This window comes from Drosophila bipectinata, chromosome 3R, assembly GCF_030179905.1.
Source record: "Drosophila bipectinata strain 14024-0381.07 chromosome 3R, DbipHiC1v2, whole genome shotgun sequence".
NCBI lineage: Eukaryota > Metazoa > Arthropoda > Insecta > Diptera > Drosophilidae > Drosophila > Drosophila bipectinata.
Window position 1 is genome coordinate 22623901 of NC_091739.1, and position 134409 is coordinate 22758309.

Below are 134409 nucleotides of genomic sequence, written 5' to 3' on the forward strand. Positions count from 1 at the left end.
GACTTACCCAATAATTAAAATAATTTTTTATTTATGTTCCCTAAAGCTAAGAAGCGAAGTCCCATTAGTATAAACGCTATACTTTGTTCTTTCGTTTAAATTAATAGTATTATAGTAATTATGGTAGTTTTTATTGCAATCTTATAGGCCACATTCGAATCGGAGTAGCGCACTCAACTTTGCGTCTCCTGTGTGAAATTAAAACGCTTAACGGTCGTGCAAATTTTCCCCCAACTGGCTTCGGCTTCTGTGTACGATAACCGCCAATTTTTCAATAAACTGCAATAAATGTTTATCCATTTATAAGCTTGGTGCAATTCTTCTTTATGTTGCTTCTGTTGTTGTTTGTTTTAAAAGCAAAGGTTGCAAAAAAACGACTCATTTTAATGGCTGTTCTGCACTGTTGGGTAACCACGAGCTCTTAACATCGTACTCCCGCAAAGGAAAGCTCTTTTGAAATTAAATTGCCCGATGTAAATGAAATATCTTTTACGTACATTAAACAAATACATTTTATATTATCAGTTACTACTATTGAACATGCATATACTCCACAAAAAGTACTTGTATCTCGCCGGAATAAAGCATCCATAGCATAAAGAAATTGTTTGCAAAAGTTAAGAAAATATTTCGACCTGATCGGCGCTTATACTTTCCAGCTTCTCTTTTAATACATGACCCTTGCACTTTTTGATACCAGGCCTAACACACAATCCAAAAGCTGTCACTTCTTTGAACCCTAAAAAGAAAATAAAACATGATCAGTACAAAATAAATATTAAAACATTATCCTACTGTATTCTTCGGGCAGGTGGCAATTTGTCATTTCCATTTCGCATGAGTTCCTAAAGACGGTGTAACATCGCTGGTTAAATCCACAAACTGGCCAGTCGATTAATTTAGTGCAAAATTTGCATCTACTTGCCTCGGCTCCCAGATAATACACTGTTACAAATGTACGTTAAAATAATTTTGAGAACTAAAAGGTGAACTTACAGATTAAAAGGAAGATTATAGTTGATTTCATAGTTGAATCCAAGAAGGCTAAGCTCTAACTGGTCTATCTGTCAGACCCACAAACTGTGCAAAATATTGGGTGTGTCGAATGAATTTCAGACAATTTGCATAATCACCGCAGCATTGCCAGCCGTGGAAAGGCCTTTTACTTTATTAGAAGTAAAATTAGAATGGAATTATAATTGCTGTAATACATAGTAGGTCTCTGCCCTGCTCCGACAGAGCCAAGAAGCTAGCAATGGATGTTGCATGTTGCTGATGGCACTGGTGTTGCCAGTGCAATTGCCGCCGGGTTAGCCAACTGCCAGCAAGGAAATGAAAACGCCCCCTTGTGAGGCAAAAAGCCAACGACCTGGGCAAGGCTGAACAGGAACAGGAGCAGCAAGTAAAAAAAAGAAACAAACACACTGGAGGAGTCATCGCCGGAGCCAGGACACAACGTTGGCCGTCCTGCCGCAGAGCAACTATAGAAAAAGAATGCCCTGCAACTGTGGGCCAGAGCTTCTGTTGGTGTCAGTCGGCAAGCTTACAGACTGGGCGTCTGTATCTGTGTAAGAAACGCATGTGTGTGTGGGACGCTCCAAGCTTTTAAGTATAATTTTCCAGAGACAGAGGCAAAAACTGGAGGCCAGGTGGCAAGAGCTAGACAAAAACGATGTATCCGCCCATACACAGAAGGCAACGGCAAAGGACTTCGACAAGGAATGGGACGGGACTAAACGAGTAGGTGGAGAAAATTTAATATGATTATGTTGAAGTAAATTGCTTGAAACAAATGTTGCATGGACAGGCGCCCTCTGATCTCCGCCCAGAAGCCACCTATCTGGATGCCAGACTTTGTCGGTGGGTGGTGGCTTGATTCGGTCGGTTGCCAGGCCTTTAAAAAGCAATTAAGGACAATACGATTTGGCCCTCAAAGGCTTCAAACTGTCAACGAGCCGGGGCAACGGGGGAGTAGTCGAGGGGAAAAGTGCCTCCATTATTGTGTGGCTAATAAAATACGTTTTGGGTCTCTGTGTGGGTCTGGGCGATAAACTTGCAATATAAATAATAAATTTGAAAAAGTGATCCCAAAATAAAACACCGTATCGAGGTGCTTTTGAAAATTTAATAGAGTTGTGAAAGTTTGCTGGCCCTGTTTGGAGCACAATTCATGGAAAATGGGTGATAAGTGGCCGTCGGCACAGCATGTGTTCCCAGGCCAATATTCGCAGGCTTTCAATACCCAAGTCACAAATTCCTGTCAACGTGCCATTTTGCCATGCCTGCCTTCTTGGGTCGATCTGCTGCATGCCACACGATTGGAATTTACGGCTTCGTTTATTGAATTGCAAAAAGTGCACATAATTCTACAGAGACTATGTGCTACACAGAGAGACAGTTATCCTTTTTTCCAAGGCTGTATGGAGCATTTTATGTACCTAATTGAGGTAAAGTGACGTAAAAAATATTGAAATTTCAAACAAAAACAGCCAACAACCGACATAAAATTCACATCGTTAGACTTATTATTGTTGCCTCATTTGCATGCAACAAAAATTTTGCTGTATATTTACGCCACACACACCCGTTTGTTGGCCAACTGCAACTAATTATCAAATGATGCGCACAGACAGTGGCAGAAACAGAAACAATATCAGGCAAGAGCCGTAGCGACAACAATGCCGTCAATGTTGGGGATGTGGCATGCCGCTGTCTGGCGTCGCCAAATCAATTGACATGCCTAGGCCGCGTCAACAGCCCTCTGACAATGATAATTTAATTGCACATTTCATTTTAATGAAATTCAATTAAAATATAAAATATTTTTCAATTGGATCTCTGAAACGGCCAGCATCCGCCCCGGAGCACGTAATTAAATTAATCAGTAATGCTTTCACTCATTGCCACCGATTCTGCCAAAGTCGTTGAGCTACCAATAAATTCAAGAGTTTTGGAGTGGGCTTACGGCATTGGAAAATAATTTGTAGAATTATTTATTCACAGGCTAACTGCTAATCGAATTTATTTATTTCGAAAATAAAATATGTCAACTATAATGATAGTATTCTGGTGGGATATGCTCTAAAAAATATTGAATAAAACCTTAACTTTTTAGCTAAAACTTAAAGCTTAGATGTGCAACTATGTGATGACGCTATTACTATTCCCACAAACTAGTTTTTTTTTTTAGAAATTTATTTGAGTTTTTACCAGTTAACCGCAAATTCAATTGAATAGAACCCAAAACCAAACAGAAATTTCTGATGCTGTCTGCGGCTTTTCCTAATCGAAATTAGCTTTGGCCTCAAATAGGCGGTGGCAATTAGCAATCAGGGGATTCGCGGTGCAAATGTGGACGCTGATGCGGATCCGGATGAGGATGGTGGGGAATGAGTTGTCCAGAGTTGTCCGTCTGATGTCACATTCAATAGAGAGCAAAGCCCAACATCCATTAAGCCACTGTCACAGAGAGGTGGAGCCCGTTTTTTTTCCACCAGCCGCACAAAGTGAGACAAAATAATTTAAAACGGGCACAGGACACACTGTCGGGAACGGCAAAAAACAATTATCTTCACACTAAAGCCCGGCACAGTGGCAAATGATTGACACAAGGCTGACAGGCGTTGCACACGCCTGACATGAACAGGATCAGCTTTGGAATAAAGGACTCACGCCCTGACGGAGCCAAAAACCCTTTTCGCCCCGCCAGTGGCGGTTGGTGGGGCCCCCAGTTTTGTAATCTTCTTAAATGTAAAGTTAACAATTTCAACCATTTGGCATCGGTCAAGGCACAAAAAAAAAATGCAAAGCACTTGCAACCAACATCAGAAAACTTTCAATACTGAATGCATACATAGAGTCTGACTCTCAATTTGATCCTGTTTTTGTTCGGAGTACCGAGTGGGCTCTCGGGAAAATGCATTCAAATGCGTTCCAGGGCCGAGGGACAAGAGTGCTAGTCATTTTGGGCTAGTGCCACTTTGCCTATGGTTTCAGGTCAATGGTTACGCATATATAAACACCAACACCCACAACAGAAACAGCACCAGCACCGACACAAGCACATTCCCACAAAAAGGGAACCACTTGAGGGTTATCCACTCTGGGCCGCAACACGAGGCGTATGAGTAATGTGAGCGACTCGTCTAGAAACACTCGACTATATGGCAGCCTTCACGCTGAACAGGGCTTCAAAACAGTGGAAGAGGGTGGTGAGGGAGTTGCCAAGGCAAGCAAAGATTCACCAAGGCATCAAGGCACCAAGACGTTGCGGGCTGTTAATTTGATTTCTTGTCAAAGCAAACGGCAGGTGCCAGCCACCAGCAGAACTGAAATGACAGAAGGCAACGATGCACAGAGAAAAATTCAATACAAATTCGATCTTAATTATCTTTTTAAAACTTAAATCAAAGAAAAATCTTTAAGAACTATGAAAATTTTTTAAAATCTCCATGAACACACTTTACAATCTTTCTCACAAAAACAAATTAATTTTCCCCTGTGCAATGGCCAAGATGTCTTGTCGTATTTTTGACTTTCTCTGGTTGTCGTTGACGTGACAATTTCACACGCAACGCACACAGTCGCGTTTGCTCAACATAAATAAACAATGGCTGACAGGTTGCGGGGATGGCCTACGATGCTGCCTTGGCAGCACGTTCTGGCCCTGTCGAATCGAAGCGTTAAATGGTTAACTTATCTCATTTTGTCGTATTAAAGACGACAACATAAAGCGTTCAACTGGATGGTTTCAGTGTCAGAAAAATGGTTCAAACTTTAGGGTTAAGTACTGTAGGGAGGGCAACTGAAGTGCAGTTGCAGAAGATGCCCCAAGCACTTGGTTAATTATGCAAACTGCAACATTTAATACATAATTAAATAGCTTGTCCATTGCATTTGCATTCATATACTGCTGCCCTCTCTAAAATCCGCTCAAGAGTGGCAGCTTAAGTCTTCCGCTTACAAAACCGCGATGCGCTTCATGAATTTCAAACAAAATGACGGCCAGTCAGTTGGCGGGTGACTACGGCATGATGGTGGCTTCATAAAAATGGCCAAAGCGCATTAAAATCATGAGCGCATAAAGGAATATTTTAAGCTAACAAAATGGCCGCAAAGTGGCGCAGCGAAGCGAGAGGGGGCGAGGGAAAGACCCCCAAGAATGGGCGCTTAAGCTAAAACGCTTTTCCAAAATGGCCGACAGCAAAGCGAATGATAAGCGCTGTTTTTTATGGAGCCTGCAAGCCGTGCGAGCGTTGCATGCATAAACCTACAAAATGGTGACACAATTCAATTGGCACTGACGGAATCTGATACTAGGAAGAGTCGCGACTATAATACTCTTTATTGAGACATTTATTAAAATAAATTTTCGTGGGTGACTCACTTAAATCCCCTGAGGAGTTGAAAAATTTAATCTTATCTCTGAGAAACCTTCACTTCCAAGGTTTAAGTTTTTGCCATTCTTATATCTAGAGCATAAATCTGTCGGACTATGCCTGACATAAAAATCGACTGCAATTTTTGGCCCTTTTGCCCTCGAAAGCTTCTCCAACATACACGCACACCCACGGATGTGAAATTGACAATATTTCACTGGTAAAAGCCGAATTTAGTTGCAGTTTGGCATCCGTTTTGGCCCATTGAACTTTGCCGTTGATTGCGGCAGCCCCTAACAAAAAAGTGCACAAATCGAAAACCTACAAAAGAAAATATACATTCACGGTCACAAGGGTTTGAAAATTTGTGCGAAAGCCCACCAAGAGCACTTTAAATTTTGGGCCGAAAATTGAAACGGTAGGACCTTTAAGATGGGAAAAAATAAAGGGCAGCCAGGCGTGTAAAATGTTATCGCAACATCAAATTTCATACATCATAAAACATATTGGCTTAGAAAGTAACAATTTTGATTGCGGTAAGACGGAACACCCAAGCGGAGCAAACACCCGTAGCATGCAATGAGGCGAGCTGGAAGGGCCCAGGACGCAAAACCCAAGGCCCGAGACCCAGGACACTAAGCGGCTTTGGGTCTTTTTTTTAGCTTGTCTCCTTATCGCCGCCAATGAATCTGTAGCAGGCTTCACGGCGCCTCTAAGTAGGTCATTCTTGGCAATGGCGACGCCTCGATGTGGTAGTTTCTTGGGCTAAATTCGTCCAGACAAGGGAATGACTTTATAACTAGCTGCTAGCCATAAAGCACATCCCACACACAAGCCGTATCTTAAATCTGGAAAAAATAGCAATAAATGTTAGAGTTTTTTAAGGCGTACGCTTAAACATCAACTAAGCAGAGTTTGAGATACTTGTTTAAGTGGAAAATCAATTCAAAGACTGCTAATCATTGATTCGGTCTGGTCCCTCCGACTCAAAAACTTTTCACTTTCAAAAGTTGGGTGAAAGTCATGCCTGGTTATGAGGCAAAAAGGTCCTGCGAAACTTTCTCCCAAGAAAGAGGATGCGCTCATCTAGCCTGAGGTAGCCAGTTCATTTTTGCGTTCGAAATGATGGCCAAAAGTTAGGGGCAACAGATGCCAAGCCACGAGTTTCTGGTATAAATCAGAAGCCAAAATCGAGTGTCTGAGCCATGTATGCAATTAATTGTGCCCTTTGCATATGCGTGAAATACAGGTATGTGTGGCAAGCTGGTAACTGCAGCCGGGGGAAATAGTTCAAAAGTTCAGACCGGCTGACAACAATCAGGTCGACAACCTAGCAGGAGAAAGGGACCCCCTGCCCCTGTCCGACCGCAACGTTGTCTGCCCGCATTGTTGTCAACATTTTTGTCGTTATCCTTTTGTCTGGCAGCAACGTGGCCAAGTGTGGCTCACACACTGTGCCACAAATACGCGCTGCAACTTCTGCTTAGACACATTCACTTTTACGTCAGTCAAAGTACATATGTGTGTACGTATTTTTCTTAAGACACTATTGTGTTCAAGATATTAAAAATTATAATAGAAAGTTTAAAATTGTATACCAGCTAGTCAAAGATACTCAAAATAGCAAGTTATTTTTATAATGCATGCAACATTACTGCAGTATTACAAAATGCTTTTGAAGCTAGCATTTTATTTTTGAAACGGAAGGCTCTAACAACATGAACACCATTAGGAACAGCATTCCACACTTACTGCTCAACTCTCTTGGATGTTCATTTGAATATTTCATCTAGCTTTCATCTAGTCACCAAATCTATCAGACAGCCGCTGAAAAGGATCCCACCTGTACAAAGAACCGACGGCAGCTGGTGCAGATCGGAGATGGACAGGGCCAACGCTTTCGCCGAACACCTCGAAGGTGTCTTTACGCCTTTCGATCGCTGCTCACCGGAGGATGCTGCTGAAACTGCCCGTCTGCTAGCCGAGCCTTCTAGGGACGCCGATCCAATACCACCAGTGACTGAGGAGGAAACAGCTGAGCTTATAACCATCATGAGCAACAACAAGGCCCCGGGCGATGATGGTATCAATGCAATTGCATTAAAAATGTTACCACCTCCAAGCATTCAGCTAATTACGAGGATCTATAATAGATGCTTGGAGATAGGGTACTTCCCGTCCACATGGAAACGTGCCCAGGTAACTATGATACCTAAGCCCGGGAAACCCGAAGCAAACCTTTCGTCCTACCGACCAATAAGTTTGTTACCAACGCTCTCCAAAATACTTGAACGAGTGTTTTTAAGCAGAGCACTGCCAGTATTTGACGAGGCTGGACTGATCCCTGACCACCAGTTTGGCTTCAGGCGGCGACACGGTACGCCAGAGCAGTGCCATCGGGTAGTGCAGTGCATCCTGGACGCGTTTGAAACCAAGAAGTACTGCATGGCCGTCATGCTGGACGTGAAGCAGGCGTTTGACCGAGTCTGGCATCCCGGTCTTCTATATAAATTAAAGACTGGCCTACCCCGACCATACTTCCAGTTCCTAAAGTCGTTCTTGGAAGACCGTAAATTTGCTGTTAGATGTGGCGAGGCCATCTCCGGTATTAGAGAAGCTCACGCTGGTGTACCCCAAGGCAGCGTTCTTGGCCCGTTGATGTACAATGCTTACACGGCCGACCTCCCTGTTCTTCAGAGGCCTGACCTGCTCGCAGCAACCTATGCAGACGACACCGCCTTCCTTACCACCGCCGATAGCGCATTGGGGGCAGCCGATACGATGCAATTGCAGCTTGACTTGCTCAGCGACTGGCAAAAGCGATGGAACATTGCCGTCAATAACGAGAAGTCCACTGCCTCCACATTTTCTCTCTGCAAAGGCAACTGCCCTCCAGTTAACCTTAACGGCTCTCCAATCCCACAGGTAGACAATCCCAGGTACCTGGGATTCACCCTAGATAGGAGGCTCACCTGGAAGCCCCATCTGATTAAGAAGAGGAAACAGGCTATTCAAAGACTTCGATCCTTCAACTGGCTTATGGGTAGGAGATCGAAGCTGAGAACTTCCACTAAACTCCTCATTTACAAGGCAATAATACGCCCTATCTGGACGTACGGCATACAGCTCTGGGGAACTGCGAGCAAGACGAATGTCCGAACTATGCAAGCTTTCGAAAATAGAGTCCTTCGAATCGCCACTGGGGCCCACGTCTATCATGACAATCGCACTATCCACGAGGTTCTCAATTTCCCTTGGGTCAAGGACGAGATACAAAGAAGCAGCGCACGTTACATGCAGAGGCTTCATAATCACCCGAACCGGTTGGCCAGCTCCCTGCTGGACAGCAGCGAGCAACCCAGAAGACTTAAAAGGACACACCCGCTGGACCTCCCCTTACTACTCTAATTTTTTTTTTCTACCATATTAATATTTAAAAATATCTATACGTGAAGTTTACGTGATAAAATTTAATGGTTGTCCCTAATGGACAGTTTTAAATAAACATTACCCTGCTATTACAAAAAAAAAAAAAAAAAAAAAAAATCTAGCTTTGAAGCTGCACTTACTTTCGTTGCTCGTTCCGGCTGCACTTTAAGAAAGCTCCTTGCCAGTGTTTATGTCACCGGAAGTTAAGTTTTCACATGCGGTTAACGTCGCCTGAAGAGGATGCTTCTGACGGGGCTCGTTCTCCTTTTTTGACCTATTTGCCACAGTAGGGTAGACACCGGAGCAAACTCTCGGCCTGTCTGGGGTATCCTTTTTCGGGCTCCGTCTGTCTCTAGATGAATCTCCAGGCAGACAGTTTCAGCCATGCATCTGAGGCCTGTCGGCCGCATAAATGCGGTGCCATACCTAGCTTATATATTGTGTAAATATGAAAAGTACTTAGCGCAACAATGCCGGATTATAGTTAAATTTATTAGCTAGTGTGTGCAGCTGGCAAATGGGTTGACTGGAAGTTTCAGTCTTCTGCCCCGGCTTATGTGTCTTCCCCTGGCTGTTGTGCAATCAAAGTCAGACAAGCATATAAGGATATGCATTTAAAACAGATATAAAGCAGCATGTATGTATGCTCGTACGTGAACGTACACACTTCAAGTGTTTGGTGGTGGGAGCTGCGAGTGCAGAGTAAATTTTCTTGAATGACTTTGCTGCTAATTAGTTTTGCAAGTTGTGCACTCGGGCGGATGCCGCTCTGCCCCGCCGTCTGATGTTTGCGTTTTCGTTCGGTTTAGCCAAGTGATAAGTGATAAGATTTTAAGCCAAATTCAATTTGCTATGCAGCCACAAAGTGTTGTTTATCCATCCAATGCATATCCGCTTATGCAGCTCTTGCAGTCGCATGTTTATTTCGGATCCACAATCGGACTGATGGGAAACAAAATCTCCGCAGAAACAACAAACACTCATCAGAGTCCCGAGCAGCTATAATTAATGATAAAGTTGTTTCTCCTTAATTGACATGTGTCGGAGGGGGAGTCCGGACTGAGCCACGGATGCCGGATCCGAAAGATACGAATGTAGTGGGGACAAACACGTGGAAGTGGCAGCTCGTCTGCACAGGAAGTGGGCCCTGCGTTCCATTCTCGTATTAATCCCAAATTAATACCTTCATGGACTGCACAAGTGATAAAATATAATTGGAAAATCCACTTCAGAAACAGCGCTTATTGATTATATCTTAAGTGGATAGTGTCTGGCTTTTATTAAATCGGATTCGAAAGTAGTCTAAATCAGTTCAAAGGCTCCCCCTCCAGGAACCGGACCGGCCTGGCCAGAACTTCATTTGAAGCCACCAGAGATACATTTGCAAACGATTTCATTTTTTCCGCTCGCTGCGCTCCATTTGTATCTTTTATTCTGCCAACTGTCAGCAACAGAATCGGAATTTCTGTGTCACTAAGCAGAGCATCCTCCCTCGTCGTAATTGTCCTTAACTTGTATTGGAAGTTCCATGCTGTTCAAGGACTGGGTATATCCGCTTTGCCGTATCCAAGGCACAAAATCCCAATTACAGCCCGGGAAGAGCGTACAAGAAGTTCGATGGGTGAGAAAGTTTTATTTTTCAAATTTTCTTTTTCCCTTGATTTCTGTTGCGATTTATTGTGTGACAATCGCATGTTTTATCCCGACATTTTAGCTTGGCTGGACCACTTTTTGTTATTGTTACGATTATTATGATTCTTCAGTTGGCTGCCGGACCGTTTTTTAATAAATCATTTCCGCTGCTTGAGTTGGGGAATATTATTTCCGCTTCCGCTTGGCATCGTTCCGGCTTGAATTTTGCATCGTCTGCTGTATGAATCAGGACAATGACTGCTTTTAAAGCCCGAAGAAGGGGATTTTATGCTGATTTGAAATAATTCGAGTAGTCGACTAATCGATAGGAGTTCTTTCTGAAAGCAATGAAAGCCCCCAACCATTCGGAGATTAAAACTATCCAAAGTTTGCAATTAAGCAAATGGTGAAAGAGCCAGCCAGAAGCCATTCGATCGCCAGAGGATGCTATCCGTATCCGACTCGGTATCTGTATCTTTTCCGGGGAAATAAACAACTCGGGCGGAGCTCAGCATGCGGTGGTAAATGGCAGTAAAGCAATAACTGTAACCATTTATTTTTTTGGCAAGCCAAACACACACAAGCCCACACGCACAGTGGGTGTCCTCTGCTAATGTCACCACAAAATACAGGCGCAATACGATCTGACCTCAATGAGTGTGGGGATTTGTTTTTCTCGTTATTTCTCTGTATCTTTTTTTTTTTTGCTGTCTTGGCTGGCTACAGGAAAGGATAAAAATAGTTCAAGTGGGTTGCCGTCTACTTGAAATTTAATTCGTTTGTTTGGCAACAATTCCAGGGAAATTCCAGCAGCCAGACAAAAGAAGAAACGAGCACTCGAACTTCGACCGTCGGATGGTTGAAGATGGGATGGGTGAAATTCGCTCCATTTCTGCCAATTTCTAGGGTTCAATGTAAGCGTTAAATGCATTAAACTTGCACAAGACAACTCAGCCAGAGAAAGGTGAATCGAAAGGATGTGCCCGGGATTCGCCAGCTGAGTTGCGATGCGAGTGGTAAGCGGAAACGGAAACTGCTAAATAAGCTTACCAGGCAGAAATAGAGAGGTTTGGGTCGCCGGGGCAGGGGTGGGGGAAGGTCCTGTCAGTTGGCAGGTGCAAAAGTGGAGACTCGCTAACTTTAACCACCCATAACCACACCATCACCGAGCCGAGTACTCGAGTCGCAGTTTGATTGTTTAAATATTTCATGAGATTTTATGGCAAGTACATGGCCACCTCTTTTTCCCATTTCCCCCAACCGAGTACTCTCCAATCCCGCATATTATTGATTCGCGTCTCGCGGGCTGAGCGCTCGGAAAATAAAATCAACAGCTTCCACTTGAGCTCCTCCTAACAGGCGCAGATCGCACATAAATACCTCCTTTCGATGGTCGGTGGTAGATGAAAAAAAATGGCACAGAGCTGGGGGGAGTGGCGGGAGAAAATGCATTTAAAAATTAACAACCCATCATAAAACAGGGCCAACAACTCGTAACAACTCGCAGCGGTCATAAAACAATGTTGGCTCCCCGCCACTAAGATAAAATATTAATTTATTTATTTCACTTTTTGTTTTTATGAATCGCGTAAAATGCCCTCAACTCGCCGGGGTACATAAATTTTAATTTTTGAGTTTTATTTGCGAAAGTACTCCCCATAAAGGGGCATTACACGTCGGATGGTCAAGGGTTTTCGTTGAGTGGCTCGATCTTTGTTTCATGATCTCCCTGACAGACTGGCTGCCCCTCAAGTACAGGTGAAAGGCGGTGGTGTCCTAGTATCGTCGGAGACCGCCCGCTCAGAACATGAACCAATTAAACGATTAACTCAAGTGCAGTTTCAATGGCAGCAACTTAATTTACCGCAAACAACCGCAACAGCAGGAGCAGCAGCAGTTGCTGCAAACAAACAGCTCAGCAACCAGGACTTGGAACTGCACAGCGAGTGCTGGAGTATCCGTGGCAACTGTCCGAAAGTTGTCGAAAAGTTTTCAAGTGAAATATCAGCGAAAGAGATGCGGGAGGACTTTCATCCTGTACACTCCGTGCACTTTTGAACCCGACTTGGACTGCACTTTGGCCACCGGTGTGGTGGTGGTGGCACTGCTAAAAGCCAGCTAAGAATCCCGGTCACGTTATGCACATTTCGCTGCACTTGGACCAGGATAACGGAGGCTGCCGGGAATGCCAGCAGAAAGGCGAGGGGCTTGAAAAGGGTGCAACGGCATGAAAAACAATAAGCGAATGGGCAAGGACAACGCTCACGTACAAAGGCCAAAAAACGCATTTCATGCACACAGACCGGTGCAGGGAACGAAATGAGAAACAACAGCAACACCATCCGAACACGAGGAGCTGCGATGAAGACGCGGCTAAAATCAACGGCCAACATGGCCAGAAATATTGGTGGCAACAGTTTCGCCAACGTAAATTACCTGGAAAATACGTGACTTTACCGCGGAACGTGCGAGGCGGACAACGAGGTCGCTCGGTACTTTGCAACAGCATCGGGCATCTGTGGCAGCAACAGAAACAACAACTGCAGAGAAACAACAACCGAACGTGAGGTGCCGGCATCTGAAAGGAGGCAGCGAACAACATTGGCCACCTCTGAGGCAAAAAGGACAAGTAAACAACTGCAGGTTGGCGTGGGCATATCCCGGCCCATGACGCTTGCACGGCCCTTTTGTTTGTTGGCCTTTTTATGGGTACAATTTTCCAAAGGTATACCAAATCGTTTCAATAGGTGTGAATTGTATTGGGTTGTGAGATAAGGAAGGATGGAACTTGTCACTACAAGGACGTGGCTAATTTCAAAGTCCCTGATCTCAAACTTACCGCATTAACTGCCAATAAGTAGATATAATAAGTTATACCTATCCTTCAGGATTCTAGGGTATCAACCAGTAAAGAGATATCCCTGTCTCTTGGGAAATATAACACCGACAGCAGTACCCTGTGTTTGTCGCAGAATGCACGTGATTTTTACGTGGCCAGTGCACTTAATTCACTTTAAGTCGCAGCCTCACAGATAAGCCAAAGTGTATGCCACCCCACCACGTGCCCAAAAAATAAACGTTGATGGTTTTTTCATAATGCGTATGCCCCTTAAATCAATTAGAACACTCTGAGCCGCCTTCATAAACGTCAAAATTAATCCACTTTCCAGCTGCAGCCCCACTTCGATCCACCCCCAATTCATGATTTTATTATAACATTTTCCCTGCTACTCATGCATACGTCACACTTTCGGGCAGCTGTAATGACTCTTGAACTTGACATTTTCCTTTCGGAGCTGGCAGGAAAACAGTTTCCCTGCCTCTGTTTGGCTGTCACTTATATTTTTAATCTCTACCAGCAGCCAGCAGGCAGCAGCAGGCGACACACTGAGGAACGCTGCACAAAAAATATACTCGCGCATATTTATATCTGTGTATCTTTGGTGAGGGCGAGAAGCTAAGTAAGTTTGGTGCCATGGAGTTCTCAGTGGATGCCTGTCTTGGTCCCTTTTTTTTAGGGCGATTAACGCGAATGCGCAATTGAAATTAATTGTCAGTCAAAGTGGGAATGGCAGTGGGGGAGTCACAGGGAGAGGCTGGGCTTGGTCTGGATATGCAGTCTGATTCCGAGGCTGAGCTGGTTCTCCCCCCAGGGCTAGTACAAGAGAAAAACCGCTCCGCGCACGTGTTTAAAACGAATTTTTATTTTTAACTTTATCCAGAAGAAGCGCTTGCCAGGGCAACCGCTGAAACGTATGCCACAGTCTGTTGAAAGTGTCGCTTCTTCGCACACATGTGGCGCAAATTATGTCAACGTGGATTTGTGGAGTCAACTCCGCTTCTGGGGGATATTAACCGAAATCCCTCCGCCAACGCCCCCACGTCTTTTGTTTATTTTCATGCAACAGCTACGGCGGCAACTCTTCCCAAATGAGCCGTGCAACACAATTTGAATTAATAAATTTTCGTATAAATTACAACTCCGCCCAGACTGGCTGGATGGGTTGTTTATAAAATGCGCCTTGATCTTTGCCAGCTACAACGGAAGCATCAATTAGGAATCGGAAAATTTATGAAATGGCAATCGCCTCGAGTGGAGGCTGCTAAGAAATCCTAATTGCTGCAGCCACGCGACAGGATGTTTATAGGCTGTGGAGCAGCTCTTGTGGCACCTTAAACCAGTTTGAAATATTTGATACTGCATTCAGTAATGCGATAAGCCCTTGCACCTACATAATAAGTAGTTGTGATGACACAAACTTGTCCGAACCAGTTTCAGTGGGCTCACTCTTAAGTCCATCCTGTGCAACAAGATCTTTTCCGCGCAGCGTTCACGCTTCATTTCCATCATGATTTGCATGTGCCTCAGATGCGAAATTATTTTTACATTTTCGATTGCAACTGGAACCGCGGAATCTGCAATCTGGCATCTGAAGATGCGCAAACTTCCGGCCAAGCTGCAATTGCAGCTCCGACAATGGCAACTGCAACATTCATTGCGTCTGCAACATTCACACATGTTGCGCATGTGCGGCAGCATCTAATACGTTGCACTTGAGACTTGGGACTTGAAGTAAAAAAGACGAGGAGGAGGGTGAGGGCATCGTATGAATATTTCAACGCCTTTTTGTGAAAACACAAACAAGGGACGGGCCAACGGTAGCCGGCGACCCCATCCGAAATCGTATCAAATATCGAAGGAAACTGACGTCTATGGGATAAACAAAGAAACCAAATATGAAATGAAAGGGAAAGGTTCCAAGAGTGGAAGTTCGAGTGCGAGTACAAAACAAAAGGGAGTTGTGGGAGTTCAATGTAAATCCCACAATGCGGAAACAAGTACGAGTTGGATGTGCACAGGAAACAAATTCTTGAAATTATTGAAGAACAATATTTGGTATTCGTCAGATGTTTCTTTAAATCTTTGGCCCCAAAAGTTTCAAGAGATTTTTTCAAGTGTTTTCCCTTTCAAGAAATCTTTCAAGCCTTTGTTTGTTCCTCTCATCATGTGTGTGTTTGCCCAAACTTGGTAACTTCTCAGACTTGCCATTTGCATTTCCCACGTTGTCAAGAAACGGAGGAAAACTTGGCAGTACCCAAAGCCAAACTCAGTCTCAAAGTGAAGAAGAACGTGTCAGATACAATTCCACTACTGTAGCTAGTGCTATGTGTTATGGCTTTGTTTTGGATTTTTGGGGAAAGAAAGTAAGATGCCAACTGTTAATTGGAATTCGGACTTCTAGCCGCCCTTCCGCCATCCTCGTTTACGATGAAATTTATACAATCTTTCTATTTGAAGGCGACTGCGGCCGGGGGAACTGAAACAAAAAGATAAATATACAAAATTAACACGTACTCAGGTGAAAATGAGCAGGTAGTTACCCATGTGTGTGAGCGTTGGCAAGTGCGAGTGTGTGTGTGTGTGAAAGGACGGCTCACATAGGACAGACAAAGTCGGGCCACTCGTAGAGCAAATAACCCTAATAAATAAGCCAAGTCGCTCAATTGGTGGGGGTTCGACTGGGATAGACGGGAGGTGGGGCAGGAGTGGAGGCGGAGGAATCGGGTTCCAGGCCAAGATGTTCATGAAAAAAGTTAATTAAGGTGTTTGCCCAACAACAACGCCAGGCATTATATGCGAGATATTTATCTCCGAGCGGACACACAGGGGGATATGGCCGGGGGATGGAGGACGAGACGGAGATGTCTGGATACCCGACTATATCTGGTTCTGGTTGCATGCCTCGCAGTGTTTGCTTTTGAAATGTTTGTCATTATCGTCGTTAACTTTTTGATGAGTCGAACGTGTGTGATAAAAGTGTCACAAGGATAGAAAGGAGAGCGCAAAGTGAAAGGAAAAACTAATAACGAAGGCAGAAAAATAATTTTGTACGTGTGTGCGAGCAGGAGCGCTGAGGGACAGATGGAGTGGGCAGCGCGTCGAATGTATCTTTCGGATACCAATTGCCATTAGTTTATTGAGAATCTCAAATTTATGGCGCTGCGTGTCGTGGCCAACCACGCACAAATGGTCACAAATCTGGGCCTGCAACATATGTGGGCCCCTCCACCGCCATCCATCCACCATACAAGTCCCTCGACTTTCCAGTCAGCTCCTTCGGCATTTGTGGCACGTACAAAATTCATTTGTTGCACTATTTATGTGTCTCTGATGAAAATGAAATCAAATTAAATTTTCGGCACAATTCAAAGTGAAATTTTGCAGCTACTATAAACAAAGCAAATGAGGAATAAATCTCTTGCCAAGTTGTAAGTGCGGCTGCCTTGTTTTCCCATGTGGGTACGGGGAATGGGAAACACATAAAAGCCGCCTTCAGGCCAAGTTACATGCACATATTCAGGTAGCATCTCAGATAGTTACTGAAAATCCCAGGAATTTCCAATGTGACGGGCCAAAGATATGGCAAATGTGACTACATCATTAGGCAAACAACCACCTACAAAATATTTACATATTACCTAGACAATATTGACAATTTCAGGTTAAGATATTAAAAGTCTAGAATTAGTATATTTAGGTGTATAAAAAAAAAAAAAACCATTTTTGTCCATTTTTCGTGAGGGCATCCCTCGAAAATGGTGTTTTTCCCTGTAGGGTCCACGGTGATGCCTATATCTTCCCCAATTCTCATCCGATTCTCAAGCGGAGTACCTTAAACGATTTGTGGATCGATTATCCACCATTCTGCATCAAAATCCTGAGACAAAATATTTTTGAGATTTTTTGTCCATTTTTCCTGATGGATCCCTTGAAAATGGGATTTTCTCCTGTGGGGTCCACGGTGATGGCTATATCTTCCCCAATTCTTATCCGATTCTCAAGCGGAGTACCTTAAACGATTTGTGGATTGATTCTTCACCATTCTGCATCAAAATCCTGAGACAAAATATTTTTGAGATTTTTTGTCCATTTTTCGTGAGGGGATCCCTTGAAAATGGGATTTTCCCCTATAGGGTCCACGGTGATGGCTATATCTTCCCCAATTCTCATCCGATTTTCAAGCAGAGTACCTTAAACGATTTGTGGATCGATTATCCACCATTCTGCATCAAAATCCTGAGACATAATATTTTTGAGATTTTTTGTCCATTTTTCATGAGGGGATCCCTTGAAAATGGTGTCTTCCCCTATAGGGTCCACAGTGGTAGCTATATCTTCCTCAATTCTCATCCGATTCTCAAGCGGAGTACCTTAAACGATTTGTGGATTGATTCTCCACCATTCTGCATCAAAATCCTGAGACAAAATATTTTTGAGATTTTTTGTCCATTTTTCGTGAGGGGATCCCTTGAAAATGGGATTTTCCCCTATAGGGTCCACGGTGATGGCTATATCTTCCCCAATTCTCATCCGATTCTCAAGCGGAGTACCTTAAACGATTTGTGGATCGATTATCCACCATTCTGCATCAAAATCCTGAGACATAATATTTTTGAGATTTTTTGTCCATTTTTCATGAGGGGATCCCTTGAAAATGGTGTCTTCCCCTATAGGGTCCACAGTGGTAGCTATATCTTCCTCAATTCTCATCCGATTCTCAAGCGGAGTACCTTAAACGATTTGTGGATTGATTCTCCACCATTCTGCATCAAAATCCTGAGACAAAATATTTTTGAGATTTTTTGTCCATTTTTCCTGATGGATCCCTTGAAAATGGGATTTTCTCCTGTGGGGTCCACGGTGATGGCTATATCTTCCCCAATTCTTATCCGATTCTCAAGCGGAGTACCTTAAACGATTTGTGGATTGATTCTTCACCATTCTGCATCAAAATCCTGAGACAAAATATTTTTGAGATTTTTTGTCCATTTTTCGTGAGGGGATCCCTTGAAAATGGGATTTTCCCCTATAGGGTCCACGGTGATGGCTATATCTTCCCCAATTCTCATCCGATTCTCAAGCGGAGTACCTTAAACGATTTGTGGATTGATTCTCCACCATTCTGCATCAAAATCCTGAGACAAAATATTTTTGAGATTTTTTGTCCATTTTTCGTGAGACGATCCCTTGAAAATGGGATTTTCCCCTGTGGGGTCCACGGTGATGGCTATATCTTCCCCTATTCTTATCCGATTCTCAAGCGGAGTACCTTAAACGATTTGTGGATTGATTCTCCACCATTCTGCATCAAAATCCTGAGACAAAATATTTTTGAGATTTTTTGTCCATTTTTCCTGATGGATCCCTTGATTTTTTATCCATTTTTCGCGAGGGTTCCCTAGAAAATGGGGCTTTCTCCCATAGGGTGAGTTTTGATAGGTAATTTAAAGTGTAGATATTTCTAAGGTAAGGTAAAGCAAAGTGTTACAACGTCATTTAACAAACACCTGTAAACTTGTTTATCAGCTACCTGGCTGTTAAGTTTTTCTTACAAACTAATGAAAGTCAATCACTATTAGAAATAACTAGAAATAAACCTCACATTTAAATAAGTGAAAAGCAAATGAATAGACAATTGTTTGCTTGAATAATCCACTCGTTTCAATACAAGGCTAATAATAAAGGTGATTTAAATTTCCTTTAAAAAATAAAATAATATAGGTAATCATGATTAACAGAATACCTATATATTGCTTCCAATTAAATAGCATTCCTTGGCTTGCAATACAGATATGTTGCAAACGGATCCAATTTCCATTTAACACTTCGTACGTTTTTCCCCAGCCGGCCCAGAGCTCCCCCGGGAGCTGTTCACCATCCTTGTCTAACATTGCTCCAGTCATCAGTGAGATGATTGCGTCAAATACGCACACAAACAATGGAATCGCTTCCACTTCATTTAAATCGCATGCGATAGAAATGTGATGGGGAGGGAGGGCGGTGGGGAGGTGTAATTTTAATTGGCCAACAAGGCTCATACGTGCTGGCAATTACATTTAACATTTACGACAGGCACGCGGACCGGTCCGGGGGGGAACGGAACTAATCAACTAATAAATCCATAATAACTGTTATTATGCATGCTGCCTGCATGAGGTGCTCCAGCCTCCGACCGGTCCAACATTGGCTAACAAGAACAGCGGAGATAGCAGGCCAAGTGCCGGCATTTTCCGGAAAACAAAACAAACTCTCTCTTATACGCGTGAAAATGTGCTGGGAAACTCCGAGTTACCACATCAGCTCTGTCTCTCGGGTGTTACCTCGCCGAGCGAGCGACGAAAGATAGTGCCGAAGCCGCTGCTACTCTTATAACACCCTCGCACTCGGTACTGGCGCACTCGCCGATTCGGGTTTGGAATACGCTCCCAGTACAGCTGTGGTTGTCAGCAGGCCCCACGAGCCAGCCGAGAGCCAGTTTGGAAACAGTTTTTTTCGAACCGTCAGCACGAAAGCACGCAGAGCGCTTGTCGCTGCCTCGATTGTGGATTTCTTTCAGGCCCGTCTCCATCGCGGGTTCTCAGCCGTTCGTGTGCATCGCTTCTGTCTGTCTAGTTTGCGTTTTGGCAACGCAGGCCCCTCGAGCAAAAAAACAAGACACTGATCGCAATTAAATGCAAATGTGTGGAAAGTGTAGCGCCCATTTAACCAAAAGCATAATTCACGGTTTGGCTTAAAAGTGCGAACACCGAAAAGTTTCAAGCCATTGCGAGTGGAAGAAACAGAAAATAATTAAGTGTCAGTGCGTGATTGTTCGTCTCAGCCGTTTGCGAATAAATATTAATATCAGCGGGGAGAGATACTAAAAGGTCGCAGCAGCTAACCTCACATCGAGTACATATTTAAATTATAAAACGGTACGTATTCACACCGCCTCTGAACCCAGCCATTTCCGTCCCAGTCTGGCTCATAGCTTTTGTCCCCAAAGCTCGGCTTGGCGCGCAACAGCTCTCTCCCTCCCACTCATCAGCAGATATGGAATATTTTTTTCTGCGGTTCATTTGCGATTTAGTCGCAATCACTCTTTCTAGTGAAAAAATTAACTGTTTAAACAATTGCAGTAAAGAGAAAGAAAATATTAATTTTTAAATAAATATTTAAATTTAAGTACACATATTTGACCATTTATTGAAGCCATAAAGTCATATGGACATAGTATATGGTATAACCAGACTTTAATGTCTGACAGTAAAATGATTCGTGTAACCGTTACACAATTTCCTAGCGGGTGACAATTGTTTTACACGATTTCCGCGGTTTTCCTTCGTCACTTTCATTTGGCATGTGGAGTACCAATTGCAGCAAGTGCATTTCGGCCTTGGGATTTGTTTTGCGTTTCGGGCCAACAGAGACCTAAAGCCGCACGCACTTCGATCGTATACAAAGCTCAAAGCACATTGGCACCGCGATTTTGGCCAAAAACCAGTTTCAAAACAAGCCACAACAAAAGTTTATTTACTTCGAAGAGAGCTTCGTTCAACAGGTTTTTTTTTTTGTCGCCTCCGTGGATGGGGGTTTTGTTTGATTTTTCAGCTCAAAAGGTGGGGATTTCTGATTAAATCGAAAGAGAACAGTGCACTTGGGATTTGTGCAATTAAATGGAAATGATTTCGATGCTTATTTATAGAACCTTTGAAGAGAGTACATTTCCCTATGACGGCTTTGATTTGGATTTCCCAAAGTCAGGATGTCAACAAGTTATCTGAAGTTCAGATTTTGAACAAAGCTGCTGTTTATTTTTGAAAAGTACTCGAATTGATAAGCCACTAAGGTCATGTGTCATGGCATAATATTGGCTTATCAGTGGTATTTTTAATAAGAAAGAAATATATTTCAATTTTTAATATAATGTTATGTTAAGCTAAAGGAAGTTTAAAGTTCTTAAGAGCCGCATTCGACCCGTTTTTCTAATTTACTTTACTTAGATTTGGGCTAAAATTTTCCACTCTTGGCCCAGTTCAAAGGCAAGAAGCTCCCAAAGTCAGCTCCATACAATGGCCGCTGAAAAATGTAAGTCTTTGTCAGTTAGTCTTTGAAGGTAAAACTGCGGAAGTCATTTAACAGTCTACTTAACTTCTGCCAAAAAGAGCTAAAAGTCCAAGACCAGCAAAAAAAGTGAAGTAGAAAACGGCCAACTGGAAACGTTCAAGATGCTACGCTTGGGTCTTTTGGTCTGTGGTCACGTTAGAAAGTAGCTGTAATTGTGGCTCCGTTACTGTTATTGTTACTGCCAGTGCCACTCGCTCAACTGCAGGCGGTAAAAGTTGCCCAAAATGAATTGTCATACACGTTTGTTATATTTTTGCACTGTCTTACCATGAGACTGACAAGCCTTTGCCTTCAGCCGTACTTATTTAAGATTCATTGTTGTGTTTTTTCTTCTTATTGTGGGCGGATGTCCACAGAGCTGTTGTCTCTGTTTTTATTATTTCGCGAAGCTTTCAGCGGGTTGATAAGCGAAGCAAAAAAATAAGCAAATACTAAAGGCTAACTCCGGTTTGGTTTTTACATTTGCCAAGTGTTTTTTTTATATGCCTTGCTATTTCACTCTTCATTATTGGCGAGTTGTGTTTATAATTAGCGCCACAGCTTTTAGTTTTTCTATGACTTGCTCGTGCTCTCCATGGGGTGAGTCAACAGTGGATCGGCAGAGAGCCGTATCTCTCACATACTATATAGACTTAAGTCTCTGAACAATCAACTGATGGATAAACCCAGAGTTAACCCAAGCGAGCTCTCGAAAAGAGACTATGATGGGTGAAAAATACACCTAATAGCTAAGATATTATGGTTTAAATTTTTCTAACAGAATAATAGATCACTTTTTGATGTTGAAGAATAAAAATATGAGACTTCCAAATATTTTTTAATGGGTTAATTTCAATCAATGACGCCAATTGGCTGCGTGTGAGGCTGCTCTCTATCAGCATTAGATTGAAATTGGAGAGACTTGTCCAGTCAGGCGTTCGAGGCGATGCATTTAAATTAATTAATTCTCATTTTATTGACGCAGCTGACCATAAAACCTGAAACGAAGAACCCTTAGTTTCCCACTGCGACATTCTGTTGAATAGAATGAAGTCGTTGCACTTGCTTTCACCCTAATGCCTTCATCAGCTGCACAAACGAAAAATCTCATTAATTTTCCATTCTCTCTGTATCCCTATCGCCGGGTTATCTCCATTGTTTGCCCTCGTCCTTTTTTTGGCCCTACCTGCGTGTTGGTGGCTTTCGCTTTATGAGTTCTGGTTTCGGGACCTGGACATTCCAGCTCCGAATTCACATGTTTTCCGATCCGTGTCCTGTGCGAGGCGACTTCATTAGACGGACTTTGCTAATCGATTTTCATAATCAAACAGCTGACGCCAGCTTAGAACGATTCCGAATGAGACATTTGGAATTAACCAGAGTAAATGTTGATATAATAAACCTCTGGTCAGGCCAATTAGGCCCACCTAGCACCCCTCGCCGGGCACCTGGCGCCGCGACCAACATATTTTCTCATTTGAATAAAGAAACACGACCGCAGCAGGGGAAACATTAGACGCGCCTAAACGTGGAAATTAGCGGCCGCGGAAAACCAACAAGAATTCCTAAAAACAAGAAAAAAAAGCCTCGAAAAAAAAGAGAAATTTAATTAAAGCCGAATAGAAAAAATGCATAAATTTAGTCACCCAAACACCCGCCTGGCATGTAATATTTGTAACCTCAGAGCTCAGAGCTGGAGAAAAAAACGTGTAATTTTCACGGTCCCCGAGCTGCAGCTTTTCACCAACTTGGCAACTTGGCAGCGGGTCAGTCCGGCATAATGATTAGGGTCAGCGTGGGGTGGCGACCCAAAAAAAGAAAACTTATCCGGGACTGGGACTGGGAAGTCCTGCCGGACAGCAGAAGGCCAGCAGGCAGGCAGGCAGGCAGGCAGCAGCAGCAGGTTGCCAACAATTTCTGCTTATAATTTTTCGGTTTCCTCCGGCTTCTCCTTCGTTTTCCGTAAGCTTTGTTCTGCCAGAGATAAAAGCATTTGTCATTAGCATAAAATGCTCAGGTTCAGGTTTTGATCTGGAGTTTTGGCCAAAAAGAATATTTGAACTTCATTAGGGGGGCCAGTGAGGCCGGCGCGAGGCCCTAATGGGCACTTGGCTATAATTAAAATTTAAGCTAATTTTAATGCTCAAAGAGGGGCAGTCAGCCAGTAGAGCAGTCAGCCAGCAGCAACAGTCTGTTCTAAATATTCAAAATGGCTCAGTCGGTGACTAACCGACGTTGAGTCGCTTGATTGCACTTTAAGAACCGGAGAAAGGTGGTCTGCGGTGGTAAAAGGAAATTTTTCGAAAAGCCCACGCTACTTATGCCCTCCGATGGGCATTCTCTGATAAAAAGAACCCACGCAGCTAAGGTTATCAAAGGAAAAGAAAAGACAGGAAAAGCCTCTTTTCTCTTTTGTGGGTGCAACCAAAAGGCGATCGCTTCATCATGCTCCGCTGAACAGCAAGTGCCCTCCACTGCTTAAGAACCCTCGTGAACACAAAATGCAACGTCTCACAAGATTTAAGCCGCTGATAAGGCACTACAAGATAGTTGCACTGAAGATGGCCCGATACAAGTCCCAAAGGTCACCACTCAGCGCTTTGTGGCCGAACAATTAAAGCCACTGTGGCTCCTCGTTAATGATTGATATCCGTTTCGCTGGTCTGGGAACGTTCAGTGCCGCACATGATCCCCTTCAATAACCAAAATGTCAGACCCCTCGAATTTACATCAATGCCGTATCGGCTGAAAATTTAATAGCACATTAAGGGCGGGCAAGGACCAACATTTGCATTCCTAATGAGACAGGCCGCGCGCCTGCAGACACGCACACACAACCTGGTACTCCATTGCAATTGGTGGGGACAGTCGAAATTATATAGCAATCAGTCGTGGAGTCGAATGTGTCAATATGTTCAATCAGTGGTCGGGAGGTTTATGCCAGAAGTCTACAGGATTTTAGGTTTTTTGATTTTCCCTTTGAAGTTATCATGAAACGATTTCGTAACATAGACTTTGCATAAACCCACTGGACTGAGGACTAGTACGGTCAAACTCTAGCCAACTGTCTGCAATTTTTATGCAGGCCTCATAAAAAATTCACTGTCCAGCGGAATTTGAAGTGAAATCAGAGTAGGACTGATGGGGAATGTGCATGTAAATCAATACAAAAACAAATTATAAATGCAAACAGAGACGGAGAGTCAAATCGGCCAGACAGGAGCGAAACGTCCAACTGTTTGCACAGATTGACGCCATTAAAATCAACATATGACAGTGTTTTTTTTACGAATACTGGCCATTCCATAAACATATGTATTTACGTTTGGGAATATACTATATAACGAGGCCACCTCTTAGATGACAGACCCTGATAATCGGACTGCGAGCGAGCCCGGCAGAACCCAAATCTGAATCCAAGTCATGCGTGTTTTTGGGCTGCCCGCTGAGTGGATCCACAAGAGGTCGTAAAAGTGAGTGTCATAAACATAAAATTGATTCTGATTTTGTTTTGGGCTTTCCCCCAAACTCTCTCTCTGGCTAACGCGTTGGTTCTGGTTTTTAGGGCCTGGAGTGTGTTTAATTTTTAATCGAGTCGCGTGGGCAGAGCCGGTCTCTCGAAAAGTCATAGGGGCCCGCGAGCTATTTGATATTGATTTCAGATGCCGAATCTGAAATTCCCGTACACATTAATTGCTGTTATTATTAGGACAATGGGCATTAATTATGAAAGAGCAAGCGTAGATTATATCACAAGTGTCCAGAGCCCCTAACCTCAGACCAAAGCACTTCTCATGCTTTTTAATGGCCCATAAAGCAGCCGAGGCAGAGAACATTATCGATATTTTGTGCGTACATGTACGCCTAATTTATGGCCTAGTCAGCATAGAAAGTTTAATGAACCTGCAGCTTAAAATCGTAACTTCCACGGCTCCCGCCCATGACTGTCTGCCTATCTGCCTCGCCCCAGTCGGCGGTGTGTTATTAAAACTGGCTAGTCTGCTGTGTGGAGCTGCCGCCGTCACAGAAGCTAGCGAAGCCATAACCAAGACACAAAATTGAAACACGAAAGTATGTTACATGCCTGAATACAGTGAGTCATGGCTACCCAAGGAAGGGAATTATGCAAGCACTTCTTTACACTTTCTGGAAAATTCGTGGACTCCAGAAGAAGTTAGTTATGTGAGTTGAACCCGAGCTTATGCTTAAAGTAAAAAATGATTGGGTCTTAGTCACTTTTGACCAAAACAGGCCTTGTTGGCTTCATCGTGATCGCCTCGGCGCGGCAACACCTTCGATGCGGTTGCGCATGCGGCGTGAAAGAGTTTTGGGGAACGGAATGCATTTTCCAATAATTCATTCACCGCGGAAGAGAGAGATGGCTTAGAAGGGATACTGTAAGCTAATGCGATTTTGTGGCCGACCAAATTACTGATGGATCTCCGCTCCTCCTTCTTTGATTATGTTAATCGAGGAGGCAGCCATCGTGGGAACATTACCCATCGGCGCTGCAAAGGAGATTTCCACGTAAGCCGCTTAAGCCAAAAATAAGAATTCGGGAGTTTTTTTCCCTCCCCCCACCAAACCATATCCAACGAGTCCAATTTTGGGCTCTGAGCCGTTTGACAAATAAGAATTTTCATGTCGACATCATCGCGCTGTGGCACCCAGCAGCCAGCTCCTCCTCCCATTTTGTAATTATTTTCCAAGCAACAAAATGAAAAGGAAAACGCTCCTCTGTTTTCATGAAAACTGTCAGAGGCCAAAACTAAAAGCAGACACAAGATAAATAAAGCACTGCTTATTGCTGTCCTTTAGCTGTGTGTTTGTCATGAAAACAGGACATGAAAAATAACTAACAAAAAGAAAATAAAGCTCTGGAGGAAACTTTCATCATTTGGTCGAGAAAATTAATTAAAAGATAATGATGATTTCGCTGTTTGGGTTTCAGACACTCTCCCATAGACACTCAAAGTTAAATAAGAGCGAGTGCAGATATTTTTGTGCAAAAAAAAGTAATTAGATGGAACCAATTATGAGGGATAGCTTTCCAAGCCCCAAAACATACCAGAGGTCTTGTTGTATCCCCCAATCGGTCTTATCCGTGTCAGTCCGCCCCGGCATCGCCCTGATGACCTGTTTGCATGTCTGTCACTTTCCCTGTCGACACTAACGCGCTGCCATGCTAAATATTTATCAATTATGTCAGCCCTGCTGGGACCTGGGACTAGGGACCCTGAGCAATTTCAGCTGTCCAGTTCAAATGCATCGCCATCCATCCATTCATCCATCCTAACAATCCATCACTTGAGTTTCTTCTAATCCAAGTTTTGTTTTCTATACTTTTTTATTTTCAGGTAAGTCCTAAGACGATTCGAGTACGCAAATTTCTTTATTCAGATCTCAAGTGAGTATTATTTTGGCAGGCAGGGCGAAGCTTTTATTCAGGGATTGTTCGTTTCCTGCTTGAAACTTGATGCCAATTCACATTTTGGGGATGTGCTTTGTTTGGGATATCTTCCCTTCTGATTTTTAGAACCAAAGGACTGAAAGGAGGAATAATTATACCGAAATCTTTCCCACGCACAAAACATTAGGGCCTTTTCGAGATTTCTTCAGTATGGTTGTCACAAGTCAATAGCAAATACAAATAAATATTTATTCACAACTTTATTGCCATTGTCGAGGTCCCCCTTATGTAAACATTAGAAATAGTTTGGAAGCCTGCCAGCCATTGTAAATGTTGGAAATTAACATTCGCACCGCCCGAAGCACTTCAATCGAGTGTTCACAAAGCTTTTAAGCCAAGTCGGGCTAAAAACATCCTTAGCCCAAAACAGGAGATAAGCCAAGTTAGGGAGATTACATACACAAAATGAAAATAAGATGAAGATGGAGAGGATATACTGAAATTTCACGCCTCACAAGAATATCGATTAGAATTGTTCAATTTCAATTATCATCCAGGGGCCGGAGGAGCCTCCAGAAAATGTAAAGATTTTTTCCCAGATGATGACAATGATAATGAGGAATGAGGAAAAATCCTGGTCCGGGGGCTGGACCGGACCGTTCGAGCGGGAAACATGGAAAACGTGAAACGTGAATTGCATAAAATTTAACACTAAACAGCCCCAAGAAATTGCTGACTTTCTGCGTGATGGAGCCCATCGGCTTCACTTGAGCCTCAAATTGGGATTCTCAAACGCCCCTTTGTCGATTGATGCGCCAATAAAATGAAATAAAACAAAATTAATGAGCAGCAGTTCGTGCTGAGCCAGCACCGCCGCGGCGGGTGGAGTGGCGGCGGGTCGGGTACATTGGAAAATTGCGCAAAATAAATTAAATTAAGCGTTTGTTTCTCAAGATTTTTCCCAGCCCATACAGTCTATACAGCCCGGGCAACTGTATCGAAATCGAATCGAGTCAAGCAGCACAGCACCGAAGATGTATGGCATTTTAAAAAGTTTTAGCCCAATTTAGCCCAGTTGATTGTAAATAAATACACACTCACACACATTTACGGCGGGACGACATCTTCAAAAGCAAAGCAAATCGAAAATCGTGACAGGAATGCATGAGAGCCGATGTCCCAGGGCTCTGGGAGCCACTAGACTGGATGACCCCCTTCCACATCCAGTTCCGACCTCTGCACCTTCCGACCTCTGCCGTCGGCTTATTTATCCTTAGATCGCCTTAATTGCAGCACACTACGGCACACATTTGATTCAATCAAATACAGTCATTGATTTTATGTCTTATTATTTCGCCTTATTTTATTTAATTTTTTTCCCTCTTCGGTGGGGAATGCGCAATGACTTCTTGGTATAATTGAAATTGCTTTTACTTTTTTCTCTTTTTTTTCGTTGCGAAGGTCCTTTTGTTCGCAGTCGGTTGGTGTGCCTTGAAAATTTATTTAAAGCAAAAGCATTTTCAATTAATTTGCCGGCAGCGGTTTCGGTACCAGCCGGGAGCACCGCAAAACAGCCGCAAAGAATTTTATTTATTTATATTGAGCTTGCCAGAGTAAAAGTGTCAAAAGAGAGCAGGGAAAAGGACGCTGGGGCCCGCCGAGTCCTTTCTGCTTTTCATGTAGATTTTATTTGCGACAAGCAGCCGCGAGTCAACAAACATAAGCACACACCCTACACCCCATACCTAAAGCGGTGCGGTGCCCATACCAAGAAATTGAATTTTACATGTATTTTTAATATTTACCAAGCGGCAGCAGCCACCAACAACAATAAGGACGAAAAGGGACTTGTTTGCCTTGTTTGCGCCCTAAAGGCAGCTACAGTTTTTGATGTATGAATACCCTTGTATGTCCTCAGGTCTTGTAAGCTTTCTGTGTGAGTTTGTCCTCAAATTCATTTTAAAATATAAACTTTGCAAGAATTTTACAAATATTAAACCTTTCGTACTTCTCGGAATCAGGCCGAACTACTGGAACTACTGTTTTCTAAAGAAAATGAGTCTTGGCAGAGTACTATCCATTCACTTTTGCATTTCTTTGGGACCCTTCCTCATCTGCATCCCTTTTATCGTTTGTCTGGGCAAAGGAATAAAAAAACACAAACTGAAGACAAAACATATTGAATTTCAGCGCTGTCTCTGGTTCTTTGCTGCTTGGCCCACGCTTTGTTATCATTTTTTTGGGAACTCCTCTTGCCATAATAAAATGGAAAATATTTGTTAACGTTTTTATGCAAATCAATGCGCTGGCTGGCGCAAGCTAAGCAAACGAGTCCTGGCCGCAGGAGCAAAGAGACATCGGGACAGCAGCCGAGACCGCGCAGGGGGATTTATAATAAAATTTTGACATGGCGACAGAACAACTTGACAGCCATAAAACATCAAAAAGTTATCGCCCCATCGCCATCCCCCCATCCAAATCCAAGATCCCTCTGCATCAGCCCCGGGCGGATGGGATGGACATGTGTCCTGGCTCCTCCGAACAAACCGTTTTTTATTTTTTTTCGTTCCTTCCTTGGCTGCCTTTGGTTGGTAAATTTAAAATCAAGAAAATGCGGGAATTACGTTTGTTTTCCTCATCCTTGTAGTCCTTGTTTTCATCATCAGCAGTGAAATGCATAAAGTTTTTTTACGAAAGTTGCTCGCTGGATTTGTTTGTCGCAAAGGGTCGACAATGCCAGAGTGGGGTGAGATCAAAAGGCTATACCCTATATAGGGTGTGGGGGCGAGGCAAGGATCTGGGTCCTGGAACGCTGTCTGGCAAAGTTTTACCCGCTGTTCGCTGGGATTTTCCTGGGGTATTAGCGTTGTTAGCCCCACGTTTTGACTGTGTTATGCTTGATTTTGTTCTTGCCTTTTCCGAAGGTCCTTCCGCCCCGTGTCCTTGCCCAGCCTTTCCTGTACTTTTTCTTCGCTTTTTCCTCCTTGACTTGACTTCACTTCGGTCTTGGCGTGAAATTTTTCTCGGGTGCGTATGTGCGTTTGCGGCCACAGATTTGTCAGTGCGAGTCAAAAAGGCTCGAGCATTTTTTTGCGGTTAGAGGCGAAACCAATTTGTAGATTTGAAAAGTTTCTCTTCTCAAAACTGTTAACAGGACACTTTGAATATTCCGGAAAGACAGGATGAGGGCGCCTCCTTTTTTTATGGGTTTTGGCACTTGGCAGCGGAGAAAGGAGAAAGGCAAAGAAGTTGGCTGGCTGGCAGCTGACAGAGCCCGAGAAGTTGCTTTTATTAGCTGTGAGAGACCCTTCAAGTATCTGGTAATAAGTTGAATTGGAATAAGTTTGCCAAGATTTTTCCCGATAACAAGGATAATGAAGAACCAGATAGTTCCACGTGCCCCCCCATCAAAGAATTCTTTTGTGAAATATCGATGAAGCTAAAAAAAGTCCTGTCTTACTTTTCAATAAGGGCCGTACGCTCACCTTTTATTATTCATAGCCTGCCATTCAAGCAGTTACCGCGCAAACATAAGATTCCGAGATAAAAATCTATATGGCATGCATGTTTTATGGAGCTTGACTTTTTTGTTTTCCTCGCTGGCCGGGTTCCTCTTTCACTTTCAATAAAAAGGCATAATTCTTGTTTTACAACGCAAGGCCGCCGAGGATAATACTTTGAGTCGCCATGCCAACGGTGGGAAGCAGGACGAGTCGGAGCAGAATGCCAGCTCAAGCACATTCCACGGCATGTTTGCATGAGAGTGTGTGATAAAGGGGATTTAAGATTTACCAGACGATAAATTGCGGTAAAAGGTGTCTCTCATTCGTCGGCTCCCCTTTCGGGCAACCGAGATCTGTATCCTCATCAGCACCAGCCACAGCCCTATCCATGTCTCCTGGCCTCTGCGGCTGGGTTCTGCTGATAGCCAAAATCTTCAGAATTGAAAAACATGATTTTTAACTGGCAGAGCTGAAAGGCAGATCCGACAGTAGGTGGTGGTGGTGGTGGTGTAGCTGCGGGTATGTGTCTGTTTGCACGGCGCACAAATGAAATGAGATTTCCCAGCAGAGATAGAAGTACTCGCTCACCAACACACACGCTGCCAGCATACTATAGTACACCATCTACAACATACGTGTCCCCATTCAGGTGGAGCATATGAGAAATTCTCAATTTGAATGCAAACATGTTGGATTATTATGATTTTCTTCCTACCGTTGGCAGTTTTTCTTGTTAGTTTGCTGAAGCCTGCTAGCTTGGCTGACTTTTTTCCACCAATTCCTTTTTTTTCCGCTCCATATTTTGTGGTAGATCCTGAACCAGCATCTGAGATACTTTTGTGTAGCTATGTGTTTGCACCGCATGCCTTTGCTAGAACATTTTTTCCCGCTGTGTGACAAGTATTAAGTGCAATCAAAAGGAGATTTACAAGCGTCATGAATGAAATATTTGCACCACATATGGCCGCACACAAGCGCCCAGGAACAGTTTACAGATTGTATCTGTATCTGGGTGTCTCTATCTGCACTCGCATCTGTATTTGAGTCTGCATTTGCGTGGCGCATAAAAACCCATTTGACATCGCTGATGTTTATGTTGGCTCCGGGGCCAGAGAAGATGGTTTTCGTGTCCTTACTGCCAAACAACAAACAGCTCTTCTATCTTGATCAGTCGGAGGTGAGTTTAATTATTGATTATGGCGCATCTGCGATGACAGGAGGGGAAAGCAGCAGTCCACGGGTCAATTGGTAAAGTGAAAGGACGTGTGCGAGTGCTAACAGCGCTAATAAATTTGTAGCTCTTCTGTTTGTGAAAGCTTCGGTTTTGGCTTGTTTTTGCTTTGGGGATTTGCTTTCGGGCTTTGTTACATTTTCCCAGGCGGCAGTCGCATGACTTTTGACTAACCTTTCCCACAATTGTTTGCGCTTGTTGTGCACCAAATTGCACAGACAATTGCCCCGGTCCCGACCACTTGGAGATGCAGATACAATGTACTTCTTTCTACCTGGGAGCCGGCTCCAGTCGAAGATACTGGTACAACTGTGACTCTGGCCTCGGTTGATTGGCGCAACTCGCTATCAGTATTCGCATATTCATGATGACACACACATGTGCATGCATAACTAAGCAATCCGGCAGCTTCCAGTACAGCTATATATATGTAGTATCGCTATAGAGTTCGCATCCATGATTTAGCAATTGAGGCGGTGAACGGCGAGGAGGCAGGCAGGCAGGCAGCGACGATTAAGATGCGCCATCTGGCTGGATTACATTGAATTGACTTTCGGGCTATAATTGATGGCTTTCCGATTCACGATGGCGGCTGTGAGGGGCGGCAAGGCGGCTCGGCAATCTACTCATATTCCAGCAGCTCCTTTGATGTAACACAATGCGCACTCTTGACACTCTCCAAAAATTAATGATCTGGCAAGCCGCAAAAACCAAGTAACTCGAGTGTGGCTGTATCTGGCAGTTAATAAACGAGTACACTCATGTGATTCGATTCGTGGCGCTTTAGGATTGCGGTTCCTTCTGGTTTTTCCCCTGCTCTTAGCAGCAAAATTATTCAAACTCCGGGCGACACTTGTTAAATTGATAATCGATGAGCGTCATTTAAAAGTAAAAAATTCGGCATCTCATTAGCCATTCCCGACGAGAATTGCTGATAAAGCCACACACACTATCAGAGCTCTGACAGGAATAATATTTATAGTTGAAACTTTGACTTGAGCTGACGTTAAAGAATCGATATGTTTAAATGCTTACGGGCAGTTATCGAAAGCTAATGGCTGAGCTGATAATTCCCCAAATGCCTTTCTTGTCCTTGGACCATAATTCACGCATCGACGCAGGCCAAATGATGTGAGATATACACACAAGTATGCACACAACGTCAGCTGGTTCGTAAAATGGCCGTCCAAAAATGGGCTCCGAAACGGCAGTAAAAATCGATGCACACCAGACACAGCCCATATATGTAGGTATGTGGGTAGACAGAGTTTGGCCCTTATGGAGTGCGGGGTGTGCGGGTATTTATGAGCAATTTGGAGGAGTGCTTTAAAGTGTAAAGCGTGAAGGAACGCTCGGACGAAGACCAGAGCGGAAATATATGCTAAGGTAGAACGCTGAAAGCAAGGCAAACAAATATTGCACATACGCCGTGTTAATTTGCATTGTTATCAGACGCCGCCACTGCGGTTCGCTGATGCGCGTCTTGGCTGAGGGCTAAGGACTGAGGGCCAGGAGACCGCCTGCTAGGCAACAGTGGCAGTCAGAAAAACAAAATGGTCAGAGAAATATAAAATTTTAAATATAAGAGATTCTAACACAAAATATAATATTCTGAACAGTCTGGAATAGACTTTCTTTCACTTTGTTTTATTATTTTGTATTATTTATTACTGGTTTTTATTATTTTCCCAAGTGTATGCCACCATCCACCCGAGCCGGCAACTGTTTTGGTTGCCTGCCCTTCTGCTCTGCTCCGCACAACGTTGCGTATGCGTAACTTCATATGGCAACCTTCGTTGTGTCGGATTGTTTTTATGCCGTATGTGTATGCGTTATTAAATTTATTTGACTTGACGTGCGCACAGAAGGCAACGGCAGCCTCATAGAGACTGGAATGAGAATGGGGATGTGAATATGCCAACGGGAAAGGAAATGGATACAACAAACATCGACATCAGACAGAAGGAAGTTGGGCTTAAGGTTTCGGGTCTCCAATGTGTTGCTGCCCCGGTTTGTGGCTGCGGACAGGAGCCAGGGAATGTTGAGAGAATGGGAGGACATGTGGCGGCTATGCAACTGCCAGTTTTTACTTTGCAGGCTCCTGTTGCCTGTTCCTGTTCCTGTGTCGGTGTTCCCTTAAATCCCTCCTCCTTCTCATTTAATATTTAAATTGCTTGTGGTTAAAATATCTCATGTGCTCTTGTGGCAATTTATATTTTAAATTATTAATTCTGCCTTATTACATTACATACAACACATCTTCTGCTTTTTTCCCGTTTTGCCTGGCCTGTTCAATTTCAAGCTTGACTTCATATTTAGACACACACACGGCCGCACACATAAACAAGCCAGAGTTCACATGACTTGGATTTTTAAGGATGGGGTGTGGGTTAGGGTGGGACGGGGTTTTGCCTTGGAAACGCAATTGAATTTGGATTCTCTTTGGATTTTCTATTTGCATTTCAAAAGGAATTTTCAATTAAAATGTCAACATAATTTTGAATTAATTTATCGATCCTTTTTCTTTTACTCATGTAAATGCTTTTCCAGGCCAAGTAATTAAATTTTAGTTTATTTCATCTCTTGTTTGTATAAAGCTTAAAAGTGCTCGCTGTTTATTTAAACAAATTAGATCTCTTTTGGTAACTATGTATATCCCTTTTCCCTTTGAAATTTCACCTTTGCTCAGACCTCACAGTCATATTATTTTCTTTGTTGGATGGTTATTAAAAACAAATACATTTTATTCATGGCTGCGTGTCAAACTTTTTGGAATTGTGTTGTTTCATTCACCACAGCCTGTTTTTATGGCACCCGTATACATATCCATCCTTTCATTTCTGATTTTTTTCCTGCTGAAAACTTTTATTTCCTGTTTGGAAGTTGCATGTGAATTTTATATCCTTTATTTACGCATAACTTTTTCCACACGCTGCTCAACGAAAGTTGACCAAACCGCTGAAACGAGTGATTCTACGCCGTTGAATGTAACTGCTAAGGAAAATAAATGAATGTATGCACGCATTTACAATAATTGTCCGGGAAAAAGCTTGCACGTTTTTCCAAACTCACCACATCATAAGTTTATGGGATTTGTTGTTTAAGCAGATTGAACGCTAATTGCTTGGCTCAGAGACAACAAAAAATTACTTATTCCAATCGGATTAGACGTGCCCCGAATCACTCTTGTTACGATTCCATATTAAAGCTCATCAAATGCTTATCTGCTATCAGCACCCAGCCAACTGCTAAAAGCTGCACTAACAGCCTGGCAACGCATTAACAAACACCAGTCCACGCACACGTATACATAAATAATAAAAAAAAAACCCAAGTCCTAAATAAAAAAGGAAATGTCGCATAATCATATGTGAGTGGGAGATTGGGTGGGTGTGTGTGCGAGTGTGTGTTAGTGTGGGGGGCCGTGACAAATGATACGAATGGCAGCAGAGCACTCGCTCGAGAAGGTTTAGCAGTTCATAGACCCCTAAAACGACCCTTCCCTGGGGACCTAAGCCCCGGTTGTGTTTTTCATTAGGCGCGAAAAATATTAAACAGACGACAGGCTGGAATTATTATCCTGAATCTGGCAGCCAGCGGTGGTGATGATAACAAATTACGCATCGCACATACGCCGCGTTGCCGCGCCTGACAATCGAGAAAGCTCATCAGCGGCGGAATGCTGTATTCCGCCATATCTCGCATTTATTTTTTTTTCCAAGGATCCGATGTCCTGAGCTGTTGTTATATTTAAGCATCGTTTTGACCCCACTCGAGGCATCAAGGCGGTGTCTGGCTGTGGCAGTTGGCCCGCTAAGCTGTTGTGATTGTCAGTTGCGTTGCTAAGCTGTGACAGCGCCAGGCCAGCGCCGGGGGCAGGATCCATTCGCGATATTCCAGCGATTCTGGAGCTAAAGCCGAGCCAGAAGCTGCTGCTGATGCTGAATCATTTGTGCAAGCACACAATTGTTTACTCAGCCAGCGATGCGTGCCATCGTGTGTCCTCGGGCACTTTATTATATTTGTAATATGTATTATGACATTTCTTTTATGGGCTTTCCCTCTTACCCAATAATTTGCCGATAGAAAAACTCATACAATCGCGCAGACACACACACACACAGTGCGTTAAGCATTTATTAAACCGAAATGGGGGAGCCGAGTAGTATGGAATAAAAACCCAACTTATGACCCTCCAACTCCGCTCGTTAGGGCTCCCAGGAAGTGGTCGTAATTGCGTTTCTATGTTTGCTATTTGTACGGCTTCATGTGTTCATTTCCGCACGCAAATAAACAGGATAAAATCAGGCGATGGCTAGAGCTAGAAAGATTGGGCGCCCAGCCGTCAACTTATTGATCCAAAACCGAGGAAAGGGAGTGATTCAAGTTCCCTGCACATGATCCCAATACGACATAAATATATTTTTTATGAAACACAAGCATGCACAACCCTCCAAGCAACCAGAATCCACACAGAAACCGAAACCCATTCAAAGGGGTGTTGACAAATCCCGGGGCCAAAGGCAGAGCCTGACCTGCGGCACTTCATAAAACGTAATCCGGCTTCGTAGCTGCCGGGGCCGCTTATGACAAACATAATCATTAAGCCATTATTATTATTACACTTATGGTGGAGGGGCGAGCTATGGGCTGTAGGCTGTGGGTGTGCTTTCCCACCCCCACGCACATAAATTACTCCAGGATAGTGGAAGCGGAGGGAAATGGAAGGTGGCTGCCAACTGAAGCAATTCTCAATGATTTACGGTCCATATTCCGATTGCCCAGCAACGGAAGGACCCCAAGGCGCTGGCGTTGCTGCGTTTTTATCGATAAACAACTCGAAATGAAATGCAATTCGAAATGAAATGCAAAGGGAAGCATCTCGCTCGAAGGACGTTCATCCTGGCCATCCTGTCTGCAACAGAACTCGAGTATCAAGTGTGTACACAGCCTGACTTGCGTGTCCCGTCCCGTCCCATCCCGTCTGTCTGTCTATCTGTTTGTCGATATTGAAAATCCGATTTTATGGATCCGTATTTCGTTTGACTTTGCGCTGATTTTCAATTGCTTCGCCTGTCCTGCACCCCTTTCATTTTCTACTTCCTTTCAATAATAACTTTTTCCAGGTCCTGCCGGCTACCGTTCCTCCCCGTCTGGCCAATTGTTTACCTTTCGTTCTCCAATCTCTTGGCCAGGGACTCTATGGAGTAGCCACTGGTCCCCTGTGTTTTTTTTTAATTTTATGAAATATTTATGCCTGACTTTGGTCAACAGAGAATTGATTTTTCTTGCCACCTTTTTCCCCGGTTCCGTTTTTCCGTGCTGTCACATACCCGTGCTGACAGCCTGTTGAGAAACAATTACGGTAACGCCCATAGGCTAAGGAGGAGCCCCGCCCATCTGGCCGAACAGGTGTTGACATGTGTCGTTGTGGCGAATTAATAAATATTTTATCATTTGTATAAACACAACATTTCATTAATTTTTATGTATTTGTATTTGTGGTAGCCGCCGCTGGCTATGGAAGTCCTTTGTCTGTGACCGTGCATATTCTTTTTAATTAATCGCCCGTGTCACAGAGTCCTTTGTGTAAAATTATTGGTAAATGCAGCCAACAATTAAATACTTAATGCCAAAGTGCAGAGTTAAACAGCCGCACCGTGGCCGGCATGCCTCAGCAGCAGGACGCAATCCGGAGGCATTGTCAACATCATCGTCGACAAAGGCATCAGGCCGTTATTATCGTTATGTTAATGGAGTGCCCCAAAAAGATGGCAATAATAATAATAACAATAACGATAATGTGGATAATATTCAGTTTTGCATATTTTCAGTATTTATTATCAAATGCTTTCCACTGGGTTCGGCCAATTAATTTCCAGAATGACCACCTAGCCGGCAGATTCTCGTTCTCGATCGAGAGCGACATGCAATTTTAATAATTTTAATTAACCGCCTCTGATAGACAGAGCTTAATGTGGCCGTTAATAAAATAATGCATATGCCGTTAATGCCGTTATGCCGCTTAACTTGCTAATCGCATTTGAGCCGGGGATAAATCTAACTGCCTGATGGCATTAACCAGTTTGACACTTTTACTTACTCTGGCACTCAAATTGTTTGTCACTTGGTTACTTCTGAGCGCAAAACTTGGATATTAAAAACATCATTTTTCATTTCGGGTCAGAGTGGGAGTGGAGTACTGGGCTGGTATGATGTGGGCGTGGTGAAGGACACACGCACATGACGACAGTCATCAGTCAGTTGGTTAACTCGCTGCGGCCCGCTCCTGGCCCACTCTATGCGTTTAAGTGCTTGTTTGAGGTTTACTCACAGTGCGACCATAATCTGCCACAGACACTTACACACAGCAACAACAACGTCAACAGATAAATAAACAAGCGGCAGTGGCAGTGGCAGAGACAGAGACACACAATCGTGCCACAAGCGAGAGGGATGGATAGTAGGAGCAGATATAAACGATGTCCTGGCATAGCCTGATTAATGATGTTGCGACAATAATTAATTATATGCCTGCATCGGTGGGTCGGTAGGAGGAGGAGCCAGAGGTCCCTGGGTAGTAGTGCCTCCATTGTGGGTGCAGGGTTTTGTGCGGTTCCCGCCGCAAGTATTTCATTCCATTCGCGCGGCATTTTAAAGGCCTCGGCGTTGGTGAGCCACTAAAACCACTAAACGTTGCCCTAGCAATGGCCCGTCAAAATATATTAGTCTCGATTGTTATCTGGCCCTGCTTTAGCCACTCAAAACGGCAAGGCTTCGGGGTAGCAATTAAAATGCAATTTAAGATATTTCTCGGCATTCCTCGCCCGTGTTTTTCACTGCCATTTCTTTCCACCGAATGGACGGTGATTCGGGTGTGGGTGCCTTTGTATGTGTGCATGATTTAGACATTTCAATTTGCATGTGTTAACATGCAATGCAAAAAGGATTCGATTCTTATCGCCGGCACTCGCTACCACATGCCAAAGGCCAAAAAGCACTGGCTCTGGAGCGGCAGTCCCCGAGTCCTGTCTGCAGATCCTGCCAACTGTTATCCAATACAAAAAGCTCTCGGCTGGCGCATTTTGCTTCCACCGCCACTTTCTTTTGAGTCGAACGGAGAGATGGAGTCGAGGTCTATAATGGCACAACTTCCATTGCACGCCATGTGCAATATTCCCACTCCCACACATTCAAGTATATGTATGTATGCGAGTCCTTACCTCTCCGCAATGTGGAAATTTGAATATCCTGCGGTAATTTCCACTATTTTTAGTACTTTGTTGCCCTTTTGAACTGTCATTACTGCGGCTGGCGGAGTTGTGCTAAGGGAGAAGTAGAAAAACCAGCAGAAGGTGTCGCTGGGGGTTACGAATGGGAATGGGTTAAGTGACTGCCTGGGTGACTGGGGGGTGGTGGTGGCGCATCTTTTGTGGCATTCACGTTCTTTTCGTCCTTCCGTTTTCCTTTTTCCACACAATCCTTTATTTGCATGCGAGTCAAGCTACTTTTTATGGATTTCTGCATAAGCGTTGGGGTAAGCACTCCCAAAAAAAAATGTTAAGACTCCACGGGTACGGGTGTATATCCCGCAAAACTTGGCAAACTCTCATAACTTTGATGGGGATTTTTGATTACTTCTCGAATGGCTTCCAGCTCCATCAAGTGCCGTTCATGGCCTCCCGTTCACTCTAATGCGCAATTAGAGCGCCATTCGTTGATTGAGAAATTAGCCAAGTTTGAGGCTCGTCCGTCAAAAGAGCGTTTTTGGTGAGGCCAAAGGACTTATGTGGCATTAAAACGTTCAGAAGCCATTCTTCATTACGGTGCCCAGAAGCGAACGACTGCGGACGTGGCCATTGCGTGAGCCTCCAGTCTTCCCCAAACTCCGAAGGACATCTGTGTGCGTGACAATTGCCCGTAGTTGGCCAAAAAAAGAAAAAAACTTGGTGACTGCCATCTTCAGCTGAGCTCTACGCTCTGTATGGCACATTATGCTACAGAGAAAGAAACTTGTCCCAAACTTTGTTTTTTTCTTCGAAACTCTACTGGATTTTTCTGTTTGGAAACTAATTTTTCCACGTGTTCAACGCTTGTGAGCTAACGAATTTATCGCCTCCAGCTAATGAAGTCCCATTCCGGGGGATGTGGGAAATTGACCAAACTGCTCAACTCAACCGATGAACTCGTGCGATGGTCGGCCGCACATTAACCTCGAATCGGTTAAAACGCAGCGAGAGCCACACACAAAATTGGCACGTTAAAAGCGTCTATAAAATGCATGTGTAAACAAGGCCCGAACTCTTGTCCAATTATGGCCAACACACACGAAGCGGGGGTACGGCCAGGATTCAGGACGAGCAGAAGCAGAAGCAGTAGCCTGAGGATGAGGTCCGGGAATAGGAGCAGCGAAAGCAAACTTTTATCTAAACAAACAGCTCGTTTGGGCCAACTGGACGGAGTGACGAGCAGCAGCGAGGCGCGGCATGCTAAAAATAAATGAAGACATTAGCGACGCTCAAATGACATGTTATCGACTTTAAGGGCCGGCGGGCCAAGCGATGGCGGACACCGCAATTACCGTTAGCAACACATACATTGGGAGCATGGTATGTGTGTGTGAGTGAACCTGGATCATAAATAAAGGGCTATAATGGAGGTAACCTTTTGGGTAAAGGGAGAGTGAGAGTGAGAGAGAAAGTAGCGTTGCGTTTGCCTTTCAGCTTTTTTTTAAGCGCGCTTCAGATTCTTGCGAATGATATAGGAACATGCAAACTTCCGGCGGAAGTGCAGGCGTGCGACAGAGACGGAAAGCCCTCTCCCTCCAATACACTGACACGAAAAAGCCATTAACACACACACTCTCGTGTGCTCCTCACACTCAGACTGGGAGCATGGCGTCTGGGTTTGAGTTGCCGTTTTTTATGTGTTTGCGATAAATTCTCATTTCGCCGAGCTGCGCTTTTTCGCCGCAATCAGTTGGGTGGAAGCTACATAAATATTTTACCATCCATGTAACCAGCCAGCCCTCCATCGAGCCAGACCCACAGACCTCCAGACTGACTGACAGACAGACAAGCGGGCAAAGGGACAGAAGGACTGTGGAGCTGAGCTTGAAGGCGAAAAGGCCACCACATAAAGTTACAAAAGTTGCGGCATTTTCAAAATGCAAATTACCATGCGCGAGTTCTTTGGACTCCTTACCCGACAATGCCCCACCACACATCTCCGAGGCACTCAATCAAGCCACACGAGCCCATCAATTAAAGGTCATTTACATGTCAATGCAGCGACCAGTGCACTGGTCAGCTGGAAACAACAAAAGCCACGAGAACAACGGCAACAAACCGCAAAGTTTTGCACCCAGCACTACCTCCCTGTAATTGAAGCGTTTTAGCCCACGTCATTCTTCAGATTTGTATCGCCACTTGAAATCAGGGGCGTAGACCAATAGACCAAGACATAAAGGGTTGTTTTATAGCAAACACTTCTTTAAACAAATCTTAAATATTTAAATTTTGTATATATATCTGTATCCTTGTAGCTACTTTCCCACCCATCCGACTTTAGTAACCCCTTTGACTGAGCCCATGTTTTAAAAGCCCTTGCATGTATATAGCCTCTATTGGGTTTTGGTGCAAAAGACTTTTGTTACCAAATTGCATTTGCTGTTGCCAAATACTTTGCAGTTTGTAATTTTAACTGCGGGGCAATTTGTTAAGTGCAATGGCCAGTGCTTTTATTTTGGAGGATTTAAGTACGGCTCATGGTGTAACCATAAAAAATTAAGTTATTAAAGTCACGAATGGAGTTTTAAAGAGAGAGCTGGCCAAAAGTGGTATTCCAGCAATTATATATTGGTTTAAAATCAACAATGCGAACACGCACTTACACTTACACTTATGCTCATATGTATTCTCGTAGGCAGAGAAGCATTTCGACCGCAAACGGACAATCGGGTTGCAAACAACAGGCCTTTGTTTCGTTAACATCATAATGTCGCCTGCTGTGCTGCTTCCGCGACAGCGACTAAAAGTTCCGCCTTCTCGCTGCCACGCCCCACCGGGCACTGGCACTCCCACGGTCTCCTGGGCGCCATCATCCACATCCGAACGAACTACCCATCACCCAGCCACCCACCCATCCACTGGGGCACGAAGTGTACTCTACTGATTTGCATTTTCGACATTGTTTGGCCTGATGATGACTGCCACGCCTTCACTACTGATGGAACCCCACTTCCCAGCTCCAGCTCCACCTCCAGCTCCCCATCCGCGAGGGCGGCAATTTATGTGTTGCATTGTTTATGACAGATTTATCGCTAGTTAATGACATGCGACTGCTGATTTATATGGCCAAGACAAATATGCCATGGTGTGGTGACAGGAATATGCTGGAAAGGTGCCCCTAAGAAGATCGAAAAGGATATTCCTTTCTTTCAGCCGCTTAAGATTTACACAGCAAGTGAAATTAAGGCGATGGAAGAGTGAAATAATTTGCACATTTTCACAACTGGAGATAATGTGTTGTTCTTTCACTTCGCTTTCCTTTTGGGCTTCCCTTGTTGGATGGACGGTCGGTCGGGTGCTGTAATTTTAATAATGAGAAATTGTCAGCGCATAAAATGAAGTCCAGACAACGACAGCTGACACAACAACCCCTCAGTAGACAACCAACAGCATCCCCGATGTCGACCCGCCCAGGCCACCTTCCGCCACTTTTAATTTAAAGCTTTTGCACATTTACGCGTCAGTTGGCCATCTTATTGTTGTTTTTCTTCCGCTGCTCTGCTGTAGCTCGTATATTATAATAAGTGCTCGGCAAGTTGTCCCTCTTCTTCTTGTTTGAACTTCCTTTTGGTCCTGGCCATGCAAATATTTATATGGCAACGTTCAACTTTGTTGATTACAAAAAGCGGAAAGGACCTCAGCCAAATGAAAAAGACCTCCACGAAAGTGAAAGACTTTCTTTTTTTATCCCTCAGCTACAACAGTTTTTTGTTCATTGGGAAGTAGGTTAAGAGAAAACCCAAATTTTCAAGGTTCAATCCGGAGAGCTCTCGCTTGTTGGCTTTGTCCGAATAAGTTTATTTACCCAAAGGTCAAGAGTAATATACCCAAAGCAAAGTACATACATACAAACGGACGTACATAGTATATACATTCTTGTGTGGCACGATCCTTTGCGTGATGTGAGAAATGGCCAAGGGAACTGGAATGCGAATCATTCTTTTTTTTTTGCCCTCCGATTTTTGAGGTCAGTCATATATTTCAATTAAAGTTGAACATGCAAAGCATAAAGAACGAAATACCAGCAGCATGAAGTCAAATAAATTTTTTTGGCAGTGAAATCTGAGCCTTTGGCTTAGTTCATCGGTGTGTTAATGCTAATAAAAAATGATTTATGCGTTCTTAAGGCAACCAACAACGAAAAAAAAAGAAAAAACAAAGCCAACTTCCCATGGAACTTTGTTGTGGTTAATGCGTGCGACTCGCTTCCTGGCATCGACTTTCCACCCAAAGTCCACCGCCCAGAAGGTAATTAACACGCTGCACAACAGCAGCCGCAACAACACCTATGCCAGCGTATACCGTATACGTACGTTGGCCAGAACAATGCATAAATCTACTTTCCTGGTTCAATGAGCTGGTTGCTGCGGTTGGCAACGTGATTAGAAAAGAAAAGAAAACCCAGAGCGCAAAGGGGCCGGGCCACAAGAACTAGTTTTCTTTATTTTTTCTACCTTTAGCATAATGGGAAATCGAAGCCGCAACAAACGGTAAAAAGCAGACACGACAACAACCACAATAGCAACATCAACAACAACAACTGCATAAAGAACTTTAACTAACCATGGCTCTAATGAAAAGTAGAAGAAGGAGCTTAGAAAGTGCCAGCACGAAACCGAAGCAGGGCAACATTTCTGCAACATTTAGAAGGCTTTTTTCCATCACAACCATGAGAGGCAGCCAAGCGCGAATTATGCCCATGGAACATGTGTTAAAGATACCAAAAACCAAGGGAGGGAGCTTCCATTGAAGTAATTACGATTGCAGAGCCAAGTCAAAACACAGTACAGCATATCCGCCAGATACATTTTAAATGTGCTCAACAAAAGCACAAAAATTGCTCAAAATTCATACAAAAGAAATGAGCAAACGAGAACGGAGCCAGAAGTTGCATGAATGAAAAGCCATGGAGAGACCCAAATGCATACACAAATAAATTAGCAACTAAACAAAAAACAAAAGCGGGCTACGCCAGGGAGGTAGGGAGGTGGCCCGGAGCTGCGATGTAATTATGTAAAAATGCAGAGCGCGTGTATCCAAAAGATGCATAAAGAAGAGCTTACTGGGGGAACGGAGTATGTATCTGTATCTGCATATGTTTTGTGAGCTCCCTGCCTGGCAACACATTTGCACATTTCATTATTTACAAAAAAAACAGGAGGAGATGCAGCTAGAAAGGGCTTAGCCTGAGGTACTAGTGGGAGTGGAAGTGGGTGGGCAATAAAAATTATGCATGCCGTACTTTTATTAACATCCATTGAGAGCAGCCTGCCCTAAGCAGCACTCATTATGCCAACATCCAGGCATACAGCCACACAGCCATATAGCCCCATGTCTATTAAAATTAAAATGCGCCCGGCTCTTTTTTTATGAGTATAATCTTTCGTTCGTAAAGTAAAAGAACCAAAATTGCCACACAAAGCTCACTAACGTCCTGGGGAGTGTGGTGGTGACTGGTCTGCCACTTCAGTGATTTTCAATATGAAAATGCAGCCAGACAGAGCTGACAGACAGACAGACAGACAGGCAGGCTGGCTGGCTGGCAGGGGGAGTTGTTTGTGCTGAATGTATGTAACCGCATGCTTGGATGAATACAAATGCAGGAACATAATGTGGCAGCGGCAGTAAGGGTTTGCGGTTTTGGGGCCTATGCAAATTAGCAGATATATATATCGCATTACCACGATACTCACAGATAAAATAGCAACTTATAGAACAAAACAAAAGAAATTAAATATACTTACTATTCAAAAGCTTTACCTATCATCTCAATAAATGGCGTTTAATAACCCGATTGAGTAGCGTGTGCTGAGGTGGTAAGCAAAGTGTTTCGTTAATCTTTGCGAAACATGCAATCTGAAACAAGACTTGTACGAATCAGATACAAATATAATGTATTTGGAATTTATTCAATTTCGTCTTGAAATCCTTTTGCACAGTCTGGCTGATGGAATTGAATTACAAATTCCTCAAAAGTTGTCAGTTTGAATAACTGGCAATTTGTATGCAACAAGCAATTAGAGATTTTTAGGCCTCAAAATAAAATAACAGAATAACAACAGACGTAAAACCAGGCAGTCCGACAGTCAGACATCCTGACAGTCAGAAGGACAGAGATGAGCTGATGAATTTAGTGAGGAAGAACTGGCCATGCATACAAAATAAACAAAGAAATACAAAGATGCTTTCTTATTTATGGCCCAGCCCAAATATATTCAAATATGTAGATTTGGCACAGTTTGTTACCCGCACCCCCTTTTTGAAACAGTGCAGGCCACACATAACCAAATTAAAGGATATGACTCGACCTTACGGCCTCTGGCCTCTGACCCTGGCCAAAAACGACCACTTTGGTTTGTTTTTGGGACTAAAATTTGTTATTTATTTGCAATGTGGACTTAGTTCTTAATTATTTTCTTGCAACTATTTCCAAACAAAATGGATTTCGTGAAAATGCAAAGCAAATTGAATAAAATTATCTCGAAAAGTTGTGTATTCCATTCTGAAGGATTTTTTTTTAGAAAGCTGGCTGGCAGGCTTTACCGAGCGATCCATGTCAAGCTGCAGTCATCCTCATTGCAGAATCCTTTTGCCGCCTCTTGTCTGCATTATAAGCTCTTGACTTGCAAATTGTTTGCGGTTATGGCCTGCATTGCAAATTCTAAGTAACAGCAAGCTTAATTAAATTAAGCATACACATCCAACCACGCCCTTAAGCGATGGGCGGGGGGCCGTGCAGGAGGCGACATCTCTCATGAATAGGCATTACGTATGCGTTGAAATTTAAGTGGCTTACACACACGTGTCATGTACACCCACTTCACTTGGCGAGAGGGCGACGGACATGGCTTGTTTGCTACTTTTGCATATGTATGACATAATTAGTGTCATAATGACAGCCAACTCCCACACTCGCACACACATATGCAGCCACTTGTCTAGCTGGCTAAAAGTTGAAAAGTCGCTGAAGAAATGGCCCCACCCGCTACTCATTTGAAATGTTAATAAGACGCCTCTCCCTACTCTAGTCCTGTTTCGAAGCCCCCAACTAATTTGCATATTTTTCACGCTTTTTTGTTGCAGTAAATTACTTAAAAATACATTAAAAATGTACAACCAGCTCCGGCTGCATCTGTAGAGGAAAGGAGAGCAGGAGAAAAGGATAAGAATTCTCCCGTTGCCACCAGCCAAGGACAATTCCCAGGAAGGTAAGTGAAAATAAATATTATTACTGGCCGCGTCAAGTTCTGCTTATAAATATTCATTAAAAATTATAATGTATGCAGGCGAAAGGCGAGAGGAGAGGAAAAAAACGGATAGTAGAAAAATAAGTATATTTGTTTATCATTAAAAAATTCAACATTCAAAGGATAGTTTTCCATCAGTTGTTTTTGTTGCGGTTTAATGATTAATTGAGCATAAACCGAGCAGCAAATATAAATAAATTGTTTCAATAAATATGCTTCCACGCCAAAGGGCATTACTGTGAATTTGTGAAGCAAAAAATTAGTGAAATAAAACCGCAATTACTTTTTGAAAAATGTGAAAGGCTTTAAAGAGGCAAAAAAAAAACATAACACTTCTAATTTTTCAACAATTTTTGCAAGAGTTCATAACTTATATCACTCACTGTCAGACGCCCCAACCACAGACACATATGAATGCCCCCAAAAACACCCCCACTTGGCACTTGTTGTTTCTTTTTATTGCCGCCCTTCAGTTTTCTCTCTTTGCGAATGCAAAATACGAAAATGCATTGTGACAGCCATTTTTTTAAATGTCAACAGGAGGAGCAGCATAAAAAAATTCGTACATATATGCCGCAAACACTTTGTCGTTGCCGTTACTATAGCCGTTGCATAAGGAAAAACACTTTTAAAACATTTTCAGCGACACTTTTATGGGCGTCTAAAACAAAGCAAAAAAATAAAACTGAAACTGGCTGAAAACTGAAAGCTTTATGCGGCGGTGGCTCCACCAGCTATTAATGCACTTCCATGGTGTTAGTCGCACCCGCAACCGGCTATTGTCCCCACACACACGAGGGTCCTGCCCCAAGCAGTATGCAACACTTTGGTTAGTACTTGTAACCAAATAAATATACGAGTGTTCGGGCCAGGACTCACTTTCCTGGCAGACAAATTATGCGTTAAGGGTGCATCCCTGTGGCTCAAAGAGCTGAAGAATTTAATTAAATTTGCACAAAGTTAGCAGAGGGCACGAAAAAACCAAACACAGACCAGAAACTGAAAAAGCCGGCCACTGACAACCCAAAACTGAACTCTGAAACTGAAAAAAAGCGCGCTGAAAAATGTTTAAATTCGCACATGGTTTTCAATTTCGAAAGCTCTTCTAGAAAAACAGCGAGAGCCAGCTTTAGAGCCCACTTAATTGGTTTTCCACGAACCGGCCACCCAACCGTGTGGCTGCTGACCGCAAATTAAAATAAAAGCGTTCTCTCTAGTAGAAGAATAAGCAGACAGCCCGACGAGTTCTATATAGAATTCAGAATTTATGCCCCATCGACAAATGCATCGCGTGTCATGGCTGGCGGCGGAGGATAAACATTATATTCGATGGTTTATTTGACTTTATGTAAATTGATTGCATAAATAATTTATGATTAAGGATTGGGCAATAATTTGCCAATTTAAATGCACAATTAGTTTAATTGATGCGATGTCACGCCTACCAAAAAAAAAAACAAGAACACAACCCGGCAGCAATCCGAGCGCAACGAACTCTGCAACTCTCCGTATTTGACAAATAAATAATGAAATGTTTATTTCCAATGCGAACATGTTGCCATGTTGACAGGCTTCGGCCAGTATATAATTATGCAAAATTCAACGCTAGCAAAATAAATAAATAAAATAAAGTTCCCGAACAAGCGACTGCAATTAAAATTAAAAATTAACAAAATATTTTCCCCAGCATTATAATCGCACACACACCCATGCAGGCGTACGCAAAATTAACACCCGCGCATGCATGGAATTCAGTTAAAGCTCATTAAATTTGCATTTGCATATGAAATGAATAGTTTCAACACCTCCTCCATAGCTTCCTAGCTCCCTGTCCTTCCCATATCCTTGGCCATAAAATATTTTAACGAAAAACCAATTAATGCAGCCGGGCGAGCTTATCCCGATGATGCTGCCGGCCTGCCTGCCGATGTTGGTCCTTGGTCCGCCATAAACATTCTAAGCATGTGGAACCACCACGTATTTGGCTGTGATTGTGTGCAGCCGCCTATTTGAAAATGTATGTAAATGTACAAATTTTATGCGAATTACCATCAAATTATTTTTTGACGGTTTGCACTTCGTTCCGGCTTCACATTACTGCCGCTTGGCTGACACTGGCACTGGCTAAAAATTTTGTGCCAGCAATTATGCAAAATATTTGTGTGTTTATTGCAGATGTCGGTCCAAATATTAAAGTCTAATTAAAAGCAAATTACCAGCCGAAATGTATCATAAGTGTGCGTTACATAATTAATGACGTTGTAGTATACTTTTTCAATCTTTTTATTCAAAATTAAATTATTTAACGTCAAATACTTGATATAAAGACTTTACTTCATTCATCCACTATTTGCATGCCTTTCCTTTACTTTGCTTTTTATTTGCCTTTTTTTATGCAGTCTCCATGGACCGTTCATTAAGTTTGAGCGTTGGTCACAAACGTTGCGCATAAAGTGCACTTTACGAATTCGCGCATTTTTATGACAAGATTTCAGCTTTTCATTTGAAACCAAAAGGCCACGCACTCGCTACTCTGAAACTCGACACCCCCGCCACCTATTAAGGCTGTAACGAATTTTTTATTTACTTTCTTTTATTTGTACTTTGATTTAATGGCCATAAAAATACGCAAAAAAAAAATGAAATACGAAGGCGGAAAGTGAACGCGCGTGCATAAAAATCACAAGGCGCGCTGTGAATTTTAATACTACGCGGCGTATACGTAATGATTTTACTTGGTCGTCGCCATTTTGATTTTTCATTTCCCACCAACTGCTGTTGCTATAACTACCAACAGGCGTTCTGTCCACTGCCAGATCGGACTTTAATTTCTCCGATGTTTTTTTTCGCAATTGCAACATGAAATTGCATTTATTGTGTGGCGACAATGCAAACAAATGCACGCACTGGGAGCAGCGAACTCGCACAAACTGACAGGGTCCTGGAAAATTGCTTTATGACACCAAAAAGTAGGCAGCGATTTTTGATTTACCGCCACCGCACCCGAGTGCGTATGGGTGTGTGTGTGAGGACGCAATGGCATATAAATACTTATGTACATAAAATTGAAATGAAGTGGCAGCCACTTTTGTGAACGTTTCAGAGATTTTAATCTTTATTTATCGCCAATGCGGTTGGCGTTGTCCTCGCTGCTCATCCTTCGCGGCCGCGGCTCTTGGCAAATTTATGTTAAACAGGCTCAGCCCCCCATGCCGCTCGCTGTGGCCATTTCTCTTTTTTTGGGGCATGATAAATGTTAATGTCTCTATAAATGCGTGCGAAACATATATCAACATATATGCCGACACTTGCCATCGCCATTTTAAATGTTAATCAAAGCGGGCCAACGTCTATCAATATTTATACATATTTAATACACAGCCCTGGGGGCCTGAAAAAAAGCCGCCAAAAAGTGACCTTAAAACAATAAATAACCCAAATCAGGAAGCGGAAAATAAAAACACACATTTGACAGGGATTTAAGCCAACAGTGGAGGACAAGCCGGGCATTTTTTAACTATGGTTGCCAAAAACAAGTCGGAAATTTAACGGTGCCAGTTATTTTGTTGTGTCCGGATGTGGTTACCTTTTTTCTTCCTGTGTATGCAACCGTTGCATAAACCAATCTGCCCAAAAATGCACACAAAATTGTCATGTTACATATAAATATTGCATTGGGATTTAGTCAGTCACAATCGCTCTGAGCGGATGGAATGATTTGGGGTTTTTCAGCTTTTATCCTTCCCAATATGCTTTATATCCAGTCTTCATTCTGCATTTTTGGGAATTACCAAATAAAATTACTTTCCTCCCCAATCCGTTTAGTGGGTTTATTTTGAGAAATTTATGAAAAATTCTTACGAGAAAATTGTAAAAGTTGCCGACTCCAAGCCGAATATAAATGGCGCCAGGCCCAAGTCGCTAATGTGTCTTAATTATCCTCGTTGATTAAATACACAGTCGAAAATTTCAATAAATCAGACTTCAACAAAAGTAAAAAAAATCAGGCACTTATTGAACTTGCTCTTCAACGCAAGAACCTGAAGAATTCTTTAATGGGCAACAAAGCTGTGTGCGTTTATTTATAACAAGCGCAAAATGTGCACAATTAGCGCTATATATGGCAACGGAATCGGGAGTTAAAGTGGGGGAACAACCGCCACCATAATCATAGGCAGGCCTGCCATTTAAGGCCCCCAATGCTGGGCACTGAACGCAGAACTTTAAACGTGACTCACATTTCAACGGCGGCGGCCCAATCGGAGCAGCTCGGAGAGGAGGAGGACGCTGTGCTATACAGATGGGTATCGCGGATTGGGGACCTCGGGCCTTCGCGCCGGCGAATTAAGCTGCATACAATAAAACAAAGCGCAAATTATGAGGGCCGGCACCGTCACCGGACAGGGTAAAACAGCAAACAAACAGCGGGCAACGACAGCCAGAATAAATAGAAATCAAGAAAGCATAAAAATACACAGAGACAGAGGAAAAGTTTGAATGCAGAGGTAGCAGAAGGCAGTAGCCGGTACGAAGAATTAAGTAGTTGTAGTGGAACCTGTCCCCAAAGATTCAAGACAGCCCAGTGCCAGCAACTTGGCCAGGTCGGCCTCAGTCTCATCCCCATCGGTAATTGAAGTGTACGCGTAGGTCCCGAGTCGGCCACACTTGGCGGATTGTCGGTGGGTTGGATGGCTTGGACAGCTGGGATGGGCTGGTATTATGCTGTATTATTTACAATATGAGGGCACTCGTACCCATGCCATTGCTGTCCCATAAAATTCTCTTTAAACGAATGCTGGCCGAGCGTGCAATGGACGACATTTTCATTTACGATGCCAGCGGCTCAAGGAGTTGTGGCCAAATTGAATGCGGACTGGGTGTCTATTATTTTATTTCTATTCCGCCAGCAGCTAGCAACAACCGCTGTCTTCCGACTAAGAACCCCTATGCTCCATCACACATCCTCCATACTCCCGTACTTCAGTCGAGTTGTTTATTTATGTGATGGACTGTGCGTGTGTGGAAGTTGCAGATAAATTTACTTAGCTTGGGCGGAATGCTCCAGTTGAGCAGCAGCTCCGGAGCTTAAGGAAATGACAAGTTGCAAGTGGAAGAATGGAAGAGTGGACTTGGCCCGGGAGATTGATGGTGCTGGTATAATGAAGCCAAAGAGCCAGCGAAAACTAGTCCACCTTTTGTGGCAGACACCGAAGAAAATGTATTGGACAATAGACGTCTATTGTATGAATAATCAGAATAGTTTCAATATTAAAGTCGAGATTGAAGTTTCCATCACTTAATAACAAACAACTTTATAGGAATAAGTCAAACATGTATAATAAACAGAGAAAATTTTCTAAGTGAACTTGAGATTGTGTGCACTGCGTCATCTCCTGGCGAGTGGAAATCAATTTACGTTAAATGTTTGCCCATCCACCGAATCTAAACATAGTTGGCTATTGGCCGCTGGCCACATCCCATCAACCTGGGCTGACAGGATGTGCGCTAAGTGAGCCAAGGAGCCGGGAGTGGGCCCGCTCGACCGCATAGTATCCATTTGAGTGACTTTGGGGCTGGGGCCCCGAAGACTATCGGGGCCGAACGGGCGAGGAGGTCGGCCAGGCCAGAGCCAGAGCAAACAATCGGCCAGTGGCGCTTCTGCGTTTTCTGGTTAGTCCCGAAGGCGTGCGCCAAACAAAAACAACCTCAACAACACCGTCATCATCATGACCATCATCATCATCGATGTGGCCAACAATGGGGGCCTATTAAACTTGAATGCGTCACGCATGCTGGCAGGTAACCCCTGCCTTTAAAGCGTCCTCCCCGCACCAGACCGCTTTTCGGGCCCCGACTCAACAAGTTTTTGCATTTGTCCCGGGCACGAGCGCATTATGCTAAAAACTTTGCGAGAAACTTGGGGACGACAACATGATTAACAGACAAATGACATTACAAAGCCTTTCACTTGGCGACTTCTCCTCACTTCTGGCCCGGGAGAAGCTCCAAAGAAAAAAAAACTGCAGCGCCATCGCCTCTCCGCCTTTCCATTTTCTCAGACAATGAGATGCTTTTCAACGAGATATGGAGAGGCCCTTCGCCGGGAAGTATACATATATACGCTGGCAGGGAGGAATTCGCAAATCAGGTCTTAACCCCTTTCCTTTCATCTGCTTAGCTGTCGGCTGTAAGTTGAACTTTTAGTGAGCTGGGTGCAGCTGGCAAGAGTAATGAGTGAGCGAGTGTCTTATGGATTTGTCGCTGACTTTGAAGTTTCAGCAGAAGCTGCAGTTGTTTTTTCGTCTGCTAAAAAGTTGAGCTTCGCTAGTGCATTTGCTAATAGAAATCTTACATTTAAATGCAAGCATTTCTTGCACTCATCCATCGCACTTGGGCTCCTCCCCACCAGCCATTCCCTTTTTGAATTTTCCGCGCCATGCACTTTCAGCCGGCGGCGGTTTGCACTTGGGCAGGAGGCGTTGAAGCGAAAGCAGCTTCGAGGTGTTTTCAATTCACTGCCGCTTGAAAGTGAGTGCCTTGAACCTTTCCAAAAACGCCCAAGTCTAAGTCATCGCAGAAATTTTGATGCGCTTTTTCGGAAGTACTTTGGAAGGCGTAATTCATAAATAATGAAGGCAGATTTAATGAATTCATCTCAAGATGCTTGCGATAAAGCCTGGGCTAGGATATACATATTTTCTAATAAAGTTCCTTTAAATGTAAAAGATTTCTTTCTGTGTTGACTGAGAGGGGGTGTTGCCTGTGGAACAGTTGTGTCTGTTGCAACATTGCCAATCACATATCGAATAGTTTCCAATTTTCCGATATTAAGACCCGCTTAGAGACTCTCAAAATGCCACCCTTCCCTGCCACGTCCGAGGAACACATCTTGAGATGAAGAACACAGATGTTTGCTTAAAGCTTCGGTTGCCAATACATTGGCCCATCTGGCTGGCTATATAAACATGTCTCGGCTGCCTGCCTGTTCGCCAAAGTGTTGGAGGCGATGCCTGTAAAACCAGAAACATGGGGCCAAAAGACTTGCAAAAGTTTTTGGGGGAATTGAAATCCTTTCGCAAACAACCAGCCAAGGAAGCAACCAACAACCGTCCCCCACACATGCACGTACATATACCAGTTTTATTCGGATGGGGAAAATGAAAATGAAACATTGCCAGTACTAGTGGGGATACAAAAACCGCACTTGGCCAGACTTTTCGTTTCCTAGGAGCTGAGGAAAATCGAGGAGAACCCTTCCGTACTCCACATGCGTGTAAGAACTTTTCTGAAGCATTTGTAAGTTTTTAATAAGAAATTGTTAAACAACTTGTTCAGAATTTTTTTGTTCCCTTTGCCATCCATTTGCTACTCCTTTTTGCTACTCGCCGAGCTGAAGAGGCTGCTACCGCTTGGCAGAAATACTAGTAATTAGTCATGTTGATTGATGAATGTGTGTGTTGTTGCGAAACTCTTGTTGGCATGGCGATTGCCAGTCCCCTGATATTGCTTTTTGTGTAGCATGCAGCTTGGCGCCACATGAAAATGGTAAATGTGGAAATGGAAAATGTGGAAATTCATTTAAAGGACGCACAATATGTCAACGCCATTTAAACATTTTGGCACTGCCGTAATCCCGACTGTCGGGCATTAAGAAAACTTAACCATTTAATGGGTTGCTCTCGCATCTCTCTGCCACTGCCACTGCCGCTGCTGATGATGCCTGACGCCTGCAATAATAAAATGCTCTGCGGCAGGCAACCGAAAGCCAATTTTCCAAGAGCACGCTGCGGGCGGTACGACTATTAAATATCAGACACAACCAGCTCACACACAAAAAGGAGAAAGTGTGGGGTTTTCGGGTTTTGGGTAAAGGCTTACATTGTGTACACCACTCCTTGGGTGAAGCAATAAAAATCCAAGGTAAAAGCAAGGAGCTGCGGCTCGGCACTCAATGCTCCTGGAACTCGGCAGGCAACCTCATCACGCCGTGCCTGCGGTTGTAATTTAGTGTGCCTAATGAATTTAGTACCGTTACATACCGGAAGCGAGCATGCGAGTGCAAAAATGCGCACTCAACTGGAATGTCTGTGAATCTCTACGTGTGTGTGTGAGAGTCAGGATATTAGTGTGCGAGTGTGGCTACGTGATGGTATTGGGGCATCCTTCCATCTTCCATCTGTGTGAGAATGTGTGAAAAATCTGCGCGTTGGCAAAACTTCGTTAACCTTTATTAACGACACGAAGCGTCTAATTAAACAAGACAAAATTTTAAATCGAGCGGAACACCAAAATAGCAGAGGTCCTTTGCACCCAAGCAGCTCAAGGTGCCAAAGGACAGACGGTGTGTTCATAATTTCCAGGCATTTTAGACATGTGTGTAAAATGAGCAATTATTTTTAATTGCCTGGCGGGATTAAATTGGGTGCCAGGGCAGGATTCAATTAATTGGCAGAGCCCCTGAAAGTGTGTCAAGCTAGGAGCTATGTATGTGTAGGGAAAGGCAAACACTTCTAGCTTGATTGCCGAGGGTAAATTTTTGGTGTGGCAGGTTCCTCTTGGATTTTGTAGTGGATTGAGGGTTACGCTTGAAGCGAGATGTCAACAAACTGCCAGCCATTCGCCTAGATTAGATTGCATAAACAAAACGCGGCCGGGATATCAATGCGGATTGAATGAGCCAGGCAGGTTCCAGCTCGTTGCTGGATATTTACACGGCCAGCGTGGCATAAAAGCGAAAAGTAATTTTCCTAAGTGAATATAAATGTTTAAAATCTTGCCAAGAAAAGCAGCAACAATAGCCTGGACTGCTTGGCTGGCTGGCTGACTGGCTGGTTCTCTCTCCTGCCAACTTTGCCTGGATACGTAGCCGTCTAAGATAAGAAATTTAAAAGGCAAAACACAGCAGGAGCTGGATGAGCTTCGCCAGGACGAAAGGAGAAGGTGGACTCATTCAGTGAAAAGTGTTTAAAGTTTTATGCGAAATTGAAGTTGGCTACACAAATACCTGGTAGGGGGGAGAAATCTGGCCTGGCATAATCCAAGTACCGGAAAAAAAGATTAAGATAAGCCCGACATGTCTCATGAAAGAAAACATTGTAATCAAAGATACGTTTGATATATGACATTTATTATTCTTTAGTTGAGCAGACCGGAAAACCTTATTTATTAAATAATTTCAAGCTTTATTAAGGCTTAAATGAATTTGTTTTTTTCCGGTGTTGCACATAAACTGGGCGCCAAAAGACAGGTGCTGAGTTTCAAATAAACCCGATCCGGTGGGCCAACAATGCGTGTCTATGCTTCCGTCTAATAGCTTAAGGGTGATTCCAGTCCAGTGAAAACCCCAGTCGATATCTGCAATCTTATGGCTGACAAACATTTAGCACACACAATGCCTGCAATTTTCAATAACTATTACCATAACAATTCAAAAACATTTTGATAGCAAAACACTTTGCAAAATAAATAATCTCAAGTGATGCTCGGTTTTGTTTCTATTGTTTCTCCCAGATTGCAGGCTTGTCTTTAAACGAAAACAAATTTTAATTATTAAGCTGGCACTGGTAAGAAAATTCCGATCCAAGACCTAGATGCGAACAATAAGCGAGCAGAACGAAAATCGATTCAATTTTCGCAGCCCGTAGCCGGAGGCAACTCTGAAAATTTCATCATTGTTCGGTCCTAATTAATGAGGAAAAGTCACCAATTTGAAAATCAAATTACGGCGCGCATAATTAAATTGCCTTATCAAAATTTCATTCAAAAGCGACCGTCCCAGCAGAGGCCGGCGAAAAACATGAGACTTTTTTTGGCCGGCAGACGGCAGGCGGCAGTAAATGCAATATGGCCTAAAGTTGCCATTTTTTGGGAAGTAGAAGCGACAGCTAGAAGGGCAAAAACTTTTAATTGAATTCCTTTCAAATTGTTCGTAATGGGCACAATTAAATTGTCACCATCAGATTGAGAGGACTTGGAGGGACAGGAGCCGGCTGACTCCTAGCTGTTGGCTTCAAGTTGTTGGAGCTTTAACAAAATCTCGTATTATGCAGCACTCGGGCGCATGACAAATTCATTAAATGCACAAAGACCGTAAAGTGCCACCACCACCATACTGTCCACACGAGCAACAGGAAGTGGAAAAGCAGTAGGAAAATCATCAAGGAGCAGGACAAGGAGGGCGTTTTACAAAATTTTATACACTCCCTGACCGTAATTACACCGCACAGGACCCCACAAAGAGGCATGAGCCGGAGGGGGAGCCCGGCTGCCGGATTACAGGGTACGGTAGTACAGGAGTTGGGCGTGGTTTCGAGGTGAGCCAACCATGAAATGCAACATTGCCCTGGCCACGCACAAAACAAAAGCGGCAACAACCCGAGCGGAAAGGATGACAGCCAGGAAGGCGAACTCGTACATGTGCGAGCTGTTGCTGTTGCCGCATAGGTGTCGCTTTGTGAGCCCCTCGCCAGGATTCCGAATTTCCACATCGCTCCCCATTTAAATTAAATTCATTTTTCGCAGCAAACGAACACACGCGCTGCGTATGCTTGATGCTAATTAAATATTTCGCTGGAGCTGTCAAAAATTCTGACTCGCGCTTAATTAACTGTCCCTGATTAAGCCTCATTCAAAGGACTTTGGGCCCAGTCAGTGTGAAGCACACATTTTACCGAGCTTATTCCATTAAGGAAGGGCTAATGTTTGTATTCAGCTTTGTTTCCCGGCCATATAATTACGTAAAAGTTGGTTGCCTCCTCCGAGCCTCTGCCTTTTGATTAAACTTCGAATATTTGTGAACAGCTTGTCATTATGATAATGACAAATGTGCTTTCCTGAGAATCGACTAATTAACCATTTACTTACTCTTTTTCAGAAGGACAATCACCAAAAAACAATCAGAAGGATAGGAAGAACCCAGCCCACCATGAGGCGACCGAAAGCTGCTTGCCAGATGATGATGCCACTCCTGGCGGTCCTCCTGCACATGGTCCATTGGCCAGCGGGAGAGGCGGCCTTTGGCAGGGATGAGTGCACTGAGATGAGCCTTAGCATGGCCTGCCAGTGCTCGCCCGTCATGTCAGAATACGAAATCCTCTGTCCGGCGTATGCGGAGAATCCAAAGTTCCGGCTGAGCATCCAGCCGAGCAGAAGCTTCGTCCAGATCATATGCAATCTTACGGACACCTCAGACTACAAACAGTTGCCAAAGGTGCGAATCGGGAAGATGGACATTGTGCAGATGCAACGATGCCTCTTGCCGGGCTTACTGCCCATAGCGAAGATTCTAGAAAACATGGGCATGCCTACGCCGCCGATGCTCATCTTTGAGAGCGACAACCTGGGCATGAACATAACCAGGACACACTTCGAGCTACTGAAAGGTTTGAAGCGACTGAGGTTCACATCACGACGTCCTACTCATATTCCGGCCGACTTGCTCAGCGACATGCGGAACCTGACCGCCTTGGAGCTAAGAGCCAATATTGCTGAAATGCCGGCGCATTTGTTCGACAACCTGGAGGAGCTGGAGTCCATTGAGTTTGGCAGCAACCAGCTGAAACACCTGCCACGCGGAATTTTCAGCAAGATGCCGAAACTGAAGCATCTGAATCTGTGGAGCAACCAACTGCACAACCTCACCAAGTACGACTTCGAGGGTGCTACCTCGGTGCTGGACATAGACTTGCATGCCAATGGCATTGAAATCCTGCCGCACGATGTATTCTTCTTCATGCCGAACCTCCGGGAGATCAATCTGAGCGCCAACCTCTTCCGGTCCCTGCCCGAAGGCCTCTTCGAGCACAACACGCGCCTCGAGCAAGTGCGTATCTCCAACAATCGCGCCAAACTCATCACTTTGCCCCCACGACTCTTTGCCAACCTGCCGGACTTGAAGGTGCTGTTCCTTAAAACCGATCTAGAGTCCCTGCCCGGAGATCTTCTGGAGGGTTCAGCGGGAATCACCAATATCTCCCTAGCGTCGAACCACCTAACAACTCTGCCCGACAAGCTCTTCGAGCACCAGACGAACCTCCTGAGCCTGGATCTCAGCCACAATCAGCTGACCAACCTGCCAGACGAAATTTTCGATCACAACAGGGAGCTAAAGGATCTGAATCTGGAGTCGAACTACCTAACCCGCATTAGCAGGTAAATTGTGCACTAAATGTCTATTAAACCTCTTTTGGTTCTGCTTTCTAAATTTTTGTTCTAAACTCATGTGGCTTGCTTTCTTTTTTTTAATTACAGAAAACTATTCAGCCGACTGATCAGCTTGGAAACTTTGGTTATGCGCAACAACCGACTGAACATCATTGATCACAGTGCGTTTACTGCCACATCCTCACTGCGGCACCTCTACTTGGAGCACAATAACATCGATCTGCAGCAGTCCCTACTGACCAACCACGTGAACGATCCAAACTCGCCATTTTCCAGCTTGTTCAACCTAGAGACCCTTAATCTGAGCCACAACTCCATTATGGTCATCTACTACGACTGGAAGTTTGTGATGACCCAACTTCGCGACCTGGACCTGAGCTACAATAACATCAGCTCTTTGAACTTCGAGGATATCCAGTTTATCTCCAGAAACGGGCTGCAAGTCAACCTGACCCACAATAAGATACGATCCATCCTCCTGGAAAAAGATGTCCCCGTAGACCGCACCGATAACAGCGTAGTAAACATCGATCTGAATGATAATCCGTTGGACTGCGACTGTACGATGCTGATCTTTGCCCAGTTGGTCAGAGGAGACATTAAGCCGGCGTACGCCAAATACTACAAACTTCAGACAGATCGACTTTTCTGCAGCAAGCCTGGTGCCCTAGAAGGCACTCCGGTGAAGAAAATCATGCCGCAGAAACTTCTTTGTCCTTTCGATTCCTCTGATGCCGAAAACAAGCGCAAGTGTCCTCAGGGATGCTCCTGCTGGGTGCGAACCTACGACAGGGCTTTGTTGCTTTACTGTAATAATGGTAACATGACCCGGGTCCCAAGGCTGCCGGCACTGCCCCAGAATCTTGAACTGATGGAGCTGTATATGGAGAACAATACCCTTTTGAGTCTGCCTTCTGGCGACAGCAATCCTGGCTATAGTCAGTTGACCAGTCTCTACATCGCTGGCAATAACCTTACCGAAATCGGCGCAAACCAACTGCCAAGCCGACTGGAACACCTGGACCTGCGAAGGAACCAACTGCAAATTTTGAACTCCACCGTGCTGGATTTCTTTAACAACACCATGCCACAGGGCACCATGAAACTGTCCGACAATCCTTGGAAATGCGACTGTGACGCGAAAAAGTTTTTGATCTTCGCCCAGGACAATTATTATCGAATCAAGGATCGCGCGGAGATGATGTGCACGAATGCCGAGCACCCAACCCGAATGGTGGAACTTTCGACCGATGACATTTGCCCGTCTGACCGGAGCGTGTACATTGCCCTGGCCATGATGATTGCGTCCGCGGGTATTCTGGTCGGATTTACTGCCTCCTTGTATTACAAATACCAATTGGAGATCAAGATCTGGTTGTACAATCACGATCTGCTTCTGTGGTGGGTCACTGAGGAGGAGCTCGACAAGGGCAAGCTGTACGACGCCTTCCTCTCGTACTCCAACAAGGACCGAGGCTTCATCGAAGAGTATTTGGTCCCGATGCTGGAGGGTGGTATTAAGAAGTTCAAGCTCTGTGTGCACGAACGTGACTGGCTAGTGGGTGGCTTTATACCGGAAAACATAGTGCGATCCGTGGCGGATTCGCGGCGAACCATCATCGTGCTCAGCCGGAACTTCATTGAATCAGAGTGGGCGCGCATGGAGTTCCGGGCGGCTCACAGAGCGGCTCTGAACGAGGGCCGTGCTCGGATCATTATCATCATCTACTCGGACATTGGAGACGTGGAAAATCTGGATGAGGAGCTGAAGGCCTACCTGAAGATGAACACCTACCTGAAGTGGGGCGATCCATTGTTCTGGGATAGGCTACGATACGCCATGCCCCACCGCAAGCCGGTCAGAAACATGGGCAACGGGGCGCTGATCAAGTCGCCTCTGAAGAGTTCCACCGACGACAAACTGGAGCTGATCAAGCCATCACCAGTGACGCCGCCACTGACCACTCCACCGGCAGAGGCCACTAAGAACCCGTTGGTAGCGCATCTGAACGGAGGCACCCCCCACACGGCCATCATGATTGCGAACGGCAAGAACGGCCTGACGAACCTCTACACACCCAATGATAAGTCTCACGGTAATGGTCATATCAACGGGGCCTTCATCATCAACACGAACGCCAAGCAGAGCGACGTATAGGACTGGGAGAAGGCGGAGCTGTTCCAGTTCGATCCGGATGATGAACTGTTGTTCCGTTGAGGGTGGATCCGGAGCCGCCAACACTGCCAACACAAGCCCCAAGTCACTTGCGAGGCGGAGGAAGCAAAACCAGCATGAATGTATAAAGTCTAGAGAATATTGATTTCCTTGTCGGTTTGGCCACGTTAGAGTCTAGGTTTACAAAAATTTCAATTTCAATATTTCATGTGGCCTTTGTTAACCAGAAATTCGAAAACTTAGTTGAAGGTTAAAACAGTTGAAGAAAAACTAAAGAAGAGGTAGTCCTACCCCATCACTCTGTTAAGTGTTAATTGTAAGCTTGACTCATAAGACACAAATCTCATTTAATTAGCAATTATTTGTACATTAGGATAACTATAAGATGGCGCAGACAAAACCGAGAATAGCTCAAGGATAGAGTGAAAACTTTTTATTTCATTTTTTTACATTTCGACGGAATCTCAAATGGAACGAGAATCTGCGAGTAACTTTGAACAAATCGAGCTTTATTTGGAACTAACTATTTATTATTTGTTAGACGCAACCTACAACTAAGTAATCCCCATGCAATACACACAAATGACGTATCCAAATAGTAGAATAGAATCACTCAGAACAAACCCCAAAATCCCAAAACCCTAAAAAAGCTAAAGCCTAAAAGCGAGATACAAATTGCCTTCTTTGTATGTATGTATGTATGCTAGATATTTAGGGCCTAAGTAAGTTGTACCATTCACATTCAATTACAACACTCTGTACATAAGCTGAACACCACAATATCCGTACTATTTTGTCAAAACGTAACGCAGCACCAGGCCAACCAGATATCACCTACTACTCACCAACTATTCACGAATATCGATTGTAATCCCACGCCCATTTAAACGACGCTATATAAATAAGTACATGCCCAGCGAAGACACAACTGAATGGACATCCATTATCACGTCATCTACCAAACAATTAGCTAGCGCCTCTTCACTCATATGAAACCAGAATATCGTCTACGATACGTAAATGTAATTAAGCTACAATATGTGTATGTATATCGTCTAAGCTATATAGATTGTCTCTGATATGTAATGCCTAAGGTACCTACAAATTTATGCAGACACTCACACACTCATCTACTCGCGAGTAGTTTGCGAGTGAGTAGAGATTTAAATCTAATTGTATATGAAAACACACATAAATATAAATAAAATATATTTTAAAAATTAAAACTGAAAGACTGACAGTTTTTTATTCACACTAGCTTACATTGGTAATCCGATAAGCCTGCAAGGAAACACAGCATCAAAGGTTTAGTGTTGTTTTATTGTATATGCAAGTATTTATAGTTTTACATTTAGTCGCAAAAAATGTTTCGACCTAACAAACTAAAACAAAAAAGGACGAAAACAAGAAATACATATAAGTAAGTACATATTTTCCTAGGATAAAAATGGCTGTAAGATACTGACAAAGTGGAAAAAACAAGCTGGTCCTGTATTGTTTAAAGGAAACATATTGCTGGGCCATATTATTATACACAAATATAGACACCAGCGGAAATACTACATATTTAAGCAATTGTCCTTTGCAATTCTCCGGCGAATGCTACTGGCACTCGGCTATAACTATAGGGAATCGTTCTTTACATTTAGGTTGTGGTAGGGGTATATAAAATATATAATATTTGTATATATATATATATATAGTTTCGTTAATTGGGTTCCGTTTCTATCGTCGTTGTAGCCTACGCGTATTGTACAATTTCCTTTACTTACAACATCCTCGAGCAATTCTCTCGCACAAAATCATATCCTTACTAGTGTATTTTTTTGTTGTTTATCTCACAATCAGTTCCGGGTTTTTCTCAGTTATGTCTTTGGTGTTCAATGCTCCTCTCTTTGGGATCTTGTGTGTCTTCTTGTCGTTACGTAACCTAAATTGCTACCCCCATGCCCCATGCTAATAATGGCTAAGACGTGTTTTTGATTCCCACCTACAGCAGCATGTCGTCGTCGCTTTCAGTAAACTCCCCGTTCGGCTCCAGCAGCAGGTTGGCCTCCTCGTTGGACTGCACCTGGGGGAACCTGACCTGTGTTAGCTACATAGGTAACTGCTAATGGGTCACTACTTACCCGGGAATACCGGACCGCCGAGTTACTGCGCCGGAAGAAGCGACGAACGCGCTGTCTCCGTGCCGGGGAGAAGGCAAACAGTCCTAGGCACGTCACGACAAAGGTCACCGACAAAATCGCCGCCAGTATTCCTGCAAAACGCAATGGGAAGATAGGAAAAGGTGGAAAGGATGAAATGGAAACAGGGGGTCAGGTCAAAGTGAAACGGATGATACGGCGCTTGCACTTACTGCCCACGGAGGCCGATGGCCCGATGGGAGTAGCCGCCGGATCGGCGCCAGTAGTCGGAGTCGATGGAGTAGTCGACGTGGTCGCCTTGGTTGGCTTACCCGCTGGCTTGGCTGTAGAGGTGCTGGTGGTGGTACTGGTGGAGCTACTGGTGCTGGTTCCACCATTATTGGGATCGTGCTGGGACTCAGCCAGCGAAAGAAACTGGCAGATGCTCGGCGTTCGCTGTACATAAAGCAAATTGCATTGCTGGTCCTGCAAGAAAACGGATTCGCGTAATTAGAAACTTTCTTCATTAAGTGCGGAGGAAAATAAATAAATAAATTGATATGGGGACGGGCATAAATTCCAAAGTAAAATACGACTCGTTCCAGACAAACCCCCAGGCAGTCAGGCAGCCCGGCATCCAGCCAGGGTTCTGCACAAATTTGTGGCGCAACAACTGCTTGCAGCTTGTTTCCGCATCCTGCTGCTTTCCAACCCCCCATCCTGGCCCCACTTTTTTCATCTCTTGTTCCCTTGTAACACTTTCACCCAAAGACCATTTCCGGCGCGACCAGCGACTGCAAAATGAAACAGCAAATGTGCGCATAATTTAAAAACTTTTGCGGCACAACTGCAACTGCAACTGGCAACTGCAAGTGGCAAGGCAAAAAAGCTCGCGCTGGTTGCCTGGTGGCCTGGCTGCCTGCTAGAAAGTTTCCCGTCACGGCGAGGCGCCGCATCAGACACGAACATGTCCGCGAGGAGAAACCGGCAGGATGCGGGGGCCGGACTCGCCAAGGATACGCGAGGGTGGGCTGTGAGCCAGGCAACGCATTAAAAAGTTTGCAGCCATTTAAAATCCCATTTCATTGAATCGCTAATTTTCCAACAACGTCGCTGCCAGTAACAGTTCCAGTGCCAGGAACCGTGTACACAGCTCCTTTTTGTTAATGCCCGAAAGTTGTCCTTCGTTGTGTATATATAGAATACTAAAATTGCACACAACTACACTTGAAAAAAATGCTATCAAAAATATCAACTAACTTAACTCCTTTTTGTAATAATTTTCTAGAAATAGTAGTAGTAAGTCTCTGATATTTTTCCCTATGCACTTAAAGGATTTAAAGAGTTTTTTGTTTGTTATTTTTTTTATCGTTAAGCCTTTCTGCTTCCTTTTTGCTGCCTTCCAGTAACATCTTTTCCGACTTAACCTGTTGAGCTAGTCAGATGAGTTAGATGTCTAGGACAACAGGGAACTCTGAAATCGCAAATTTAAATTCCCAGGATTATTTCGTGCAATTAACAACATCGGATAATCCACACACGACAGCCAAGTCCAGCCAAAGGGTGTCGACTGTTGGTAGATGCCAATAGCTTGAGGGGGTGGGGGGGCTGGAATGGGGAATGGCATTTGTTGGGAGTTCAGAGGCCACACTGAGCCTCAACTGTGTCATGATCCCCGTCGGTGACGGCATTTGCAATCGTTTGTTGGAGGTGGCAACCAGCTTGCAGCTAGTTTAAATTTGGGTCAATTGCCTGGTGGCACAAATGCAAAATCGAAGCCAACCGGGTGCGAGAGTCCTGTCTATCCGGATGAAATATAAGAGTTTCGACCCACAAAACATGCCGGAAAATGTTTTCAATCAAAACCGGGCATCCTCCGGGCATTTTTTGTTAAATGCACTGGAGTTCGGATGGTTGGCGGGTAGTGTTTCAACGTTTTCAACGTTATTAATGCACAAGCGCCCCAACCCCAAGCACTAATTGCAAAACGTTTTTCGGGCACTGCTAGCTATTGCAATCGGACCTGCATGCACCACTAATTACAATGCATTGTGCTTGGGAAAATGGGGAGAAAATATTTCGGCCACCTGCGGTTAATTGTCGTTCGGGTAAAACAAACAATTATTAATTAGGTTAAACAGAGTGGAGAATCTGGGAGGTGGTATAAAGCTCCCATGCCTGGCATGTATGCTAATGAAGCCCGGTTGCTGGCCAAAAGCCACAACAAAGTCGGATCCTTGGTCATTAGTCAAAGAGCTTCAGGAAAGTGCAACTTAATTATATTATTACAAACACACATACACGTACACAGGGGGGCTGTAGCAGCAGCATAAGAGAACACTGGCTTGTAATTTAATTTCCTCCAACCGACTGCCAACGAACATGGCATTCATTTGCTAATAGATCCAAGACTGGGAGGGTTCAGGGATCCCAGCATGAGCCTGTTCAATAAACCACTGCACCAGGTCACTGCGAACAATGCGAGTTTGATGCATATCTCTCTGCCAGTTATTCATCTGGTTGTATTGCCCAAAAAGGGGGTCACCACCATTCTGCATTCTGTTACGGCAACAAGGGCTTAGCACTTGGGCATGGAAATGAATCTGGCAAACAAAAGCTCCAGCTACAGCTACAGCTACAGCTACAGCTACAGCTACAGCTACAGCTCCCGCTTCCGAAGCAAAGAGCAAGGCAAGACATTAGACAAGAAGCAAGAAATGCAAAGCGAACCGCAAAAACAGAAAACATAAAAGGACAAAGGACAAAGGCCGCCTAGAGAGGGATGAAAATACTGGAACGAGGATGCACACCAAAGCCGATTGCCAAGTGGTAAGCATAACAAAGGACACCTGCCACACTCTGCCCTGGGATTCCTAACCCACCGCCCTCAAAAAAACCACCGCATGCTCCAAGGCGGTCGTCCTGCTGTGTCAGTTGTTCTCTGGTGGCCCTTTTCCTTACACATATTTCTTACATTTTCGCTTTGAAGCCGGGTCTCTAAGCCTTGTGGCAAAGATTTCTGGTTCACTTAAGAAAAAAGCAGCTAAAAAAAGAATAACAAAACAACCAGAACCTTATTAAACCAACCAGTTAATACCCTCATACTTAATATTAGGGATTTCAATAAATCTTAAATTACTGCTGTTACCAAAGCACTATTAGTCTTCAATAAACTATAACAAACTAAAATAAAAGATTTAAATACTAAGTTAAGAAATCTCTTTTGAATTGCCTCATAAAATATGATGAATGGTAGATTTTAAAAACTACTCCATTATATCATAAACCTTATATATTTTGTAATGGCAAAAGTAGTCCACAAATTAGTATCTGCCAATTCAGAAAGGCATTAAAGGGAATGCAAAAAATTCCCGCCAAGATTGTTGTATCCTTTTAGCCACCCCCTTTGCGTTTCTTTGATGCGCATTTGACCGGGCAAGGAAAGACACGCTACGTTTTTGCCATCCTTGAAGGAGTCAGAAACACCAGGTGGCTTAGCTGCTTTGTGAGTCAGGTTTAAGCCTTCAGACTACTTACACTGGAAATGGTGCTGCTGGTCGTCGTCTGGTTGCTGCATATCAGCCGGATCTGGACGTTCATCGTGCCTGCAAAGGATGTTAACGTAATAGGGCATTAGTTTCGAGAGCACTTTAATTAGTTCAAATGAACCCACATTCAAAACAATCTTAACCCTAATAAAAGCCAACAAAAAGCAGAGACAGCCCCCAAAGCCAGGCTTTCCACTTTCCACTTTAATGGCCCAGACAAAGGCTGGCATCCGCACACTGTATCCTTATCAAAATTTCAAATGATACAACACAACAAGGGGGCCATGACTATGGTTTTGACTATCCAAGGGATGCGGCATATTCGGGCATGGGGATTGGACCTGGACACCGCAAAGTTATCGCATAAAAGCCAAAAATAATTATCACCAGAGACGACAACACAGCTCCCAGCCTACGGCCCCCGGCACCCGGCCCTCCTATTCGTAGTCCCACTGAATCCTATGGGGTCAGGCTTCTGTTGTCGGTCAAATACTACGGCCTCTGCTGCGTTAATCTGAAGGCGAAGGGCTGGGGATGTCGGACCAGTTACAGTCGCAAAGCCACACAAAATCTAAACGCCGACAACTCGTTGGGATTTTGGCAATGTCTCGTACATTTATTCCTCCACTCCGCCCCCACAGACCGGGCGGTACTCCGGATATCTGCTAACGCCTGTCACTGGGCATATTAAAATTGTCCGATCGTTTGCAGATTGCGCATTGTCATCCAACAGTGGCGAAACAGTTTGTGTGCCCCTCAGAGTTTTAAAATAATTCCATTTTACGGCCGGGACTGGGACAATGGAGATGTGTCATAATTAAATCGTCGTCAGTTTTTATTTTTCAAAATAAAAAGTTTTGTTTTAATGGCAAAGTTTTAAGTGCCATGCAATGGCACGAATAAAAATCATTGTGCGAAAATAAAGCTTCAGCTCGGGGGAAATCTCAGACCATTTGAAGCCAGAGAAGTCTCCAGCCCAATTCCACCCTGCAGAGTGTCTGCTCTGCATGCATTAAATATTCATGCAGTAGTATCACATCAACAACAAAAAAAATATATGTATATTTGTATGACTAAGAAAAAAACAGGACAACTCCAGAGAAAAAGAGAGATTTCCCCAAGAGCATCTAGATTATTTTACCGCATTATCTCGCAGACAGTTTTTTCGTTAGCTTGCTATTTTTATTTCAATCTTTTTTTATTGTATAATTTCAAGCAGTTTGCTTGCTTTTTATCTCCACCGCAGACTGACAAAAAAAAATCGTAGTTAAAAAGCAAACGAGTGGAACTCCAGCGAAAAAAAAGGCAGCCCCGACAAGTGGCCCAAAATGTCGCAGTTGCAAGAACGGCGCCGCTAAAAAAAATACGAGCAGCAGCGACAAAAATGACGCGATAAAATGCCTGGAGGTTGGGTCGCGAAAGAAAGTGCATTGGGCTATTCGCCAAATCTAATGCGATTCTCCAGTCTTCCCGCAAAAACACCCAAAAGCGCACCAAAAACAACAAAAATGGCGAAGAAAAAACACGAAAAGCTAGATAAAGAAAAGCAACCAAAATGGCGGCTGAGCGCGCGTGTTGCACCAACGGAAAGGGAAACGGATTAGGAAACGGAAACGGCAGCAGAAGCGGAAGCGACAAGCGACAACGCTGCCTTTCGCCATTTCTTGAGCCCGGGCTTCCGGGATATGTAAATCGAATTAGCCATAGTGCAGCACTCACCTTCCTTGCCGCAATTAGGCGACTCGTGCCTGAAGAATATGTTGACCAGGGCCTGCGAGTAGTCCGTCATCGCCTTACGGTGCTCTCCGCAAATATTTACCGACATCTTGGTGGCGTTGTAGTCAACCTGAAATTGCGACAAGTACATAGATACCTTCGGTTAGCCACACACACCCACACACTCTGGGCACAATCCACTCACCTCAATCTTGCCGTCTTTGGTAAACGGCGCACTCTTGAAGTTGAAATGCTGACCCAGCTCGTCGTGCACCAGGTCGCAGGTTTCCGCATTGAAAGTGCACTCGTGCGGCGGGCAAAAGACATTGGTCTCCCACTCGAAATCGTAGGCACAGTCCTCGATTGAGCGCAGCACCGGTTGTCCCTGAAAGGTGCAAAGGAAGCCATTAGAACCATGCAAGCCATTTGCTACAGGTCGGGCCTATGGTCCTGAAGTAATTGCATAAATGCTCCCCGTAACTGAAATCCCAACTGCAGCCAAAGCTGACCGCTTAAATGGACGACCAAAACCCAGGGAATACTTTCCCGGATTTGTTCGGATATGGCTGGGTTGCACTTCAAGAAATAGATGGTTTTTTCTTATATTCAATTATATTTTTTTCTGCAACTTCAGTTGAGTTTATTTAGCCATATCCCTCTTTAAGTTTAAATATCATTAATTCTATAATTTCTTATAGCCTCCGATTTTCTTTTGTGTACTTACCCGACCCGCACGCATGTTGCAGTTGAAAAGGATGCGCGTAGACAGGTCCGTTTTGTTGTCCATGGGGCAGGGATCGCCTTTCACATACAGCAGCTCGGCGGAGGTACGATTCCTTCGCGATAGCGAAACCAACGGAAAGCCCATGCTCTGAAATCAAACGAGGAGGAGAGAGATGGGGGCTCTAAAGCGTGCTCGTCGAAAGCGAAATGTTTAAGTTTATGTCTGAGATTGCGGCAAATAACTCGAAATCCCTGTCTGAGCCACGCACACGATTATGTGTCGCCGGTCGCCTGGCTGCTTGTTGCTACCGATGTCGCCGGTATCCGGGCCAACCGGCGGAATCGGGGAGCAGTGGCCAGTACATCGATGCGATGATAACTGGTGTGGCAAAGGATGCACCAAGACATGCCGGTTCGAGTCAGCACAAACGACAATTTAATGGATAGTTCAATGGCATAGAGGACACCTGACGAGTGTGCAGGAAGCTGTTTGGAGCTTAGAATGAATTTTCTAGAATTTTTTCTTTATTGATTTTGTTTTCAGAAACAAAAGCATTCAAGACATCAAGCTTATTTTTACTTATGTATTATGTACAATATCTAAATAAAACACCAATCCTTTACAGAAGAGGAATCTCTGGCATCTGACCAGCTTGTCGCCTGTGCAGCTGTTGCTGCCCCCATCGATGGAGCACGCTAACTGCTGCTATTGGCAATCAGGCAGCTTAAACGCTGCCAGCTATCCAACTAGCCGGCCAACGACGTGAGCTTAATGCGCAAAAAGCAGACAGACCCGGATCCGGAGGAGGAGGAGGAGGAGATGGGTGAGAAGGATAAGTACGGGTGGAGGGAGGAATGGTAAGGATGACCGAGCTGGAAAGCAAGTGCATTGGCGTTCGAGTGGCACAAGATTTATGCTCGGGTCAACAAGGTCGATGGCGGCAAGCGGTGCACATGCTGTCGTCTCATCTTAAACGTATTAGTGGCAGAGGGTACTCCGGACCCTGGTTGTGATCTCATTCCGTATGCAGCTCAGGCGATGTTTTAGCAGTTTGCTCTATTATTTATTGCTAGCCGCCTCACTGGCTATTCCCTTTCCCCTTTTGAAAATCCATTTGAAAATCAAAATCGCAGCTAATGCTCCATCAGCAAATACACAACAAGATACGGGGGCTGCAGACGGGGTTCTCCTTTGGCCTGACCTTCGGCAATCCCATCCTCATTAGCATGGACGGAGAAAAAGGGGAGGCACAACCGGCAACCGGCAAAGGACGTAACATCGAGAGGACTTTGTCGGCGCTTTTGGAGGCGCCAGCTTACCGACTTAGAACACAGGGCAGTAAGTTTTCCCAGTAGCTTGCTGTGCAAAATTTATTGAAAAACTTTCTTATCGCATTTGAACAAGCCAGTAACTTCTCTGTATGCTTTGGTGTGCGAATGTGCGTGCGCCTGGATATTTGTGATTATTTTTTTTAAGTTTCACAAAAACTTTCCACCCAGGAATACCAGAAAGAAAAAACACAAGACCAAAGTAAATACAAGCGACGAGTGACCGGCCAGTCTGAAAGTAACTTAATTGTTTGCAGATACAAATAAATGAGTTGAAGAAGAAACGAAACCAAGCACAAAGGACACAAGGGCCAGGACAAGGCCATGCCGGCCGGCCAGGGGAGAGGGAAACACAAGAGGAAAATCTTGTCTTGATTGTTGGAAAATCTTTGGCTCAGCTAGGGAAACAAATCGAAACTTTAACGAGAATTGTGAGCGAGTGAGTGGGGGAAACGAAGGAAAGATTAAAAGAACTGTTTTGGAATCCTGAAAGGATTTCAGGACATGACATTTATTTAGGTAGCTCGTTCTAATTAGTGGGAAACTAATACCACTAGAGGCAGGGGCATCAATTTCTCTTAGGCAGTGGGCAATGCCAAATCGAATGAGCTGGTCCTGAGGAAATAAGCTTAAGGACGAAAATAACCTGGCTGGAAAGAAGCATGGATTAAGGGATGGAAAAATAATTAGAAGATCTGGAAGAACACTCCCTAAGATATACCATACTTTTAAGTGAAAACGAATTTTAACCATACTTAGTTTCTGATGAAAGAAATGGAAATACGTGCATACTCAGCCATTTTCATGAAACATGCCGGCGGGAAAGGACCTAAGGCAGAGCCTCCCAAAGGATCTCAGCAAGGGATTGAGTGAGAAAGGGTCAACCGCCCTGGTATCTACGAAACTACAACAACAATGACCGATAAAGCCAAGAAGTCCAAACAACAACCATGACAGGGAAGGACAGGACAATAACAGGGACAACAATAAGCACAATGGCCAGTCAAGTCGAGTTATGCCCAGGGTGGCGCAGGCATTCAGCTGTTTCCTCAACAATTTGATCAATTTCATTATTAATCCGATTTCATGGGGGGTAGGGGAGGGGTGGACCCCAAGCGGCAGCCATTGTGACGATTTTGTGGTTATTGTCGGAAGTGCAAATGCAAATGCAAATGGGCAGAGTGGAAGTGGTAGTGGGAGTGGAAGAGGCACCCACTGAAGGTCCTGTCCTGCCGAGCAGCCGATTACGGAGTGGAGGGATTAAAGGAGGAGGATGCCAGGCCAATTGCCATGCCAGTCACATGCCCGTTGCCAAATTTGCACTGGCACAAGTCAAACGCCGTCAACGAAGTCGCTGCATGCCAATGAATAGACTCGGAATCGCACTCACAATCCAAGGCGCTGTTTTCGACAAAAAAATCAAACGTGTCGCTGATCCGGGTCTTTTCGAAAGTTAACTGCCATCGTAGATAGATATATATATATATTGAAAGTCACTTAACCCTCTAAAACCATGAATATCAAACATAAATAGCTCAAAAACTTACAAGCCAACAGTGCGTATGAGTAATATTTTCGATGGTCTTCTAGTTTTAAGAATGATTACATTCTTTTATAAAATAAAGCCTAAAAATAGTTTCGAAATATTTCAGATAAACTACCGTACTGCTTGTTACCAACAAACCCCAGCGGCATCACATGGGTTAATGGCATTCCCCCCCAGGATTCTGGCAATGCTTCTTCCATTGTGAGCGTTAGCCGGGGGATATGCAATGGCAGCACATTAAAATATGTGCATGCGATAAAGAGCAGTTACGGGGCGAGGGATGAGATTCCAATGCAGGCGACAACGTTCGACAACTGCCAATGAGTGGGCGTGGTTAAGGGGCCCTCTCGTTTTTTGGAGGGAGGGGAGGGGGGGTATGGGTCTGCTCAAGTGCCCGTCAGCAGCTACGAGCAGCACATTTCCGTTTCCGCACACGAAATGCTCTGGAAACGGAGCATTTTCAAAATGCAAAACGTGGCACAAAATGTCAACAGGGGTTGGATGGCGACGGCAGGGAGCAGGGCTCTGCGAGATTCTGTCGCGGAAGAGTCGGAGCTACAAAAAATAAAGCAATAGAATTTTTATAAAAATATATTTTCCATGACTGCGTTATTTCTAGGCCAACGGCATGCAAACAATGCCGATGGCACTTTAAGCCGCCACCCACCATACATTCCACCCTCACGCCCATACGCCCATCCGCCCAACGGAAGTGCTTTGCAGAGCACGTCGCCGGTAGGCGCACATCCCCTTATATGGAAGCTGCTGGCCGCTAAAAGCTGTTTTTACAGATATTTTACCCATGCTGCTCCCTACTCCCTACTCCCAGCTCCCTGCCACATTTTGCCATTTCCTTCCGTTCCGTTTCGTTACGTAACGCGGCGTTACGTTGGCTGACCTTACGTTATGCTGAAATATTTCACTCGCGTGCTCCCAACCACAAGCCACCCCGCTGGCCCCACTGGCCACCTAACCACCCAACTCCGGCGCATTGCCATTTCCAGCGCGTACGTGCTTATTTTTTAGCAACTTGAACACTGTTTTTGTTCCGGAGAAATTTGTGATAAAAGTTGAAGCCGGAAGGTGCTAGAGCGTAGGGTGAACCCACTCCTCTGGGGGTGACATGGTCGTGGGAAAGGTTAGACTATAACGCGCGGTCGGCTGTTTTGCCTCGGGCATATGGAAAGTGCGCCAAAAATATGACCTCCCCTTCGACCCGTTGGCGTGCATCCATTGTCGCATGCAATTATAGTGCTGATTGAAGTGGGGCGGTTGCGGCTCGAGGGGCGTGGAAACTTAGACGGGGTGACATTTTAATTCAACAAACTTTCTGGCCAAAACCAAACTGGCATAAAGCCGCGAAAGATAAAAAACTAGAAGACATGACAACAATAGAAGTTCTATTCAAAAAAGAACTCCATGATAAGTTCTCAAAAGAAATAACTTCAAAAACATCAGGATTCTTACCTCAATTAAATCAAGCTCTTTTTGGGGCATGTGTGAACTGCTTTCCTGGAAGCATTTATGAATTATTGAATCCCGGAGAAATCCTCTCCAATTATCTCATTCATTTGCAAAGATTTTGGCCAGCCCAGGGCATTAGGGATAATGGGCTAGCATTTTATTTTTTTGTACCATTTTGTGGTCCTGGCAAAAATCTCGTTTCAAGCTAATTTCATTGCATACTTTTGTGGGCTTAAGTATTTAGCCACCGACCCGACCCGACCCAACCCGTCGGAGTTGGACAGTTGCCGGCCTGCCTGGTCGGGAGTGGACTGACCATTGGCCACATGCTCAGCTCTCGGTGCTCAGTGAGGAGATTTTTGGCATTAAACAACTTTTGGCCGCTGTCAACGGCAGACAGTGTGAGAGTTTGAATCCGCAACTGAGTCCCAGTCCGAGGCCAAGTCTCCTTCTTAATGAAGCTACCAAATCCACTGGTCAGTCATTGGGGAATTACAGGGTCTGGAAAGGGGGGGATGTGAGAGGAGCTTAGCAATTAGATTGCTGCATATTTAATGCATGAATGGCGCCACAATTTTGGGCATTTGACCAAACGGCCACGACCATATTGAGGCATTTATGAGGTGGAGACCGGGCCGAGGTCTAGCGTAAATTACGAGTGATCCCCTGGGCTCCCACTCATAGAATACATCCAGGCAAAGAGTTTTAAGCACATAAGCGGCTTTCTTTCACGTGGCAAGCACTCTCACGTATACATATATCCAACCTTTGCATCCCTTTCCCAGCACACTCTTACATATTCCAGTATGTGTACGAATCACTCGAAAAAAAGGTCTTAAATAGAATGTTTTTAAACACGAATTCATTTTATAAAGTGTAAAATGTTATGTAACTTTTGTAGTTAAATGGGAAAAAATATATATCAGCTCTACAAAAAAATTTATATTTTTTGGTATATAAATACATTTTTTGTGTATAATACTTACACGCTCCTCCTCGGGGGCTCCATTGGCCGCCACTTTGGCCATGCAGGCAGCAGATCCGCCGGCACAGCCTAATTGGTATTTGGGCACTAATGGACGACACACATTCAAAAAGAACTGGAAAGAAATAAAAGGTAGACAAAGGCTTGGTTTTGGGCTGAATTCGTTTTCAGACGAGGTCCTGGCTGAGTGGCAAAGACAAAAGCCAGCAAATTACGGTCCGGTTCGGATCCTGCATGGCCTGGGGGAAATCATCAACGTCGCCTGCTCACCTTGGTCGATTTGGGCACCAGATGCTCCATGCTGGCCGGTAGTTCGACTCTTGCCTCGTAGTTGTCGCTGGCGCTAATCAATGGCGTTAGGTCGATCAGCTCGTCCCCACTGCTGCCAAGTCCATCGGTGGTGTGGTCCACGTAGATGCTGGCCTGGCATCTAATCGGCTCCCGGCAGGCAAGAGGCGTCTGATATTGGATCAACAGCTGGCAATTGGAGTCCTCAATTATTTTCAGAGCCTCAGTGTCCGTATTGCCTGCAGATGCATTGTCCTTGGTGGCATTGTTCGCACAGACAAACTCGATTTTCGTCGACCAGCGCTTGTTGCCGGTTGGTGTGGGACATTCGGCACCGTTCTCGTACAGCAAATAGAGCGAGCCGCTTTGATTGAAGCGTAGCTGTGAGTTGGAGTTGCCCAGGCTGATGGTCGTGGAATTCTGCTCGTAACAGGCGCCTGCAAGTGGACGGGAATCGGTAGGATCAATTGAGTGTTCCAGCAAAGCGCAAAAGGGTCAAGAATAAAGGCAAATACCATCCCATAAAGACAAACAAAAGACCAGCATGGGCAGTAAATCCAGGCTTGAAAAAAACCGGACTACACTTGGAAAAAGATTAGAACTTGTAAATAGAACTAAAGTCTTGAAATGAATATTGGGCATTATCATTAAGGAGCTTTAATCAAAGAGATAGACCCTTAACTACACCAAATATCTATATTCCTTAGTTCCTAGTGGTCTTGGTTCCAGTGTAAAAGCGAGTCCTGGTTTCTCGTCTAGCACAGGAATATAGGGATTACACTAGATGGCGGAGGCACCGGCAGTAGCGGCAGGACTTCAAAGGCGAAATTAATTGTTCTTCTTGTTTGTCAACTTGCAAGGCACTTTTTCGGTTTTCTTTTTTCAAGCAAGCCGAACGCTTTTGATTCCAGGACTATCCAGTGTTCAGTGACTTTCGATCATAAGAGCACAAAGGAATATCGGGTGCTTCAAAAATGGGTTAAGATTTAAGAGTTCTTCCAAAAGAATTCAAGATTTAATTGCCCAAAATAAGCTTGAAGATATTTTTGCAGCTAAAAGCAGACTGACAACTCAATTTCATGGAAATAAACAGTGTCCTCTTCTGGCCTGAAGTCGTCCTTTTTGGCTCTTCCCTTTTCAATCTACCATTTCACTTGCAAACCAACCATTTTGAGCAACGTCACTCACATTTGCCAGATTTTGATTGAGCGCCCTAGAGCAGACAGCATTGTGATTGTGATTTGACTGGAGTATGGTAATTCCAGTCGACCCCCTTTCTTCATTCCAAATTTTTATTCTTTATTGCAGACATCGGACAAATACCCACACATCCCGGTTCAAGAGCCATGACCAACAACAAGAAAATAAAAGGAGAAAAATACCAATTGAGGTGGCTTTTGGCAAATCGAAAAAGAAATCGAATGTCAACTAAATTGATAAATGACATTGTGGGTCTGCGTGACAATATATGTATGTATGTTGGTCCATATAGCCCGGTGTAAACATACATCGTATATGGGTGGCCAAAGCAGGACCTGTGCGAGTCCTGCAGCAGTCTGCAATTGAATTTAGCAGAACAAGAGCTGAGAAAAACACAAGACGTCCTCTAGGGATTTATGCACACAGCTGTGGTTAATAGCAAAGTGCTGTTTAGTAAAAACGATTTATAATATAATTTTATTTTACAAAATATATATATTTCTTGCTTTTTGTTTAAAGAAAGCCTTAAAAAGGAAACCTCTTTTATTATTATACCCTTGCAGACGGTATTATACTTTTGGTCAAAAGTGTGCAAAGCAGTGAAGGGGACATTTCGACCGTATAAAGTATATATATATTCTCGATTAGGATCACCTGAGTTGATATAAGCATGTCCTGTCTATATGTCTGTATCTACACGAACTAGTCTCTCAGTTTTAAAGCTATCGACTTGAAACTTTGCATATACCCTTCATTTCAAGGGATCCCCTCACGAAAAATGGACAAAAAATCTCAAAAATATTTTGTCTTTGGATTTTGATGCAGAATGGTGGAGAATCGATCCACAAGTCGTTTAAGATACTCCGCTTAAGAATCGGATGAGAATTGGGGAAGATATAGCCATCACCGTGGACCCTATAGGGGAAAACGACATTTTGAGGGATCCCCTCACGAAAAATGGACAAAAAATCTCAAAAATATTTTGTCTTTGGACTTTGATGCAGAATGGTGGAGAATCGATCCACAAGTCGTTTAAGATACTCCGCTTAAGAATCGGATGAGAATTGGGGAAGATATAGCCATCACCGTGGACCCTATAGGGGAAAACGACATTTTGAGGGATCCCCTCACGAAAAATGGACAAAAAATCTCAAAAATATTTTGTCTTTGGATTTTGATGCAGAATGGTGGAGAATCGATCCACAAATCGTTTAAGATACTCCGCTTAAGAATCGGATGAGAATTGGGGAAGATATAGCCATCACCGTGGACCCTATAGGGGAAAACGACATTTTGAGGGATCCCCTCACGAAAAATGGACAAAAAATCTCAAAAATATTTTGTCTTTGGATTTAGATGCAGAATGGTGGAGAACCGACCCACAAATCGTTTAAGATACTCCGCTTAAGAATCGGATGAGAATTGGGGAAGATATAGTCATTACTGTGGGCCCTATAGAGGAAAACCCCATTTCCATCACAAATGGTGGGGATCATCACGAAAAATGGACAAAAAAAATCTAAAAAATATTTTGTCTCTGGATTTTGATGCAGAGTGGTGGAGAATCGATCCACAAATCGTTTAAGATACTCCGCTTAAGAATCGGATGAGAATTGGGGAAGATATAGCCATCACCGGGGACCCTATAGGGGAAAACGACATTTTGAGGGATCCCCTCACGAAAAATGGACAAAAAATCTCAAAAATATTTTGTCTTTGGATTTTGATGCAGAATGGTGGAGAATCGATCCACAAGTCGTTTAAGATACTCCGCTTGAGAATCGGATGAGAATTGGGATGAGAAATGTTTAAACAACCCACAAATGTGTGAAGGATGTGTATTGTTGTGCGTACACCTTGGGGTGAAAATCATTTCCTTGTCAAGATTATCCAACGAGATTGACCTGGTCAGAGGCAGTAACCACCGACACAGATACACAGATGGACAGACAGCCACCCTCGCAAATTCAATCCCAATGCAATCTCTGCTCGAAACCAGCCTTGGGGCTCGCATTGCGGTCATGAAACGAAACATTGTTTAAATTCCGCCTTTTGCCTTTCGCCATTCGCCGGAGAAGGGTTAAATATAAAGGGGATGACTTTGTGGCATTGATAAGGCAAGTCGGAACGGTATGCCGCAAAATATTTTAGGACGCAGATGGCATCAAAAGGGGGACGATGGAACAGAAGCCACCCACAACTGCAAATGGTTAAGAAAATTCTGGCAAATTGAATTTCAATAAGAAAACACCCAAGAAAGGGCAAAGAAACCCTAAAAACATTGACCAGCAGCCGCCAGCCATGGCTACCAAACACAATATACAAAAAACAAAGGAAAAAAAAAACCGTCAGAAGCGAGAAAACAAATATAAAACGATTTACTAGCTGCCTGATGCCACTTGGATGGTGCTTCTTGGCCAAACAGCTGCCGGCAAGTGTTAGTTACGACTGGAAGGAGGGTGTGCACGGGTCAGGGGGCATGCTTTTTGTCCAGTTCTGGCCAAATTGAATCTGGCCTTCCAACATTGGCGCCACACAAATAAGGAGGAGAGAGCCCAGAGCCTTTCCATAAAAAGGAGTAAAATACGAATACAATAAAGGCAGAAAATTGGAAATTATAAATATAGAAGTTGAAGAAAAAGAGCATCAAGTTGGAGAATTGAATTTTGATATTGACCATATTTTTGAACATAATTTTCTTTTGCTTTAATTGAGTTTTGAAAACCTATAAAGTAAATACCAACTAGATTATTGCAAACAATATATGTAGCAATTAATTGAAGCCCAAAAAAAAATCTATGGCAACAATCAAAAGCAGTTGCCCCCGAAAAATGCAATTCACAGGCCCCACCATAAATAAATACAAAATTCAGACCGAAAACGCAAATGAAAATTACACAAAATGACAGGGCAACGCATGCTGCATAAGCAATTAACGGCAGCAGGATGGGCAGGACCTGCTATATGGGCGTTTTTGGCGGTGGGCGTGTCCATAACTCACTTTCAGGCCAGGGGCCAGGGCCACTGCCAAATGCCTTCAAATATTGAATTCAACTATGCAAACCAGGAGATTTTAATGCCCCGCCACGGGCGGAAGGAGGGCTGGAGGAGATCCGTGGCAGCAATATGCCGTCTGCCAGTGTCAGCTGGGCGCCAAGCAGCGAATATGTGAGCGCCAGCTTGTTTACAAAAGCGCTGCCATGTCCTGCGCCCCAAATTTGCGCTGTGCGCGAGACCGTGTATGTGTGTGTGCCTGCTATTTGCCTAACAAATGAAAATTTCATGTAGGGCTCTGCCCCCACGGCTGCCCCCAGGCAGGCCAGGATGGCCATCAGTTTGCCAAAAGGGAGCACACACTTATTTATTTGTTTAGGCCCAGCAGCGGGCCATGATATCCCTCCTGTGTGCCGCGAGAGAGCCAACCGACCGAAAAGGACGCGCCAACGGATATGCGTCTGCAGTCAACTATGAATGCAGGACACCCAGTGCACAAATACCAACAAAACAGCTCTGCGTGAGCCCCAGCACCAGCACCAACATCAGTATGGGTATGAAGGTCTATGGATACCAGACGCGTTGCACATGCCAACGGCCCACATGGGAAAAAGTTGTTATTTGCCATGGCGAACAGTCCCCCATGTAAATGCAACGCATACAAGGGAAATAAATAGAAAAATATAGTTTCAAAGCTTCTGTGATGCTGGAATTATGTACAATATGCAGCATAAATAACGCTCTACCAATTTTAAAAGCAAATTTAGAGGTAGAGATGTAATTTTAAACAACAGAACTTTTTCACAGATTTAACTAGTTTTACCATTAAACAATTAAATAAACTTACGAACTAAAAATATATTTTTGTGGGTTTATACACGAAAAATTAGATAAAACATCCACGTTGATGCATTTAATATAGGGAGCGATTGTTGGGAAGGATAAAAAAAGGAACCTGCTCGTAAATTATGTAAATATATGACGGACCACATCACAGATCTAAATCATTATCAGCACACCCTCGTTTCCACATTTGCAAATACAGAACTGTGTGTTTATGGTTGGATATGTTAAGGGGATATCTACAAATACCCCCTTCAGTGTGCGCTTTAGTGGTAAGCGGATGAAATGGTCAACACTTGACCGAACTCATCCCTATCCCTACATTCCTCTTCGGTTACCAAGACGATTATGGCCATCAAAGAGGGCCACTCGACCAGAATGGCAATAAAAAAATCATTAATACCGCCCTGCAGGAGTTCTGCGAACGATGGGGTTTATAGAGTTACTAGTTTACGGCTTTAATTACGACTGCTTTATGGCGAGTAAGTTTTGCATCAGCACTTAAAACCTGTATTAATATTTTAGGGCGAAAATGGTCGACTTACCGCCATTTTCTTGGCAGGGATTCCCGGCATTAGCGCACACCGCCACAGTATAGTTTCGGCCATCTTTGTTCAGAGTGTGAGCGGGCTTAGTGCTAAGCGAGCTGAGATCCAGGCTATTCGAAGGTAAATAGAGGTATTTAAACTTAAGATGAAATGATTAAGACCTCGAACACTTACTGCTGATTGGTGGAAGTGAAGGCTGTGCACGGTTTCAAATCCTTGCAGGCCAGCGGTGTGGCAAAGTTAAAAAGATACGTGCAGGAATCAGCCCCAAGGCCAGAGAACTCAGGATGGGCATTCTGAAAAACATATTTATGTAATGTTTGACAGGAACTAGGAGTTATCTACCCACCCGAATTTCCTTATCACAGCTAAAGTAAATCACACTGGTGTAATTAACACTGGAGTTGTGGGCACAAGGCGTTGGAGACTCGTGTCTAAGCAAAAGCTGTCCATTCTCAACCACCGGACGCGACTGACTGTTACCCAAGTTGGTGAAGCTGAAATAAAAGTATAGAGTAAGCTGAAAGTAGTAGCCCATAGTAATTCAAATAATTCATACCGCTTTTTAAAGTCCGTTTCTTTTGGATCAAATAGGCAAATGCTACTTCCAGGCGGACACATGCTATTCTGTCCATAGAGAACGGGCTTGCAAACATTTATCAAAAAGAACTGATTCTGACGATTGCTGGTTCTGTAATTGTTGTCGCTTAAAGGCATTAAATCAAAGGTTAGATCTGATTTAGGGTCCTTGACACTGCAACTGTTTGACTGCTGGGCATCCGGGATGGAAAGGCAAGCCAGGGGAGTCTCGTAAGTTATATAATAGGAGCAGGCTTCATCGGACTAGGGTTAAAGAATGGAAATATAAAAATCTTTATCTGATTCTTTTATATTCAAGAATTTTACATAGGGCGTAATATGGATGGGCTGGACATCAACGGTATAATCGCAGCTGAGGATGAGATGCAGTTGATAATTAGGATTCTCCTTCGTCCCATTCTCACACTTGGCCCCGCCTTTGTATTTAAAATACATCTTTCCATCCTTATAGTGCAGTTCATGCTGACGACCTTAAAGATTTAAATATTTATAATAGTTAGTTATTTTAGAAGAGAATTCTTTGGAGACTCTTCTTACCTAGAATGTACTCCTTGCCATTTTTTTTAAGACAGGCGGCTACATTACTTTCACCATTGCAGGTTTTAGTGAGATTGCCGCAGAGGTTAAAATCGAATTTATCGTTTCCATTGCTCGGACTTTCTATCACATGGGCCAGATCCGAGTGAAGACCATTAAAGTCGAAGGTGCTGCCATATATGGGTTCTTTAAGCTTACATTCCTGGGTGGAAAAATCCTGAGAAAATAGGATATTGTGGTATAATTATTAGGGTACATTATTGCTACTATTTTTAACCCCTTAAATACTATCAGTACTTCAAATCTTTAAAACATAGGCACATTCTGACTCAGAATTTCTGAGTTATAGTACGTATGAATAACAATAATTATTCTGAATAAGTTTTATAAAAAATAAAACATTTAATCTTATATCTTTGTTGATTCATAAAGAGCTTTGTGTAATTTGAAGGTATATGTAGGGTAACTCTTAGACCTTTTTATTGTTTTCTTATCAGTAAACTGGGGACTGATTGACTTCTATTCCCGGCCAACAAAGACTGGAACCACCATACATATGTGCTGTTGTACGGGTGTGTGGTCTTTGGGTCGTAAACATGCACTTAAAAATCCAACAAAGGGGTCTTGGCCAAAACGGCAACAAGTGCGCAGCGCCAAACCAAACGAAAACAAACAAACATCCCCCCCAAACTAGCCGCCCACAATTCGCCACCCACCCACCACCCAACCACCCACTTACCAGCTGATCGGCTGCGTCAGCGGCAAAACCAATGCTGCAGCAAAAACATAATAAAAACCACAACTGCAAAGAAAAAACAAGTAATGGTAAGATGTTTTAGTTTTTTAAAAATATATTTTAAAATCTATTACTCACCAGTGCCCAGGGTGAGGTGGGGAAATCCTTTACGGAGCTGCAGCGCATTTTTTTCACCTGCAGTTCTAAAGAGAAAAAAACACAGAATGAAGGAACTGAAATCCACAAGAAACTGAGCACCTTGTTTATGGTATTACTAATACTTCACAGATTACCAGCAATATTATTTGCCTTATCACCAGACCTATAAAACTGTTTACTTTGAGAGGCAATAGCGATTTGTTATTGTTAGTGCCTCGCTCTTTCTTCGATTTTTCAACGGCCGGCTGTTAAAAATTTTATTGTCACAAAGGCCGCAGCGAGAAGCATATAATTTCACGAATGCGTCGCATTTTCACGATTTTCACGAAAACGAACGACATACATGTAAACCGTTAATTGGAAAAACACATATATGTACCTTTATATTTTTCCGTTGAATTACCTGGCTAAAAACAAACAGGCAAGAACTGTTATTTACACGATTGCCTGTGAATGGCACCGGCGTGGAAGAAGAAGAACTAGCCAAGTGGTTGGCAACTCTAAACAAAATCAGCTGGAGTTTGCATCTCCTAGGCATATCAGATTGAAAGACTTCAAAAATAACTTGTTTTTTTAATTCATAACATTTTTGTTAACTAAAATTAACAGATTTTCCTGTTTACCATGGCTGCTAATATAGCTGCAGTGGCTACCGCTGCCCAGGAGGTGGATCCTGTACTCAAAAAGGCTATCAAGTTGCTGCACTCCAGCAATCCCACATCGGCATCTGAGTTGCGTTTGCTCTTGGATGAGGCTTTTAAGGCACGATATGGCCCAGAGAAGAATCTGACCAACAACATGTCCCAGCGCATGAAGGACGACGAGGCTGTTTTCCCGGGCAGAGCTGCCACTCCGCCGCAACCCATCAACACGGATGAAATCATAAATTTGACAAACTCTCCGGATAAGGAGCCCTCCGATTCGGTGGACACCATCGCCGACTCCGATGATGGCCTAAGTGCAGCGGGAATAGTTAATACAGGCGACACGGGAGACTTTGGCGACCTGAACTGTTGCGTTTGCGGAGAAATGGTGTTCACGGCCACTAACCGGTTGATCGAGTGCTCCAAGTGTGGCACCATGTACCATCAGGAGTGCCACAAGCCGCCAATTACCAAGGAGGAGGCAGCCGACGATCAGGAGCAAACCTGGCAATGTGACAATTGTTGCAACAAACCCAGTGGCAGCAGTCGGGCAGCTTCATCGACTGCAGCGGTGACACCTACGGTCTTTATCGCCGACGAACCCCTGGGCTCCATGCCACTCACCAGCAAAACCAAGTCCTCGGTGGCATCTTCCCGTTCATCCACTTCGTCCAATTCCTCGTCGCCATTCTACAGACCAGAACCCAGCAGCTCAACCAATGCCAGCAGCAGTAGCAGCAGCAAACATGGTCACAAGTCATCATCCTCATCCTCGTCCAAGTCCCACAAAGAAGACCGCCCTAGCAAGTCCTCAGGAACGCTAAGCGGGATTGGAAGTGTAGATAAGCACAGCGGCAGCGGAACCTCCTCCTCGCGTCGCAGTTCCAGTGCCAAGTCAAGTTCCAAGAGCAGCTCGTCCAAGCACCACGAAAGTGGCGGAAGCAAACGCAGGTCGAAACAATAAAAGATTTAGGATTTAAGATTTACGTAAAAAAAAGCAGTGAAAGCTTTTTATTTTTCTAAACAAAATATTTTCTGAAAAATTTAACTTATTATTAAAAAAAAAGAAACCTGCGAATTAAAGCAGTAATTTATAAACTGAAAATAAAGATACATTTTTTTTGGAAACTTAAAACTAGAATTTAATCTTTAATTTTAACAATGTAAGTGCCGGCATCACCTTAAAACAGCCATTAAAAATTAAAATAAGCTACTATGCTTAGTGGGGGATAACCCAGAATGTTTCAAAAATTAATAAATAATAATCAGCGGCTTTATTAAATGCAATAATGGAAACTCACAAAAAAAAAACAACAATGACACCTATCGTTGGTACTTGCGAACGGTGACTGCTGGTGTGCGAGGACTCCGGCTGGACGATGGAGATCCTTCATCCCCATGACCGTTCACCTTTCGCAGATTCACTCTAGTAACTGGAGAGTCTTTGGAACTGGCCAAGCTCCGAGATGCAGACGGTTTGGGCGACGATTTCGCCTGTTCCTTGGCGGTCTTTTTGCGCTTAACATTTACGATAACATTAGCATCCATGCTCACATCGAGCTCAAAATTAAATTCGTAGGTTTTATTGGAGCGGGGATTCGGAGTCAGATCATCATTGACCACCGTTTTGCCGCCCTGTCGCCCACGCAGGGAAATGGCCGGACTGAAATTTATTTTAGCACTGGCCGAGGGAGTTTGCAGCTTGGATGCACTGGGCGTTTGAGATTTGGCGGCACTGGGAGTACCCCCCACCCTGGGACTGGCCTTGGGTGTCCCTTTTGGCGTGCTCTTGGTGCCATTGGGTTCAGTCTTGACACGCTTCTGATTTGGGGGAGTGTGCTGGTCAGCGGAAGAAGTAGCTACCCGTTTTCTGGGCGACACTTTGACCGGCCGAGCTTTCGGTGAAGGTTTAATGGGTTGCCTCTTTCGCGGAAGTACTTCTACTTCTTCCTCCTCGTCGCTGGCCGATATAACTTCCTCAATCGAGGAGTTCAGGAGAGGAGATTCCACTTTCTTAGCTCTTTTGGCAACCGCCACTTTGCTGGTTTTCTGTGGGCTGTGGTTGTTGTTGCTGCTGGTTTGTGGCTTCAATTTAAAATCCAGATCTCCAGAGTTCGGGATCTTCATCTGTTTAAGAGCGTTCGCGAACCACGAACGGCACAAGTCGTAGTCTGGCTCCTGAGTATGCGACAGTTTGCAGACATACTTCATAAAACTCCCGAGAGGAGCAGGAACTCCTTTCGGGAAGAGCGACTTGAGGCTGCCCTCGACGTTGTCCATAAAAGACTCCTTGGCCTTTTGAACCTTTGCTGGAGTTGCGAGTAGTTTCTGAGTCACCCAGGGTAGCTCAGCGCCAAGCCACTCAATTAGGTTGTATCCCAGGATCTCCAAATCAGACCGCCTCGTGGGCACACCAAGATGTGCATCCCTTGATGTGTACTCAATGGTGCCGTTGTGCATCTTTTTGGGGTCTGGTTTGAAATCTCCAGTTACAAAGTGGGAAGCCAGGCCGAAATCGACCAGATAGGCCTGGGCGCCACCGCCTTTTCCCAATCCCAACAGGATATTGGACGCTTTAAGGTCGGCATGAACGTAGCCAGTGCCGTGCATGTACTGATATACGTCCAACATTTGAATAGCCAGCCTGTATACGGTGCCCTCGGGCAGTATCTTGCCATTCTCTAAGAAGAACTTGGATATATCAGTGCCATAGCGCGGCATCACAATAAATCTGTGCTTTTGTCCATTGACATCTGCTGATCCATTGGCCAGGATGTAGGGCATGCCCAGAGACTTGAGACCTTTCTTCTGCTTGAACTGTTTGATGTCGTCTTGCTTGGCATTACGCAGGTAGAAGTGCATCTCCACGAAGAGCGGCCCATTTCCGTGAGGCTCCTAAAAAGAGGTATTATTAATTGCGCTCTTGGGATATAACTTTCACTTCAACTCACGCATTTCACCACAGCATCGTAGTTCTTTTCGCCCACTTTGCAAGCGGAGTAGATTTCGCCAAAGCCCCCTATCCCAATAGAAGTGCCAATCCGCCACTGGCCCTTTGTCATGTCGGTGAACACGGTGCCCTCCGTAATTTTCTCCGGCATGTCGTACAGCTTGCTCTTGCCCTTCTTGGCCGGCGCCGCTTTTTTTGCCGGCGCTGTGCCGGCAGCTGCTTTTAGTTTGACGACACGCGGCATGGCTTTGGAACTGACAGTGAATAACGCAAAATAAGCCAAGTCCTTAATTCCGCTCGAAATGCCGCCACAGTCGCAGTTCCAAAGAGTTGCCACTTTTGGCGAATGTAGCGTCCTCCGCAGAGATGCCAACTTAAGCAACTCTCCAAATCAAAAGATATCACTAATTCAAATGTTTTTATAAATAAAAAAATAACTTAAATGCCAAATACAAAAAATTTAGATTAAGTGACAATTAATAATTTATTTTTTTATGAAAAATTATTTATGAAACTATGAAAAATTTCTTTTTAAAAAGTCGATTGCAACAGAATAATTATTTAAATTGAAGTATATAATTTGTTATATTATAATTCATCATTATCATTGAATAAAAGTGTCAAAAATTTTAAATAGTTTTCGATACCGATAGTTTTTCTCACGCAAAAAAACAGCAAGTTGGCAGCCCTACGCATTTTTCCTCCGAATGGCTCCTTCTCTGACGGCGTCTTTTTCAGTTCATTCGTGTAAAATTTCGAGCGCTGAGCAGAAGTGTAGACCGTGGAGGAAATCCCCCAGAGCAAATTACGCTTGAATTCCGTGTAGCAATCATTCCCAACGCGGCAGCAACCAAAGTGCCTAGAGCATCTCGCCAACGCAGATAACGCAGCAACAGAAAAAAAATCGATTGAATAAAAATGGTAATTGCGGAATTGCGGCGAAATTTTGAGCGGTAGTGGCAGCGGCAGCGGCGCAGGTTGCTTGGCCACTGCGCGTGCCCCCCGCGAATCAAATATTGATGCAACCAGCGGCGGGGGGACCACGTAGCGCGAAAATTGAAAATCCGGCCGTGCTCCACTGCCGCTCCTCTGGCTCCCACGCATTTGTTATTGTGTTAAAGGGCGGCAGAAAGATCAGCCCTAACCTCACAATTCGACCGCCTCCATTTTGTGCGTTGGCTTGTGTGCTTTTCTAATTGTGCATTGTGTGTTTTATTATTCTGCAGGCTGGAGGCAAAGCAGGCAAAGATTCCGGCAAGGCAAAGGCGAAGGCAGTTTCACGATCGGCGCGCGCGGGACTTCAGGTGAGTTCAACGGGCCTTTGTTGTTGTCTGTACTTTTGGCGCCTTTTCCGTTCTCACCTCGCACCGAGCATATTCCACCACATACAGGGTGCTTTTTCGGTGGCTTGTTTTGGATTTTTGGGGGTAGCAAAACATAAACAAGACTATACTAATATATGCGCATTTTTTTGTTGTTTTGTGCTTCTCAGTTCCCCGTTGGTCGCATCCACCGTCATCTTAAGAGCCGCACCACATCCCATGGACGCGTCGGAGCCACGGCAGCCGTATACTCTGCTGCCATATTGGAATACTTGACCGCCGAGGTTAGTGCACCCGCCGTAGTTTTTCCCGCTTTTCGCGTCCAACATTGTAGCGGGACTTTCCCCCCCAATGTATGGATGGCATAGAAAGCGAACACAAATTACAACTTCAAATTCTAATTTTGGAATCAAAAAAGAATGATGCAATTTGTGGTCGCTCATATGCAAGAGAACTACTATTGTTTTCCAATTATTCCGGAAACATAATTGGATATTCCAATAAGAAAAAAAATTATAATAGTACAGTTGTAATAATATCTAATGTTTTTAACAGGTCCTCGAGTTGGCTGGAAACGCATCAAAGGATCTGAAAGTGAAACGTATCACTCCTCGCCACTTACAACTCGCCATTCGTGGAGACGAAGAACTGGACAGCCTGATCAAGGCAACCATTGCCGGTGGCGGCGTCATTCCGCATATACACAAGTCGCTGATCGGAAAGAAGGAGGAGACTGTCCAGGATCCGCAGCGCAAGGGCAACGTCATTCTGTCGCAGGCCTACTAGTAGGACGCTTTCAAAATGTGCGAAAATTAATGTTAAATTCAGAAATCCAAGGAAGAGACAGATAAACAAACCGACGAGTTGTAATCATTTCTGTGCGTTCGCACACACTTTATATACTACAACGTAATACATAATTATGTAACCCTAGCATCTCCCCAAAACACACACACAATGCATACAACAACATACACAAAACACAACAAAAAAATACAAAAAGAAAAAAAAAACACGAAACGTATTAGCCCGCGCACACTTAAGGCGAGGTTAAATATGAAAGAAAAACAAATCTTAATTTAGAGAAAAATAACTACACGAATAAATTTAATAAAAATTTAAAATAAAAGCGTTAATCTTGTTATTCTCCAAAAATTTAAACGAAGAGGATGCATACATGAATTTAAGTTGAGTTTATTTTAAAAAAATATGTAAAATTTAATGAGAGAGGTTATAGCGAAATAGTTAATGACTATGATTAGTTATTCATTATAATCAAAACAAAATATCTTGAATTATATTTTATTTTTCGATGAAAACTAATGTTAGATTTTGAAAGTAATTACCATTTATTTTCATTCAACTTAAAAGAAAGTATTAAAATCGTACAAAACGAAGACATCTTTGGATTAAGGAAGCAAGTGGTTACAGTTTAAGGCATTTGAAGACTTATTTAAAGACCATCTGTGGCTCTGGGCAGGTGACTAACCCAACAGATGTGGCTGGGAACGTTGGACTTCGTCACAGCGCTCGATAAGGTCATCGGCATCCAGCTCCAGGCAGGCACCCCACTCCACAAGGGTGATGCGATGGTCATTGTTTGAGTCACATGACTCCAGGAAGGGGGCGATGCAGTGCTCCAGGCTGACCAAAGGTGCCCGGATGGGGAAGAGCTCGTGCCGGGAGACGGAACGATCGGTGTCGCCATCGAGGTCACACCACTTCCACACGGCAGCGTTCGACCAGCGACGCGAGTGGTTCGTCTCAGCCTCCAGCTCCATCTGCATGTAGTGTTCGGTCAGCTCGTCGCGCTCGGCCAGATCACGCATCACGTTGAAGAGCCAATCGCGCATGCGACGGGGGAAGTCCTTCATGTCCTCTTCGGTGCAGACGCGTGGCTCATGGCAGGCTCCAAGGTAGTCGATGTGCATGTGGGCGTTGTCGGGGTTGGTGCATCGCTCATCACCACTGTCGCACCAGCAGCGTTGCTGGTAGACGGCACAATCCGATGACCAGGTCTCGTTGGCATTGGTGCACACGTGGCGACGGGTGTCCAGCTCATCGGGGCACTCTGGAATGCACACGCACTCGGGAGTCTCGTTGTCCTTCATCTGGCAGATGCGACCGGCACCGCAGGGCATGGTCTCGCAGGGATCAACCTCGACCACGGGATTGATGAGGTTGTGGCGCACGCTGGCCAGCTTGTTGGCGATTTCATTCTCACGCTCCACGTCCTTTATCTGCATGGGAATATCTCTCTTAATAAGATATTTTGAGGCTTTTATTGTAAGGAAACCTACCTTGGCCTTCTCTTCCAGGAGGCGTAGGTACTCCTCTTCGTTCTCGTCAATGTCGCTGAGGTCATCGTCCCCGAGGTCGGCTAGATCATCGATCTCCTCGGAGGCCTGGACCTGGCACAAGGCCAAGAGCCCCAAGCCGAGCAGCAGCCAAAGGGAGCGCATTATGGAAGGGATCTAAAACTAAAGAATATATTTTCTAAAAATAATTATTAAAGCTGATATGCAAATTCGAAAACTAGGCCAGTGGGTCAAATAGGTCAACAAACCATAGCTACGGGAAAAACCCAAATATTTCCAACTTACGCTTCGAGCTTCGTAAAAAGCATCTTTGAGATACATTCTTACGTAACTGTACCGCCAAGGACACGTAACGGTTTCTGGAGTTGTAACTCACCCCTTAGGGGTTGGTTTTACATGCCAATGGGCATGGTGGAGGAACGGCGGCTTCTTTTTCCCATTGGAAACAATTTATGAAGCCGGAAAAATCTAGCCTGCCTTTATTGAAGAGTTCAAAAGGTCAATGCGAATATTGTATCTTCCAGATGTATCTAGGAAATCTCCTATTATTAGGAATCTAATTTATGGTTTCGTGCAAAAACTGATTGAAGACAATAGGAATTCATTGTTTTTAAAAGAAAAGTGGTATGGGGTTTATTATAAGGGAAATAGGGTAGAAATATCTAGAAAACAGAATTAAGGAAAAGGCCATTTAATGGCTCATTAAGCCAGTTTGTAACGGAAATGCAAATATTTGCGATTCAAACTGAGAAAGATTTATGATTTTTTGAACTTTTGATACGATTTTTTAATAATAAATTATTAGAAATGATATTATAAGTAAATATAAGCTTTGGTATGATTTCTATATATAAGGTTTTCTTACTTTCTCAACCACAAAAGGAAATATGAAATATTTTGTGTACCAAATCAAGGCATGTTTAACACATGTTCCCAGTTCAAAAGCTTTTTTTTTAAAATCGTTTAAAAAATCACTATATAGTTTATATTATGTGCTTGTAGGCTCTGAAACAACATATGTATTTTCATATATATGCTTTTTAGGTGGACGCTGATAAAAGCTGACCTTAATGCTGCTAATTCAGACTCGAATCGAAAACCGTATTGCCAGAGACCTGCCCCATAATCATACCAAGATGTCGCCCTAGTTCTACGCCAGTGCTTTGTCCATGTGCCATATAGTACACTTAATTGCTCAACGACACATTGGGCTTATCGCAGACTCGACTTGGCCGCCTCTCCTCTTATCAGGATCGGTCGCTTCCGTTTTGGGGATCAAGACTTGCTTAATCGTTGCTTTTTATACAAAAGTGCGCAGCTATGTATCTTGTAAAGAGAAATATACAAACGAACTGATGGGACTTCCAGGAATATCCGAGTTGCAGTGCATTCCATAGCTGTTTGTATACACATATGTGAAATGAATATATGTACATATATGCCTCCGCCTGCAGTTTAATTATACCGACAGTAAACTAGAAACAGTGACGTGATGCAGCATCCAAGATGCACTGTGTTTATGCTGGGGAGTCCATTGAATCGTGAACGAAATGTGGGCGAATGAGGTCCCTCCTCCCCATCCCCATCCCCATAAAAAACAATTTACTTGAATTTGCGGAACTGCAAATCGCTAACGAGGAATTGTTGACCTTGCAGTCTAGCTCGGACCGCTCATAACTTTGATTTAGATTCGACTTTAAGTGGAATAAAAAGTTAAAATTCTACCAAACTGATATTGGCCAATTTCACATAAATTAGTTTCAATTAATATTGAATCGATTGCTGAATTTGAAAGACCATTGAACTTGAGAGCAACTCGATCGGGAGCTGAGCTGGCAGTAATTCTAGAACCACATTTCATACACAAACTCTTGTTTTGTAATCCAAGTCCAGTCGGTAATCCTTTATTTCACTAAATTATACTCACTGTAGTAGGGCTTTGGTGTGTGGGTTCTCCTTTTCAGATGTCTAAACGCGTTGGCGGATGGCGAGTGACTGATTCCAGCCCGGGAAAGCTTCCGAATGATTACGGATCGCTTAATGGGAGCATACACATGCACTCAGAATAATAGGAGGTTGAATTTAATTCAAATATTTAATTGTTGGGCGTGCTTTTATAAAACCTATTTCTAGTATACTTAGTCATGACATATTTCTTTAAATATTTCAAATATTAAAATAAAAATATCTATTATTTTGAAAAGAACTGTAAAGTTTATACCCCAAACATGTTGCCTCGCAACATGTTCGCCTGATTTTTGGATCATTTGGAATAAAAACACAGATTGCCTCATTCTTTTGCGCATTTTTTTATTAAAATTCATTTTTTTTACAATTTTTATAAAAAGTTTTCTTTACTTACCTGTTAGGGAGTAACGTGTGGCCTAATTGTATCCCCACCAGCGAAGCTCAGGATTTCGGGGTCGTTTTTTTTTTTGGAAAAGAAACAGTGTGTGTTTGTTTAAAAGTTGCGATTAAATGAAGAGGAGGGACTGGATACATATTAAGCAGGTACTTAAGCATTCTTATAGAAACTATAGTGTATCCTAGAGAACAAGTATCTGAATTCCCAGTCTGAATTCTAACTTACCATAGGGTTATACGAGTAGGATATATCTAAAAATAGGATCAAAACTTTTATGGCTTGCGATTTGCACCTAGAATTACATAAAGTTAACTTGATCTTGAGGTAAATAGTAGTTTAGTTTAATGCTAGACTGGAAGAAATAGACTTACAATTCGGCATCTAAAACAAATACATAGTGTTTATTTTTGAAAATTTCATTTATTTTAAATAAATACGCTTTGTCATATAGTTTGGTTAAGTGAATAGAGTTTGAAGTCAAATAATTTTGAAGAAGCTCTAAATAAAGCTGGCAAATAGTGACCTGAGCCTCTGTTTTAGTTCATAATTCAATTAAAGCCATCGGCATGTGCTATTATGTAGAACCTAATCTTATTTAAAAGAGAAAATTAATTGTACATCTATGTAGGTAAACAGTAGATCTAAACTTAATTTGAAGTTTTGCATTCGTAGCGTGAAAACAATATTAAAATATACATATATAGTTTCTTAGTGATATTCCTTCTCATAGTTACATGTTTCACATATAAAAATAAGCAATTGCTGTTCTTCAAAGAACTAAAAACCAAAGATTAAGAATATTTTGAAACAAGCATTGTGGCATCAGGGCCACAGTAGAAACCTTTTACAACTTTACAAAATAGTACATCGCATTGCAGATTCTTGTATATTGTAGGTATCCCTCTTGATCCTTGTACAATTGACAATAGTTTTGGATATCCGTGTCGCTTTTCTAAGATTTGATATCCGGTCCAAACAGCTTCCATGTCTTTTATTGAAATTTATATTTGTCTTGTTTTTGGACGAATTTTCAGGTTTAATGGGTTTTGTTAGTAAGAGACATATTTTCGACACTAAGCTCACGTAGTACTTGTATAGTTCACCATTAATTCTTAATTTAATTTCTTTTGCATTTTTAGATTTAATAACAAAGAGACTTGGATTGGGTTAGAGAGCCTAGGTTATATTCATATCGTATTTGGGTTTATTCTACGATTCGTAAGGATACAGAAATAGTCAAAAATAAGACAAACGTTGAAATAGCTAACTTGCAGCTAGGTAATTCGAATACTTTTTTTTTGTTTTAAATATTAATGCATATAGTCTTCGGCTTAGCTTAGGTCAATTGTAGTTAAATCCATGGTATATCTTAATTAAATCTCTAGTTTCATGCCTATGATACAAAGAGAGAGAGACAATGCGAAAATGTCCTGATAGTAACTCTAAGCGAGTGGAGCCTATCTTATCAACAAGCTTATTTAACAGTATCTTGAATTGTGAGGCATCTAAATCAGAGAAAATTGTACATATTAGTAAATACAATACAATAGGGGGGTCTTTAGACGTAGTGCGATTCTTTCAATTCATGGGAGAGTGGCAAGACGTATTTTGGGATTATCTTATATCTTATATGCCACATTAAAACGAACGACTAATGGCGGGGACGGGTTGTGCTCTGACTAGCGGCTGTTACTCACCAAATCTACCGGCGGTACTTGCTACTGCCTCCGGTGGGCACGGATCCATTGGCGATAGGCTTGTGACTAGTTCCGTTCGGAGGCGGAGCAGCTACATTGTACGGAGCGTAGGGTGGTGCTGGAGGTTGAGGGTTATCTAAAATATTCCAAATCGAATAAGAAACTTCAAAGCCTAAACACAATCCTAAACTTACGATAGGGATTGGGTGGCGTTGCAGCATAGGGATTCATGCGATTTGCTCCCATGTTGTGCTTGGTCGGGCCGCCTCCGTAGTTTTGCTGGTAACCGGTGCCGAAGTTAGGCGGCGGTGGTTGCTGGTGCGGCGGTGCAGGCTGCGGCGGTGGTGCCCCCGGGATCGGTGGCGGCGCATTCGGCGGCATGTTCCAGTTTCCAGGCGCCGGCGGCGGGGGTCCGTTGCGGTGGTGGTCCATCGGCGGAGGTGCTGCGGCTGGCGGTGGAGCCTGTTGCACCGGTGGCGGGCATCCCCACTGCCCGGGGTGCCATTGAGGCTGGGCCGGTGGATAACCACCCCAGGCGTTCATTTGCGGTGGAGGGGGCTGTTGGTAATAAGACTGCATTGGCGGCGGAGGTGGTCCCCAGTAGTTGTAGTTCGGCGGAGGAGCATTCATCGGAGGTGGAGGGGGTTGCTGCTGGTACGGTGCCATTGGCGAAGGAGGGGGCGGTCCAGGTGGACGATAGCCGGCAGGCGGCATATTTCCGTTTTGAGGCGGCGGAGGCGGGTGTTGGTACTGATTCATTGGAGGCTTTGTGCCGTTTGGTGGAGCTCCAGGCTGATGTTTCTCTCCTTTCTTTTCCAGGTTGTAAATTGACTTTTTAACGTCCACATGTACATATTTGATAGAATGCTGTTTTTGGACTACAAAGATACATAATATTTAATAAAATATCAGAGAATTATAAAGGAAACCCTTGACTCACGTATGGCTTTGTCTACTGCATCGTAGTCGTCAAACTCGATAAAGGCGAATCCACGACGTTTGCCGGTGGTCTTGTCGGTGAGCAGCTTGACGGAGACCACATTACCAAACTGCATGAAGTACTCCCGCAAGCAATCCTCATCGTGGTTGTCTTTCAGACCGCCCACAAATAGTTTCTTCACTGATATGTTGGTCTCGCGTGACTCACGTTCTGGGCGCGGCAAAGCCCGCTTTGCCTCCACAGTTCTATGACAATTAGATGGAATTAGAAACCATATGGAACACTTTTCTGAGGAAAACACTTACTTGCCGTCGATGACATGGGGGCGGTTCTCCTGTGCCTTGTCTACCATGAGGGACTTTGTGTAGGTGATGAAGCCGAAGCCCCGGGAGCGTTTGGTGGTTGCATCGCGCATCACCACAACATCGACGACTTTGCCCCACTGGCCGTAGAACACCTTCAGGCCCTCCTCTGTGGTGTAGGGAGCCAGGCCGCCGATGAAGAGCTTACGCAAGTGCTCCAGTTCGCAGATGTCCTGCCGGGTCGAAGGAGAGGGAGGTGTTGGTATTAAAATGCGTCATCCGGTGGATGAGACACCGCCGCCCACAAACACGTATACACACAAAAGCAAGTGTCTGTTGGTGTGGGTGGCAAGCCGATTTTCACTTTTACTTACATCTTCGCGGTCTGGAATAACTATAACCTCAGCAGTGGGATCCTCTGCGGTTCCTTCCTTTAAACCCGCAACTGCTGCCATGTTTTGTTAGGTTTTTCTTTAACCAACTCAGAAAAAGTCAAACATTTACGAAGAAACGAAAGAAAAGAATATTGTGAATGATTTTTTACAAGTGATACACCGATATTTAGCGGAGTGTATCGATATATCAGTGTTGTAAAATCGATTAAGCAACAGCTGTTAGTAACCAGTTTCGATAGTTGATATATTTCGCACATTGTGCGGCATGTGGCATATTTTTCTTGTTGATCGGTGAAAGGAGTTTTGAAGATGGGTCTTAATGTTGAGCTGAAGAAACTCGAAGAGTTGGTAAGACCTTAATGAAATTGACCCCTTGTAGTATATTCACAAACTGCCTTTGCAGGAACTTGAAACGCAGAGGCTGGCAGCCCAATTGCAGGACAGCAAGGCGGAACAAGCTGATGACGATCTGCTAAAGCTGCAGGTGGAAAACACCAAGCTCAAGCACCGCCTGGCTATCCTACGACAGTCCATAGCCGACGAGTCGAAAGCCGGTGGCAGCGTTGAGGTGCAGGACAATTGCTCCATCACGGAGCACCTGCATTTCGTGTTTTCTCAGGCTATTGCTTTGGCTTTCCCGGAATACCAGGACTCTGCCGTGTCGATTGCTCCTGTCAACAGCGCTTCGGCAAAGTTTGGCGATTACCAGTGCAACAATGCCATGAAGTTGGCCAAGCAACTGAAGGAGAAGGGAATCAACAAGTCGCCACGCGATATTGCCACGGAAATACAGCGAAACTGCCCTGCCTCACCGCTTATTGAAAAGCTGGAGGTGGCTGGAGCTGGATTTGTAAACGTCTTTTTGAGCAAGTAAGTTGTGGGATTCAGAAACATATGTCCGACTTTCAATGTCTGTCTTTCCCCACAGAAACTATGCATCACAAGCTTTAAGCAGCCTGCTCCGAAACGGCGTAAAGCCTCCCCCAGTGCCCAAGAAGCGAGTCCTCATCGACTTTTCGTCCCCCAACATTGCCAAGCAGATGCATGTGGGTCACCTGCGGTCCACCATCATTGGAGAATCTATTTGCCGCCTGCTGGAGTTCCTCAAACACGACGTGGTGCGCATTAACCACCTTGGCGATTGGGGAACACAGTTTGGGATGCTGATTGCCCACCTGGAAGATCGTTTCCCCAATTTCCTGAACGAGAGTCCTCCCATCGGTGATCTGCAGGTCTTCTACAAAGAGTCCAAGAAGCGGTTCGACGAGGACGAGGAGTTCAAGAAGCGGGCGTACAGTCGAGTGGTTTCACTGCAGGGCGGTGAGCCAAACTCCATCAAGGCCTGGCAGTTGATTTGCGATGTGTCGCGGAAGGAATTCCAGACCATCTACAACCGCCTGGACGTGTCGATCGAAGAGCGTGGCGAATCCTTCTATCAGTCCCGTATGCTGTCGGTGGTGGAGTTTTTGCGAAGCAAGAACCTGCTGGAGGCGGACGAGGGCCGTGAGATTATGTGGCCTGACGAAAGCAAAACAGGCATCCCCCTAACGATTGTGAAATCCGACGGTGGGTTCACGTACGATACCTCCGATATGGCCGCCATTCGTCATCGATTGGAGGAGGAGAAGTGCACATGGATTATTTATGTGGTGGACGCCGGACAAAGCACACATTTCAATACCATTTTCAAGGCTGCCGAGCGCTGTGGCATCCTGGACCCTGCTGTTCACCGTGTGGATCACGTCCAGTTCGGAGTGGTGCTTGGCGAGGATGGAAAGAAGTTCAAGACTCGTTCGGGAGACACCGTGAAACTATCCGACCTGCTGGACGAGGGAATGAAGCGATCGTTGAACCAACTGGAGAGTCGAGGCCGCAACGACGTTCTCACTCCCCAAGAACTGAAAGACGCACAAGAGGCCGTGGCCTACAGTTGTATTAAGTATGCGGATCTGTGTCACAACCGCATCAGCGACTACATATTCTCCTTTGACAAAATGCTCGAGGATCGGGGCAACACCGCCGTCTATCTACTCTACACCTACACACGCATTTGCTCCATTGCCCGCAACTCGGGTGAGGACTTCAGTGACTTGGCCAAGGTTCTGGAGGGCGTCAATATCGATTTGAGTCACGAAAAGGAATGGAAGCTGGCCAAGACCCTCCTCAAGATGCACGACATACTCATCAAGTGCTCCAACGAGCTTTTCCTGCATTTCCTCTGCGAATTCTGCTACGAAGTGTGCACCACCTTTACCGAATTCTACGACAGCTGCTACTGCATTGAGAAGAACAAGGCTGGCGAGATTGTGTCAGTCAATAGGAGCCGAATTCTTTTGTGCGAGGCTACCGCTGCGGTATTGCGGCAGTCATTCTATATCTTAGGATTGAAGCCAGTTGCTAAGATTTAAGATGTCCTTAGAGATATTAACCGGTGTTTTTGATATGGATATCGAAATAAAAAAAATTATAAATAATAACTTGTCTTTGGATAATTTTTAAAAGGGATTTATCATTTAATATATCTTTTAATTCATGAAGTTGCTATAAATAGCTACTGTTGCTATAATCCCTAAAATCTCTACCGTTAACAGTCTGCTGTACGCTGTTATCGATAGTTTCTGTTAATCTTAGATAGCAGCAACAGCTGTCTCTGCTTCATTGTTTATTAGTTTTTTTAGTTTTAACCAAGTTTGTTGTCTTTCTTTCTTATATAAACAAACTAGTGCTATTCCACTAAGTGCAAAAATGCTCATTTAACACATATACTAGTAAGTAGCCATTTGGTTTTCAAGGGAGATGCTTACAAGCCTCCGATTTCATCAATTATTTTTATTCAATAAGGTGCTACATAAATCTAAACAATCTTTAATCTTTAAAGCTCAATTAAAACTAATAATAGTTTTTAATAATAATAATGCTAGCATGTATTAATAAGCGTTGGCGTTTCTCTGCTTCGATGTGGCGGTGGTTGTTGTTGGTTTTGTGGCTTGAAGTGGTCGCTGTTATCCTGCGTGCCATCCTTGGGCAGCGCAGTAGGCGTCGCTGCTGGCGTGGCGTAGTACCCCAAACCGACGCCAGGGGGCAGGGTCGTCGGGGCTGGAGGCGCGTAACTCGTTTGACCCATTATAGAGCTCATAAAACCATTGGCCACGACAAAGTTTCTGAAAAATTGATTACATCAAATGACCAGCTCTATTCTAAGGACGACCTTGCACCCTAAGGTGGTCAAGGGGAGGTGCTAGTGGTGGCAGGATCGCCTGTCTAATTGGGTTTGTGTGCGCGTAAATGTCGTAAAATTAATTTCGTGTTAATTTTATGGGAGGCCATCAATTAAACCAGTGACATCCTTTTGAATTACTTCCGTTTCAAAATATTATATCGGAATGATGGGTAATAGTGGACATAATTCAAAAGCATATAACAAGGCAGCTGTTTTTAGGACTTTACTTCCAAAACTCACCTATAATGCTGGTCGATCTGAGCCTTTTCTATGCGCTTGTCCTTGGCCCTACGATTCTGGAACCAGATCTTGATTTGGGTCTCAGTCAGACGCAGGGTCTCGGCCAGTTCGAAGCGACGGCTTCTGGAGATGTACTCGTTCCTGTGGAACTCCACCTCCAGACGCAGGGTCTGCTCGGTGCTGAAGGTTGTCCTCTGGCGGCGTTGTCTTCCCTCCTTGCGACGTCTTCGAGCCACTAAAAATTATATTAGAAAAAAATACTATTTTAGGTTTACAATCCTTGGAATTTAAAAAATATATTACACCCTTCGTGCTGGATAATTTCCATATTTTTTTGTGCATCATAATGTCTGTTTTGTTTGTTCAACAAAGTATAAAAATAGCACCCCCTCCTCCTGGGTGAGAACTATGGTATACAATAGAGATGTTAGAGCGAAATTAATCTTACATTAACAAACAATTTGGACATATCCCCGGACAGGACTAAACGATTCCGAATGTGGTTGCGTGTTGAGGCAGTTAAACAAATAATTAACCACTCCGGGTATGTCCAACCTCCACCCACATTGCGTGGCTCGCGTTTTGGGTGCACATTACAAATGCATTTTCCACGTGTATCCTCTTTTTATAGACACTCTGTTTTTTTTTTTTGGCAATCTATGCTGATCCGGGAAAGTTTCAACAATGCCAACAGCTGGGCTATACCGCGGACCACACCGCACCACCCATCATCATCATCATGAAAATCCTCTCATTCACATTTTCCAATCTGTTGTCTGTTTGTTTGCATTCGGAGCGTTGCCGGCGATGAAACCCAGCCGAGCGCACATTATGCCCCACCAGCCCCAGACCCAGACCCACACCCCCACCCACTCCCAACCACCAAGACGCCCCTCGTCCATTGTCCTCGTCTGTGGTGCGGTTTAGAGTCTAATTGATGTAACGCGCCGAAGCTGACAAGTTGTTTTGGTGGCTCAGTGGGCGGGGATTTCAGGACGAGAATGGGGCGTGGTAATCTCTAGTTTGTGCTTGATTACCCTTTGCCTGACTATGGGCTTAAGTTCCTCCCTTCTGTCTTCCTTTCTTTCCTAAATTTTTTTTTAAATCACGTGTGAAATTCGATAGTCAAGTGTCCTTTGGACAGTTTGTTGTGGTTGTTACCCTTCCTCCGGCTGCCTTTGTTAGTTTTTTAGGTTTCCTGAGGAGCTCAATTACAATGTTAATTTTTTCAGCTAGTTATGATTTTTTTTCCAACAACATTTACTAATGAGGAAATATGTTTTTTTAAAAGAAGTTTAGAGGTTGCTAAAAAAGTGTTAAATGGTAGATATTTTAAAGAGTTATTTAAGATACATGCGTTTAAGAGTATTCTTATCAATTCTTAAGCCCTTACTGACTTGACTTTAAGGCTCTTTTTTATTAGCCAGCAGATTCTTAATATTTTTTAGCCTCTCCCCACCCCCACACTCCACACCTGGCCAACAACTCCTCAACCGCAAAACGAAAACGCCACAAGTAAATGGAAACTTTCACAGCTGAATGCGTTTTAATTTTTTCTGGCCATTCCTTATTTTTTTTTTTCTTGGCTAACTGGGGGTCAGAGGCAGCTCATTGTGTGGCCGGGGCCCTTGCCTTGCTTACTTTTATTTTTTCTTGACTGATTTTACATAATCCTTGCTGGTACTGGTACTGGACTCCAGCAGGATATTCAATAGCACATGTACTTAATCAGCTTTTTTTTGTATCCAATTTTTTTTGGGCAGTTCCTGCGGAACTAACTTTCATCTGGGCTGCACCTGCGCAGGCGTGTGAAATGCTCATCACTTCCTCTAGGCCTGGCAACTCAACTTTTTGAACATCTCAGGGATCGGGATCGGGTCGAAATGTTGGCATCACTGGGCTTCAGCTGTCCGCGCTGCCTTCTCCTAAGGCGTGGATCCGAGCACTGGGCCTTTGGGTCGCTGGCCCGACAACTCGCCTCGGCTGGGAATAGCTCGAAGGACACACCATCCAAGGACAAGCAACGCCAGGAGGTGCCACCAAAAGATACTGCTGGGCTGGACAAAAATCTGAATGGCCCTGCCAAGACAACTGCTCCGGAAGCCAGTGCCAAAGACAGTAAATCCAAGAAGAAGAATATCAAGGATATCGAGGTACTATGATCTTCTATAACACCATCTAAAGATACTATATTATTTCCTTAAATAGATTCCACCAGAGCCCACCAACTGCTGCATGTCCGGATGCGCCAACTGCGTGTGGCTGGACTACGCCCAGACCCTGGCCAAAATGCTGGGCGACAACGACGAGGAGGCGAGAGAGATCGTCCTCAGCAAGATCACTGACCCGAACCTGAAGATGTTCCTCAGCCTGGAGCTTCGCAACCTAAAGCAGAAACGGGAGGAGGAGGAGAGGGCGCGCGGTAAAAAGCCCAAGCCTTCCAAATAGTCCAGACCAGGACACCTTCTTCCCGAGATTCCTCCCCTTTCATCTATTTAGGACCAAATTCGTAGTAGTTCAAATTTTCTTATGTACTTAGTGTTTAAAAAAAACTACAAAACCTCAGAATAAATGTTTAGGAGTTGAGTATTAAAGTGTTAAGAGTTTAAACATTTAGATTATAGACCAAATTTTGTGTTCCTGTATGTTTTTTTTTTTTAATTAAGAAACAAATAATAGAAATAATAATGGTTTCTTGGTGGATTTTGTATTTTTGAAAACTTTGATATATTCTACATATTTTTAAAATTTGAGATTCAACACTTTATACTTCTTTTAAAATTAGTATTTAATTAAGGCACATTTTTTAAAGTAACCCCTTTTTTAATTTAGAGAATTTAGTTATAATTTTAATAAAAGCATTACCAAATAAATTAAAATTAAAGATTACTTACAAAATGCAGAGAACCCGGCGCTGAAATGCGGGTCACCTGGAAAACCGGGCGGAAATCCATGCTGCAGGACGGGATTGGGTACTCCTTGATTGATCATTGGCGGCGGACTAACGTAGCTCAATTTTGGATTCTGCGAATAATCCTTGGACTGGCTGTAGAAATCGTAGGCGGGAAAGCCCGGAAGCGTGCCGCGTTCATCGCTGATTGAAATATCCGGCGAGGAGACGCTTCCGCCGTCGCTGTGGTAAGGCGTCTCGCATGGTGGGGGCGGCTTGTGGGTGCCAACGTCTATGTCGCCACTTTCGGAGCTGCGCGTCTCTAAATGTCCGTAGAGTCTTTCGAAAAACTGTCGCGGCGAGGACGGACGTTGCGCCGGAACCGTAATAGTTGTGGAGTCCGGATTGGAAGCGGTACTTTGGCTTCTTTGAATGGGTTCATCCGGAGAGCACAGTAACACCATTTTTTGGCTTTGCATTGCGAAAAGGAGCCACGGAGCTAACTACACTAATCTCCTTGGTAATCGGCAAGCGACTGAAGTGACAGATACTTCCGATGGTCAAGCGACGCTTATCCTGCCGCCGACGCCGGCAGAGGACAGGGAAAAAAACAAAGCAAATTACGCGGCCCATCACAAATTAACAGCAGGGACCGGGCCCCGAAAATACTCCTTAATAATGGAGGAAAAAAAAACTCCTTCCGCCTCACCTGTCCATTGGAGCCTGGCGCTTCTGATTGGTGGAATGGCCACAGAGTGTGTGGCAAGGGTGGTTTGCACGCTACATACATACGTATAAGACTCTGCAGGAAGTATAAGAGGGTGTCTGCGCACACTCCTTTAAGCTGGGCCCTGATTGGCTATCCTTATGAGGCTCCAGCGGGAGAGTTTTGGAGACAGAGCTGAAGTAATTAGCTGAGGAGGTTTTTAATAATTTAATTTTGGCTCTGATGTAGATGGAAATCATTTTCATCCCATCAGAGAAATCCAGTTGCCCCCATTGGCTCCTCTGCCGCACAAATCCTTTCACTTAAACAGTCGTTTCCGGTGGTCCTGTCTTATCGGCCCAGGACCTTGCTGAGTGCTCAGAAATTATATTGAAAAGCCATCAAGCTTCTATGAATCATTGTGGAGTCACCAGCCATAGCGGGGGGTCCATGTTTTACTCCCCAGGCATTGTCCAATTTTTTTAGGAGACTTCCCAGAATATTTGAGGAAAATTGGCAAAATATTTTGGTTCTTAGGTTTTGATTCTTGGAGAATCCTTCTTAAAATCGTTTAAGTTATTTCACTCAAGAATAAGATAATTATTGGAGGAGATATAGACAACGCTGTGGGTTATATTGTTCTCTACATGCATTTTCCAAATTTTAGTCCATCGATAGCCATCAATTGATATATGTAGATACAAATTTTAAAGACTTATGATTGAGAAAATTATGTTTTAAGAAATATTTCATACAAATTCTGATTAAAAATTGAAAAAACTAGAATACTCTTTAAAAGAGTGTGAAACTTTACACAATTTGTATAAGTATAATTTTATCTACATGAAATGTAAGCAGTTTTCACTAGATGGCGCTGAAAAAATCAAGCAGTGCTTGTGCAACAACAAAAAATCAAGCAACAACAATAAATTTAAGAAATTTGTTAAAAACAGATATTTTTGAGGTATTAAGAAACTCCTTATCTAAAGAAGACATTCATTCTTCATTAAGAAGACAGAAGATATTATCTGAAGAGTTGGAAATAAACCAGTATAATTTGGGTTGTTTCAATGGTACTGTTATTGGTTGGCCTGTTGTTATGGAAGTGCTAACTGATGAACGAACTTTTGCTAAATGATAGAGTGGGAAATGGTTTTATAAAAAAATGGTAATTGTATTATATTATTAAGAATTATTTTTCATTAATTGAAATTGTACGAATGGCGCATTTTGTGTTGTTCAGTGACAAATACATAACAGCTGTTAAAGTATGTACTGTTAGTATCAGCTGATGAATGCAGCGTTGGTCACACTTTGCCTACAGTGGGCTCTCTCTCTCTTAAAATATCAAATTCATAAGATTTTCCAACTGTGCGGACGTGTGTCGCGGATTTTCGGAGCGCTGCCGTCGTAGCCGCGATCGCCCCCCCAGCAAATGATGAATTTTCGGTAGAATATTTGGTTATTTTCAAATAGTCGCTGAATGAAACTAAAAAAAGTCGGATTTCAAAAATCAAAAGGTTCGCTGTTTTATCTATCGCCTTGCGCATGCGCACACGCAATTACCGTTAGTTCGCGCAGCTGTAACCCTTTTGGCAGCATCCGAAAGTGCCAATAAAGATTAATAACAATAAACAAAGCCAAACAACAAAAATTCGCAAAAAAACACAAAAAAAAAAGGTATGGGCCATGGTTGGATTGCAATTTCAATTTCGTTTGGACGCGTTCAAAAAACAAACATAAACGGGCCAAGACATGCCAAATGAGAGAGACTGCACTTGCTTTTATTTATTTGTTCCCCCTTATGCCGGATATTAATTGCATGGTGTTTTGTGAGCGTGTGTTTATTTTCGTATCTGGGCTTTTGTTTGAAAAATGCAAAAATATTTGTCCAAAAACTCGTTTCGTTCAAAGAGCTTATTTGGTTTAAGCTTAAGTGTGATTGTTTGTGATTTCTTTCCATTTCCATCCATCAATTTCGTTTTGTTACACTGACGCATGCAAATTTCAAGCTTTAATTTATAAATAGCTAGTGAACACTTTTAAAAAAATGTTTAAAAAAATATTGAAAAAAGCTGGCAAATTCTCAGAGTTCTTAATTATATTTTTTGAGTTTTTTTTCTCAGTGTATGTCGCTTAGGCATTTCCCCCAAGTTATGGTTAATAAGCCTGAGCCAGCCCACATGTTACTTCTTTCGGCTGGTCTATAAAAACAACAACAACATGAGCCTTTTCATTGACATTTATGAGCGGCGCTAAGGGCGCATCGTATGTTTCCATCTCTTTCTAGTAGAGATCACCCCTCTCTTTCGACATATGTAGACACTGCATCATTGACAATGCGCAGGCGTGGGTGAGAGGCATTCCAGGCTTTATTGTGGGATTTCTTTTTTGATTCCCTAATTCCCATCGCGGAATCGGGATTTCTCGTGGGCTCGTCCTCGTTATCCTGCGTATGCTAAGCATATTACGAGGGGAAATTATCGCGTATATTTTTAATTGATAGAAATCTTTAGGCTTTAGTCTTTAGGCTTAACAACAACAAAGAACAGCTGGTGGCAATGTGGCTTGCCGGTTTCCCGTTATAAGCAAATGCCCCGAGGAATAATAATGAAATTCAAGAAGCGTATGGAGTAAAAAAGTCGTCAGATGAGAGATTTAAATACGAAATTCAATAAAATGTTCTGTAATTCGAAAATGCGATAAACACAAACATTAAATTGTTAGTTTAACGAAACATTTAATTTTAAAGCCTTTCAGATGCCACAGTAAAGCAATTTCCAATCGGGATTTATGGCTTTTTTTTTTGGAACCCTTGCGAAAGTGATTCCTTCCGATCTTCTGTCAGTACTAATCCCAGGTTTTATGTCTCTTATCCTTGCAGTGGTCCAATATCGTTGGTGTGACACACTTTAGCAGTGTCTGGAGAAAGATCTGGAGGGGCTATCTGCCACTAATTGCTGACACACATTATTTGCCTAACGAGCGCGAAAAAAAAGAGCAAAGGCCATCAAAGTCTAACTAATTTAATGATCAAAAGTTATACATTTTTTTGCTCTTTCGGCGGCAGCCGCTGAGCGGTGTTAATTGAAAGTGTCACGCGTCGTCTAAATTATAAAATTCCATCGACTGTGACTCCGGTCGTCTATGTGAGTGAGTTTTCCGCGAGTGTTTTCCGCAATGTGGCCCGGAGTAGCGGCCGTCTACTGGCTAATTTTGGCCATATCCTCGAGGGCGGCACAGGCGGCCACACCCTATGCCAAGGAGTACCGCAGTGCGGGTGTCTTCAAAGGCAACACCCTGGTCGATTTGGAAGGATCCACCACCCTGGACATGGGCGGGGAGAAGCCCACCAGCAGCAGCCAGAATGCAGGCTTCAAGTCGGAGTCATCGGTGATACTGCCTGGAATGCACGTGAATACAGGTATATATCAGAAGAGTTCTTCGAATTCTTAATAATCATTTACCCTTTTAAACTAATGTCATTTTGGTTTTCAAAATAAATTTATTCAAAAATGTTATACAACTTTCATTCATGTTCGAAATTCTTTCCAAAAAAAGAACATACTAAATGACCCTTTTTTTTTTGGGAAGGAGGAAGTGTTCACTTGGCCCCTACTTCAGGTATAAATGCACTTATATACACCGGCTCTTATCTAACCTTATCTCACAACACTTTCCTGCCCGCGGCTCTCCTCCTGGGCCTTCTGATCGGCGTCTCATTCGTGTCTTTGGTTTATTTATGACCTGCGCCTCGGCGGCATCATATTTCAGAAACGAGAAGGGCCCTTCCTCCTCCAAAAGTGAGGAGGAACAGATTACTTGAACAAGTGTATTTGCTGTGTCTGGCCGATGTCTCTTTGGGTCTCTCCCTCTTTGTATTTTGCATTGTGTGTGAGTCTCTGGTCGGGATCCTCTTGGAGTCCCCTGCCTGGTAATTCAATCGCTGCTTCACTCCAGAGACGAGTGCTTCCCAGCTGGCGTCCAGGATGTCAACCACAGCTTAGCTCTTTTCTGGTCCAATCCCCCCCTAAATCTCAGTCCCCCTACCTATTCTCATTCCAATTGCAATCCCGTTCCCGTTTCGGGCACGCTCGGCACATCCGCCAAGCAATTTTCCTGCCTCATTATAACGAGATTAAAGCGTAATCACGGCAAAAGACAGATCCAGAGAAAGAAAAACAGTGGTGGTTTATGGATAACAAACTAAGATCATTGTAGAATGATTTCGTTCTCTGTAGAAAGAAACGTGTGCTGGTATGGCTCTCCATGGGGTTTCTTTGGATTCTTAATTCTGCATTTTGGGGTTCTTCGATCTTTTGCCAAAGTGCGAACTTCCTGTCTCGGTCTTAAGCCCTCGCGACTCATTTTCAGTGAAAGGGATCTTCAGTCTTCAGTCTTGAGTCTTCAGTCTTGAGTCTCGAGTGTCCAACTTGTGGCCCAGATTGCTGTTGCCCCTCGCTTTTGGCTGATTTAAATGTCATTTAAGCCGCTTAGCCGCTTGGCTCTCTTGGTACGTTTCTGATTTTGAGTTTTTATGACAACATTTTTGAGTTTTATACGAGTCCCATTTTATGAGCGTGAAAATGAAAGTACTTTCCTCTCGAGTCTCGGTCGGCCTTTTCCTTTGGAGTTTTGTTACCTTCAACTTATGACTCGGCAGCAATTTGGAGACGGAGACGGAGACTCGAGATTGTGGCTTTCCTAAATGTGTCATAATTAAAAGCAATCAGGTCTCTGATTCCTAAGTAAGCGGGTATATTCAACAAATCTTGGCCAGAATCAGTTCAGATTGAGATATGGAATCGATGGGTGGCCATCCTTCAGCCTCTAAATTAGAACTGTGCTACGAAAATATCGAATTTCAAGCCTCAAATACCATTAAACGGTCCATTTCGAGGCATTTCCTGGGTAAAGACCGTTAAAATAGCTGCACGCCTTCGTGAATAAATTTTGATGCACCATAAATAATATTTTTCCCTCGATCTCCCATTCATTCATTCCCATTTTTCCTGGACCTTGGCCAAATAAAATATTGGGCTCCAGAGGGCTACTACCTGAATGTTCTTCTTTTATTTTTGGGGGACTGGGATTTGGAAGAAACTTTAGCAAGGCACGCAAACTTTGGCCTGGCCAGGGACCAGTTTTTGGTAGCATTTTTCGGTTTGGTATGGTATGGTATGGGTATCTTTCTTAAGTCTCGGAGTACAGTACGCAGGCGCAGAGATCTTGGCAGGAGGCTGCTTCTGCCGTTTCTTCGACTTGGGCTCCCTGGCTCCCTGGGCTGGCACTTCAACTCTTCAGCATGTATTTAGATAGGCCAGCGTCGAAAGATACAAGCGGCTGGATCGGAGTATCTGTGTGCGAGTTGGTCTCTCAGTGAGATGGTGTGTGTGTCTGCCTGGGCCAAACAAAGCCAGCCGACAATCGTAAAAACTAAACGACCGGGGAATTTATGAGGCCTCTAGCTCTAGCTATAGCTCTCGCTCGGTCTCTGGTTCGGACTCTGGTAGATCAAGTGCCAAAGTCAGAGAAGACGACGGTGCCGGGGCATTCTTCGAGTTAGATAACACACCGGGGTTGGTGTCATGCAAATGCAGATACAGATAAACACCCAATGCAGTTTTGCAGTAAAAATATATAAATCAAGGCAGAGCACAGGTAGAAGTTGCAAGAAAAATAAGAAAGAAATGAGCACGAAGGCTGAGGAACCTAACAGAATGTGAGGCAAAGTGCGAAATATCCCACAGAGCCGGTGCACAGATGCATCTGTTAGATCTGCCTTTGGTCAGAGTAGGCCCATGACCAGGGCCAGGCCGAGGCCCAGGCACATCGTCCATCCATCGTTAACGCTGCCACGCTAATTTGACGAAAGCCCATTTCATGGCATTTTTCCAGCCAAGCGATTTCATGCACTCCGGTGTGCCTCGGAGATCGGTGTGTATCTGTGTATCTGTATCTCGGCATCTTACAGGTAGTTTTTAACACTTTAAAACCCAATCGTTTAGTGCGCGCAAGTGTCTAGCCTCCATCCACTCCCACTCCCACTCCCTTTCCCGTTCCCATCTCGGCGGTGTTTACACCTTTTGCGAAAAGTCAGGAAAATGAAACGGTTTTTATGGCCAGAACCTGTTGCCCCCGATAACCTGTGCATTGACCCTTCCCTCCCCTGCTGCTACCCTACCCAATTTTCTTTATTTTCCTTATTTTTGTTTATTTTCAGCCATAGTCTGTTGTTGCTTTTTATTTGATTTTTAATTTTACATTCAAAAACGAGGAAAATTGTGCAAGGCACTGCTAGGCGTGTGTGTTCATTAATTCTTTTTTCGATTTGTTTACCGAATTTGTTTTGGTTTTTACGAACTGCAGCAGCACGGTCTTAACTTTCTACACTCGTTCGGGCCTGGTCGAAATAGGCAAATTTTTTGGAGGCAAGAGATTTTTATCAGAGTGCATTGTTTGTTGGACAAGACAAGTACGGTCCAAAGTGCAACAGAGCCACCTACGTCGATTTTGGCCCCCTCCACCACCTCGACTGCAATGTTAAACAAAAGACATGACCATAAACAGGTGCCTCACAATGTTTTTCTTTTCGCGCTTTTTTCTTTTTAATTTGAAAAGCGCCTAGTGGTTTTTGGCAGCAGCAGCCAACGCATGCCTCTTAACCCTCTTAGATACAGCACTCCCACACTCTCCCAGATACACGCAGCTAAATAGTAAACTTTCGATTAGAAAGAAAGTGCCAAACAAAAAGTGAATGTTATCCAAAGTGGAAGACCCCGAAAGAAACACAAAAGCCCCATAAAAATATGCCATAAACGCAACAAAATCTCAGAAATCAATTGTGTCTGAGACTCTCCGGCCCTGGACAGAATTCCGGCACCCAAAGTGGAGGCGATATTGGTGACGTAGGCGTCTCAATCCGGCGCCAATCTCAATCCACAACAAAAAAATATAAGTTTTTCAGAGAAAAGTTTTTTTTTTTAAATATGAAGCTGAAGCTTAAGATATAGGGATCTTCTGGAGAACTAGTAAGAAGATCATCTAATAAAGTTTCTAATTTTTTCCAGTGCCTTTAATTCGCTCTAAACTGAAATTTGATTGTGACTCTGTTGGTTTATTTGGCTGGATGGCTGGCTGTTTGCCATAAACATCTCGTAAATTGAAAACCAAAGTCATTAAATTTGAATCGCGGCCGAGCAGCAGTTTGAAGTTCATTCGAAAACTTGATGCGACTGCAGCTGCAGATGCGGGCAGACCAAGATGCAGATACATAACTCTATAGATGCAGCACCAACGAACTAAACGGAAAAATTAACAACATTATTGTGTATTCATTATGGTGTTCTGACAACATCCCACATGCAGCAGTTCGTCTAATTGAAATAGAAATCCCAGCCAGCCGCTCCACAGATGTTTTATTTCAAGTTTTGACTTATGTTCTGGCTCTGTCGCCCCATCTCTCCCCTCTCTGCCCCCGCCTCCTTTCACTTGACATTTGAACTTCGGGCGTGCAACCGCAGCGGGCAAGTTGCATAAATAACTTTTGGTTCCAGGGAACAGATCGCTTTAGAGTAAGCTGTCTGGTTTGTTTGTTTTTCGGCCTTTTCCTTTTTCGGTTTCTTATACAATGACCTAGAAATTTGGCTTTCTTTTTTTGGCTTTTGTATGCACATGCTGAAGAAGCCTCATAAATTAATGGTACAACCTTAAGATATGGTCGAATGCAGAACCGGTGACATTGCTTTATGTGTGGGATCGGAATTCGGGAGAGTTCTAAAATGGCACACAAAGCTCGGTATTAAAAGTCAATAGTATAACCCCATCATGTACCTTTCTGGGCCCCATTAAATGGTTGTATATTTTCTGCATTTATTTTTGCAATTTTCCCAATCGTTTAACATCGCTGTGACCTCCACCCGAGGCGCCAGCGCCAGCGCCAGCCAGCTCACAGATTTGTAGCTGCGGCCGCCTTTGCTGGCACCCACACGGAAATCAAAGTCAAAGCCACAATTATTGGCTATAAAAATGCAAGAGGGGGGGGCAAAAAAAAAAATTACCAATTTCGCAGCTGAAAAGTTTAGCAGAAATTGCTTCCGCACTGAGCCATTTGTCACGGCAAACACTCCCTGAGGGATCGATCCGAGTGCCATATGACAGAATGGGCAACCAACCAACCAGAGGTAGGCAGGCTGGAAGGCAGGCAGGCAGGTTGGCAGGCGGCAGTGCGAATTATAAACCGACTGATCCGATAAATGATCAAAAAGCCGAAAGCCGACTTTCAACGCTGTTGCCAATAAACAGTCAATTATTGCAGACGGCAAGTGCATAAAATTAAATTCGAATACGAATGGGGCTGGGGGCACATCCATCCATCACTCAGCCAGCCAGTCAGCCAGTCAGTTAGTCACTCAGTCAGTAGTTACGCAAATCTCGGCAACTGAACAAAATTTGCATTAGTGGTGCCTTTGTGTTGGCCCAGCTTACCTTGCATCGTCTAATTCTCGACGACCAGACTGACTAACTGACTAATTTATGGCAATTTACGGCATCCAACAGCCCCACCCCTGGGGGCGGTCTCAGTTCCCACCCAGTTTACAGGGCCACATCTTATCGGCCGATCGGCTTTATTGTTGATACTGGACCGGAATTAGTGGCAAGTGTGCACAGGGAACAAAAATATACAAAAATATATACAAATCTTTCATAAATATTTTGATAATAAAACCAAATCATAAGCCGCTTACAAGGCCCGGCACTTGGAATTGTCGCAATATTTTGATCAGCATTTAAATGGAAAGAAGAGGCCCCTTTCAGAAATAGACCCCAAATATTTGGGGCTATTAAAAGCTTTTCTTTCAATTGAATGCCGAGATGGTTTTTCACATTTTCCACCACAACATTTTCGTTTTGGCGCCAATGGCAACAAAATTTCAACATCCGCGTCAAATGCTCTTCGGGTTTTATTTTTGGGTTTTTGTCGCCTCGTCTCTATTCGACATAAGGTATTAAAATTAGTTAGTTGAAACGACTTTTTAGTTGCTCTGTCGAGGTCGGGGTGGCCCCTGGTTGAGTCATAAAGTGGTTATTTTATGGCCGCGTTTACATGCTTGGGCCAGAAATTAAAAGTATGTAAAATATATATTCCCCCCCTGATGACAACTAATGGTTCTTGGTCCGTATCTATAGCCAGGTTATTGATATGCAAATGAAAACTTTCCACAGCTTCACAGTTGGCTTATCAGGCTTACAATCGTATCAGTTTCGAGTGGCAATCAATTGATATTGATTGAGATCTGGGAGATCTGGGCGATCATGGTAATCGAGAATCGAGAATGGGGGACTAAGAACGCGTGCCTATGGCTGGGTTTTCGTCATAATTTCTACCAATTTATGCTCTGTACAAAGCGTACCGTTAGTGGCCGAACGGCTTATCACGTTTCTAACGGTATCTGGTGATTGAGCCCGGCCGGCTTCCCCCGCTCCTTAGCCCCACCTGCTCCCCCAGGCATTGGCTCTTTGTTCGCATACGATTACCGACTGAGGGACAGGTGAACGAACCCCGCTATGCGGATGACTCTTCGAAATGGTCAATATCATTGTTTTTTGGCAAGTTTTTGTCTCTTCGGCCAACTAATGATAAATATATAGAGGCTATTGTATAATTTATGCACAGAAAACTTTTAGCTAATGAACCAGACTCCGACTCCGAGTCAGAGTTAAATGGAGATAATTAAAGCAAATTTATGGCAAGAGTTCCCTGAACCCCTGAACCAGTGCAATCAATGGGCCAGTTCTGTGGCAGAACTTTCTCCGCACTCCATTTGACGTTTGATGTCCCAGGGAAATGAATTTATAAGCGTGCCATCCAGAGGTATCTACCCAAGAACAAGAACCAGAACCAAAGTGTTAAAACGAGAAAAAGAAATGTATGTTTTCACATTGGGGGCTACAAGTTAATTAGCCACAGAAATAGACAGCCACGGGGGCGGAGAAGGTGGCGAGAACATGAAAAGAAACCAATATTCAGCTAGAGATACAACATGGGTATCCGTGAGATAGCCGGGCCATGTCCATGTCAACAAACAGTTCGACACGCTCGATCGACCATTAAAATGGTTCTGGCCGGCGATCGCTGAAATGAATTTCATGTTCCATTGGCGAGAACTCTTTTTCGAACTGTGCCACTCCGCCACTCCACTTCGGAGATCCCCGGGATCTGTCGCATTCTTTAGTTCGCTTTTTGACAGCCGTCCAAGTGTGAAGAGGCCTTCGGCCATCATAAATCTCTCAGCACTGTTGTCAGATTTGATCTAAATTTGTACCAAAAAAAGAGAGATGGTATTATTGGCAGGTCAAAGACTCTTACCTTCTTATTATAATGAACCCGCATCCGCACCGCTCACTACTTGGGCATAATTGCAACAATCACCGTCAAGGCCCACCTCCAGTCCAGTATTTTGGGCCATGTTGCGGTGATTGATCGTTCGTGTGCCACTCACGGAAAAAAGATGCTTCCATAAGGGGGCAACCTCTGGATCACTTGAGGCCTGTCCGGCGATCGTTGACATTCGATTTTTGTGGCCGTGGCCAAGAAACGATTGATGTCTAATTACAGTGCGGTACGGTTGTGTGGGAACTTGTCAACCACAAAAATTAGAAAGCTCTTCTCCTAAAATATATAGAAATATTCAAAGAATTCCATGTTTACAACTATTTCGTTATCTATCTGAGATTTATCATCCGCCTTTTGTTTGTCGTTGACATGACATTTAACCGATTAACCCACTTTATCACATAATTTGTGTTTTTTTGGAAACCCCAAAGACGATTCCCCGACGATGACTCGTGAAATTCAATATTTTCGAAACGTACTGTCTCCGTGTATCTGTATCTTTGTATCTAAATATAGCGGGCGCCGCGACACTTGACTATCTTAAACGAGTATCTCGGATGCTTGACCATGTGCGGTCTGACCGGTTAGTGGGCGTGCCTCAATGATCGCTCAATGAACGGCCAAGACCACGGCAGAGGTTAAATCTAGAGCCCACCAAGGCTGGTGAGTTGCATCGGAAATGTGGAGCAACAGCCGGGCCTAGCTTTGTAGCCTAGTGTAGGTATACAGTTATTTCTCTTTGCGATCAAAGAGTGCTTTGGTGGCGGCTGCCTTTGAGCTTCGGATGTCATTGCCGCCGGAGGGCAGAACGCACATTAGCGGGCCCCTGGAAACCCATCATAGCCATATCAAATTTCGCGGCTAGGCCAAGATAATTGATTGGTCGAGTCGGGCCTTACCATAAGCTTGGGGGTTTTAGCCTCTTCTGGGTTTGGCTCAAAGTCAAAGCCGCAAATGCACGCCCGCAAGTGCTGACATTTGTTCGGTGTCACGACTCCACAAAACCGGCAGACAGAAGACAGAAGACTGAAGACAGAAGACAACTCTCGGCATCTTGGAGGCGCAGACAAGACACAAACTGTTTCTGTTCTATGTTTGAGAGCCAGTCAGTTTGTCAGTTAGTCACTCACGACACTGGGCAACTTTCTTTCGTGCTGCTGCAGCACAATGACAGCCAAGAAGCTGCAGCAGCTTGGTGTTGCAACATCACTGGAATCGGTAGAATCCAAAGGAGGCACCATTCACATCCACCCGAATGCTCATCATGGTGTCATTGATCTCCGAGGTCTACCAGCACAGGCAAGCTACATTGTTCTGCAGGAAGAGGTCCCAGTCCCAGTGCCAGTGCCTGTCCCAGTCCCAGTCTGCCCAAGAGCTCCTCTCTCTCTCTGTGGGCTTTATCGCCTTTTCCCGATCGGCTGCAGCTTGCGGTACTTGCTCGGTTCAAGAGTCAGCAGACTCACTAGGGTAAACTACAGTGGCGGTCAAAAGTTGAGAACTAAAGGTGGTAGACCAAGGGATTTATAAGTAAGGGGTATAACATAGTTTGGATAAGGTTCAGGTGGCCTAAGAGGGACTGATCTCAACCTGATCTCATTTCAATAAATACCAAACCAAAGCTACTATTAACTTTCCTCCTATTGTATCTGCCACATGCTGGGGCCACTGCAGAATCCACCAGCAGTGGCACATCCAGCCAAGAGTGCATCATTTTTGTGAAAATTAATTCAACAGGAACTTGCGACTAATTTGGAAAGTGTGGTTTTGCCTCTTCTTCCATGGGCTATTGCTCTTCTGGAAGCCTAAAAAATTTCATTATAAAGAAATTTTCGGGGTCTTGGCTAAGTTTTCTTTATGGCTTCATATGGCTTCGGACAGCTGCAAACGGCGGCTTTAATAGCCTCAACTTTTGGCAAAAAAAAAAGAGAAAAAAAAAACCGACATGTTGAACAAAATGAACTCAAACTTGTTTTGGCCAGAAACTGGTTTTTGGCCAAAGAAGAAGTTTTCAGTTGTTATTCTTTTTTCATTTTTTTTTGGTGAATTTTTCGTGAATTTGTTTCTAAGTTGGGCAAACGCGACTTAATCTTGGGCCAAAGGCGGAGGCTTAAGCGAAGATATTAACTAAATGATAATGCTTAGCAGGTAGTTAAGGGCCTGGCCCGAAGACGGCAGCTTCCTCAAGTTCAAGCACATTCTCTGGGCGGAAGTTTTCGTTTGGGCTTTGGCTTCTATGGTACTTGATTTGGCTACGTGCTCTGGGCCTAGTGTATGGCATTTGGCTTGGCCGGCTTGGTGATTTCCGCTTCTGTTTCCACCAATCGCGCTGATTGACAATGCAAACTCATTGAACCAGCAACAGAGCCCCCCCTCAACAGCAACCAGAACGTGAAAATCCACTTGGAAAACTGTCTGCCCGACTGTCTGTCCCTCTAACTGACTGTTTGAGAGTGCTTGCAATGAAAATTCATTTTCATCGCCTCAATCAACAATTTAATTCAATTAAATTTTGAAATGCTTGTGGGACGCCGACCATGTAGTATGAAAACAAAAATACTCGGCCCCATTGGAAAACCGAAAACCGAAGCGGCCCAAAGAATGCAATTGCAAAAGTACACCAAATGTGCTTAATTATCAGAAACGGAATTTTCATGAACCAGCAGCCACTAAACAAATGCCAATAAAAAATGTGCATAAATTTGAAGACAGGTCTCCGCTGTCGGTCTCCGAAGAATTCTGCAAGTGGCAGCGATTGGGAAATAGGAGGAGGTGCCCCAACAGGCAAGTTCCAGGCACAGTCTGTGAAATAATTATAATTATTTCAAGACTTTTTAAAATTAAGAAACATTTCTCAAAGATGTCATCATTTCCTTTCAACAAAAAGTGGTTCTATAACTTCTTAAGGAAATCCATTATTATCCGAAAAAAGCTTTGATTTGCATAATCGATTTGTCAGTTTAAAGCTGGATTCACTTCTTTGATTAATGAATATATTAATATAGCGTTAATGACTCGGATCAGAGACACACGTTCTGGACTAGACTCTGGAGATAATTTGTGATGAGCTGCCTTACCAGATTTTCACAGAAACTCAACTCGTTTGGTTCTCTATTTATCTTAAATGGGGGGAACGTTTTCATTTCGCCAACTGTATCTTGCATTGCGACTTGTATCTTATAAATACCCCACAATTTATGCATTTGCTCGCATTTGCTTAAGCAAAGAACCGTTAAATGTTCGCGAGCCGCAACCGATGGATATTTGCGGCAGCCTCTTAATTAAAGTCCATGGAATCCGTAGAAACCAACGGAAACAGCATCCACTTTACCACTTGGCGGCTAAAAAAATTCTTTAATTTTAGTTTCGCAGCGAATGGTTGCCACTTACAGAACCAATTTACACGGCCGAAAAGCTTGCTCAACAGATACAGATACATATACAGAAACAGATGCGGATTCGGATAAAGATACAGAAAAGCATCCAATTGGAGATACAAATTCAAGTTAAACAAACGCGGCATGACATTGAACGGCAGGCAGACTTCCTCAGGCGCTTCCTCCATAAATTTTGGCCAGTTTTGTAATATTTTGGCCATAAACAAAAAAAACGTACTGAAAAATGGTTTCTGCTGGAATATAGTAATTAACAGTCTCATTGAGGGGATCATAAATCAATTCCCGATGGGCTCTGCTGCCCTCGCCCATTAATAATTTGCCAGGAGGAGGTAGGGGGCACATCTGAGAACCTGTGAACCTGAGAATGCATTGCCAAAGTCAGCGATTTGCGACTATGATGATTATGTCATGGGAGGGGGCGGCGGCTGACGTTGGCCGTTTTGCAATTAGCCGATCAGGGTGTTTGGAATTCACTGGCCATCCGACTGGCTTATTACACAGAGCATCGTATTCCGATTGCAACAGCGATGACTGGGTGTTGTGGAGGGGATTTCAGGCAAAGTTATACAACCAAGTGGTCGTCGTGACTAATGGCAACAGCTTCAAACCTGCCGAGCTTATCATTCTTGTGCAAATCCAGCATCCGCTATACATCTATAGAGCTATTAGGAATCTGTCCTAGATTCCTCCAAGAGGCCTTATCTTTTACAAATAAAAGATAAAACTATAATCTATAATCTTTGGCACTGACCTGATTTCATTTAAGTGCTTAAATAGAATTTTAGAAATACTTGTTGACTAGAAAAAAAAAAGAAATAAAATATTTATGACTAATATTTGTATTTTTAATGTCTCGATCTTCAGCTACCCTTGAAGTTCATCCAGAACCCACTCCGATCAGGAGCAATGACCCTGTTGGTGATTTTTTATGACTTTTGGAAGCTTCCATTTAGAGAGTATTGAATACTTTTATATTCCCAAAGCGTAGCAAGTGGAATATTAAGTGGGCTGACTGGAAAATAGAGGAAAAGGTGTCTTGAAAATAATTAAATAATAAAACACGAATTTACATTGAATTTAAATGCTTAAGAAAGACAAGTTTGATGAATCATAGTGTAGATGAGTGAGAAAATCAATAAAACTTTTAAAACAAGAATCTTTTGAGAGACTTTATAGTTTTAGGATTTCTTTTCCCCCCAAATTGAATCATTCAAGAATGAGCTGGAATGTGTCTTTTATTGATTATTTATATACGATTTTACACAATTTATTTACGCGTGATTTGAGGCCCGAGACCCCCTGATTCCCCCATGCCGGCTGGCTCATCAGCCAGTTGAACCCGAGTTCAAGTTCAGTCGCCGCTGTCAGAGACGAAATATAATTAAAAATTATTATGTCACGCAATGTTTACGAATGTTTGTCGTTTCATTGCGCAATTCTTGGTTTTTTTTCTACAATTAATGAAAATCGAAAATATTGACGTAATGCGTTTTTGATTGGAACATTTTGGGGCACGTTTTCAATACCGATTTCCAATCACAGCGAAATCGGGCGCCGCGTGAGTTGCCAAATCAAAACTACAAACAATTTATGAATGAATAGCTTTAAATTGGCGTGTTAATGACAACAACAATAGCAACAACAGCAAAACCAGCAACTGTAAAAACATTTTTCAACAATTTTTCGCAATATTATTGGCTGAAATGCGGATTTCAGGCTGGCTGGCAGCAAGTCAGCGTGCGCTTGACCCCAAAATGAGACTTTTTTTTAAATTGATTTTTATTATTTCTTCAACTCTTTGAACTCAATCAATTAACTAGAGATAACTCGGTGTGGGTGTCGGCACTGCCAATTTGTCGCCGAATGGGAATTGTTTAAATTTTTTGTCGGCCCGAGGGGGTCAAAATAGTTGAACCTTAGACTTTATTGTCTTATCTCCTCTATGAAAACTAATATTTTCTTTACTTCTACTCGTTGCAGGTAAAAACACAAAACTATGTTTGTATTTTTTTATGGAAATCGTCTCATAGCTGTAAGGAAAAACTTGAACACTGAAAAATTATTCATTAGGCAAGTGCCAAAAGCGTATTCAAATTAAGTTGCTCAAGCGAAAACCAAAACCGAAACATGTGTCAGCCATGTCAATGCGTTGGCTCAAACCCCAAGCCAGAGTCAGAGCCAGAGATAGAGCCTAAGCCAAAGCCAAAGCCATAGTGGGGGAAAGGCCGTCGTCTGGAGACCGGAGCGCATTGGCTTTTTGGCCAAATGCAGTGGTTTATGGCCCAAAACTTGCAACCAGTCCTCCATCCTCCAATGATGACTTGTCCCTCTCGAACTCCAACCAATTTGCCGGCGGAAATTTCATAATCATGGTAAAATGAAAATGTTACATTTTATGAAAATGTATTATTATGTCCATCATAAAAATGTCATTGAATGACACTTGCGCTTGCCGGCTAGTCCAGCCTCCTTCCACCTCCGCAGATTATTTTGACAGCAGCAATTTCCCATTTGCTGCCCCTCCGTCCATAGACGGTTGTGCCCCTTTCGGTGTCTCCACCATCAGAGTGCAACCCTCTGCTAATTTCTGTTGATTTTGTCTCTGGCTGCAGCAGCGCCAACGCAGCACACATACACTCTAGTATAAAATTAAGAGATAAAGGAAAACCAGCAAATTATTAAAAGTGAAAAATCAACCGAGATTGAATTTAGTAATTTCAGTTTGCCGCTGCACCGCTGTCGACGTGCGATCGCAATTATTGCCACAATTTGCGGCCATTTCCGCTTGGCTGCCGCGCATGCGCCGCTTGGCTTTCGACAGCTGGTGAGGAATAATGGCATGGCATGGTTATGGCTCGGAAAGGCCTTCTAGTTAACAGTGGGCCAACAAATTAGTTTTTTATTAATGATTATTTTGGGTTTAGGTCTTTGAATTAAATATAATTTGGATGGTGGAGATCTTAATCCATCTGGATTCCATCCATTCATAGTTATTTTTGATAATTTTTAAGTTTAAAGAAGGAGTTTGCCTTAAAATCAAATGTTAAGTGTTCTGTTTAAATATCTTTAAAACAAGAAAGGAAAGCTAACTTCGGGCGGAGCCGAAGTTTATATACCCTTGCAGTTTAAACCGGATATATATCGCAAACATCGGATATAGTTGGCCGATCCTTATGGGAATATGAATATATAATCCAATTTATTACAATACAAAATCTAAAAAAAGTCTCAAGCTTCTATCTTCAAAAATACCAAAGTTGGTATTTCTACCAAAAACCATTTCCGATCGTTCAGTTATATGGCAGCTATAGGATATAGTCAGCCGATCCAAATGAAATTTGGCATGTCGTAATGTTTTGCCAAGAATAGCACTCATGTCAAATTTGAACTCTCTAACTCTAAAAACACCGAAGTTATACCATTTCCGATCAATCAGTTATATGGCAGCTCCGACTTATATACTGCGTGCAAAGGAAAGAAGGGTGTGTGCAAAGTTTCAAGTCGATAGCTTTAAAATTGTTCGCGTAGAAACAGACAGACAGACAGACGGACAGACGGACATGCTCATATCAACTCAGGAGGTGATCCTGATCAAGAATATATATACTTTATAGGGTCGGAGATGTCTCCTTCACTGCGTTGCACACTTTTGACCAAAATTATAATACCCTCTGCAAGGGTATAAAAATGTCCTATCATAAATATCTTTAAATATTAAATAAATTGTTAAAACAAAAAAAATATCTTAACTGAAACCTATGAGAATCGTGGAGAAGGGCGCTGTTTTTTAATAAAGTATATGTATATGTACTATCGAAAAACTATATGTTCATCCATCGCAAATGTCTTATATAATTGACCGATCCTTATAGAAATTTAAGTATTAGACTGATATATAGTATTTATTTTTTTTATAAATAATCTTATAGTTTGAACTCGATAGCTTTAAAACTAAAAGAGACTAGTTGGCGTAGAAACGTAAGAACGGACATATGGAAATGCTTATATAATATTAACTCAGGAGGTGATCCTGATAAAGAAGGTCAGTTTTAGGACCTCCTCAACTGCTTTGAATACTATTAACCAACATTATAGTAGCCACTGTACCACTGTCTTTAAAAAGAGTGCCAAAAGGTGCAACACTTACTTTTGGCCAGTACTTGTTGCCAAGCCGCCGTTCACTTTAAAAGCTCGATTTCTTTATTTATTTTTCTGCCCTTTCAGGGTACTGTGGTACTGGTTTAGTTCTTTATGTCTTAGTTGGTTCGGCACCTTTTCGTTTTGGGTAATTAAAAGCAGCCAGCGTTCAAAGTGCAATTGCTGTGGGTTGCATTTACATAGACATGTGTTCAAACATTGGAGCTGCGCTCGCCTGACAAGTGTAGTTGTTGTCGTCGTTCCATGCGGCTTGGCTGGTCGCGTGGGTGTTTCAATTTAAACAAAATTTTCAGTCTACGGGCTACGGTTTAATGGCATTAACAATATATATAGACAAGACACGCCCAAGCCTAACTGACTGACTGACTGACTGACTGAGCGACCTACTGCACTCAAATGTTCGGCGACATGTTGCAGTCACAGCAGTCACTATCTCAACAGCCCGACTCCAGACTCCAGCGTATTTCCGTGGTGCAACCAATTCTGACACCTTAATTTGCTACGCATTTTCAGGGAATCATTAATTAGTCAAAGTTGGAAAGTTTTTTTTGTATGAAAGGTGAAAGTTTCGCTCTCAAAGATAGGAATCGAATTCAGTTCAGTACATTTCAGCTGGGTTTGAGGGTCAGGCCTAGGTTCATTTTTCATAATTACTAAATCGAATCATACATTCACCTTGAGCTCAAACTGCCAAACGTAAAAAGTTGATGCATCTTTCGAGTATTTCTCATATTTTTCGAAGAGCTTTCAAGCCTCTGTGGACCATATTTATACCCTTGCAGAGGGTATTATAATTTTGTCCAAAAGTGTGCAACGCAGTGAAGGAGACATCTCCGACCCTATAAAGTATATATATTCTTGATCAGGATCACCTCCTGAGTTGATATGAGCATGTCCGTCTGTCCGTCTGTCCGTCTGTCCGTCTGTCCGTCTGTCTGTTTCTACGCAAACTAGTCTCTCAGTTTTAAAGCTATCGTCTTGAAACTTTGCACACACCCTTCTTTCCTTTGCACGCAGTATATAAGTCGGAACGGCCCGGATCGGCCGACTATATCCTATAGCTGCCATATAACTGATTGATCGGAAATGGTATAACTTTGGTGTTTTTAGAGTTAGAGAGTTCAAATTTGACATGAGAGCTACTTTTGGCAAAATAATACGACATGCCAAATTTCATAAGGATCGGCCGACTATATCCTATAGCTGCCATATAACTCAACGATCGGAAATGACCCAACTTTCGTGTTTTTGAAGATAGAAAGCTGGAATTTAGTACAGACTCTATTTTTGGTTAGTTGATCCAACCTTCCAAATTTCATTAGGATCGGCCGACTATATCCTATAGCTGCCATATAACTGAACGATCGGAAATGACCCAACTTTTGTGTTTTTGAAGATAGAAAGCTGGAACTTGGTACAGATTATATTTTGATCCATCCTACCAAATTTCATAAGGATCGGCCAACTATATCCGATGTTTGCGATATATATCCGGTTTTAGCTGCAAGGGTATATAAACTTCGGCTCCGCCCGAAGTTAGCTTTCCTTTCTTGTTTTGGTTGAAATGATACCCTAGGAGGCAGGCAAAGAGGGTATATATATGTATATAGGGGTGTTGTTTTCTAACATATTTATGGATTATTGAGGCTCTGAATATTTTCTATTTGTTTCTTATCCCATTGTTAAAATTTAAATCCATTTTAATCCTTATCCTGGGCCCTGTGCCTCCTGCAACCCTCTGGCTAATCTTTATGCAAGGCTTCTGGGTTTAAAATTTTCCCAAAATATTCAAATACTGGATACTTTGAGGTCGAAACCCCCTAACCGAGACTGCATTCTTTTGCTCTTTTTACATTATTTTGTTTTTCGTTCAAAATGCACTTCAAGCTGCAAGTTTTGAAGGCTCAAGTGGCACTGGAGTTGTCAGCTGTGCCAGCGAAGTGGTTGCCGTTGACTTTGTGTGGCTCGAAATGCAGCTGCGGTTTCTTGGTTTCTTGGAGGTGGCCCGGCCCGATCTGGTCTCGCTCGTCCCGCCCGATCTGGCCAAGCTTTCGAGCCATTAGAAGCGCATGTCTGTGGTCGCGTCGACAACAATCAATTGCCTTTGAGCGCATTTTATTGGCGTCATCAAATTGCCTTTCCGTGGAAATCCGCATTGCAACAGCGTGCCAAGTCAGCTCCAACTTTCCAATAGAACTTCACAGCCAAAATGGTCATCGTCATAATCTCAGTCAGCGATGATCATCTGGGACATTGCTGATGCGGCTCTTGCTCTTGCCCGATGCTGGGAGCGCCATAAATACGAGCTGACACCGCTTTGCCCGCATTCTGGGGCCAGCGCTAGCGTTTTCATCTGGAAAATCCCCAACTCCCCACGAAGCGATTCGAAAAAGCAAAATTAATTGTTCAAACATACTCAAACATTGATGCACTCGTCGTCGTCGTGGTCGTCGTCGTCCTCATATGTACATACACTCGTCGTCCACCTTTCAAGGAAGCATTTTCCGGGCTTTCCACATACTTGCCATGTGTTGCCTTTATTTTTCTTTATTTGCACGATTTTTGCCATATTTCTCCCCGGTTTGGAGCACGATCGGACCTCCCCCTTCCCAAAAATGGTGGCGACATTGTGACGTCGTCGTGTTCGCTGGCAGATTATGATCAACATGTATATATAACAGACTCTTGCACATACCTATATATTTCTTGTGTCTTTCCTTTAACCATGACAACGAAATATATCTCTTGGCTCGCTGCTGCTGCTGCTGCTGCCATGTGTGAAAATATTTATTTTCCTACAGCTCATGCGGGTCTCTGCAATGGGAATGCATTCGATGGCATCCAAATCTCAGCAGATGAGTTCTCGAGGGTGTTTGTGAAAGTCTTCGAGAATTGGTAATATGACTTCAATGGCCATCAAATCTATTGAGCTGAGTTATCTTAAGTGAGGCTTTATGGTGATGTTGGACTAGATTTTTCCTTTAAAGCCTAAATTGAGTTCAATTGGAAATCTAACCATTTAAAAGATAGGTTCTTAGAGCCATTCGAATTGAGTTCAATGAGGCTGGGTTCTTAAACTTTGACATTTAGTTTGCAACAAAAATCAAGACCAAATCGTAGTTTGTTTGATGTATAAATTATAGGCTTGCAGCACCGAGTTCTCACGCGGAGAACTCCCAGCTGGGCATAATTACCGCACGTTGCAGTGGCAAGTTCTACCAGCATTTCAGCTCTGTTGTGGCTTTTAAGCTACTCATTTGGTTTGTTGTAGGACTGGCTTGTCTTGTCCCGGAATTCGGTCAAGTACTCATGGCTACTTTGGTTTGTAGTGATTTGTGTGACATGTGGAAGCTGTCGGTGTCCACCGCATTATTGACACTTTATCAACCCGAATAGTGTTGCATATGCATGAGGCATGCCACTTTCTACGCATTTGTTACAGTTTGAGGTTTTTCCCTCCTGCTTATCATTTGCTCAAAAATTTAATTATTTCGCCTGTCAGTCAGGCAGTCGGTTGGCAGTCGGTTAGTCCCCAAAGAAACGTAAAACATTTTTTAATGAGGCCCGGCGACGGCTACTGGTGCCGACCTTAAAAAGAAAGTCAAACGACATGTCTGGGCTACCTTGGATAACTTGGACTTCGTGCCAACATGTTTCTGCTGTTGGCTTTGTGTCTTTTATTTAATTTTTTTTTTTTGTGGTCTCCCCAGAGTTCCTGTTCGATGACTCTGCTCATTTGTGGATCTCTTGTCTGCCCATGGTTTTGTATTACCTCTTTTTTTTGAAAATTACGGAAGCTGTTGCTGTCGAAGTTGTTACTCTCATTTTTGGTGTATGTATGGCTGAAGAAAACCCGGCAAGCAGCTACTGTTTGTCAAACAATTTCTATGGCGATGGCATGGAAAGGATAACCATCATAATTGATTGAACCATGGCTTGAACTCGGACAAAAGGGTTATTGTTCGTCACAGATATTTGTCAGAGCCGGAAGGGAAGTCATACCAACTATTGTCATACAAATTGTCGATCACACACATAAGAATCTAAATGCAAAGGTCAACTTTCAGCTTTCGTTTCACGAAACTGCAATTATTTTGGCTAATTATCGGCCACTTTCCCCACAAGAGAAGCTACCGAGTAGCCAGCAGCCTGTCAACTTCATTAGATTTCGTTTCAACAAGAAATATCATTGAAGACATTAAACGCCTCTGAATAAATTCAAATTAATTGATAAACTCAAAAAACCGGAATGGTCGAGTGGCCGAAGAGAAACAAAATTATCGCCACGTTTTGTGGCTATCGGGCCAGTCAACGTTTAGCTGGCCAATTTGCAGACCGAAAAGTGCAACCGTTTGAGGGGGGACTGAGGTGGTCTAAGTGGGGTTTCGGCCCGCGCATGCGTCGCGGTATTGCGCAAGTCTAGGCCCACTTCGGTGGTGCAGTGGTGGCTCGAACCAGTCGGAGTCCGATCTCTGCGTGGCGTGTGTTTAACTTTTGTGCAGATTTTGTCGCATTTTTTGTGCTCTGCAGGTATTTGTTTTCACAAAGTATCTACTCCTCCCTCCCCCCCTCCGCTGAATTTTCCAGTTGAGGTCCAGGCTCCATCAATGGCTCTATTTGATGTAAACCGCCGCCTTGCCGGCTTTTTGAACCATTTGAACTTTTGGCTTTTCTGCTGTTGTTTGAGGCTTTCGGCATTTTTTTTTTGTTATAAGCTGTTGTTGTTTGTGGGTCTTGCCCCATTCACCCACCCCATGGGGCATGTTTTATTTGATATTTCTTTTTCTACTTACCAAATGCTACGACATTTCGTCATGCTAATCAGCATGGAGTCACTCGTTGGCTAATTGGCTTGGACGGGACTAGCTGGCTGTTGGGATTTGGCTTAGACACGGGCTTAGGATTGGGAAGTGTGTATGCGTCTGGCTATCAGATTACTTGACATATTGCAAAATTAGACTTGTATATGGCTAGGCATAAAGATAGATGGCTAGATGGTTTGGGAAACGAGGGTGATGCGGGATCTTGGACAAAGGAAAATAGTGTGGAAACTAAGGAGCTGGGGGGAGCTCTCCTGGAGTAGCAGGAGGTGTCATGTTCCCTTCAAAAAATAATAGTTATACATTAATTTAAAAGGCTATTAACTCAAACTTAACTTTAAAGCTGCCAAAGTTTAATGTCGAACCATTGTTTTGATGAATTCAGTTTCTCTAATGAGCAAAGCACTTAATTTAATGAGGTATCTAAAGGCCTACCAATTTAAACTGGAAACCCCAGGCCTTTAAGCATAAGCCCAAGTGAATGGGTGATAAAACGAGTCTGTTTTCGAGATTTAATAAATCAAAAAGTCATACCTCAGTGACTTTTTTGCGTGTGGAGGATTATCTGGGCAAGATATTACTTCCCCATTGGGTGGATATATAGTAATGTTTAACTGTATCACCCTATTCGATGGCTGATTGAATTTCGTTGTCATTTTCTCAATCAAGCCCAATGCCAAAGTCAAGTCAAAGTTGTCATTATCGCTTCCAGTATTTGCATTTACTAATTTATTTATTTACTTGTCTACAGTATCTTTTTATTATGCAAACACATCTATAAGATACACCGTGTACGTGGTGCCTATCTAGAAATTATGCAAATATCAGTGGGCCGATTGCGCCTTTGTGAGACTTGCCAGCTAGCCAGCTTGGCAGCCACTTTAATTTGTGACATTTGCTTAAACAATTTTCTCTATTGGAATTTCGCAGTTGATCGCCTTGCTCCTTCAGAACCTTTCCGAGAGCGCGCTGTGTGTGGGCCCCGGGCTGGGGCTGGAGCTGGGCTGGTCTACACGAAACAATTAAACTCAACATGCATTTATGTCAAGTTATTCGCGCTGTGCCGGCAATTAGAGACCAAAACCGACTCCGAAGTGGGCAACGCAGTCCGACTCCACCAAACGCATGATCATTGGCCAGTAAATTAAGCCAGACAACAGCACTCCAATGTAGTCAGTCGGTGGTACAAGCAACAACACACAACAACAGCCCAGCCGACAGCTGCGGTTGTAAATTTGATTTTTATGGCCAGAAACACGTTGCCGATTGGCAGCCAAGTTGGCCAGGCCAAGCTATAGACCAAAAAAAGCACAGAAACTGTTAGCGCTTTTCCAATCAGTTTTCCCCGATATCTGTCACCGGGCATGGAAACGGAAACCTCGCCGACTTTTGAGGTGTTAATTTGGCCACATGCCGACTGCTTTTGGCCATAAATTCACATCGTGTTCATGTCGCGCGCAATTAGTTGGTCTCCAACATTTCCGATTCTTGGAGAGATTTTTGTAATATTTTTTATAAAAATTATAAATAAATAAGATTTTCTTAAAATAGATATATCTGAAGTTCTGAAAAACTTTATTTCGTCAGCTGCATTTTAATTACTTTCCAAAAGAAACATAAAGAAACCCCGAAATTGTATATTTTTTTGTGCTGTTGTCTGGTCTCGAGTCTGAGTTTCAGTTTAAAGTCAAAGTCTGTCTTGTCCAGCAAGTAAATCGTGACAATCATGACAAAAAATCGAACGGATGTTTGAAGCCAAAAAATGCAAAAAGTATTTCTTTGGCTTTTTGTTTGCTGGTTTTGGCAATTTATCATAAAACGGCGTAAAAAAATCTAAAGAAATGAAAAGATCTCCAACCCCCCATACAAAATAACAAATAATAATTCATAATAAATTGTCATTTGACGTGTTTGAAATGTATTGGCAATTAAAAACGCAATTGAAGGAGGGAGTAGGGTCAGTAGGCAGTCACTCCTTGGGAGTAGCTGCAATTTATGGAGTTCATGAACCGAACTCTGGGTGTGTAGAGCTCTCGGTCATGATACTCGGATCAGGGCAAGTCGAGTAAAAGGGAACAGACTTCAGACTCGGAAAGCTGATTCAGTGATTTGGGGAACTACTACTACAATCTCATGATCGAAAAAGTGCCAATTCAAAGCTTAGTTTCTGGGGAATATCACGAATTTCAAGATCACTAAAGCCAATATTTTAAAAATTAATATTTTTTTGCTAAGTCTGCAGTTTAGTTTCCATAGAGAACCATTAAGAATTCTTTAAAAAAATGGTCTCTCGTCTCTGATGTCTCTCGAAAATGCTTATTAAAGTCGTTTCTCTGTCAATTTTTTGTTGGTTTTTTTTTTCGGCCCGGGTCCCGCCCATTCCCGATTATTGTTGCTGCTCTTGTTGCTTGCCCCCTTTTGTTGCATGTTTTGGGGACTGGAGTGGAGTGCAGTTTGCTTAGGGCGTACTTAAGTACCGTTATTTTAATAAACGCCGTTTGCTCATGCGCATGCGCAGCTTGTGTTGGCCCTGTTTTCGATGTTGCCACAAGACTTTCTTCGCTTAAAAGAAATGGAATTACGCCTGATGGCGAAATTCAACAAAAAAGTTAAAAATTTGCTTGCTCATAGCAATGTTTTGGGAACTGGGACTGGGATTGGGACTTCCTTCCCCCCAGAGTATGCCATTTGTTTTTCGTAATATTTATTTACTCTGGCCGAGTGCAGAGAATCTCTGTTTATTTTTGCCTTTTTTTTGGTCTGCGACAAAACTCTGGCTGTTTTTTGCATAAACATTTATGCAAATGTCAAATGCCTAATTGACAGACAAGAGCCAAGTGTGTTTGCCTTGCCTTGGCTGGCTGGCAGGCTGCCGGACCCACCTCCCTCCCCATTTTCCTGAGCAAATAAATAAAGTCCCATGACAATGACCAGGCTTTATAGAGGCAGCAAATTACAATTTACGATCGACGATCAGCGCGAGAATCGGTATGAGCGACAGCTCCAGCTCCACATTTTGTCAGCTAAACGGGCCGAACCCTCTGATTCGGAACGACCTTGGGCCTTTGTGGGCCCCCGGCCCTCCCAGCAATTATCCACATATACGAGTTATAAAGTGATCTAATGAATTTCCTTTATGCGTGTTTCATTTGATGGTGATCGTCCGATAAACATTTTATTTCGTTTTTATGTCTCTAGCTTCTATAGTCGTCGTCGTCATCTTCGTCGTAGTCGTCTATGTTTGTTTTGAGTGAAAGTAATTTGTCGATTATCTTTTGTATTTATGGATGTATAAATATGGGTCTGACACGCCTAGATACTTGGCACCACATGTGCTAAGAGCTTTAATCTGACGACTCTTCTGCCCGATTCCCTTTGCAGACTCATGAGAAGAAGAAAGTTTAAACATTTTTTTGCGGTGATTGGTTCGCATGATGATGGTAATGATGCTGCCTTAAATATAGTTGTAGTCATCAGAGTTTCAGGTTCGGAACTTCATTTAGTCTCAGTGGAGGAGAAATTTAAGAGCTTTAGGCGTGGCTGTGGGTCTTGGGAAAGGGTTTGTCTCTCTAAACCAGATCCTATCTGGCAAAAGAATGACCAACAAATTGGCCCAATCTCTGATCCGATCCGAGCCAAGATTCCATTCCAATCGACAAATTGTTTTGCCATATATGTATCATTGGGGTCTATCTCTGACCAATCGATATCATTATTTATATCTCGGCAGACGGCAATTCCAGGCCATTTACATGATCATCCAAAGAATAAAAAAGAAGATCCAACGCAGAGGTGGAAGACAGCATTGACAGGCGGAATAAAGGCAATCTTCCATTTAATAACCAATTATCATTGATCAACTGCACGCCCAGCCCCCTGAGATCGAAGGAATACCCTAAAAGAGACCCAGAGTCGGACAAATGCAGTGGGCACTGAGCAATATCAATTACGAATTACATCTGATTATCTGGTCCAGTCTGGGAATTGGCCATGGCCAGGGCCAAGGTGATTGCGCGATCGTGGCTTCGATGCCGACTGCCGGCTGCCAACTGGAGCTCCAGCAAAGCAACTCCCGCCTGGGGGCTGTGTGTGTCTGATTAGCGCATAAACAAGTTAATGCCATTGATGATGACGATGCTGAGCCACCTGAACCGACGCCAAGTGCATCGCAATGGGTTCGGAGGATGATGAGGAGGACGACAGGCAGACGTACGAACGTGGAGCAATGTTATTGTTTCTGCTGCCCGGCTCTTTGGCTGGAATCAAAATTCTGGCTTTTGTCCAAGATAAATGGGCCAGCTCACACTGCGATAAGGCGACTGGCAAACTTCTGGCCTGTTTGGGAGTCTCTGTGCGTCCCGTCTGTTGACAACTGGCGGCGGCTTCCAAACCCTTTGATCTTTGACGACGCCCTAGCCCCCAGCTCCCAGCCAATCTCAGTCTGCGTCTGCTGTTGTGTGTTGGACCATGTTGAACTTTCCCAGTTGTCGCGTCCGCCCTGTTCCTAGAATATGTATCTTCGGCCGTTACTGTTTACCCAACACTTTTGGAGGCCCCTGGGGCCGGCGGGTGGTGGTCGGGCCACAGCCTATATGCTAATGCTGTTTGGTCAGCCAAAACCCAAACCCAAAGCCAAAGCCAAACACTTTTTGTTGGCATTACCTTGAATTTGTCATCACAAAGGCCTGCCCGAGGAGAGCTGCAGCCCAGAAGTAAATAGAGTTGTTCAAGATATGTCATAGACTTTGGAGCAAACAAAGCTTGACAACATAGTTAGGGTTCATTTGCATTGGGTTCCATAAAGATTATCATGGTATTTACATGAATAAATTGAATTCCTGTTTATTTCCAACGAAATGTTGGAGATTATTACTTGGAGGAGTACAAACATCTAGCTAGTTGGGGGGACTTGGAACTAGAAACAAAATTAGATCTTTGTGGCAACCATTTTCAGAATTAATTTTTAGTTTTTAAGAGTCTTTAATGGACAATTGTCCGTGGGAGTGCCCCGACTTGTGAGCTTGTATGCAAATGAGGGGACAATTAGGCTGATCAGCGCTAATTGAGGGAGCCAGAGTGACCCACAGAGTGACTAACCCGATTCCGTTTCTCCATCTTCTCTACTTGCAGGCTGCCCGGCTTCCACCAGCTCCCACTGCCTGCGCTGCAACAAGGCCGGCTGCATCAAGTGCCCCATGTACCTGGTGACGGATACGCGGCAGTGCGTGGACCAGTGCCCCACCGGCTATTTGGATCAGTGGTCCGCCCACACGGAGTTCATGGGACGGGTGTGCGTGCCCACCGGATATTCCGGCCCGTTGATGGCCGCTCTGGCCGGACTGCTGGGCGGTTTCCTGGTCTGCCTCTCCCTGTTGGCCGTGGCCGTGATGCTGGTGAAGAGGAAGCGCCGGCGGAAGTCCGTCAAGCAAAAGCTCATCAACGAAAACACCATGGACAGGGCTGACTTCTTGCGGCAACTCAACGAGATGCGTCCGAACGCCGAGCACTTCCTGGCCATGCTGAACGACACGCGGCGGCAAATCCGCAAGCTGTATCTATCCGGCGAGGTGGCTGCTGCCAACTCCTATCGGCCCATTGTGCGGGATCTGGCCAAGCTGCTCATCCTGCTGAACAGGCCGATGGAGCTGATACCTGCTCCACCGCCGGACTGGTCCCGGCTACATGCCTGGTCGGAGCAGGCCTTGGAGCGGTACAAGCCGCAGGTGGGCCAGCTGATTGACTTCTTCCAGGCCTCGCACGCCGCCAATGGCCATCAGGAGGTCCTGTACGCAGCTCCTGCAAAGAAGAAACAGCAGCAGCAGCAGCCCAGCATCTTCCGGCAGCAGGTGACGCCGACGGCGATGCCCCAGGGAGTGGGCGAGCTGATGGCAGGAGACCGGAGTAGCAGTGCGTCGGCGCAGCAGAAACTGCATCTGTTCGGGTCACTGATCAGCCTGCACGAGTTCGAGGAGCCGAGGGCTTCCGATCCGTTTGGAAGCAGCTTCAACACGCTGAAGAGCGGCAATCTCATTTCAGATCTCAACGCCAGCTCGCTCTGGCTGGAGGACGAGTTCTACAAGCTGGGCTTCCGACCGCAGGACGAGATCACCACGGAGCTGTGAGCTGTCCCAGACTCAAACTTAATGCAAAAGTAGTATTATCCCGGTTGACGGCGCTAAGCGTCTGCCATTAACGCCAGTTCAGCCGGGAAAAGGAGCATTGCGTGCACATTCCGCCAGGCCATCATCATCATCATCATCGATCAAACCGAGACGCCATTTAGCTGGAGCCGCTAAATGCCCACGTTTAGAGTTAGTTAGATCAGTTAAGCAAGCAAACTAGTCACGTAAAATCACAAACAAAACCATCAACACAAAACGATGCCGCCAAGGAGCCGAGGAGGAGCAGGAAGCAAATGGAAATGGAAATCGAGTGGAAATGAATTTAGTTTTATGGATTTTACAAAAATCGCAACAATCATGTAACGAACAATATTCAATATACACACTATATAGATACTATCCAGATAATAGTTAAGATGTTTAGCTTTAGAGAAGCGATACTTATAGCTATAGCTTAAATAGACAGAGATTATAAAGCTTAGTGAATATGAAATGGATAATAAAATCGTGTGCCTTAAGAGTGTAAAATGCGTAACAGTTTGTATTATTAACCAGGCGCCGTCTTTCGACCAGATTAGCCAACGTTAAGGTGCCTCGTACTTCCAGAGTATGTCGGGTTCCACCTTAACCACTAGCTCCACATGTCATGTGTTGTCCTCCTTGCTAGCCTCCATCGATACCCTCCGTTCGGGCGACCTCTTGCGCTCATTCACCAGCCGGGACAGCTCGCAGGCGTCGTAGCCGATGAGTAGTTTCAAGTCGCAATCGAATTTGTAGGCGAATCGCTTGCCAGACACCTTGGAGATCATATCTCCGTCGTAGTAGTACCGCAGTGCCCTTGACAGTTTTTCGTAGTTCATGGCGGGTTTGTTTTTTTTCTCGCCCCAAAGACGAGCCACCAGGTCCGGATCGGTCAGCTTAAACTCGCCCTCGGTGCCCACCCACTCAATGATGTCCGTGTGCTCGCAGTCAGTGAGTATTTCCAGCAGAAACTGCCACAGCTGTACCTGACCATTGTTTCCCGATCCAATGCTGGTGTAATTTGTGGGGCTTCCGGGAGAGGGAGCACTTTTCGTAGGGGTGATGACATTACCTTCGCCAGCTTTCTGAAGAGATTTTCGCATGATTCGCTGTTCCAGCGAGGCTGCATCTCCCAGTTTCGGTTGCTTGGGCTTCCGCTGCTCCTCCACTTGCTTATGTACCACTGAAACAAAGTTGCACTCCTTGAGAAGCTGCAGATGCGTCCAGAATACGTTGCCCGGATCACGTGGCAGCTTTTTGGTAAACTCCTCGTGGGTCATGGCGCAAAGTTCCTGGCCATTGATCTTCCAGTCGCTCATGTTGATGCCTCGCAGTTCAAACTGTTTAACAGCCCATTCCAGCCAGTGGGTGACGTGGGCCTGTGTCCACTCGATGGCAGCCTCAGGGATTTTCAATCGCGCTTGCTCCCGCTTGAACTTGCTGTCCAGAACCCAATTCAATACAGGCTTCACGTCCTTGCCCGATTCCATGAAGTCATCATCAGACAAGCTACGCTTGATGCCTGTTTTAATGGGACTCTCGCTGGAAGAGCTCCTTATGCTAGACGTGTCTGGGGGTGAGAGTTGACCCACGGGCTCCTCGGTGGCTAGAGCAGCCAAAGCTGCTTCTGTAGGCTTCAGGACATCCGCAATGTTGATGCGTTTTTGTATGGTTTGAATTTGCACATTGATTTGTACCAAGCCCTCTCCTTTGACACATTGATCCACCAGGTTCTTGTGCGGCTCCAGCTAAAAGAAGAATTTCTAATGAAAAGGAACCATAAAGGCATTTGGTGACTAACCTCCTGGGCATCCTGTAGCCAAAAGGAGTAGTAATTCAAACCAACCCCTATTTTGCGCTCAACAAGTTTCCTAAAAGAGAAAAAAGTCAAACAATCGTAACATATGGGAAACAACGATCACAGGAAGTGGTCTCTTACTTGAGGGTGCTGAGCGGTTCCCGGATGTCCATGTGCACTATGATTATGTCATCGGGCTCCGCCTCTGCCTCCACGTCGTTGCTGTCGTCATAGATGTTCGTCTCCTCGAACATGTTGCCGGGAATAACCTCCTCTGCAAATTGTTTACAATCGAATGAATGGGAATGCATTGGACCACAACAGGTGCCTCCCCAATTGGGATTCCTTGTTCTAACTCACCTAGCACTCCGCCCACACCAAGGCGTCGTATTAGGTCTTCCGTCAGGTCGGTGCTCTCCATTGTATCTGTGCGTTTGCCAAGGATTACGTTGTATTTATTTAATAATGGTTAATACGGGATAAAAAACAATGCTGTCCAAACAGCGATGCAGACTAGAGGTGGAAGAAAATCGATTTAAGTATCGAGCTATCGATATGCTGTCCCAATAGCGATGCCAGACTAAAGATGGGAGGGCCATAACTTGATCCGGTAGCACAGGTTTTTCAAACTTCAGCGTTCGTTTTTCGCCATAATGTATGAAAATTCAGAAACAATGCATTAAAGGGAAGGTAATAATTAACGGCTTCTTTTCCTCATATATAAAGATTAAAAAGATGATAATTTAAGCCAATAACATATACAAAATATGTACTGATATACATCACACTGTACAAATAGCTTTGCTGCCATCCGCCAGATGGCGCACTCAATTCCAAAGGGGTCTTTGATTTCAACGGGGTCCTACAAAATTTGACGAAAAATCTAAAATATATTTTGTTCCTGGATTTTTATGCAGATTTGTAAAGAATCGGGCCACAAATCATTTAAGGTATTCCGCTCAAGAATCAGTTGAGTATTGGCAAAGATATGGCATTTGGCGTGAGCCATATTGAGCTCTCATGCATTGCCCCCATTTTCGAAGGGGTCTACCCAGAAAGTTTGACAAAAAAACTAAAAAATATTTTTTTCCTGGATTTTGATGCAGTTTTGTGTAGAATCGAGCCACAAATCATTTAAGGTATTCCGCTCAAGAATCAGATGAATATTGGCAAAGATATGGCTTTCGGCGTGGCCCATATTGAGCTGTCATGCATTTCCTCCATTTTCGAAGGGGTCTACCCAGGAAATTTGACAAAAAACCTAAAAAATATTTTGTTGCTGGATTTTGATGCAGTTTTGTGTAGAATCGATCCACAAATCATTTAAGGTACTCCGCTCAAGAATCAGTTGAGTATTGGCAAAGATATGGCATTTGGCGTGAGCCATATTGAGCTCTCATGCATTGCCCCCATTTTCGAAGGGGTCTACCCAGAAAGTTTGACAAAAAAACTAAAAAATATTTTTTTCCTGGATTTTGATGCAGTTTTGTGTAGAATCGAGCCACAAATCATTTAAGGTACTCCGCTCAAGAATCAGATGAATATTGGCAAAGATATGGCTTTCGGCGTGGCCCATATTGAGCTGTCATGCATTTCCTCCATTTTCGAAGGGGTCTACCCAGGAAATTTGACAAAAAACCTAAAAAATATTTTGTTGCTGGATTTTGATCCAGTTTTGTGTAGAATCGATCCACAAATCATTTAAGGTTTTCCGCTCAAGAAACAGATGAATATTGGCAAAGATATGGCTTTCGGCGTACGCCATATTGAGCTCTCATGCATTTCACCCATTTTCGAAGGGGTCTTCCCAGGAAATTTGACAAAAAATCTAAAAAATATTTTGTTCCTGGATTTTGATGCAGATTTGTGTAGAATCGATCCACAAATCATTTAAGGTTTTCCGCTCAAGAATCAGATGAATATTGGCAAAGATATGGCTTTCGGCGTACGCCATATTGAGCTCTCATGCATTTTTCCCATTTTC

The 134409-nt window shown here is 43.7% G+C and overlaps 14 protein-coding genes across 20 annotated transcripts; 7 read left to right on the forward strand and 7 right to left on the reverse strand.

Moving 5' to 3' along the window:
- Positions 1-487: 487 nt before the first annotated feature.
- LOC108122587 (uncharacterized) lies at positions 488-1136 on the reverse strand. Its single transcript, XM_017237219.3, has 3 exons — positions 997-1136; positions 796-945; positions 488-739 (listed from the first exon to the last, which is right to left on the reverse strand). The coding sequence occupies exons 1-3, from the start codon at positions 1025-1027 to the stop codon at positions 618-620; spliced, it is 303 nt and encodes a 100-aa protein (XP_017092708.2). The 5' UTR covers positions 1028-1136; the 3' UTR covers positions 488-617.
- Positions 1137-1232: 96 nt separating this feature from the next.
- On the forward strand, positions 1233-2128 carry LOC108122549 (uncharacterized). The gene is given in 4 exon segments (XM_043211692.2): positions 1233-1345; positions 1347-1375; positions 1574-1630; positions 1633-2128. Coding segments are annotated over 4 exon segments (276 nt in total). The 5' UTR covers positions 1233-1259; the 3' UTR covers positions 1737-2128.
- A 17630-nt stretch (positions 2129-19758) lies between these two features.
- On the forward strand, positions 19759-61610 carry Tl (toll like receptor). Its single transcript, XM_017237296.3, has 4 exons — positions 19759-20195; positions 45883-46007; positions 56920-58196; positions 58296-61610. Exons 3-4 carry the CDS (start codon positions 56971-56973, stop codon positions 60364-60366), a joined length of 3297 nt encoding a protein of 1098 aa, XP_017092785.2. The 5' UTR covers positions 19759-20195; positions 45883-46007; positions 56920-56970; the 3' UTR covers positions 60367-61610.
- Positions 61611-61685: 75 nt separating this feature from the next.
- Positions 61686-82174, reverse strand: Lerp (lysosomal enzyme receptor protein). Of its 4 annotated transcripts, none has more exons than XM_017237297.3 (18): positions 82106-82174; positions 81706-81770; positions 81571-81633; positions 80832-81048; positions 80601-80764; positions 80254-80537; positions 80044-80191; positions 79869-79990; positions 79692-79804; positions 74092-74546; positions 73823-73936; positions 68499-68645; positions 67980-68159; positions 67778-67904; positions 66048-66115; positions 62744-62996; positions 62514-62644; positions 61686-62455 (listed from the first exon to the last, which is right to left on the reverse strand). In XM_017237297.3, exons 2-18 carry the CDS (start codon positions 81751-81753, stop codon positions 62375-62377), a joined length of 2715 nt encoding a protein of 904 aa, XP_017092786.2. In that variant the 5' UTR covers positions 81754-81770; positions 82106-82174; the 3' UTR covers positions 61686-62374. The 4 variants fall into 4 exon arrangements, with proteins under 4 accessions (XP_017092786.2, XP_017092790.2, XP_017092787.2 ...); XM_017237301.3 differs by having other exon boundaries at positions 62843-62996; positions 82106-82173; XM_017237298.3 differs by lacking the exon at positions 82106-82174 and adding an exon at positions 81861-81884.
- Positions 82175-82248: 74 nt separating this feature from the next.
- On the forward strand, positions 82249-83505 carry IntS12 (Integrator 12). Its single transcript, XM_017237303.3, has one exon. It carries the CDS (start codon positions 82351-82353, stop codon positions 83332-83334), a length of 984 nt encoding a protein of 327 aa, XP_017092792.2. The 5' UTR covers positions 82249-82350; the 3' UTR covers positions 83335-83505.
- ball (nucleosomal histone kinase 1) lies at positions 83346-85878 on the reverse strand. Its single transcript, XM_017237302.3, has 2 exons — positions 85322-85878; positions 83346-85265 (listed from the first exon to the last, which is right to left on the reverse strand). Exons 1-2 carry the CDS (start codon positions 85562-85564, stop codon positions 83694-83696), a joined length of 1815 nt encoding a protein of 604 aa, XP_017092791.2. The 5' UTR covers positions 85565-85878; the 3' UTR covers positions 83346-83693.
- Positions 85879-86044: 166 nt separating this feature from the next.
- His2Av (Histone H2A variant) lies at positions 86045-87771 on the forward strand. The gene is made up of 4 exons (XM_017237358.2): positions 86045-86241; positions 86547-86624; positions 86813-86926; positions 87198-87771. The coding sequence occupies exons 1-4, from the start codon at positions 86239-86241 to the stop codon at positions 87426-87428; spliced, it is 426 nt and encodes a 141-aa protein (XP_017092847.1). The 5' UTR covers positions 86045-86238; the 3' UTR covers positions 87429-87771.
- Positions 87772-87972: 201 nt separating this feature from the next.
- SPARC (secreted protein, acidic, cysteine-rich) lies at positions 87973-90972 on the reverse strand. 2 transcript variants are annotated; one of them, XM_070281499.1, is made up of 3 exons: positions 90888-90972; positions 88943-89122; positions 87973-88882 (listed from the first exon to the last, which is right to left on the reverse strand). In XM_070281499.1, the coding sequence occupies exons 2-3, from the start codon at positions 89102-89104 to the stop codon at positions 88127-88129; spliced, it is 918 nt and encodes a 305-aa protein (XP_070137600.1). In that variant the 5' UTR covers positions 89105-89122; positions 90888-90972; the 3' UTR covers positions 87973-88126. The 2 variants fall into 2 exon arrangements, with proteins under 2 accessions (XP_070137600.1, XP_017092844.2); XM_017237355.3 differs by lacking the exon at positions 90888-90972 and having other exon boundaries at positions 88943-89130.
- Positions 90973-91725: 753 nt separating this feature from the next.
- Positions 91726-94815, reverse strand: Rb97D (Ribonuclear protein at 97D). 2 transcript variants are annotated; one of them, XM_070281010.1, is made up of 6 exons: positions 94639-94815; positions 94268-94497; positions 93963-94207; positions 93217-93900; positions 93023-93158; positions 91726-92830 (listed from the first exon to the last, which is right to left on the reverse strand). In XM_070281010.1, exons 1-5 carry the CDS (start codon positions 94717-94719, stop codon positions 93028-93030), a joined length of 1371 nt encoding a protein of 456 aa, XP_070137111.1. In that variant the 5' UTR covers positions 94720-94815; the 3' UTR covers positions 91726-92830; positions 93023-93027. The 2 variants fall into 2 exon arrangements, with proteins under 2 accessions (XP_070137111.1, XP_070137110.1); XM_070281009.1 differs by having other exon boundaries at positions 91726-93158.
- Positions 94816-94864: 49 nt separating this feature from the next.
- On the forward strand, positions 94865-97130 carry ArgRS (arginine--tRNA ligase-like protein). Its single transcript, XM_017237352.3, has 3 exons — positions 94865-95007; positions 95063-95529; positions 95588-97130. Exons 1-3 carry the CDS (start codon positions 94969-94971, stop codon positions 97065-97067), a joined length of 1986 nt encoding a protein of 661 aa, XP_017092841.2. The 5' UTR covers positions 94865-94968; the 3' UTR covers positions 97068-97130.
- A 155-nt stretch (positions 97131-97285) lies between these two features.
- On the forward strand, positions 97286-100713 carry LOC108122568 (uncharacterized). Its single transcript, XM_017237197.2, has 3 exons — positions 97286-97427; positions 99883-100272; positions 100328-100713. Exons 2-3 carry the CDS (start codon positions 100003-100005, stop codon positions 100565-100567), a joined length of 510 nt encoding a protein of 169 aa, XP_017092686.2. The 5' UTR covers positions 97286-97427; positions 99883-100002; the 3' UTR covers positions 100568-100713.
- On the reverse strand, positions 97467-101517 carry ro (transcription factor rough). The gene is made up of 3 exons (XM_017237178.3): positions 101014-101517; positions 98120-98354; positions 97467-97820 (listed from the first exon to the last, which is right to left on the reverse strand). The coding sequence occupies exons 1-3, from the start codon at positions 101486-101488 to the stop codon at positions 97577-97579; spliced, it is 954 nt and encodes a 317-aa protein (XP_017092667.2). The 5' UTR covers positions 101489-101517; the 3' UTR covers positions 97467-97576.
- Positions 101518-103079: 1562 nt separating this feature from the next.
- T48 (FU domain-containing protein T48) lies at positions 103080-131134 on the forward strand. 2 transcript variants are annotated; one of them, XM_043212017.2, is made up of 3 exons: positions 103080-103395; positions 104600-105139; positions 129615-131134. In XM_043212017.2, exons 2-3 carry the CDS (start codon positions 104896-104898, stop codon positions 130604-130606), a joined length of 1236 nt encoding a protein of 411 aa, XP_043067952.1. In that variant the 5' UTR covers positions 103080-103395; positions 104600-104895; the 3' UTR covers positions 130607-131134. The 2 variants fall into 2 exon arrangements, with proteins under 2 accessions (XP_043067952.1, XP_070137402.1); XM_070281301.1 differs by having other exon boundaries at positions 103080-103235.
- On the reverse strand, positions 130913-132945 carry Ets97D (DNA-binding protein Ets97D). The gene is made up of 4 exons (XM_017237350.3): positions 132786-132945; positions 132567-132699; positions 132429-132498; positions 130913-132375 (listed from the first exon to the last, which is right to left on the reverse strand). Exons 1-4 carry the CDS (start codon positions 132844-132846, stop codon positions 131251-131253), a joined length of 1389 nt encoding a protein of 462 aa, XP_017092839.2. The 5' UTR covers positions 132847-132945; the 3' UTR covers positions 130913-131250.
- Between the last annotated feature and the right edge of the window lie 1464 nt (positions 132946-134409).

Bases quoted from the DNA above. Each gene is read 5' to 3' on its own strand.
- IntS12 (XM_017237303.3), top strand. From the start codon at position 82,351: ATGGCTGCTAATATAGCTGCAGTGGCTACCGCTGCCCAGGAGGTGGAT.
- Lerp (XM_017237297.3), bottom strand. From the start codon at position 81,753: ATGCGCTGCAGCTCCGTAAAGGATTTCCCCACCTCACCCTGGGCACTG. The intron at 81,049-81,570 runs GTAAGTGGGTGG...CTATTTTCTCAG, and splicing joins CTGACGCAGCCGATCAGCTG to GATTTTTCCACCCAGGAATG. The intron at 80,192-80,253 runs GTATGAATTATT...CTTTTATTTCAG, and splicing joins GAAACGGACTTTAAAAAGCG to CTTCACCAACTTGGGTAACA.
- ball (XM_017237302.3), bottom strand. From the start codon at position 85,564: ATGCCGCGTGTCGTCAAACTAAAAGCAGCTGCCGGCACAGCGCCGGCA. The intron at 85,266-85,321 runs GTGAGTTGAAGT...ACCTCTTTTTAG, and splicing joins ACGATGCTGTGGTGAAATGC to GAGCCTCACGGAAATGGGCC.
- LOC108122587 (XM_017237219.3), bottom strand. From the start codon at position 1,027: ATGAAATCAACTATAATCTTCCTTTTAATCT. The intron at 946-996 runs GTAAGTTCACCT...CATTTGTAACAG, and splicing joins TATAATCTTCCTTTTAATCT to TGTATTATCTGGGAGCCGAG. The intron at 740-795 runs GTAGGATAATGT...TTTTCTTTTTAG, and splicing joins CCACCTGCCCGAAGAATACA to GGTTCAAAGAAGTGACAGCT.
- ro (XM_017237178.3), bottom strand. From the start codon at position 101,488: ATGCAAAGCCAAAAAATGGTGTTACTGTGCTCTCCGGATGAACCCATT. The intron at 98,355-101,013 runs GTAAGTAATCTT...TATAATTTTTAG, and splicing joins CGCCGGGTTCTCTGCATTTT to TGGCTCGAAGACGTCGCAAG. The intron at 97,821-98,119 runs GTGAGTTTTGGA...TCAATTTTTCAG, and splicing joins CAGATCGACCAGCATTATAG to AAACTTTGTCGTGGCCAATG.
- SPARC (XM_070281499.1), bottom strand. From the start codon at position 89,104: ATGCGCTCCCTTTGGCTGCTGCTCGGCTTGGGGCTCTTGGCCTTGTGC. The intron at 88,883-88,942 runs GTAGGTTTCCTT...ATTCCCATGCAG, and splicing joins TCCTGGAAGAGAAGGCCAAG to ATAAAGGACGTGGAGCGTGA.
- Ets97D (XM_017237350.3), bottom strand. From the start codon at position 132,846: ATGGAGAGCACCGACCTGACGGAAGACCTAATACGACGCCTTGGTGTG. The intron at 132,700-132,785 runs GTGAGTTAGAAC...AACAATTTGCAG, and splicing joins TGGTGTGGGCGGAGTGCTAG to AGGAGGTTATTCCCGGCAAC. The intron at 132,376-132,428 runs GTTAGTCACCAA...TTCTTCTTTTAG, and splicing joins GGCTACAGGATGCCCAGGAG to CTGGAGCCGCACAAGAACCT.
- T48 (XM_043212017.2), top strand. From the start codon at position 104,896: ATGTGGCCCGGAGTAGCGGCCGTCTACTGGCTAATTTTGGCCATATCC. The intron at 105,140-129,614 runs GTATATATCAGA...CTCTACTTGCAG, and splicing joins TGGAATGCACGTGAATACAG to GCTGCCCGGCTTCCACCAGC.
- Tl (XM_017237296.3), top strand. From the start codon at position 56,971: ATGAGGCGACCGAAAGCTGCTTGCCAGATGATGATGCCACTCCTGGCG. The intron at 58,197-58,295 runs GTAAATTGTGCA...TTTTAATTACAG, and splicing joins TACCTAACCCGCATTAGCAG to AAAACTATTCAGCCGACTGA.
- His2Av (XM_017237358.2), top strand. The intron at 86,625-86,812 runs GTGAGTTCAACG...TGTGCTTCTCAG, and splicing joins CGGCGCGCGCGGGACTTCAG to TTCCCCGTTGGTCGCATCCA. The intron at 86,927-87,197 runs GTTAGTGCACCC...TGTTTTTAACAG, and splicing joins TGGAATACTTGACCGCCGAG to GTCCTCGAGTTGGCTGGAAA.
- Rb97D (XM_070281010.1), bottom strand. From the start codon at position 94,719: ATGGCAGCAGTTGCGGGTTTAAAGGAAGGAACCGCAGAGGATCCCACT. The intron at 94,208-94,267 runs GTAAGTGTTTTC...TAATTGTCATAG, and splicing joins CCCCATGTCATCGACGGCAA to AACTGTGGAGGCAAAGCGGG. The intron at 93,159-93,216 runs GTAAGTTTAGGA...GGAATATTTTAG, and splicing joins AACGCCACCCAATCCCTATC to ATAACCCTCAACCTCCAGCA.
- LOC108122568 (XM_017237197.2), top strand. From the start codon at position 100,003: ATGTTGGCATCACTGGGCTTCAGCTGTCCGCGCTGCCTTCTCCTAAGG. The intron at 100,273-100,327 runs GTACTATGATCT...TTCCTTAAATAG, and splicing joins AGAATATCAAGGATATCGAG to ATTCCACCAGAGCCCACCAA.
- ArgRS (XM_017237352.3), top strand. From the start codon at position 94,969: ATGGGTCTTAATGTTGAGCTGAAGAAACTCGAAGAGTTG. The intron at 95,008-95,062 runs GTAAGACCTTAA...CTGCCTTTGCAG, and splicing joins TGAAGAAACTCGAAGAGTTG to GAACTTGAAACGCAGAGGCT. The intron at 95,530-95,587 runs GTAAGTTGTGGG...CTTTCCCCACAG, and splicing joins GTAAACGTCTTTTTGAGCAA to AAACTATGCATCACAAGCTT.